The sequence below is a fragment of the Homo sapiens genome, chromosome 4 (assembly GCF_000001405.40).
Source record: "Homo sapiens chromosome 4, GRCh38.p14 Primary Assembly".
Classification (NCBI taxonomy): Eukaryota; Metazoa; Chordata; class Mammalia; order Primates; family Hominidae; genus Homo; species Homo sapiens.
In genome coordinates, this window is record NC_000004.12 from 87,770,897 (window position 1) to 87,915,075 (window position 144,179).

General features: G+C 38.5%; 2 protein-coding genes and 2 pseudogenes across 7 annotated transcripts, besides 24 other annotated features; 3 read left to right on the forward strand and 1 right to left on the reverse strand.

Annotated features, from left to right (window-relative positions):
• Positions 14,762–15,538, reverse strand: CHCHD2P7 (coiled-coil-helix-coiled-coil-helix domain containing 2 pseudogene 7; annotated as a pseudogene).
• Positions 23,656–28,715: a promoter, noted in NCBI's record as "-5000 promoter". NCBI's record gives the evidence for it as "EXISTENCE:reporter gene assay evidence [ECO:0000049][PMID:12459268]".
• Positions 23,656–28,806: a biological region, named in NCBI's record as "IBSP 5' regulatory region". NCBI's record gives its function as "regulatory_interactions: IBSP".
• Positions 24,185–27,695: a mobile genetic element.
• Positions 24,185–27,728: a silencer, noted in NCBI's record as "-4470 to -927". NCBI's record gives its function as "represses promoter activity" and the evidence as "EXISTENCE:reporter gene assay evidence [ECO:0000049][PMID:12459268]".
• Positions 27,728–28,715: a promoter, noted in NCBI's record as "-927 promoter". NCBI's record gives the evidence for it as "EXISTENCE:reporter gene assay evidence [ECO:0000049][PMID:12459268]".
• Positions 27,847–27,870: a protein binding site, noted in NCBI's record as "AP1(3) site". NCBI's record gives the evidence for it as "EXISTENCE:protein binding evidence [ECO:0000024][PMID:19393184]".
• Positions 27,847–27,870: a protein binding site, noted in NCBI's record as "AP1(3) site". NCBI's record gives the evidence for it as "EXISTENCE:protein binding evidence [ECO:0000024][PMID:19393184]".
• Positions 27,976–27,998: a protein binding site, noted in NCBI's record as "CRE2". NCBI's record gives the evidence for it as "EXISTENCE:protein binding evidence [ECO:0000024][PMID:20965237]".
• Positions 27,976–27,998: a protein binding site, noted in NCBI's record as "CRE2". NCBI's record gives its function as "positive regulation of promoter activity" and the evidence as "EXISTENCE:protein binding evidence [ECO:0000024][PMID:19127545]".
• Positions 28,246–28,255: a transcriptional cis regulatory region, noted in NCBI's record as "E element". NCBI's record gives its function as "important for expression in chondrocytes and fibroblasts" and the evidence as "EXISTENCE:site-directed mutagenesis evidence [ECO:0005528][PMID:12397605]".
• Positions 28,309–28,660: a conserved region, noted in NCBI's record as "conserved region; BSP box". NCBI's record gives the evidence for it as "COORDINATES:sequence alignment evidence [ECO:0000200][PMID:9084640]".
• Positions 28,333–28,806: a promoter, noted in NCBI's record as "-319 to +148 promoter fragment". NCBI's record gives the evidence for it as "EXISTENCE:reporter gene assay evidence [ECO:0000049][PMID:9069166]".
• Positions 28,457–28,463: a transcriptional cis regulatory region, noted in NCBI's record as "D element; corresponds to site A (PMID:12750290)". NCBI's record gives its function as "important for expression in osteoblasts and hypertrophic chondrocytes" and the evidence as "EXISTENCE:site-directed mutagenesis evidence [ECO:0005528][PMID:12397605, PMID:12750290]".
• Positions 28,557–28,576: a protein binding site, noted in NCBI's record as "R1 Runx site". NCBI's record gives the evidence for it as "EXISTENCE:protein binding evidence [ECO:0000024][PMID:12750290, PMID:17956871]".
• Positions 28,572–28,593: a protein binding site, noted in NCBI's record as "CRE1". NCBI's record gives its function as "positive regulation of promoter activity" and the evidence as "EXISTENCE:protein binding evidence [ECO:0000024][PMID:18088579, PMID:19127545]".
• Positions 28,572–28,593: a protein binding site, noted in NCBI's record as "CRE1". NCBI's record gives its function as "positive regulation of promoter activity" and the evidence as "EXISTENCE:protein binding evidence [ECO:0000024][PMID:18088579]".
• Positions 28,602–28,606: a CAAT signal. NCBI's record gives the evidence for it as "COORDINATES:motif similarity evidence [ECO:0000028][PMID:8061918]".
• Positions 28,628–28,633: a TATA box. NCBI's record gives the evidence for it as "COORDINATES:motif similarity evidence [ECO:0000028][PMID:8061918]".
• On the forward strand, positions 28,658–41,539 carry IBSP (integrin binding sialoprotein). Its single transcript, NM_004967.4, has 7 exons — positions 28,658–28,737; positions 31,452–31,519; positions 31,612–31,662; positions 31,758–31,835; positions 35,226–35,288; positions 39,710–39,868; positions 40,466–41,539. Exons 2-7 carry the CDS (start codon positions 31,466–31,468, stop codon positions 41,012–41,014), a joined length of 954 nt encoding a protein of 317 aa, NP_004958.2. The 5' UTR covers positions 28,658–28,737; positions 31,452–31,465; the 3' UTR covers positions 41,015–41,539.
• Positions 28,754–28,777: a protein binding site, noted in NCBI's record as "YY1 site". NCBI's record gives the evidence for it as "EXISTENCE:protein binding evidence [ECO:0000024][PMID:9069166]".
• Positions 48,027–48,874: an enhancer, noted in NCBI's record as "H3K27ac hESC enhancer chr4:88740075-88740922 (GRCh37/hg19 assembly coordinates)". NCBI's record gives its function as "activates a minimal SCP1, AML or CMV promoter by ChIP-STARR-seq in naive and primed H9 embryonic stem cells {active_cell/tissue: H9 hESC(naive and primed)}" and the evidence as "EXISTENCE:reporter gene assay evidence [ECO:0000049][PMID:30033119]".
• Positions 48,027–49,278: a biological region, named in NCBI's record as "MED14-independent group 3 enhancer GRCh37_chr4:88740127-88741326".
• Positions 48,079–49,278: an enhancer, noted in NCBI's record as "MED14-independent group 3 enhancer chr4:88740127-88741326 (GRCh37/hg19 assembly coordinates)". NCBI's record gives its function as "activates an origin of replication core promoter dependent on BRD2, BRD4, P300/CBP and CDK7 cofactors, and independent of MED14, by STARR-seq in HCT116 cells {active_cell/tissue: HCT116}" and the evidence as "EXISTENCE:reporter gene assay evidence [ECO:0000049][PMID:35650434]".
• On the forward strand, positions 50,502–75,896 carry MEPE (matrix extracellular phosphoglycoprotein). Of its 6 annotated transcripts, NM_001184697.2 has the most exons (6): positions 62,073–62,118; positions 63,807–63,872; positions 67,736–67,789; positions 68,789–68,881; positions 69,031–69,136; positions 74,081–75,896. In NM_001184697.2, exon 6 carries the CDS (start codon positions 74,312–74,314, stop codon positions 75,548–75,550), a length of 1,239 nt encoding a protein of 412 aa, NP_001171626.1. In that variant the 5' UTR covers positions 62,073–62,118; positions 63,807–63,872; positions 67,736–67,789; positions 68,789–68,881; positions 69,031–69,136; positions 74,081–74,311; the 3' UTR covers positions 75,551–75,896. The 6 variants fall into 6 exon arrangements, with proteins under 6 accessions (NP_001171623.1, NP_001171626.1, NP_001278112.1 ...); NM_001291183.2 differs by lacking the exon at positions 69,031–69,136; NM_001184696.2 differs by lacking the exon at positions 68,789–68,881 and having other exon boundaries at positions 69,031–69,158.
• Positions 94,937–95,749: an enhancer, noted in NCBI's record as "OCT4-NANOG-H3K27ac hESC enhancer chr4:88786985-88787797 (GRCh37/hg19 assembly coordinates)". NCBI's record gives its function as "activates a minimal SCP1, AML or CMV promoter by ChIP-STARR-seq in naive H9 embryonic stem cells {active_cell/tissue: H9 hESC(naive)}" and the evidence as "EXISTENCE:reporter gene assay evidence [ECO:0000049][PMID:30033119]".
• Positions 120,852–123,392, forward strand: HSP90AB3P (heat shock protein 90 alpha family class B member 3, pseudogene; annotated as a pseudogene).
• Positions 121,134–122,333: an enhancer, noted in NCBI's record as "BRD4-independent group 4 enhancer chr4:88813182-88814381 (GRCh37/hg19 assembly coordinates)". NCBI's record gives its function as "activates an origin of replication core promoter dependent on BRD2, P300/CBP, MED14 and CDK7 cofactors, and independent of BRD4, by STARR-seq in HCT116 cells {active_cell/tissue: HCT116}" and the evidence as "EXISTENCE:reporter gene assay evidence [ECO:0000049][PMID:35650434]".

Sequence of the window (144,179 nt, forward strand, 5' to 3'; positions counted from 1 at the left end):
GAGAGTGAGGGCCAATATTCAACATTCTTAAAGAAAAGAATTTTCAACCCAGGATTTCATATCCAGCCAAACTAAGCTTCATAAGTGAAGGAGAAATAAAATACCTTACAGACAAGCAAATGCTGAGAGATTTTGTCACCACCAAGCCTGCCCTAAAAGAGCTCCTGAAGGAAGCAGTAAACATGGAAAGGAACAACCAGTACCAGCCACTGCAAAAACATGCCAAATTGTAAAGACCATCGAGGCTAGGAAGAAACTGCATCAACTAACAAGCAAAATAATCAGCTAACATCATAATGATAGGATCAAATTCACACATGACAATACTAACCTTAAATGTAAATGGGCTAAATGCTCCAATTAAAAGGCACAGACTGGCAATTGGATAAAGAGTCAAGACCCATCAGTGTACTGTATTCAGGAAACCCATCTCACGTGCAGAGACAAACATAGGCTCAAAATAAAGGGATGGAGGAAGATCTACCAAGCAAATGGAAAACAATAAAAAGGCAGGGTTTGCAATCCTAGTCTCGGATAAAACAGACTTTAAACCAACAAAGATCAAAAGAGACAAAGAAGGCCATTACATAATGGTAAAGGGATCAATTCAACAAGAACTAACTATCCTAAATATATATGCACCCAATACAGGAGCACCCAGATTCATAAAGCAAGTCCTTAGTGACCTACAAAGAGACTTAGACTCCCACGCAATAATAATGGGAGACTTTAACACTCCACTGTCAACATTAGACAGATCAACGAGACAGAAAGTTAACAAGGATAACCAGGAATTGAACTCAGCTCTGCACCAAGCAGACCAATAGACATCTGCAGAACTCTCCACCCCAAATTAACAGAATATACATTCTTTTCAGCACCACACCACACCTATTCCAAAATTGACGAAATAGTTGGAAATAAAGCACTCCTCAGCAAATGTAAAAGAACAGAAATTATAACAAGCTGTCTCTCAGACCACAGTGCAATCAAACTAGAACTCAGGATTAAGAAACTCACTCAAAACCACTCAACTACATGGAAACTGAACAACCTGCTCCTGAATGACTACTGGGTACATAACGAAATGAAGGCAGAAACACAGATATTCTTTGAAACCAACAAGAACAAAGACACAACATACCAGAATCTCTGGGACACATTCAAAGCAGTGTATAGAGGGAAATTTATAGCACTAAATGCCCACAAGAGAAAGCAGGAAAGACCTGAAATTGACACCCTAACATCACAATTAAAAGAACTAGAGAAGCAAGAGCAAACACATTCAAAAGCTAGCAGAACGCAAGAAATAGAACTAAGATCAGAGCAGAACTGAAGGAATTAGAGACACAAAAAACCCTTCAAAAAATCAATGAATCCAGGAGCTGGTTTTTTGAAAAGATCGATGAAATTGATAGACCGCTAGCAAGACTAATAAAGAAGAAAAGATAGAAGAATGAAATAGACGCAATAAAAAATGACAAAGGGGATATCACCACTGATTCCACAGAAATACAAACTACCATCAGAGAATACTATAAACACCTCTACGCAAATAAACTAGAAAACCTAAAAGAAATGGATAAATTCCTCGACACATACACCCTCCCAAGACTAAACCAGGAAGAAGCTGAATATCTGAATAGACCAATAACAGGTTCTGAAATTGAGGCAACAATTAATAGCTTACCAATCAAAAAAAGTCCAGGACCAGATGGATTCACAGCCGAATTCTACCAGAGGTACAAGGAGGAGCTGGTACCATTCCTTCTGAAACTATTCCAATCAATAGAAAAAGAGGGAATCCTCCCTAACTCATTTTATGAGGGCAGCATCATCCTGATACCAATGCCTGGCAGAGACACAACAAAAAAAGAGAATTTTAGACCAATATCTTTGATGAACATTGATGCAAAAATCCTCAATAAAATACTGGCAAACCGAATCCAGCAACACATCAAAAAGCTTATCCACCATGATCAAGTGGGCTTCATCCTTGGGATGCAAGGCTGGTTCAACATATGAAAATCAATAAACGTAATCCAGCATATAAACAGAACCAAAGACAAAAACCACATGATTATCTCAATAGATGCAGAAAAAGCCTTTGACAAAATTCAACAACCCTTCATGCTAAAAACTCTCAATAAATTAGGTATTGATGGGACATATCTCAAAATAATAAGAACTATCTATGACAAACCCACAGCCAATATCATACTGAATGGACAAAAACTGGAAGCATTCCCTTTGAAAACTGGCACAAGACAGGGATGCCCTCTCTCCCCATTCCTATTCAACATAGTGTTGGAAGTTCTGGCCAGGACAATCAGACAGGAGAAGGAAATAAAGGGCATTCAATTAGGAAAAGAGGAAGTCAAATTGTCCCTGTTTGCAGATGACATGATTGTATATTTAGAAAACCCCATCATCTCAGCCCAAAATCTCCTTAAGTGGATAAGCAAATTCAGCAAAGTCCCAGGATACAAAATCAATGTGCAAAAATCACAAGCATTCTTATACACTAATAACAGACAAACAGAGAGCCAAATCATGAGTGAACTCCCATTCACAATTGCTTCAAAGAGAATAAAATACCTAGGAATCCAACTTACAAGGGATGTGAAGGACCTCTTCAAGGAGAACTACAAACCACTGCTCAATGAAATAAAAGAGGATACAAACAAATGGAAGAACATTCCATGCTCATGGATAGGAAGAATCAATATCGTGAAAATGGCCATACTGCCCAAGGTAATTTATAGATTCAATGCCATCCCCATCAAGCTACCAATGACTTTCTTCACAGACTAGGAAAAAACTATTTTAAAGTTCATATAGAACCAAAAAAGAGCCCGCATTGCCACGTCAATCCTAAACCAAAAGAACAAAGCTGGAGGCATCATGCTACCTGACTTCAAACTATACTACAAGGCTACAGTAACCAAAACAGCATGGTACTGGTACCAAAACAGAGATATAGACCAATGGGACAGAACAGAGGCCTCAGAAATAACACCACACATCTACAACCATCTGATCTTTGACAAACCTGACAAAAACAAGAAATGGGGAAAGGATTCCATATTTAATAAATGGTGCTGGGAAAACTGGCTAGCCATATGTAGAAAGCTGAAACTGGATCCCTTCCTTACACCTTACACAAAAATTAATTCAAGATGGATTAAAGACTTACATGTTAGACCTAAAACCATAAAAACCCTAGAAGAAAACCTAGGCAAAACCACTCAGGACATAGGCATGGGCAAGGACTTCATGTCTAAAACACCAAAAACAATGGCAACAAAAGCCAAAATTGACAAATAGGATCTAATTAAACTAAAGAGCTTCTGCACAGCAAAAGAAAACACCATCAGAGTGAACAGGCAACCTACAGAATGGGAGAAAATTTTTGCAACCTACTCATCTGACAAAGGGCTAATATCCAGAATCTACAATGAACTCAAACAAATTTACAAGAAAAAAACAAACAACTCCATCAAAAAGTGGGTGAAGGATATGAACAGACACTTCTCAAAAGAAGACATTTATGCAGCCAAAAAACACATGAAAAAATGCTCATCATCACTGGCCATCAGAGAAATGCAAATCAAAACCACAATGAGATACCATCTCACACCAGTTAGAATGGTGATCATTAAAAAGTCAGGAAACAACAGGTGCTGGAGAGGATGTGGAGAAATAGGAACACTTTTACACTGTTGGTGGGACTGTAAACTAGTTCAACCATTGTGGAAGTCGGTGTGGCGATTCCTCAGGGACCTAGAACTAGAAGTACCATTTGACCCAGCCATCCCATTACTGGGTATATACCCAAAGGATTATAAATCATGCTGCTATAAAGACACATGCACACATATGTTTATTGTGGCACTATTCACAATAGCAAAGACTTGGAACCAACCCAAATGTCCAACTATGATAGACTGGATTAAGAAAATATGGCACATATACACCATGGAATACTATGCAGCCATAAAAAATGAAGAGTTCATGTCCTTTGTAGGGACGTGGATGATGCTGGAGACCATCATTCTCAGTAAACTATGACAAGGACAGAAAGCCAGACACTGCATGTTCTCACTCATAGGTGAGAATTGAACAATGAAAACACATGGACACAGGAAGGGAACATCACACACCGGGGCCTGTTGTGGGGTGGAGGTGGGGGGGATAGCATTAGGAGATATACCTAATGCTAAATGACGGGTTAATGGGTGCGGCACACCAGCATGGCACATGTATACATATGTAACAAACCTGCACGTTGTGCACATATACCCTAAAACTGAAAGTATAATAAAAACAAACAAACAAAAAAACAATTCAAAAGAAATGGAGGTCCTTAAACTGAGAGGCCTTTTATCGGGAAACAAACTCTGATACTACTTAATGTTACTGTGGGTTCAGTGACAGGCACAGCCATGTGCTATTTTATAAAGATTTGCATCTGTTCAAATTTTCTGAAAAGTAATTTGATAATCAATTTTAGAACTTAAAAATATGTGTGATTTCAGATGTAGTAATTCCATTTCTAGGAATCTTTACTAAGGAAATCGTCAGAAATTTAGTCAAAGATACACTTTTTTTAATGTAAACATACAACAATAGGAATAAAGAAATTATGATACATAGATGTGGAAGAATATTACGCAGCAATAAAAGATTAGGTTTTAAAATATTTTTAATAATCTAGAGAAGCCCTAGAGGTACTGCCAAATGTTACATGATTAGGGGAGGGTAAAGGGTGGGGGGAAAACAGGAATCAGAAAGGTACAGAGGGTATTTTAACTACATCTATAACTAAAAGACTGGAGGGGCACGCACCCAATCTTAACATCAGTTAGCTAAGTGGTAAGTTTAAGAATAATTTTAACTTTCTTTCTTGCCCTTCACTATATTTTCTCTTTTTCCCTCTAAAATTAGTAGTATCAATTGTCAGAAAATAATATATTTTAAAATTTAAGGAGGGCATAATAGCAAGTTTCAGTTGTATAAAAAGTCTGTGGAGGCAATGGATTTCTGGTTATATGACTAGAAATATGGATAAATCTGGAGCTGCCTACAAGTGAGTGAATAATTATCATTTCGATTTTTAAAAAATTTAAATTTAAATTTTCATTTTTTTGTGACAGGGTCTTGCTTTGTCTCCCAGGCTGGAGTGGAGTAGCATGATATCACGATTCACTGCAGGCTCAACCACATGGGCTCAAGCAATCCTCCCACCTCAGCCTTCTAAATAGCTGGGACAACAGGCACGTGCCACCATGCCTGGCTAATTTTTACAAATTTTAATAGAGACGGAGGTCTCACCATGTTGACCAGGCTGATCTCGAACTCCTGAGCTCAAGCCATCCTCCTGCCTCAGCCTCCTAAAGTGCTGGGATTACAAGTGTGAGCCACTAAGCCTGGTTTCAAATGTGTTCCTTTGATATTAATGGTCTCAGTTGGGCATTTGAGTAGATCTGTAATCTACACAGCAGACAAGATATGCCTGGCCTCACTGGTTCCACCTAAAAATAGATGATATATGTTTTTTATTTGAAGAAAAACCAGATGCTTTAGATACCAGGGCCAACGATGCAGAAGACCGTGCTTTGCTATGAAATACCAAGGGTCTGACTTCTCTGGCCAGGGAATTCTGCCTCCTCATAGTGTTGATTACGGGGCCCCTCGATTACAGTCAAGGCTTTTATGATAAGGAAACTTAGATTTGTTTGGATGATCAGAATTTTTTTTTAAATTCATAGAATGTGAGAGATGACCATGGTCTTCAATGTCTGAGTCTAAGAGTCAACCAAATGCCAACCTTTAACATAAAAGAATCTCCTTGGAGAATGCTTAATTTCCAGGAGAACTGGGTCATAAAGTGTCCATTAAATGCAAAAATAAAACTCCAATGACCATTTTAGTTTAATCTTTGAGTTTAATACTATCTATCTTGATGTTAGGCACATTAAACAAATCTAACTATGTAGATTTTGGCATCATGAATATGTAAAAGTTTCTCCTGACAATAATTGACTCAGAGGTTTAACTACTTCTATGCGACTTCTGGATTGAGATAGCTAGGAATATGTCATCAGGAGAGAAGAGAATTTTCTGAAGTATTTTTCATCCGGTCATTACATATCCACATTAAGAAGTATTCAACATCTCTTCGTTTTGGGGTTAAATACCAACAAGTATGTAAATTATTATTACTTTTACTGTACCTTATATAAATCTACAGGACAAATTCCTCTAAGAGTTTAGATTGAAGTTTCTCTACCCTTCCAAAATGTTTGGCTTTTATCATTGCTAACACTGTTGTTGGTTCCCCCAGGAGCTATAATCAATGCTGGATTTACCCAACAGCTATGCTAAGCAGATACTTAACAATGCCAACAGAGTGAAGACACCAAAATCATTTTTTCTAATTTAATTTAATTTAATTTTAAGTTCTGGGATACATGCGCAGGATGTGCAGGTTTGTTTTATAGGTAAAAGTGTACCATGGTGGTTTCCTGTACCTATCAAATCGTCACCTAGGTATTAAGCCCCACATGCATTAGCTATTTATCCTGATGCCCTCCAGGCCCCAGTGTGTGTAGTTCCCCTCCCTGTGTCCATGTGTTCTCATTTTTCAGCTCCCACTTATAAGTGAGAACATGTAGTGTCTGGTTTTCTGTTCCTGTGTTAGTTTGCTGAGGATAATGGCTTCCAGCTCCATCCATGTCCCTGCAAAGAACATGATCTTATTCCTTTTTATGGCTGCATAGTATCCCATTGTGTATCTGTACCACATTTTCTTTATCCAGTATATTATTGATGGGCATTTGGGTTGATTCCATGCCTTTGCTAATCAAAATCATTTTTTAAGTGGTTTGCTATTTCAAATTTTGTTTAAAATGCATCAAATTAGACATCATGGAAAAATGTTTGTTGAAGTATCTTATAGTTAAAAAAAATTTAAATATCACATGGGAGGGTATCTTAATCTTTTCAGGGGTTCTACTACAAACTCTTTGCTCATATTTCCTTACTTTGGTTGTCATGAAGCACAGAATTAGCTTCAAAAGCTTCCTTTAATCTTAGTGAGAGATATCAATTTATGTTTGTACTTTCCTGTACCATGTCTAAAATATGACTGATTCCTTTTCAACATGTATCCTGGGGTTTTCCTGTGTGATTAGGGAGCAATTCAGATGCTAGACTAATGGGCTCTACTTGGAATAAGAAGATAGTTCTTGAGAAAAAAGGCCATGGGAGTCCTCCCATGAGTAGTTATTGAGGAAAGGAGAAGGAAACTAACATTCGTGGAATGCTTGCTATATGCCAGGTGCTGCTAAGTGACCACCAACTGTTCCCTCTTCTTCCTATACTTACAGTGGCACCATATTTCCCAGCGTCCCTTGCAGTCAGTCAGCTGTTGCCAAGTGACTGAATTACAGCTGGTGGAAAATAAATGGAAATGATGTGTACTGTTTTGGTCCTCCCCAAAATAAAATCTCCCAAAACATGATCCTATCTCTTTTCCTCCATCTGCTATTTGCATGTTTATGGCCAGTGTGACTTGGAAGCCCACAGGTTGAAGATGTCAGAACTCCATCTGCCTGACAATAGGACAGCCTGCCTGGCTGGCCTATAGCACGGTATGGAGAACAGCTACTAATCCTACCACCAGCCGGAAAAACGCAGATTGGACATTTATTTTTTAAGCCACTGACATTAGGGAGGTTATCCATTGGAGCATGTTTAATTTAGTGCATCAACTTTCTTTATGTGGGCTCACCACAGAATCACCTACATAAAACAGACAAAAAAGTTTTTAAAATTTAAATCATCCCACTATCTATACAGTATGAACTAGTGCTCACATTGCAGTCTGAATGTATTTTGTCTAATATACACACACACTCACACACACATATATATACATGTGTATATTTATTTTGTGTATATATGTTTGTGTATATATATGTTTACATATATAAATTACCATATCTCTGATGACATTCTGTAGAACTTAAATTTGGCATGACATTAACTAGCACATCCCATTTAATTTTTATACCTATCAAGGTGGAAATGATTTCATAGATGAGAAGACTGAGGGTTGGGGCTCAGCTCAACTATTTTGTCTTAGGGAACTGTGTCAGGACTTTACCTAGGTATGTCTGGCTCCAAGTATGCCTTTCCACAGTACGTCTCTACCTGATGTCTATTTACTTCCATGACAGCTCGCAAAGCAGTCTGGTGGAAGTGCTGGGAGCTGAGGTGAGAGCGCTACCGTGTAGAGCTGTTGGTGAGTCCTGGTGTTTCCTGTGCTGAGGGAGCCTACTGAGTGCATTGCATTCATCCTTGTCCACCTTGTTTATACTCTGAATCTACTCAAGGCACCCACTTGACTAAAGTTTGTCAATGCTCTGTCTTCATTATAACTTAAATTTAAAATTAAACATGTTGGACATAAAAAGATGGGCACATGTATGTTCATTGCAGCTTTTTTATGAGAGAAAAAATGGAAAGAAACCAAATGTCCATCAATAGGAGTATGGATAACCATGTTGTGGTATCTTTATGTAATGGAATACTATTTGTCAATAAAAACAATGAGCTACTGATACATGCTTGCAAATGAATAGATACAAAAAGTATTATGCTCAGAAAAAGAAGTTAGACTCAAAATGAAACTTATTATACCATTCTATTTCTATAAAGTTCAAGAAAAGGCAAACTAATCTATGGAATAAAAATCAGAATAGTGGTTGTCTCTCGCAAACAGAAACCAGAAAAAGATGTGAGGCAACTTTCCAGTGTAATGGAAATGCTTTATGTGTTTATCGGGATATAAACATTTATTAAAACTGGTTGAACTATATAATTAACATCCATGCATTTTATTATATGTATTTATACCTTGGTTTAAAAACTAAGTTTGTTAAAGGCTTAAGGGTTAATCTATATTCTAGTGCCTCCTTAAGCCCTATCAGCTTTGAAACTCTGCTAAGTGCATCTGTCAGCATGGAATATGTTTGGATTACTGCACCAACCCTGCCTTACATGGACACAAACAGATCCACGGGCCACAACATGACATAATTTTGAGGGAAAACAAAAAGAAAACATACTCTTTAGAGTTAGATAATCTACAGAGTTAAGCTTAAAATAGTCCATAGTTTTCCCCTCAGCATTGTCTGTTGGTTGGAAGCTGCTGGGCCACCGCCCTCCATGTATATAGGAGCACCTAGAAGTTTCATGTGGGACCACAAGGCTTTCCCTTGCTGTGAATGTGGAAAAAAGTAATTCCATTTGTAGTGCCTAGAACTTTGGTATGGTTCCAAAAATAATGTGAATGTGAACACTATTGTAAGGTAATAGAAGAAACCTTGTAGTAAAGGGCAGGAAAATTGATTTCCAGTACTCTGGAAATGAAATAAATTCATGTAGGAGTTGGTGAAAGCAGTCTTCATATGTCTAAAACAATAAAAAGAAATATCTCATTTCAACTAAATTCACACTAAACACCCACACTGGAATCGTTTTAAAGTTTCCTAGAATGTGTTTCTTTGATTTAGTTTTGATAAGCTTGCTGTCTGTTGAGAAAGAAAAAATGTCAAGTGAAGAAATATTATAAAAAGCACTGCAGTTGGTTTGTTTAGCCATCTCAGAATATGGATATTAAAGTGTTACTGGTGAGCCTCCTCACAAAAAAATATGAACAAAGGTCTTGCTTTAATTATCTTTGTATCTTCAGCATTCATTTTTCACTGTGCCTGGTCCATAGTAAGTGGTGAAATGATGGATGGATGGATGGATGGATGGATGGATGGATGGATGGATGGATAAAAGAAAGAAACTTTGAAGCATCTGTTGCCTGTAATATCAAAGACTAACAAAGAGAAAAACTGGCTTCTATTACTACTGGCTTGTGGAAATATAAATTTGGAGCTTATGAAAAAGCTGAAATTAAGAGGCTACAAATCTCCTACTTCACAGCCATTAGGTACAGAAGTAAGTCTCTAGCTTGCTGGTGTTATGTGAATTGAAGAGAAAAATAGTCCTCTGGTGAAGGGATAAAAGTTTTGAATAATGTCCAGTGTGGGTAGCAGCTATTCTGGGTGAAAATCATGACCATGTAATTCTCCAAGAAAGCTAATCCCTCTCGTTTCTCTTCTCATTTCAATCTTTCTTATTCAGTTTTAACTGCAGAAGCTGTGGTCTATTGATTTTTAAAATGTTCAAAAATAATCAATAAAATCACCACACCATTTAAAATTTATTTTCCTGTATTTGACTTCATTCCCAGGTTTCCTGTGAATTGATTACTGCAATGGTCAAAGAAGTAAACCTTCTTGTTACTGCTCTAAGGTTAAAATGCTATTGTCTAAGACTGATTTGTCAACTTGGTAATTTCATATAAGTTGAAGAATTTAGGTTTTTTACTGCAAACCTCTACTCATTCCTTCTTAACATTAATAAGAAGTCACATTTATTAACTTCTATTCAGAAGAAGCACTGAAAAGCATAAATACCATTTAGCATAACTCTGCAAACATTTTAGGTTTAAGAGTAACAATTTCTATCCCATAACTTTTTCCACTCAGAGTTTTTATATCAGTCACAATAATTAGACCTATCTTCAAAATTAATGGAAAAGAAAAGACAATGTAAAGAGTATAATGTTAATCAGAAAATGTAATTCAATGTTCTGCCATAATCAAAGAAGGCCACAACACACTGTGCTCCAGGAAATGGCATCTCTCATTTTTCCCAAGCATGTTGTGAATAACTGCATTGCTCTGAAACTTACACGTATGATTTACATCAATTTCAGTTTTGTTCGTTATTCTGCTTAGAGTGAGTAATAGTCTTGTGAGTGAGTAATGAACTACCTTATTAACTTGGGGTTGACTCCTTCACTGTCTAGGTATACCTATAGAACAAAGTTTGAACAATGCAATGGAAAGTCTTTACATTATGATCAAGGTATTTATTAAAACCTACTATTTATGATATGGTTTTTATAAAGAGTAAATGACAGTAACTGACATATAATGATTACCTCACAAGTGTTTAAAATGTCTTTTGCATTTATTATAAAGTGAATGACAATTGACAAATCAGCCAACATTAAATCTAGCTATAAATTACATAGTAATATCAAGTGTAACTTAAATGGAAAGCGGAGTAATGAAGAGGCAGCAATGGAATATTATAGCTTAGCAAGAATGTGTTTCAGAAAATTGCAATCGTTCTTTCTTTAAATTTTGAAACAAATGGCTATATTGTGCTAACCAAACGCCCTCTTTCTTCAAATATAAATTTTATTTTAGGAAATGAATGAAGCAATTTTTTCCTCCCACTAGTGCCATGGAAGAACTTTGTCAAGTTCTGAATTTTCTTGTGTCTTTCTTATGATTAGGCAGAGTAAGGTGTTTAGTTTCTTTCTTATGATTAGGCACAATAAGGCATTTACTTTCTCCATTAGGTCCATCTTTTTCTGCCACCTTCTTTGCTCGCACCTGTTACCCTAGCTATCACCGATACTGTGCTTATAACTTCTCCATGGTCCCCTGAACTGGATAGCGGCCCCCATGCAAGCCAATGCCTCATTTGATCCACTCTGCTGCCTTCATTGAAGTCTTTTAGATTTTGTTGTTGTCAAATAACCTATTCTTTTGTGACTTTCCTCTCTAGCCTTGAACAGTATCTACTACCAATTTTAAAACACCCAAATTCATGAAAAACTTCTGTTTCTCATGGTGGCCAACACTCGTTTCACCACAAAGACCAATTCTGGCTTCTCTTGGGTGGCAGCTTCTCACTGTTTGATACAGTAGCACCAACATATGCAAAGACTCTTCCAATTTACCTTAATAAAGTATGAATCTGAATGAGGAGCAGAGCTTTTGAGCTATTGCAGGAAAACATAATTACAAGGAGAACTTGTCTGGTTTTGAATCAGCCTGAAATTGTAGGCAAATCCTTTGACCCCCACCCTTGATGTAAAACCACACGACCAAGAGAGGACATCATCTCCTGATGCCAGCTCATCACATTTAAAGAAAAATGAGTTCCATGTGTTTTTCACAAAACTTGAAATTTTAATGAACTCTCCAGTCCATCATCCCATAATTGTACTTAAGATTTTCCTTATACCATGGAAGACTAAATCTGGCCTATTTTGACTATTACATTTGAGCCAATATTTCTATCAAGGAATGACTACTTCTAGATTTTTAGGTATTTCTATATAAAATTGAAACATATTTTTTTAAATATAGAGGTTATTTTTCTTCCAGAAGGAAGACTGCCAGGTATCAGGTGAAAATAGGCATTTTAACATTTTTGATGGTGGTGGTGATGACAGTGAGAAAAGTTCATGTTTTCCAGAGTTGTTACATTTCTTGCTTAATCTAATTTATTTTATTCCGATGTTGGCCTATCCTTTAACTCATCATTACTTTATTCTATTTGATTTTATTATAAATTGTTTAAAAAGTTTTAGTTTTAAAAACCAAAGAGAGACGTTTGTCACATCCTTTGCCTCTGAACATGGCCATGCCTGGAGAGTACAAAGGCATAGATAACCATCTTGACTTTCAAAATCCCTCGAACAGATGCATTTCGTAGGTATTTAAAATTTTGAATCTAAATAACTGATATTTTAATATTTAGAATGGTGGATAGGAATTAGGAGGAGGACAGAAATTATATCCCTAGTCAAGTTATGGTATAGTAGGAAGACCTCATCCTCTGCAAAAAGGGACACACACACAAAAGCAGTCATTTCATCAGTCTCTTACTTAGTAAGTTCTTTTTATATGTGCAATACCATGACAGCAATGCAGAGAGTTATTTGGGAATAGAAGAAAAGCAATTAAGTAACTAGAGAATGTCAACATAAAAAAAGAAAAAAAAAACCCTAAAACTAGACATTTTTAGGACAGAGAAACCCTAGTCAAGAAAAAAAAAATCAGCTACAAGAAAATGAGACATACTTAAGGAGATTATTCTTTCAAGGGGGAGAAACTTGCTTGGAATGCACTAGGCCACAGATATCCTTAAGAATCCACACTGGACACATTCAAGCAGAAAATATCACTATAATTCTCAATAAATGTCCACTAAGTGACCAGCTGGTCTCAGAGGTCCAGTGAGTGTTGTAACCTTTATGGTTGATGCAACAGAATGAGCCATATCGTACAAAATTACAAGACCACAACCGAAGACTGGCAGTGATTTGTTTTTTGTGGAATCACAAACTATTATTATTGTCATCATTGCAGAAGGTCCGAGGCAGTGGAAAACCTAGGGGACACCAAAAATATAACCTACCTAGTAACTAAAAGACTATATTTGTCAATTGTGGAACCTCTGAAATGATGATTTCTGAGAACAGATTTCTCAGTTCTTTACCAAAGAATGTGCTGATTTGATTTCAAAAAATTGGCATTTTAACACCATAAAATGAACACTCATGAAACATTCAGGTTATTCTAAAAGTTACTGAATAATCAAATAATACCATGAAACCTCTCTAGTAAGTAAAAAATTTGTTTCTGGGTGAAAATACAGAGAGTCGAAGAATATTGTTACATAAAGAGCAAGTTCAAAATTATTCCCTCGTCTGTCCATTTGTAGAAAAAGGTTTTTGTTTGTTTGTTTTTTCCTTCACTGTGGCTGGTATAGAATGGGGAAGAAATCCACCATGTTTACTGGAAGGCTGGTATGTCTAAGCATGCCAATACAGTTACTTTTGTCACTTGCTCTATGTCCTTGAATAAATAGCAATGTCCATTTTCTCAGTAAGAAGATTACTCCAAAAGTTTCTTGGCCAACTTGTGTCTAGAAATTTTCAAGAATACATATATTTAATTTTTTTGTTCAATGCTTAAGATTAATCATATTTAAAAATAACTAAAATATTCCACTAGAAAGAGAATAATTCTCTATTAGGAGGGAGGGGATTCAAACAGAAGCTTAAGAAATCAAATGAGTTTACCGCAGTTTAGATTCATTTGAAGGCAAATGTAGATGATTTTGAACACCCTCCTCCATTATTTTTTTGACCTTTTTTTAACTTTTCACTTATTACTCTATCACACTCTAAGCATTATATAATTGCTTATTTATTGTATATATCATCTGTCTCCCTACTAAAATATATGGAGGGATTTTGTCACTATTATATTCCCAGAGCCCAGAACAAAGTATGTAATGACACCTGGTAGACTCAATAAATACGTATTCAGTGAATAAATGAATGAGAATGAAGCCTGGAAATCATCTAACTGTGAAGCACTGCTTCTTTAACTTCATAGTTAGTGAGGCCGGGCGCGGTGGCCTGTAATCATGCCTGTAATCCGAGCACTTTGGAAGGCCGAGGTGGGTGAATCACTTGAGGTCAGGAGTTTGAGACCAGCCTTGCCAACATGGTGAAACCCCGTCTCTACTAAAAAAAATACAAAAAATTAGCCAGACATGGTGGCATGCGCCTATAGTCCCAGCTACTCAGGAGGCTAAGGTGGGAGAATTGCTTGAACCCAGGAGGCGGAGGTTGCAGTGAGCCGATGTCATGCCATTGCATTTCAGCCTGGGGGACAGAGTGAAACTTCACCTCAAACAACAACAACAACAACAACAACAATAGTGTGAAGGAGTTTGATGAAAATATTAAAAGCTTTGAGAATGCACACGCTCGGATTATTATGACAAGATGTTTCCAGGAACAAAAATTTTGGAAGAAAATCATTTTATTCTAATTAACTCACAAAGAATAAAATCATAATAGCTGGTAGAAGGAGGCCACACAAACATTTGCCCAGCCCCAAAGTATACCCCATCTTAATGAAATTCTACAAAGTAAGAACACTCTCTTCCATTTCAATTCTGCAGCAAGGAAGCTATGAATGACACAGAAGGGGTTTAACTGATGGTTTTACACTTTATATCTTCACTACCAATTATATTTTTATACTAAACTAACTTGGTCATAACAGCCAATTTTCCATTTCTTTGGCCAACTCATTTGCAAGTCTGCACTGTTTCAGCACCTCATCGAAACTCTTACAGAGATTTATGTCACTCAGGTTCTGAGCATATTCCAAAAACGGCTTTATCTCATATAAGTAAGCCTGCCCCTGTGCCGGCTGGGTTCCCTGAGGCTCCTGATAAGCGATGTGGGGCCTTGCAAGGCTCAGCATTACTTCCTCCATGGAAGCCTCCAGTGATGGCATGACCTAATGTGTGCCCCACAGCAGAGCCCACAGCCACGCCAACTGCTATGGTTGCCATCTGGGCATCAGACCTGGCTGCAAGGGCACAGCAGCAGGAGAGCCAACTGCAGAGAGGGTGCTGCTGCTGGCGGTGGAGCTGCTGCTGCGGGCCTGTGTGCAGTTCTCACCTGAGATGCCCGGCTGGCCAGAGGGGCCATGTGGGAGGTGTGGCTTCGGCTTCCACATAGCATCCTAGGTGCGGGGTGGCTCAGCGTCTGGACGTGCGAGAATCTGTGAAGAACCCAGGGGTTTCTGAGAAGAAGGAGAGCTGAAGACGAAAAGCCGAAAAAAAAAATTTTAATGCCACATTTATCATTGGTAAAATCACAGACGTATTTGATTCGCCTTTTGTTTTGGCAATTTTAGGTACAGCATTTACTAGAGTGTGAAAAACCAGAGATACTACCCTTATGCTTGTGTAGTGGTTGAAAGAGATAAAGCAATAGATCAGAATCTAGAGTTTGGCCTAAACTAATTGTTCAATATAAAGGAAGTCAACAAGTGTCCCATAATATGTAAGACAATTTGCAAGGCAAATCCCTCCTCCTGAAGGCTAATTTTAGGTAGAAACCTTGTAGCTTGTTTAGATGAATATTGTATATGATTAAAATAACATTTCTCTTTTCAGTTGATTTAGAGTCATTCATCCTATTTTGTTAAGCTGTTCAGTTTGAGTCAAATGAGAGTGAGTCCCTTGCTCTGGACTGAATGCTGTGTCCCCGCCAAAATCCATATGTTGAAACCCTAATCTTTAATGTAATGGTATTTGGAGGTGGAGTCTTTGGCAGTTAATTAGAATTAGGTTAGGTCATGGGATGGGGCCTCATGATGAGATTAATGCCTTCATAAAAGTAGGAAGAGAGAAGAGATTCATTTCTCACCATGTGAGGGTACAGGAAGAAGGCAGCCACTTGCAAACCAGGAGGAGGGCCCTCACCAGACACAGATCTGCCATCTCCTTACTCTTAGATTTCCCAGCTTCCAGAACTCTGAGAAATAAATGTGTGTTGTTTAAACCACCCAGTCTATGGAATTCTGCTATCACAGCCTAAACTGACTAAGATACCTTGAGTATAAATCTGGCAGGAAAGAGAGGTTTAAAAAATTTTACACATTTTAAAATAGGTCTTTAATTTCATTGGCTACAAACCTATTCAGAAAACACATTCTATAATGGCTATCAATATTGTTCCTACAGATGAGCTACGAGCTTCTTATTCAATCTCTCAGAGCAAAAAGCAATACTGATAGACTTGCATTCTCAAAATAATATTGTCCCATTGGGGAATGGTTCTTAGGAGTACAAAAAAATCTTAGATATTACAATTGTTTATAGCCCTCCAAAGCTCAACCCTATCCAACAAAATCTTATTCCTTTTTCTTGAGACTATAAGCCAATTTCATTGTTTATCATCATGTCATACAAAAGTCTAGAAACAATAATGAATTTGTACAGAAAAACCAAATGAATAGCAAATCAGAGCACAACAAAAATAACTTAAATTTGCTATTTTTTTCTCATGATATTAGGAAGATAATCATTTCAAAGCACATGTGTCTACCTTCAGAGTAGTTTTTGTTTACTGGCCAAAGCCTGCCATAAAGTTAAGGCTTTCAGTGCCTCTGTCCGCTCTACTAGCTCTTGGCAAGACTTTTGAGGTCTTCAAGAAAAGTAATGTATCCTGGTGCTCTGGGCTCTGCTGAGCTCTACCAATTCATCTGCAAAGGAGTTGTCCACCCCTTGGTATTTAATTTCTCTCCATAAGGAGACTTTAAATTAAATTAAATTTTGCTCTTTAGCAGAACAATAATGAAAGAAATGGTTCAGAAACACTGGAATAGATGGTCTTCTATTCGTTATTTATTAGGCATTATTTCAAGAATATTTATTGAATACATGCTCTAATTCAGGCACTGTGTGGAGATACTTCAGGCACTTTGGCTGGAGATATAATGACAGATAAAATATTGTTCCTATTCTCAGCAACTCATAATCTAGAGGGTATGAGAGAGAGGCGACCAGCCACAGTAGAGAAGGTTCAGCACCACCACAGGGGTGCTACGGAAATGTATGGAGAGGTAGATCCAGCCATGGTTGAGATGGGAATAGGGGCAGGCTTCCTGCAGGATGTGACTTCAGAACTGAGTCCTGAAGGACAGACCAGAGTTAGACAGACAAAGGTAGGATGTGCAGAGACCCTGAGAAAAAGATGCGAGGTGCGAAGAAGGAAGTGAAATATTTTTAAATGACTGAGCTTACTGTGAGGGACAGATGTAAAAGGGGTGGGCCTGGAATCGTATGTAAGAGTCAGATCATGAAGGGCTTTCTAGGAAACTCTGAGAAGCTGATATTGTATCCTGAGTGTATCCCAGTCATGGAAGACTTTAAGCAGAAATTTAAAATATATTAGTGGTATTTTAGAAAGTTTGCTTTGGCCACAGTGCGAAAAATGGATTGAAGGGAAGACAATAAAGAGGCTCTTGTATTAACTCAGATGAGGCAATAGTGGCCTCAAATAAAATAATAGCAGTAGTGATATAGAGAGTAGTAAGATTCGAGGGGTGTAGAGTTGACAGGAATGGACAGGCCTACATTGAGCAGGTAGGGTTAAGGAACAGGTAGGTGATTAGGATGACAACCATACTTCCAGCTTGACCAAATGGACAAAGAATACAGGAAAAATGATAGTTGGGAATTTGAGATAATTTTGGAACTTGCAGGTGGAGATTTCCATTATAAGTTTGATATGTGACCCTGAAGCAAAAGAGGAAAATCTGTATTAAAGTAACAGATGTGTAACTGAAGCCATGAGAATGAGAGGAGTCATCCAAGGAGACTGCAGAATGAGAAGAGGAAATGGACAAGGACAGAGCCCTGAGAATGTGAACATCAGAACACAAAGAAAGAACAGCATATAGAAGCACCTGAGAAGTAGCACGAAGGGAGGGAGGAGGAAAATCAGACCGTGCAGTACCATAGGTATGGTGGAAACGTAGAGCTTTTGAAAGAGGATGAAACAGTTGGTGGTGTGAACTGCCATAGAAACCATGTAGGAAAGTGACTGAAAAGTGTCCATTCCAGTTAACAAGCAAAAACTCATAGATTAACAAGAAAGAAGTCATTGGTACCTGTTTCCAGAGTTGTGGAGGCAAAGGTGATATTGCAGTAGGTTGAGGAGTGAGTAGATGGTGAAGAAATTAAGTCATCAAATGTTGGCAAGTTTGTAGAAGCTTGGCTGTGAAAAGAAAGCAAGCGATCTATGAGAAACTAGGTGTAAATGTGTATGAGCAAGAGAGCGTTTTTGTTTCTTTGTTTTATGGAAGAGACTTGAAAATTAAATGCCAATGAAAAAGAGCCAATAGGGAGAAATCGATAATACAGTTGGGAGAGAAAGTTGCCTGGGAAGGCTACAGATAGATCCAGCAAGATTTAACCTTCATTCGCTTATTCGAGATTCCTAAATCTTGAATAATGAAGATTGGGAAGGAGAAAAATGAATTCAAGAGCTTTCCTTTGGCTACAGGAATCACATCAAGAGAAGAGTCTACAAGTACTCTGCCCTCAGATCTATCATCTGCAAACAGTGTTGTGTGTTAAACTTCGACCTCTCTTTTAGAAAGGGCAAGGACTCAATTGAGACGTCTTACTAATTCACCTGATGTCAAATTCTATGAGACCTTCTAGTCTCATGTAAATAACCATAGATGTGGTTTCCCTGACTCCATATAAAGCAATTTAAACAGATGCAATCCTTGCCCTTCAGTAAATCACAATAAAAAACAGATGACATGGACACACACAACCACCACCACCACCACCGCATAAGGACACAATATTATAGTAAGAGAACATGATGGTCTTAATAAGCATCTATAGTAGGTACAAGTTTGGTATTTGTTATTTCTGGCTTACGGAATACATGAAGGTTTTGCAGGGAAATTGGGTGGGGTTAGGAAGAGCACTACTTGACCTTCACTTAAACAGGGGAGACCTGGGACAAAAGAGAAGAGGTAGAGCTGTGATTCCTTTAAGTTCCCAGGATGAAACCTGTCTCTTTTATCCCTCACCACTCAGACTTACAAGCCCTCAATAAATAACAGTAGTTGACTGATTGTATAAAGTCATAGACCTAGATACTTAGTGATGGAAAAACTAGGCAAAGTTTGAGCAGATAAGGCTGGATGGAAGGCAGAATGCATACTGGAAATTAGGAGGTTAAAGGGGCATGAAATGTTCTTAGATTGCCTATCAAAGGGTCTAGTAATGGAGGATTAAAGAGTAATTATAGTGATGTCCAGACAGCTCAGCAGAATACTGTAAAGGTGAGGGTTGGTGCCCAAACTAGATACTACGTTTTGGTTTCAGAGAGCAAGCTGGATGTAGAGGATATGAAAGAAATAGCAGAGAGTTTAGAGATAAATATAATGTTAGCATAGCCAATATTTTAACATTTTTCTGATAGAAAAATTTCATCATATAAAATTTTGACATAAAAATTATGTCATTCTAAGCTAGAATCCAAAAAATTCTAGCTTCTTAAGCTTTCAAATAAGAGCTGCAAAGAGACTTTACATGAAAATATGTTTGAAAAGTATTTATCTCCTTTTTCAGTCTTGGCTATTCATGAGTCTTATATAAGGCATCTTGAAATGTATTCTAGCAAGCAAGGAAGACTAAATGAGTTTGGAAAGGGAGCTAGGGTCTAGATATTTTTAGATTGAGGGAGCTTTGCCCAAAGTCAAAAGCTAGCAAGAAGGCAGCCTATGAAATGGGAGAAACTATTTGCAAACCATGTATCTAATAAGTGGTTAATTTCCAAAATATATGTTTAAACTCCTACAAATCAACTTTAAAAACCTAATGATTCAATTAAAATTGGCTGAAGACTTAAATAGACATTTCTGCAAATAAGACATACATTTGGTCCACATGTATAAAGAGACACTCAATGTCTCTTATCATGAGGAAATTGCAAATAAAAACCACAGTGAGATAGCACCTCATACCAGTTAGGATGGCTATTATAAAAACAAAACGTACAAGTGTTGGCAAGGATGTGGAAAAACTGGAATCCTTGTACATTGTTGGTGGGAATGCAAAATGTTGCAGCTGCTGCAGAAAATAGAATAAAGTTTCCTCAAAAAATTAAAAATAGAACTACAGATGTTCCTCAACTTATGATGGGGTTACATCCTGATAAATCCATTGTAAGTTGAAAATATTATTAAGTCAAAAATGCATTTAATACTGAACATCATAGCTTGGCCTAGCCTACCTTAAATGTGCTCAGGACACTTACATTAACCTATAGTTAGGCAAAATCATCTAACATACAGACTATTTTATAATAAAGTGTTGAATATCTCATGTAATTTATTGAATACTGTACTGAAAGTGAAAAACAGAAGGGCTGTATGGGTGCTCAAAGTATGATTTCTATTGAATGTATCACTTTCACTCATTGTAATGTCAAAAAAGTCATAAACCATTGTAAGTTGGGGATTGTCTGTATATGATACAGCAACCCTACTTCTGGGTACTTACCCAAAGGAATCTGAATCCAATCTCAAAGAGATACTAGCACCCCATGTTTGTTGCAGCACTATTCACAATAGCTAGATATGGAAACAACCTAAATGTCCATCAGTGAATAAATGGATAAAGAAAATGTGGTATATGCATACAATGGAATATTATTCAACCTTAAAAAAGAGGGAAAGTCTGAAATATGAGGCAACATGGATGAACTTTGGGGACATTACGCTAAGTGAAATAAGCCAATCACGGAAGAACAAATGTGGCATAATTCCATTTGTATGAGATATTTAACATAGTCAAACTCATGGAATCAAAGAGTGAAATGGTGGTTGTCCAGAGCTAGTGGAAAAGGAAAATGAGAAGTTGCTAATCAATAGGCATAAACTCTCACTTAACGCGAAATGCTGAAGTTCTTGAGATCTGCTGTATAACATTGTGCCTATACTGAACAGTATTGTATTGTACACTTAACAATTTAAGACAGTAGATCTCATATTAAGTGTTCTTTCCAAGATAAAATAAAATTTGAAAAAGTTTGAAAATTTAAAAAATAAAAGCTAGCAAAAGACAGCACTAAGATTTTAATATTTGATTCCAAATCCTATAGCCATAGAATTGATTGTAAGGGGATATAGGCAAGTGCCTGGGATTAGAATATTACTACTGTAGCCTGGAAAGTAGTAATGAGAACTTGAACAAAGACAGAACTGACAGGAAAGAAGGGAGAAGGTTGGATTCTAAAGGAAACATGAAAGTGGTATTAATAGGATTTGACAACTGAGTATATGTGGCAGGTACATTACAGTGAGTGTGGGGTTTTGCCAGAATGGATTCATCTTACAGAGCAGTTGGTCATGGCGGGCCAATGAAATGAATCTATGTTCACATACCATCTAAGAGAATCAATTTATCACCTGTTTAAATGAAGAAGAATGATATGATCATGAGAACTTCAGTAAAAAGTGTTGTTGGGACAGTCCTGATTAGAGAAATAGCAAAGTTAGTAAGGATCTGTGATTCTTACTGTGATAGTACTATTCCTTAGAAAAAAATGCTTTAATGAGCATATATGAATAAATCTAATCAATTTAGTAGCTAGACGACTGTTGGAAAAGTTTGCTAGGGTTAATGATGTATTGAAAATAAGGTATCACAGTATATTATAAATTGAAACAGTCTTAGAGGTCACCTATAATAGTTCTATCATTTCCTTAAAAAACTATTTATAGATCATTTCAAACATATACAAAAGTGGAGATAAATATCATGACTTACCATTAATTCATTAACAATTTGACAATTATCATTTTATGGCCAATCTTTAATCATTTCTCCACCCTCAGATAACTATTTTATCTCTGAAAAACAAGAATTCTTTTCAAAACCAAATAACAATAATAATAATAATATCATCACATCAGTTTTAGGTGTGATGATACTATTCCTTAATACTAATATATACTTAATTATATACTTATTTAATTACTTAATACCAATATAATTCCTTAATAATAACAATCATTCCTTAATACTATAAAATGCTGATTAGCATTCAACATTTCTCCAATTCTTTCATAATTTATTTAGAAATGTCTCTAAAGTCTTTATAATTTGAGTTTCCCTTTCCTTCTTTTTTATTTTTCCTTCTATTTTATTGAAGAAATGAAGTAATGCATCTAATAAAGTTTCCCATGTTCTGGATTTTCCTGAATGTGTCTCAATGGTCTTATTTTACATGTTCTTCTATCCTTGTATTTCCTCTAACCTGGTAGATATAGAGGCCTGATCAGATTCAAGTTCATTTATTTGGTCAGAATGCTCCATGAGTGTGAAGGTACACATAATGCCTGGTTTCTTCTTTTTGGTGAAAACTCTCTTATTTTTTAAAGATGGTTTAAATTGAAGTCTCAGAATGGTTAAGAGGTAGAGTCAAATTAGTGGGAGAGTCAAGACTGAAACCTCAGACTTTTGAGTCTCAGTCTCTACCTCTTTCATTATATCATGTTACTATCAAAAAAAGCTTGCTAAGTGACTAGAACATAGCAGGTGGTCTATTCGGCATTGCATAAGACATGGTTGCACCATTCACAAAATTATCCAAGCCAGAAATCCAGAAGTCATCCTAGGCTTCTCCACCTCTCTTACTTCTACTAAGTCCTACTGACTGTATCTATTTTACATCACTCTCATTTGTTCCCTCCTCACCACTCCCACTGTCACTACATTATTTCAGACTTTATTGTTGATTTATTGGACCACTATGATTAGCCTTTGTAAGCTGCCCTTCTCCATAACAATCTTGCCTTCTTCAGTCACTGCTGCCTTGTTAACAAAAGATTTTTCCAGCTGAAAATCTGAATATGTTATTTTTCTCAGTTTTCATGATGGAGTTCATACTCCTTAGTGTGACAGACAGGTCCCTCCATCATCTGGCTTTGCCTATCTGACCAACTTCATGTGTCACTACTTTCACTCACAATATTCCAGTCTATTGAATTATTGAAGTTTTCTGGGTCTGCCAGCAAGAATATGTAGTGATTAAAATGTGGGCTCTAAAATTAGACATACTTGACTTTGATCCTTGAATTTCCCCATTTACTAGTTGTGCAATACAAGGCATACTTACCAGCACTGTGTCTCATATACCTCACCTCTGTAATGGGAATAATCTCAAAGAATTGTTTTCTATGTGTACGAAGAATGAAAGAAATAGTGCAGGTGAAGAATTCGCATGTGAGCCCTCGCTCAGTAAATACAGGGTGGTGTTGTTATGTGGTTTCATATGCCTTTATAACCTTTGAACACATTCCTAATAATGTTTCTCTCCTCCTTCTTGACAACCTCTCCTTCTTGACAAGCTAGCAAATTCTTACTCTTGTGTAAGGGCCCAGCTCCACTGCTCTTTTGCCAATTAGTAGTAAACCTCTCTCATTCCATAGCGCCTCGGAACCTTGTAGATATTTAAGTTACTGTATCCCATGGCTATATGTCTATCTGCCTTGCACAACTGTTAAATTTTTAGATAGAAACCATATTTTTTTGTTTTTCTTCTCATATTCTATATCATGGTATGGCTCAGTGAAAAGCTCTATAATTTAAGGTTACTGCATCCCATGGCTATATGTCTATCTGCCTTGCACAACTGTGAAATTTTTAGACAGAAATCATTTTCTTTTGTTTTTCTTCTCATATCTTATATCATAGTATGGTTCAGTGAAAAGCTCTATAATTCAAGGTTTGGTAAATTCAACTAAATTGATGGGGTTGAATTAAATTGAAAGAGTGTATCCAACTTCTCTTTTTATGAGTCTGTATTTTCCAAGTAACTTTTATGAAAGAAAAGATGACTTATCCAAAGAATCTAAATCAACAGAATATACATTTTTTTCAGCACCACACCACACCTATTCCAAAATTGACCACATACTTGGAAGTAAAGCTCTCCTCAGCAAATGTAAAAGAACAGAAATTATAACAAACTATCTCTCAGACCACAGTGCAATCAAACTAGAACTCAGGATTAAGAATCTCACCCAAACCGCTCAACTACATGGAAACTGAACAACCTGCTCCTGAATGACTACTGGGTACATAATGAAATGAAGGCAGAAATAAAGATGTTCTTTGAAACCAATGAGAACAAAGACACAACATACCAGAATCTCTAGGACGCATTCAAAGCAGTGTGTAGAGGGAAATTTATAGCACTAAATGCCCACAAAAGAAAGCAGGAAAGATCCAAAATTGACACCCTAACGTCACAATTAAAAGAACTAGAAAAGCAAGAGCAAACACATTCAAAAGCTAGCAGAAGGCAAAAAATAACTAAAATCAGAGCAGAACTGAAGGAAATAGAGACACAAAAAACTCTTCAAAAAATTAATGAATCCAGGAGCTGGTTTTTTGAAAGGATCAACAAAATTGATAGACCGCTAGCAAGACTAATAAAGAAGAAAAGAGAGAAGAATCAAATAGACGCAATAAAAAATGATAAAGGGGATATCACCAACGATCCCACAGAAATACAAACTACCATCAGAGAATACTACAAACACCTCTATGCAAATAAACTAGAAAATCTAGAAGAAATGGATAAATTCCTTGACACATACACTCTCCCAAGACTAAACCAGGAAGAAGTTGAATCTCTGAATAGACCAATAACAGGATCTGAAATTGTGGCAATAATCAATAGCTTACCAACCAAAAAGAGTCCAGGACCAGATGGATTCACAGCCGAATTCTACCAGAGGTACAAGGAGGAACTGGTACCATTCCTTCTGAAACTATTCCAATCAATAGAAAAAGAAGGAATCCTCCCTAACTCTTTTTATGAGGCCAGCATCATTCTGATACCAAAGCCTGGCAGAGACACAACCAAAAAAGAGAATTTTAGACCAATATCCTTGATGAACATTGATGCAAAAATCCTCAATAAAATACTGGCAAACCAAATCCAGCAGCACATCAAAAAGCTTATCCACCATGATCAAGTCGACTTCATCCCTGGGATGCAAGGCTGGTTCAATATACGCAAATCAATAAATGTAATCCAGCATATAAACAGAGCCAAAGACAAAAACCACATGATTATCTCAATAGATGCAGAAAAGGCCTTTGACAAAATTCAACAACCTTTCATGCTAAAAACTCTCAATAAATTAGGTATTGATGGGACATATTTCAAAATAATAAGAGCTATCTATGACAAACCCACAGCCAATATCATACTGAATGGGCAAAAACTGGAAGCATTCCCTTTGAAAACTGGCACAAGACAGGGATGCCCTCTCTCACCACTCCTATTCAACATAGTGTTGGAAGTTCTGGCCAGGGCAATCAGGCAGGAGAAGGAAATAAAGGGTATTCAATTAGGAAAAGAGGAAGTCAAATTGTCCCTGTTTGCAGATGACATGATTGTATATCTAGAAAACCCCATTGTCTCAGCCCAAAATCTCTTTAAGCTGATAAGCAACTTCAGCAAAGTCTCAGGATACAAAATCAATGTGCAAAAATCACAAGCATTCCTATACACCAACAACAGACAAACAGAGAGCCAAATCATGAGTGAACTCCCATTCACAATTGCTTCAAAGAGAATAAAATACCTAGGAATCCAACTTACAAGGGATGTGAAGGACCTCTTCAAGGAGAACTACAAACCGCTGCTCAAGGAAATAAAAGAGGATACAAACAAATGGAAGAACATTCCATGCTCATGGTAGGAAGAATCAATATCGTGAAAATAGCCATACTGCCCAAGGTAATTTACAGATTCAATGCCATCCCCATCAAGCTACCAATGCCTTTCTTCACAGAATTGGAAAAAACTACTTTCAAGTTCATATGGAACCAAAAAAGAGCCCGCATCACCAAGGCAATCCTAAGCCAAAAGAACAAAGCTGGAGGCATCACACTACCTGACTTCAAACTATACTACAAGGCTACAGTAACCAAAACAGCATGGTACTGGTACCAAAACAGAGATATAGATCAATGGAACAGAACAGAGCCCTCAGAAATAACGCCACATATCTACAACTATCTGATCTTTGACAAACCTGAGAAAAACAAGCAATGGGGAAAGGATTCCCTATTTAATAAATGGTGCTGGGAAAACTGGCTAGCCATATGTAGAAAGCTGAAACTGGATCCCTTCCTTACACCTTATACAAAAATCAATTCAAGATGGATTAAAGACTTAAACGTTAGACCTAAAACCATAAAAACCCTAGAAGAAAACCTAGGCATTACCATTCAGGACATAGGCATGGGCAAGGACTTCATGTCTAAAACACCAAAAGCAAGGCAACAAAAGACAAAATTGACAAATGGGATCTAATTAAACTAAAGAGCTTCTGCACAGCAAAAGAAACTACCATCAGAGTGAACAGGCAACCTACAAAATGGGAGAAAATTTTCGCAACCTACTCATCTGACAAAGGGCTAATATCCAGAATCTACAATGAACTCAAACAAATTTACAAGAAAAAAACAAACAACCCCATCAAAAAGTGGGCAAAGGACTTGAACAGACCCTTCTCAAAAGAAGACATTTATGCAGCCAAAAAACACATGAAAAAATGCTCACCATCACTGGCCATCAGAGAAATGCAAATCAAAACCACTATGAGATACCATCTCACACCAGTTAGAATGGCAATCATTAAAAAGTCAGGAAACAACAGGTGCTGGAGAGGATGTGGAGAAATAGGAACACTTTTACGCTGTTGGTGGGACTGTAAACTAGTTCAACCATTGTGGAAGTCAGTGTGGCAATTCCTCAGGGATCTAGAACTAGAAATACCATTTGACCCAGCAATCCCATTACTGGGTATATACCCAAAGGACTATAAATCATGCTGCTATAAAGACACATGCACACGTATGTTTATTGCGGCATTATTCACAATAGCAAAGACTTGGAACCAACCCAAATGTCCAACAATGATAGATTGGATTAAGAAAATGTGGCACATATACACCATGGAATACTATGCAGCCATAAAAAATGATGAGTTCATGTCCTTTGTGGGGACATGTATGAAATTGGAAACCATCATTCTCAGTAAACTATCACAAGAACAAAAAACCAAACACCACATATTCTCACTCATAGGTGGGAATTGAACAATGAGATCACATGGACACAGGAAGGGGAACATCACACTCTGGGGACTGTTGTGGGGTGGGGGGAGTGGGGAGGGATAGCATTGGGAGATATACCTAATGCTAGATGATGAGTTAGTGGGTGCAGCACACCAGCATGGCACATGTATACGTATGTAACTAACCTGCACAATGTGCACATGTACCCTAAAACTTAAAGTATAATAATAAAAAAAATTAAGAGAAAAAAAGAAAAAAAATGATATTCATTAATTTTTGATTTCTCAAGCAGACTTCGCAACTGGAGGAAGAATAAAATGACTAGACTAGGAGAATATGCAAACTATTAAGCTAGATTTCCCTTTGTAAATTAAAAAATTAGTACTTTAGTTTATCAATCCATTCTTTGTGGTGTTGGTTTCATGAATCATTTCAAAAACAATGGATCACTCCTGCTAGCTCTAGTCATTTTGTTATTCTCATAGGAAAAAAATTAAATATGAAAATGAATAGAAAAGATATATATAGAAGCCCAAGAAAAAAATGAGCTGACCTCACATGCACGACAGGAAGGGCCACATAAATGGACAATATACAGAGATTTAATTTACAAAACAAAATATAAAATCTGCCTCTCAGTGGTATGATTCTCAAAAGTTCTAACTTTTATACTCAGCATCATGTTTTAGCAACTATATCTTACAAAGTCTGACCGACTTAATCATATCAACTTTAATTTATGAGTCAATGAAGTATATTTCAGGAGGAAACATCAAATGATATTAAAATATTGATGGTTCATCTGCTCCTTTCCCTTATTATTTAGTTTTTCTTTCTTTTTTTAGCTAAACTAATGTAAAATTATATCTAATGACAGCAAGCTTTCCTTTCTTTCGACATAGTGAAAACTTGTATAATTATGAAATTTTTAAAAGGTTAAAGCCTTTGTTATTTATTTTAATTCAAATCCAGTATATTATTATACATATTCGGAGCCCAAACTATTCATCTTCATCTAAACCTTCAATTAAATTCCACAATGCAAACCTCTTGGCTCTAGAATCACGTTTCTTGTTTATTCAACTGAGCCTGTGTCTTGAAAAAGTGTTGAAGTTTGGGGGTTTTCTGGTGAGAATCCACGTTCTGACATCACCTTGGTCGTGACAGTGATTGGCTGTTGGAAGGCAAAGAAGAGTTTATAGCCAGCAAGAGCAAGTGAATGAGTGAGTGAGAGGGCAGAGGAAATACTCAATCTGTGCCACTCACTGCCTTGAGCCTGCTTCCTCACTCCAGGACTGCCAGAGGGTAAGATTTAATAGAACAACTTCATTATCATAAAATTAGACACTCCATAGTTTACATCTCTGAACTTGGCTTTGAATTTTTCATTTAAATGATGTTATTGCATTGTACATGGTTTAATAATTATTTATCATTAAACTGGCACTTCAGATTTTAAATTCTTTCCAAAAGGCTAAACTTATTAACCTAAGCATGTAAATAAGTTCTTAATACTATGCACATAAACTACATTATGCTTCTTACTTTCATTCTCTGCAAATCATAGCTTAACTGTTTGTTTTCTCATTCTGATGCATTCAAGATAACCTGATTGAAATACTATTTTGCATTTGCAAATCTGGCTAGATATATGCATATTTCTCTACAAATTATACCTAGTCTGTACTTCAAGTACATATGTTGTCTTTTCAACATATTAAACATTAGGTTTTGATGTTTCCTATAGCTCTAAAGTCAGAACAGAAAATATATTGTACTAACTAGAGAAATAAATACTCTTGGTAGTTTATCATACCCTTCCCAATAAAACTTGAAATTAAATCCTCAAAATTCTCCTTTAAGAATGTTTGAATTGTTGTCTGGGTTAGTAGTGGTCACTATAGAGGTCTTGGCTTTTTGTTGACTCACAAAGTAAATAAAATTAGATTTATATAGGCAGCCAATCCTGACTACAAGAACTACTTGGTTCTTTGTATTGTTATTATTATTATTTATGCCATCTTTTCATCTGGTTATTTTTATTGTTATGAGAAATTTGTGTAATCAAAACTATTTCTATAATTCTATGTATCTAAGCTTTTAGCTCTTTAAAATATTATAAATATTCCGACCCTTCTCACAAAGTGGCAAAGCAATAATCTTTCTGTTTTGCTGATGGGCTTGGTCACGGCTGGCAAAGTTCAAAGCATTATTTAGACCACCCCGATAGAAATCAGTGCTGCTTAAAAAGATGGGCTCCTTCAGGAGCAAAGCCTGTTTATTCCCAAGGGGCCATCAAGACCTTTTACTAAGATAGGACTGTGAGAAACTGTCTGGGCACCAAAACCCAAAGACTCACTCTGACACACAAAAAGAGTGTGACTTAGGACCCAAGACAGTATCTCCAGGACTTAGTGTCAGATACTCAGTAAGGATGCAATAAATCTTGGCTGATGATGACACAATACACAATTTACCAGCAGGTTTCAATATATGACATTGGTTTGCACATTTTAAGTATTATTTTCAAAATGTATTCATGGGAAATTGCCATCACCACTACATTTTGCTTCCAAAATATTGCCAAAGCTGTGACTGTGTATGAGAAGGTGCTAACAGTTAAATGTGTATGTAAATGTAAATGGCTGAGTGTTAGTAGGCTTTCAGCTAAGCTTGCCCAACTTCTATTATGATATAATTTTAAATACAATTTTATTAAATAGAATAAAATTAAGATAGGATAGCATTTCACTATCTCCTTTTACTCATGAGGAATTTATGTGGAACTGAGGCTCTTTTTATGGCTGCAATCCCCAAGATTATTCAGGCCCTATTCCCACTTTGAGAGCTGCATCTTCGATTGTTCCATAGAATTGAAATTTTCATCCATGTCTGTCACCCTAACCCTGGAGAGCCCCTAATCCATCCCAGTACAGTCTCATACACTAGCAGATGGAAAGCTTAAATGGAGCTGGAGAGCAAATTAATTTGAGGAAATCTGCCCCCGATATCTCAAGGCGAAACTCTGAAGAACTCCTCATGGAAGCATCCTTAGCGGAGTTGCTGTTGCGTGCTACATGATGTCAGTGTGATATTTCATATATTATGGATCCTCTCTGTCTCTCTGTCTCTGTCTCTCATCCACCCACCCATACACACACACACACACACACACACACACACACACGCATATACACACACACACACACCAATTATTCCAAGATGTTCAGAGGAAAATTGCTCCTACTTTCCATTTTACAAATAAATTTTTAGCCCAAAACCTATATAGAAGCTGGAAACCGCCTATAGGGTATCAGTGATTTTTGCTTTTTTGTTTTATTTTTGAGACAGGATCTCACTCTGTTGCCCAGGGTGGAGTACAGTGGTATGAACACGGCTCACTGCAACCTTGGCCTCCCAGGCTCAGCCTCTCGAGTAACTAGGCCTACTGGTGTGCACCACCATGCCAAGCTAATTTCTGCACTGTTTGTAGAGGACAAGTTTCACCATGTTGCCCAGGCTCATCTCAAACTCTTGGACTCAAGCGATCTGCCCACCTTGGCCTCCCAAAGTACTGGTTTTAGAGGCATGAGCCACCATACCTGGTCGAGTTTTTAATTGTAAACAAACAAACAGGGCACACAACTACACTAACAATTCAATTCACTTAGCTGACACTCCATGTCAATATTAAGAGGGCCATTACGCCAGTGTGAAGTACCCTAAGTAGTCAAAATCTCTTGCAGTAATGAAAAGGTCTTCCATTGAGAAATCACAAAAAATAGGTTAAAACCAAGTATGGAACTCAAGATTATTTAAACGGATGGGTTAAGTCAGTCTTATATTACTTAAATGGAAGGAATAATTTGAAAATAAAAGGAATAATTTAGTTTTAATTAGTCAAAGTGATAATTACACAGAAATGAAAACAAATTAAATACTTCATCTTTGAATATGAGTAAAAAAGTTATGCTCTTAGTTTTAATATTTTATTAACCTTACCACTTCATTAATTCCAGAAGCAATCACCAAAATGAAGACTGCTTTAATTTTGCTCAGCATTTTGGGAATGGCCTGTGCTTTCTCAGTAAGTTCTTTATCAAAACCCACAGTTATTTTCAGTTTTGTCTTTTTATGTAAAAGAAAAATTATGCAATAATTAAATGTTCTTTAAAACAGATGAAAAATTTGCATCGAAGAGTCAAAATAGAGGATTCTGAAGAAAATGGGGTAATTAATTTTAGCATACTTCCTTGGCCTGATTATACTTGCTGTATATTTATTGCATATTAAACATGAATATATCATTTATTTTGTTTTTGCAGGTCTTTAAGTACAGGCCACGATATTATCTTTACAAGCATGCCTACTTTTATCCTCATTTAAAACGATTTCCAGTTCAGGTAAATATAGAAATTCATTTTTCTTCAGTTTAATTTCTATTATAATTTAAAGGAGATCAAATTTTAACTATAAAACACCTAAATTCAACTCTCACTGAAATTCAGTCAAAAAGACTGCTTACTATAAGAAGTTTGTTTTTAGGGAAATAAGGTTTATTTCTAAGTTCTCTTTTAAGGCAGACATATACACAGAGTAAAATCATTTGGATCATTTGGGTACAGTCTAGAATGATATAATAAAAACAAACACTGTAGCACATTGAGCTCTGGTATTTTTGCTAACTCACAGACAAAAGTGGACAGTTTTATCAGTTGTTGACCAATTCCATCAGTGATAAGGTCACTGGCTGTCCTATTACAGCTGATTCAATACTGTCAGATAGCTGTTTACATGTGGCACTGCAGAGTCCTTTAATTGGTAGGGGAAAATTTGACTTCATAAACATCAGAGGCCATTGTTTTTAAAAAACCTTGATAATCAATGGTAATTTCTGAAGATTTTCTGCACCTTAACCTGTGTGGGTCACTAGAGCAATATGTCATACACTGGAGCATAATCATAATGGTAAAACTGCAGAGGAAAAAGAGAAATTCATGACGTGCACCAAAAAAGCTTGTGAGAAAAACAAACCATCCCTTAAATTTGTAAACAAAAAGGAAAATAACTAAAAAAAAAATAAGAGTTTCCAATTTTGCCGGGTTACCTGTGAAGAGTGCCTTTGAAAACCAGAGGGTGTGGTGTTGATTTTAAATATACAACAAACCAGGATTGCACTATTTTTAGTACCATACAGTTTGGGTTCAGGACACCAATTATGCACCACTTGACCCAGGACTTTTGAGACACTAAAAGCAGTCAGGATGCTGAAAACGATGCCTCAGCACAGTGGCTTGGCATTGCATCTTACCATATGTTGGGCTAATCCATCTCTAACCCCTACAATGATAGGAAATGATCATTTTAAAGTATTTCTAGCACCAGCATAATTATGGGGAATTTGTGTGGCCACAAAAATATGAGCATGAATGAAACAAGAGTTGTGGGTTTTCAGAATTGTATTCCCTTCTTTGGTTCACCTCAGATCCATAAATAAACAGTGCTCATTTGAAAGTTTGCTTTGTTCTCTTTTTTAAACTAAATGGAAATGATAATAAATTCAAGTCTCTGACTAGCTCCTAAACTTTTCTGAAATATTAGGTACATAGAGATATTCATTCCCATCTGGATATTTTTATAGATATGTATGTATGGGCCCATTAAAATGTCCATAGTGAAGCAATATTAGGAGGCATTACATTTCTCAATATTGATAGACCTGAGGTTTGTAGATCAAGGAGATCTTTAATATACAAGTTTTTTCACAAATTATATGCAGATAGGCCCATCTCAACTAATGTAGAACTTGTAAGATAATTGTTTTTAAATAAAATTATATACAATATATCTCCCAATCCTACTGTCTGACCTAGTATTCATGACCCATTCTTCTACTTTACAAAATTTGATTTTCTTTAAGTGTATTGTTAGGTGTTTAGTGCCCATGTTGTCACCCCAAAACACATTAATCTGTATTGGCTTTGAAATTCATGTTTCCATCAAACAAATCTGCATTTATATACAATCATTTCTAAATTACCAAGTTACAATGACATATGTTATTTGGATTGCAAAGTGATCAGCAAGCTATCTATTGTGGCTTATATATCTGCTAGACTATAGAAATGAAAGTTTAAGTAAACTTAACATCCTAAGCTTCTTTATTGAGAAAATTGTCATTTTGTGATTCAAATGATATTTTATTAGTTGAACTCATAGAAGGTAAGAATTTAATCTTATATTTCCTTTATCGGACTCATCTCAGCTATGACAAGAGTTGTGGGTTTTCAGAATTGTCTTCAATTTCAGAACTCTTTCATCTATCTGTGTAGACAAATGAAAGACTTCTTGGAGAATCAATTGGACTTAGCAACAAATTGGTAATAATGCATAAATGAAAGATAGGAAAATGCCAAAGCTTCAAGGCATTTCATACAGCTTTTAAAGTGTTCTCACTGCAGACACTAATCGAAGAGTGATGTGGTTGAGCTAGGGAGAAAGCCAGAGGTGAAGGAGCATGTGAAGTGATTGAAATACCCCCACTGAGAGAAACAGTTCTGATTGCATAAATATACTGTCCTCTATAATTAAGTTAACTAACAAATAGAAATCGTCCAAATATAATACTCTATTCACCCTCTGGGCTAGGGAAGGCACAACCATTAAGGTCATGGCAGTGGAAGAACAGGTTTAATTATTCTCTTTTCCACCTGAGGTTATTCCTGGCTCGAGGTGACAAGCATTCCCTTTCCTTGGGTGGATGATGTGGCCATCTGAAGAATGAGCCAGCAGGGACAGTCCCACAGGACCTGGACATGAATGTTGTCTCACATTTGATTTCTAACCCAGAAGTTAGAGATCCTTCTGCAGCTATATTTTCTAAATGCAAGACATTAACTGGGTCATCAGAATCAAAGCTAAATATTGCAGGGAAGGAAATGACAGAATCTTAGATTGGAATTTACATTTCCTTTCAAAAAGTAGCAAAACTCTTTAGCTTATAATTATATTTTTATATACAAAATCTTAATTTATTCTCATTCAACACTGAACTTGTTAGAGGGATATTACTCTACACAACCTCCCAAATAATTAAATGAATAAGTCATAAGATTTTTACTTCACATGTATAAATTAACCTCATTTTAGGAACTGGCTTTAATCAAATTTAAAGATACTAAAAATTATATGCAAATTAAATGCTATTAAATTAAGTGCTAATTTAAATTCAACAGGAGAGCTCACTATGTAAGAGAATCATCTATAACAACTTTTATAGTAAGCTGAATGATTTCTTTCATGTTTTCTAAATAAAATTTTAAAATGTGAACTATATCTTAGCCCAAGGTCTGCCTTGAACCTGCTGGAGAAGTCACAACTTTTTTAGGCCGCTGATTCATTCTCCATAAAATTTAAAAATTGGACCAGTTAATTCACTTGTTCTCTCAAAGTTAAACAATTCTGTGATTCATTGCCCTAGTTTTTACATACAAAATGTTTCAATATATTGTCAATGCTTTGGAAGTTGACAAATGGGACATCCAATTCATATCTTGATCATAGTAAAATGCCTATTTTTCTCTAACTTCATTTTGCATGTCTAATCTCCTATCTTTCTCACATCAGTATGCAATCTGTTCTTAGTAAACAAGTCAGTCAAGATGGTAATACTAATTAGATTGAGTAAATATTTGTGTGTATTTTATTGTGATTCAATTAGCAGGAAATTTAAATTGCTGTTGAATATATTTGTACACAGATAAGAGTATACATACATGTGTATATATTTTTAGGGCAGTAGTGACTCATCCGAAGAAAATGGAGATGACAGTTCAGAAGAGGAGGAGGAAGAAGAGGTAAGGAATTTTGCAATCTTTTCGTAATAAAGCAGACAGCACAAGAAACAAATAGGAAACTAGTCTATTGCATTCTGGACTCAGCAAATAGCCATTGTCACTTTACTAACTGCCCATAATATCCTATTTTGGATAAGCAGAATTTTATTTAAATTAGGATCCACTAACATGACCTGTTTAAAACACTATTGCAGTTTGGGGTTGAAATTACTTACAAATGGTGCTCAAAACCAAAAATCTCTCCCTTTTAAGTAGAAGTAGTATAAAATCTGATAAAAAGCAACAGAAGTAGTATAAAATCTGATAAAAAGTAACAGATAGCATTACTTCTATTTAGGTGGATAGAACATGATGTTAGAAGACAAGTGAATAGTAATCCTAAACTCAGTGCAAGACTTGTTTTAAGGACTGAACTTTACAATTTAATTTACCAAGAGGGTAATATGTAAAAACCCGTATATCTCCTCTACAATATTATTGTGATTCATCAGCCTTTCATAACCCACAAAGTAGGGTTATTCTTTTTAAAAAAATTTCAGGCTTGTTGTGGTGGCTCATGCCTGTAATTCCAACACTCTGAGAGGCCAAGGCGGCCAGATCACTTGAGGTCAGGAGTTTGAGACCAGCCTAGCCAACATGGTGAAACCCTGTCTCTACTAAACATACAAAAATTAGCCAGGTGTGGTGGCATACACCTGTAATTCCTGTCACTCGGGAAGCTGAGACATGAGAATCACTTGAACCCGGAAGGTGGAGGTTGCAGTGAGCCAAGATCCTGTCACTGCACTCCAGTCTGCGCAACAGAGCAAGACTCTGTCACAGAAAAAAAAAACAAAAACAACAAAAAAAAATCATACGTCTTTTTGGGTAGTAATAAAATTCATAGGTATATAAATATCTTCCCATATAGTTTTACAGATTAGTGTAGTCCTGGGCTAAGAATCATCTACATGTCTTGGAAATTGTGCTACCATGTTTATAACTGATACTCTTGCCTAAGGAAACATACCAATTAGGATGCATCTTTCCCGCATAGTCAATTATAGCTACCACTGGTTTAGGAACCTTTTAAATTCAGCTTTTCTCAGGTGCTATTTATGAATGGACAATGATATTCAAAAATGGATCATGTATTAACAGCTGTCTTGAAAACAAAATGGTGTGGGAACTTGAAAGGTGACGAATCATTAGTTTGGTATATTTTTAACTATAAAAGTAACATTTCCCGTATCATAATTTATACTAACATCTTGAAGGAAGGCCTTACAAGAATGTTAAGCCAGTACCAGGAAAAATGCCACCCACTAAATCCCACAACATTTCTGCTGGAGTTCCACATAGCAATCTTACACAAGAACTAGGCTAAGGTTATCCATTTAGTTATAGCTATTTGCTGTACAGTGATTGTAAAATTGCCTTGTCAACTACATTTCCCAACTAGATTGCATAACTTTTGGGAGTGGCTCTTCGTTTGTTGTTGTGGTGGTTGAGGACTGAGGAAGACTAGGACTTCTTTGGGGACTCTGATGAAATCAAGTACACACAAAATTTTGCCAAGGATCTCTGAACATTTAAGGTCTTCCCAGAACGTGTCTGCAGACACCTCATGACCATAGGTTAAAATCCCTGCTTTGGGGAAGAGCCATGCTACTCAGTTTTATATCTCTTCATGCTGCCTAGCATAATTTCTTATACATATATGGTGCCCAGTACATATCTGGTGGTTTGGTTTTGAAACTTCAGAGGAATAAATGCAACAAACTTCATTCATTAAAAGTAGTAATGGAAAAGCGGGTAAACAAAACCAGAAGTCTTTCATCCTGAAGAGATTCTGAAACATCTTTTTTCCTCATTCTCTAAAATGTTATTAGCAATTTAGGTTAAATATAGAGTCCCCAGGGATTGTATTTGTATGAGGAGAATACTTAGGCATATTTTCTATTTGGTGATCACACATTTCCTTTTTCCACTCCTAAACTATTTAGTCTCATAAAATAAACTTTTTTTTTTTTTTTGAGACGGAGTCTCGCTCTGTTTCCCAGGCTGGAGTTCAGTGGCTTAATCTCAGCTCACTACAAGCTGCACCTCCCAGGTTCACGCCATTCTCCTGCCTCAGCCTCCCAAGTAGCTGGGACTACAGGCACCGGCCACCATGCCTGGCTAATTTTTTGTATTTTTAGTAGAGATGGGGTTTCACCATGTTAGCCAGGATGGTCTTGATCTCCTGACCTCGTGATCCGCCCGCCTCGGCCTCCCAAAGTGCTGGGATTACAGGAGTGAGCCACCGCGCCCAGACATAAAAGAAACTTTTATTGAAATATACATAATAAAATTATCCTAATTATACATCTCATTGAAATTTCAGAAATTGAACACGTAAGTGAAACTAGCACTCATATCAAAAAGCAGTGCGTGCCTTGTGTTCCATTCCACTCATTAACAAACCCCTACCAAAGGCAAGCAGTATTTTGACTCTTAATAGATTGACTTTGGCCTGTTTTTGTATATTATGAATGTAGGATCATACATGATTTACTCTTTGTGTGTCACTTCTTCACTCTCAAATTTAGAGATTCATCCATGTTGTTCTGTAGTTGTAGATCATTTATTCTCATTGTTAGTATTTCATTACGTGAATGTACCAAAATGTGTTATTCTTCTGTTGATGGGCACTTAAGTAGTTTCCAAGTTTGGGTGATTACAAAGTGCTGCTATGAACTTTCTAGAACTTATTCTGGTGAACATATACATATTCATTTCTCGAGGCCATTTCACCTAAAAGTGAAATTTCGGAGTCGAAATCTACTGAGGCATATATATTCAACCTTAGTAGATGGCAACCAGCTTTCCAAAACAGACGTACTCAGGTAAACTCTCACCATCCGTGTATGAGGGTTCCGGTTGCTCCACATTCTCACCAACACTTGCTTCTTTCAGTCTTGTTAGCCAATCTAGTGAGTTGATAATATCTTTGTAAGCGCAAATTAGTGCTATTTTTCTATCCAATAAAATTTGTGAAGCCTCATACCCATCAACAGTAACCTATTTTCCTATGTAACTCATGTGCAGCGGAACATCCTTAAATAAAGTATCTGGGAAAAGAAAAGGTGTAAGAGAAAATATAAAAGTTGGGATATTGGGCCTTTAGTTGTGACCCTACCACCAATAAACTGCTATCTATTTGACCTCATATGAGTCATATAAGCCAATCAGATTTTTCAACTGCAAATAGTATATTCTTCTACTCTGGGGATCTTTCTAAGGATGGTAGAATAAATTTCTCCTTCTACCTCTGAAACATCTGTTGGAATAAAGCATAAACATAAAACAATAAACAAACACATGGTGTTTTGGGGATATTTGACACAATTAGCTTGGAGACTGTTTGGGGTATACTCTGGTGGTATTGCAACCCTTCACTGAAATAGTGAAATTTACAAATTTGATGAAACAAACATGTGGTGCTTTAGTCACTTTGTTTTAATAATAGGCTAAATATTTGTTTGTTTGTTTTAAACTTTAAAAGTTATCACAATCTCTTAAAATGTATTGAAGTGAATTCAATTTTCCAGTATTTGTTTAAAATAAATAAATTGTATATATAGGAAACCTTGACTTTTTATATTAGCTACAAATTACACTGAGATCAACTCAATTAAAAAACAATTGCCTCACGATATGATATAAAGGCTAAAAGATTAAATATTAAAGATTATAATAGACATTCATTTGAAGAGTATTAATTTTTTAAAACACCTTCATGCAGACTGGGCGCGGTGGCTCATGCCTGTAATCCCAGCACTTTGGGAGGTTGAGGCGGGCAGATCACAACGTCAAGATCACATCCTGGCCAACACGGTGAAACGCCGTTTCTACTAAAAATACAAAAATTAGCTGGGTGTGGTGGCATGTGCCTGTAGTCTCAGTTGCTGGGGAGGCTGAGACAGGAGAATCGCTTGAACCCAGGAGGCAGAGGTTGCAGTGAGCCAAGATCACACCACTGCACTCCAGCCTGGCAACAGAGCATGACTCTGCAAAAACAAAACAAAACAAAAACAAAAAACCTTCATGCAATAATATATCACTAAGAATTTCTTAGAGTGTTTAGTTTCTTCTTTGTGCAGAAAAAAAATGATGTGTCAAATGCCTGAAACACAAGTATTTTTTAATTGATAAAATACAAAGCAGAAATATCTAAAACATATAGTGTGGAGTAAGGAGGATTCAATAACTTGGAGTTGAGCTCTTGGAAGTGAGAAGTGCAAATGGCATAGGGGAAGGCAGGCTTTGAGTGATCAGCCAGCTGAGGGATGCAAAGTTTTTCCAAATAATAAACCTTCAATAAATGATTCACAGCTCCAGTAAATCTTGAACTATCTTCCAGGTAAAATAATTTTTCTTACTATGAATATTTTTAACAGGAGACTTCAAATGAAGGAGAAAACAATGAAGAATCGAATGAAGATGAAGACTCTGAGGCTGAGAATACCACACTTTCTGCTACAACACTGGGCTATGGAGAGGACGCCACGCCTGGCACAGGGTATACAGGGTTAGCTGCAATCCAGCTTCCCAAGAAGGTAACAATGGAATTATTCCTCCAAAATGAAATTATTACCATTAATAATAATGGTAATGTTCAATCTTTTTTAAACTTTTTAACTGGAGTCTAAGGGTATCCTAACACTACACACATAGTATTTTATACTATCTTCATTAACTCGCTGAAGTGAGAGCAGATACAATTTTCCTATTTACAAATAAGAAAATATCTTCTCCCAGGCAAGTTCTCCTACCATGTTATTACACTGACTTTTACATTATAACAGAAGACTAAGAACACACCACTAGGCATGGATAAAAGGTCCTGAGAGATACCATGACATTCCAGGGAAGAGAATTCCAAGACAGAGAAAGTGAGTAGCAAAACGATAGGAAGACTCTCCCCCAGGAAAGGCATTATCTTTAAATAATGGCACACTTTCCCCATCAAAACCCATGACAAAGGGGTTTATCCTGAAGTTTTAAAGCCCCCAATCATTTTGTAAATTAAAGTGGCCTTAATTCAAATAAGACGCCTAGAATAAGGCTGTCAGTATTGTGTTGCATGAAATGACGGCCTTAAATTTTACATTTTTCACAGCTAGATTTGGGTTCTTTCAAACGTTTCCTTACAGGCTGGGGATATAACAAATAAAGCTACAAAAGAGAAGGAAAGTGATGAAGAAGAAGAGGAGGAAGAGGAAGGAAATGAAAACGAAGAAAGCGAAGCAGAAGTGGATGAAAACGAACAAGGCATAAACGGCACCAGTACCAACAGCACAGAGGCAGAAAACGGCAACGGCAGCAGCGGAGGAGACAATGGAGAAGAAGGGGAAGAAGAAAGTGTCACTGGAGCCAATGCAGAAGACACCACAGAGACCGGAAGGCAGGGCAAGGGCACCTCGAAGACAACAACCTCTCCAAATGGTGGGTTTGAACCTACAACCCCACCACAAGTCTATAGAACCACTTCCCCACCTTTTGGGAAAACCACCACCGTTGAATACGAGGGGGAGTACGAATACACGGGCGCCAATGAATACGACAATGGATATGAAATCTATGAAAGTGAGAACGGGGAACCTCGTGGGGACAATTACCGAGCCTATGAAGATGAGTACAGCTACTTTAAAGGACAAGGCTACGATGGCTATGATGGTCAGAATTACTACCACCACCAGTGAAGCTCCAGCCTGGGATGAATTCATCCATTCTGGCTTTGCATCCGGCTACCATTTTCGAAGTTCAACTCAGGAAGGTGCAATATAACAAATGTGCATATTATAATGAGGAATGGTACTACCGTTCCAGATTTTCTGTAATTGCTTCTGCAAAGTAATAGGCTTCTTGTCCCTTTTTTTTCTGGCATGTTATGGAATGATCATTGTAAATCAGGACCATTTATCAAGCAGTACACCAACTCATAAGATCAAATTTCATTGAATGGTTTGAGGTTGTAGCTCTATAAATAGTAGTTTTTAACATGCCTGTAGTATTGCTAACTGCAAAAACATACTCTTTGTACAAGAAGTGCTTCTAAGAATTTCATTGACATTAATGACACTGTATACAATAAATGTGTAGTTTCTTAATCGCACTACCTATGCAACACTGTGTATTAGGTTTATCATCCTCATGTATTTTTATGTGACCTGTATGTATATTCTAATCTACGAGTTTTATCACAAATAAAAATGCAATCCTTCAAATGTGTTATAATTAAGAAGAGAAGTGAGAGATTCATAATGGAAAAGGTGAAACAAATGGAAGACAATTTCACTAAAGGAGAAAAGCTTATTTCCACTATAGTTTAAAACTAAGAGGCACTGTAAACATTTTCTTTTGGCTAAATCAACATAACTAAGACTTTGCCATGCTTGTGGGCAGGGTTAGCCATACACGTCAGGGGAATGAATGGCTCTTACTAGAGTTACCAGATATAACAAATATATAGGATGCCTATTAAATTTGAATTTCAGATAAACAATGAATAATTTTTAGTATAAGTATACCCCATGCAATATTTGGCCTTTGTGAAATATTTTGGACATACTTATACTAAATAAATGATTCACTACCTATCTAATACTCAACTTTATTATATATTTATGTTTTGAGACAGAGTCTCACTCTATCACCCAGGCTGGAGTGCAGTGGCACCATCTCGGCTCACTACAACCTCTGCCTCCTGGGTTCAAGCCATTCTCCTACCTAAGCCTCCCGAGTACCTAGGATTACAGGCACACACCACCACACCTGGCTAAATTTTTGTATTTTGAGTAGAGACAGGGTTTCACCATGTTGGCCAGGCGGCTGGTCTTGAACTCCTGACCTCAAGTAATCCATCCACCTCGGCCTCCCAAAGTGCTAGGATTACAGGTGTGAGGCACCACTCCCGGCCCTGATACTCAACTTTAACTGAGTGCTTCGTTTATCTGGCAATCCTACTTCTACTTGGCTTAATTTTAGCTGGACAAGGGGTGGAATGAGGTAGAAAAAAACTCTTACACAACACATACGCACAAAGGAGGGCTGATATACAAAGACTTAACAGCAAGTCACACCTTAATATAAACCTGAAAGCCATTTAAAATGGGAGTAAAGAAGGAAAGTAGATAGAAAGAGCAAAAAGAACAAAAATGCATTCATCTTTTAATTTATTAATTGATAAGATGTACTGAACATCTACAGAGCCAGACAATGTTCACACATTGAGCATATGAAAATGAAGAATACTGTGTTTGGGGTAATTTTAGTCTGTTAGTTACCAGTTATGAGACTGTCCATGCATCATAACATTCATTTTTTCAAACTTTTTGTCTTATTATATCTTTATTCCAAAATTCGTTTCTCAAATATTCAAACCACAAATTTAAAAAATTTGGTTTTAAATAAATATATATTTTTTCCCATAAGTTATTAGGGTACAGGTGGTATTCGGTTACATGAGTAAGTTCTTTAGTGGTGATTTGTGAGATTTTGGTGTACCCATCACCCGAGCACTATACACTGCACCTCGTTTGTAGTCTTTCCCTCACCCCTTCTCACTCTTCCCCCCAAGTCCCCAAAGTCCACTGTATCATTCTTATGCCTTTGCATCCTCATAGCTTAGCTCCCACATATCAGTGAGAACATACGATATTTGGTTTTCCAATCCTGAGTTATTCCACTTAGAATAATAGTCTCCAATCTCATCCAGGTCACTGCAAATGCTGTTAATTCATTCCTTTTTATGGCTGCATAGTATTCCATCATATATATATATATATATATATATATATATATATATATATATATATATATATATACCACAGTTTCTTTATCCACTCATTGATTGATGGACACTTGGGTTGGTTCCACGATTTTGCAATTGTGAATTGTGCTGCTATAAATATACATGTGTTCAAATATGCAATAAATATACATGTGTTCAAATAATGACTTCTTTTCCTCTGGGTAGATATCCAGTGGTGGGATTGCTGGATCAAATGGTAGCTCTACTTTCAGTTCTTTAAGGAATCTCTACACTGTTTTCCATAGTGGCTGTAGTAGTTTACATTCCCACCAGCAGTGTAGAAGCATTCCATGTTCACCACATACATGCCAACATCTACTGTTTTTTTTGATTTTTTTGATTTGGGCATTCTTGCAGGAGTAAGGTAGTACAGCATTGCAGTTTTGATTTGCATTTCCCTGATCATTAATGATGTTAAGCATTTTTTCATGGTTTTTAGCCATTTGTACATCTTCTTTTGAGAATTGTCTATTCATATCCTTAGCTCACTTTTTGATGGGATTGTTTTTTTCTTACTGATTTGTTTGAATTCGTTGTAGATTCTGGATATTAGTCCTTTGTCAGATGTATAGATTGTGAAGATTTTCTCCCACTTCATGGCTTATCTGTTTACTCTGCTGACTGTTCTTTTTGTCATGCAAAAGCTCTTTAGTTTAATTAGGTCCCAGCTATTTATCTTTGTTTTTATTGAATTTGCTTTTGGGTTCTTGATCATGAAATCCTTGCCTAAGCCAATGTCTAAAAGAGTTTTTCCAATGTTATCTTCTAGAATTTTTATAGTTTCAGGTCTTAGATTTAAGTCCTTAATCCATCTTGAGTTGATTTTTGTATAAGGTGAGAGATGAGGATCTAGTATCATTCTCCTACATAGGGCTTGCCAATTATCCCAGGACCATTTGTTGAAAAGGGTGCCCTATCCCCACTTTATGTTTTTGTTTTCTTTGTCAAAGATCAATTGGCTGTAAGTATTTGGTTTATTTCTGGGTTCTCTATTCTGTTCTATTGGTCTATGTGCCTATTTTTATATTGGTACCATGCTGTTTTGGTAATTATGGCCTTATAGCATAGTTTGAAATCAGGTAGTGTGATGCTTCCAGATTTGATCTTTTTGCTTAGTCTTGCTTTGACTATGTGAGCTCTTTTTTGGTTCCATATGAATATTAGAATTGTTCTTTCTAATTCTGTGAAGAATGATGGTGGTTTTTTGATGGGGATTGCATTGAATTTGTAGATTGCTTTTGGCAATATGTTCATTTTCACAATATTGATTCTACCCATCCATGAGCATGGGATGTGTCCTATTTATATGTGTCGTCTATGATTTCTTTCAGCAGTGTTCTGTAGTTTTCCTTATAGAGGTCTTTCCACTCCTTTGTTAAGTATATTCCTAAGTTGTTTGTTTTTTTTTTTTTGTTTTTTTTTTTTTTAGCTATTGTGAAAGGGGTTGAGTTCTTGATTTGATTCTCTGCTTGATCACTGTTGGTATATAGAAGAGCTACTGATTTGTGTACATTAATCTTGTAGGCAGAAACTTTGCTGAATTCTTTTATGAGTTCTAGGAGCTTTCTGGAGGGATCCTTAGGGTTTTCAGAGTAAACAATCATACCTCAGCAAACAGTGACAGTTTGACTTTCGCTTTACCAATTTGGATGCCCTTTATTTCTTTCTCCTAGCTCTGACTAGGACTTCCAGTACTATGTTGAAGAGGAGTAGTGAGAGAGCTCATCCTTGTCTTGTTCCAGTTCTCAGAGGGAATGCTTTCAACTTTTCCCCATTCAGTACTGTGTTGGCTGTGGGTTTGTTGTAGATGGCTTTTATAACATTAAGGTATGTCCCTTGTATGCCAATTTTGCTGAGAGTTTTAATCATAAAGGGATGCTGGATTTTTTCAAATGTTTTTTCTGCATCTATTGAAATAATCATGTGATTTTTGTTTTTAATTCTGTTTATGTGGTGTATCACATTTATTGACTTGTGTATGTTAACCACCCCTGCATCCCTGGTATAAAACCCACTTGATCATGATAGATTATCTTTTGGATATATTGTTGGATTCAATTAGCTAGTATTTTGTTAAGGATTTTAGCATCTATGTTCATTAAGGATATCAGTCTGTAGTTTTCTTTTTTGGTTGTGTCCTTTCCTGGTTTTGGTACTAGGGTGGTGCTGGCTTCATAGAATAAATTAAGAAGGGCTCCTTTTTTCTCTGTCTTGTGGAATAGTGTCAAAAGATTGGCACCAATTCTTTGAATGTCTGGTAGAATTCTGCTGTGAATCTGTCTGGTCCTGGACTTTATTTTTGTTGGTAATTTCTTAATTACAATGTCAATCTCGCTGCTTGTTATTGGTTTGTTCAGGGTATCTAATTCTTCCTGATTTAAGCTAGGAGGGTTGTATTTTTCCAAGAATTTATCCGTCTCTTCTAGGTTTTCTAGTTTATGTGTGTAAAGGTGTTGCTAGTAGTCTTGAATGATCTTTTGTATTTCAGTGGTGTCAGTTGTAATTTCTGTTTTGTTTCTTGGTGAGGTTATTTGGATTTTCTCTCTTCTTTTCTTGGTTAATCTTACTAATGGTCTATCAATTTTATTTATCTTTTCAAAGAACCAGCTTTTTGTTTCATTTATCTTTTGTATTTTTTGTTTGTTTGTTTCAATTTCATTTAGTTCTGCTCTGATCTTGGTTATTCTCTTTCTTCTGCTGGGCTTGGGTTTGGTTTGTTCTTGTTTTTCTATGTCCTTGAGGTGTGACCTTGGATTGTCTATTTGTGCTCTTTCAGACTTTTTGATGTAGACATATAGGGCTATGAACTTTCCCCTTAGCAGTGCCTTTGCTGTGTCCCAAAGGTTTTGATAGGTTGTGTCATTATTGTCCTGTTAATAGGTTGTGTCATCCTTGTCTTGTTCCAGTTCTCAGAGGGAATGCTTTAAAATAATTTTTTAATTTCCATCTTGATTTCATTTTTGACCCAATGCTCATTCAGGATCAGATTATTTAATTTCCATGTATTTGCATGGTTTTGAAGGTTCCTTTTGGAGTTGCTTTCCAGTTTTATTCCACTGTGGCCTGAGAGAGTGTTTGATGTAATTTCAATTTTCTTAAATTTATGAGGCTCATTTTATGGCCTATCATATGGTCTATCTTGGAGAAATTTCCATGCACTGTTGAATAGAATGTGTATTCTGTGGCTGTTGGATGAAATGTTTTGTATGTATCTGTTAAGTCCGTTTGTTCCATGGTATAGTTTAAATCCATTGTTTCTTTGTTGACTTTCTGTCTTCATGACCTGTCTAGTGCTGTCAGTGGAGTATTGAAGTCCCCCACTATTATTGTTTTGCTGTCTATCTCATTTCTTTGGTCTATTAGTAATTATTTTATAAATTTGGGAGCTCCAGTGTTAGGTTCATATATGTTTAGGATTGTGATATTTTTCTGTTAGACAAAGCCTTTTACCATTATATTATGTCCCTCTTTGTCTCTTTTAACCACTGTTACATTAAAGTTTGTTTTGTCTAATATAAGAATAGCTACCCCTGCTCACTTTTGGTGTCCATTTGCATGAAATGTCTTTTTCCACCCCTTTACTTTAAGTTTATGTGAGTCCTTATGTGTTAAGTGAGTCTCCTGAAGGTAGCAGATAGTTTGTTGGTGAGTTCTTATCCATTCCGCAGTTCTGTGTCTTTTAAGTGGAGGATTTAGGCCATTTACATTCAATGTTAATATTGAAATGTGAGGTACCATTTCATTCATCATGCTCTTTGTTGCCTGTGTACTTTCGTTTTTGTTTTGTTTTGCTTTTTGCATTTGCTTTTTAACTTGTATTTTTGTTTTATAGATTCTGTGTGATTTATGCTTTAAAGAGGTTCTGTTTTGATGTGTTTCCAGGATTTGTTTCAAGATTTAGAGCTCCTTTTAGCAGTTCTTGTAGTGGTGGCTTGGTAATGGTGAATTCTCCCAGCATTTGTTTGTCTGAAAACAACTGTATCTTTCCTTCATATATGATGCTTAGTTTTGTTGTATACAAAATTCTTGGCTCATAATTGTTTTGTTTGAGGAGGCTGAAGATAGGGCTCCAATCCCTTCTAGCTTGTAGGGTTTCTGCTGATAATTCTGCTGTTAATCTGATAGGTTTTCCTTTATAGGTTACCTGGTGCTTCTGACTCACAGCTCTTAACATTCTTTCCTTCATCTTAACTTTGGATAACCTGATGACAATGTGCTTAGGTGAAGATCTTTTTGCAATGAATTTCCCAGGTGTTCTTTGTGCATCTTGTATTTGCAGCCTAGGTATCTAGCAAGAGTGGGGAAGTTTTCCTGGATTATTCTCCCAGTTATGTCTTCCAAGCTTTTAGGATTTTCTTCTTCCTCAGGAACACCGATTATTCTTAGGTTTGGTCGTTAACATAATCCCAGACTTCTTGGAGTCTTTTTTTATATTTTCTTATGCTTTTTTCTTTGTCTTTGTTGGATTGGGTTGTTTCGAAGACCTTGTCTTTGAGCTCTGAATTTCTTTCTTCTGTTTGTTCAATAATTCTATTGCTGAGACTTTCCAGTGCATTTCACATTTCTAAAAGTGTGTCCAAAGTTTCCTGAATTTTTTTATTGTTTTTTCTTTAAGCTATCTATTTCCTTGAATATTTCTCCCTTCACTTCTTGTATCATTTTTTGGATTTCCTTGCATTGGGCTTCACCATTCTCTGGTCCTCCCCTCCCCTCCAACCCCCCCACCCCACACACACACACACACAATTAGCTTAACTATTAACTAACCTCCTGAATTCGTTTTCAGGTAAATCAGGTATTTCTTCTAGGTTTGGATCCATTGCTGGTGAACTAGTATGATTTTTGGGGGGGTGTTGAAGAGCTTTGTTTTGTCATATTACCAGGGTTGGTTTTCTGGTTCCTTCTCATTTGGGTGGGCTCTGTCACAGGGACAGTCTAGGGCTGAAGACTGTTGTTCAGATTCTTTTGTCTCACAAAGTGTTCCCTCTGTGTAGTACGCTCCCCCTTTTCCTATGGATGTGGCTTCCTGTGAGCCGAACTGCAGTGATTGTTGTCTCTCTTCTGGGTCTAGCTGTCTACCCAGCTCCAAGCTCGTACTGTGGGGTGTCTGCACTGAGCCCTGTGATGTGAACCATCTATGGGTCTCTCAGCCATGGATACCAGTGCCTGTTCCAGTGGAAGTGGCAGAGAGTGCAATGGACTCCATGGGGGTCCTTAGCTTTGGTGGTTTAATGCTCTATTTTTGTGCTGGCTGGCCTCCGGCAGGAGGTGGGACTTTCCAGAAAGCATCAGCTGTAGCGTGGAGAGGGACTGGTGGTGGGCAGGGCCCTAGAACTCCCAAGATTTTATGCCCTTTGTCTTCCACTACCAGGGTGGATAGGGAAGGACTATCAGGTGGGGGTTGGTCTAGGCATGTCTGAGCTCAGATTCTCCTTGGGCTAGTCATGCTGCGGCTGTAGTGGGGGATGGTGGATTATGGCTGCCTTTGCTGAGTCATGCAGGTTGTCAGGGAAGTCGGGGAAAGCCTGCAGTCACAGGCCTCACCCAGCTCCCATGCAAACTGAAGGGCCAGCCTCACGCCCACCGTGTCCCCACCAACATCCCCAAGTCTGTTTCCAGGGAGAGAGTTAGATGGGCTTGAAAACCTGCCCAAGGCTATCCAACTCCCAGATGTGAAAGAAAAGGGCTTTAGTTCTTCCCCAGCCTGTGAAGTTTGCACTCCAGATTCATGCCCTCCCCGGAGTTCTGGCCAGGAGGCTTTCTGCTCCGTTCAAATTGTTATGAAGTTCAGCTAGAGAATTCCTTCTCCCTGTGGAGTTTTACCCCCTGCTCCTCTGGCCACTCTTCTGATGGATCTCTGTGATGCCAGACAACAATAGGCTGCTTGGGGACTCAGTGAACTCCTAGGGCTTTTTTGCTGCTTCCTCTACCCCTGTATTTCACTGGCTCTCTAACTTGACTCAGCTCCTGGTAAAATCGGAAACCTCTCCCACAAACAGAACTTCAGCTTCTCCCGTGGAGGTGTGTGTTTGGGAGAGGAGGGTTTCCCTTTCCCACTTCCACAGTTGGGGCACTCACAGTATTTGAGGTGTCTCCCAGGTCCTGCAGGAGCAGTCCACGTCCTTCAGAGGGTCTGTGGCTCCTGTTGGGATTGTTGGTTTGTTCTTGCAGTCAATCTAGAGCTAAAATTCACAACGCAAGCCTCCACATGCTTCTCTGTCCAGAGCTGCAATCTAGTCCTTCCTCCCAACCCATCCGCCATGATCCTCCGTTTTTGTTTTGTTTTGTTTTGTTTTGTTTTGTTTTGTTTTATGACGGAATCTCGCTGTATCACCTAGGCTGGAGTGCAGTGGTGCAATCTTGGCTCACTGCAACCACCACCTCCCAAGTTCAGGCGATTCTCCTGTCTCAGCCTCCTGAGTAGCTGGAATTATAGGCGCCCACCACTACGCCTGGCTAATTTTTGTATTTTTAGTAGAGGCCAAGTTTTGCCATGTTGGCCAGGCTGTTCTCAAACTCCTGACTTCAGGTGATCCACCAGCCTCAGCCTCCCAAAGTGCTAGGATTACAGGTGTGAGCTACTATGCCTGGCTCAATTTTTCCTAACTTTTTATTTTGAAAAATGTCAGGCCTTCAGAAAGGGAAGACTAGAGCGCCTATTAGACCTTTCACGTAGATTCACTCATTGTTAATATTTTGCCATATTTATGTTTTTTGGGGGTTTTTTTGAGACGGAGTCTCACTCTTGTTGCCAGGCTGGAGTGCAGTGGTGCAGTCTTGGCTCACTGCAAGCTCCGCCTCCTGGGTTCAAGCAATTCTCCTACTTCAGCCTCCCAAGTAGCTAGGATTACAGGCATGTGCCACCACGCCCGGCTAATTTTTGTATTTTTAGTAGAGATGGGGTTTCACCATGTTGGCCAGGCTGGTCTTGAACTCCTGACCTCGTGATCTGCCTGCCTCGGCCTCACAAAGTGCTGGGATTACAGGCATGAGCCACTGTGCCTAGTGCCATATTTATGTTCTTATTTCTGTGTGCCTCTTTATATATATACTTACCTATTAGACTGAGCCCCCATTGCCCACATGGCCATCTGCTTATTGTTAGCTTTCCTCCTCTCCTGCCTCCCTGCCCCACTCTCTAGCGTAGGCTTGCTGAGGTCACTTACCAAGTTAACTAGAGGCACTCAGACCCATGTCTCAGTGTCTGCTTTTGAGAAAGCCTAACCTCAGGTGCTATTTCGTAATTATCCAGTTTTAAAGCTGAAATCCAAGAATTTTTTCTTTTTTTTCCCCAAGAGAAGATGCCATTTTCATCACAACATGTTTACATACTCAAGGTAGGAACTTCAACACTTTGCTCCTTCTGACCATACCCATTTACATAAACAAATGCAGTGCTCCCCTGGCCTGCCGGCAGCTATCCACACCAGAAAGAGGAAAAGGTAGACTGGTAAGACTCAGGCTTTCAAGTTATTTCAAAACCAATAGCAAAGTAAGACCTGAGGTACATATAGTTTGAATTTAGTCTTTTGAATGCCTTTTAAGAGAGTTTTGAAATCAGATTAAGACAAGCAAGTGGGCAAAACATGTATGTGTGCTGTTTTTGGTCATTGTTGCTGCTTTGTGGAAATGAAAAGAAAATCCTGAATGATACTTGTTATTTATCCTAATGTGGCCACCTAGCCTCGTGATGACAGTACCATCTGGCTCCTAGTGAAAGGGACCCTGAGGCCCCGTAAGCCTGCAAGGGTGCTCCATACAAATAGAAGCAGGGGCAACCAGATTTCATAGTCCCGTAAGGATGGCCCAAGAAGAGAAGTTAAAGACCCCTGAGCACCATAAAGCTGCAGGGGAGCCCTCATTCACACAGACAGCAGCTGGGCACCATAATCCCAGCGTGCACACCTCATATATGCAGCACAAGACCACTTACGAAAGCAACCACAAATGGCCAACACAGCCCTTACCTGATGCCTAACCAACTAGCCCACACAGTGCCTGCCAAACCAACACCCAGCACTGTCTTTCTCCAATGTAGGACAAAGACTGTGAGTCTTGGCTTTAAAAAAAAATGTCTCACCCGACTTTCCCGCCAAGTCTTACCTCCCAAAGTCTATCCTCTCTTGGTTGAAATGGATTTCCTTCTTGGCAGTAGAACTTCCACTCAACACTCAGTGCTTAGTCTCAGAGTCTTTTGATTGGCGTATTATTTCATATTTTTAAGCTAGTGGGAAGCCCAATCACCTGACTCATCATGCTTTCCAGGATAACCCATCTAGTTTTGAGTAACTTGGATAATTGGGGTGGGTTTTGTAATCTCCACTTCTACCCAAGTGCAGACTCCCAGGACTTTCCCACTCACAACCCGTCAAGCAATTAAGTGGTCCCCGGGCAGCAGTGTGGTTGGTAACTGGGTTACGAAGCTCCTGAATGCAGCTGCTAGGTTCACACACCACACTTCCACAGATTCAGCCAGTAGGGGGACCATGAAGTCAAATACAGTCAGACATTTTATTACATACACAAAAAACATAAGCATCACCTGTATGGTGTCAGCTCCCTGCATCTCTAATTCCATAGAATGACACTGAACAGAGAGGCCAGATGACAGATGGCACAGGTGGTAGGTCGTTCTGCTACTGAGGAGTCAGCTCTACCCCTTAGCCAAATAGGTATACTCACAAAGAAGTCTGCAGTTGAACCCTAAGGGAGCAAGGTCAAAAGTCCTGTGCTCAACTGAAACTAAAGAGACGAATGAGAAATGGCCTTGTGGTCATCTTCCACAAGGTAGGGAGGTGGGTGGGAACTGCCCATGGCATCTCTTCACCAGCTTGCTTATCCTTTCCTGCTGCAGGAGGAATTGCAGGGTACTTTGCCAAGACTCAGGTTGTACTGCAGTCAATTCTGGTCCCATATGTAATCCATAAAGACATGGTTGGTATGGAGTTGTGCAAGGTTGTCAGGAAGTTGCAGCAGAGCAGCTCCCCTGAATACCTCTTCCAGATCTCAAAGTTTGGGAAGCATTGAGTGTCCTGGACGTTTCAGAAGGAGGCTGGCCACATAGGAGTGTGGACTGGCTAAAAAAAGCTTTTGACGCATCAAAGAGGGTGACTCTTACAAGATAATTCATGGTAGACATGCAGGACCTCGCCAGGCAGTGGTGTGCTCAATGGCTGCTCACCCACTGTGTGGGTGGATGGTCTGTAGGTATCAGCGTGGCCACAGTGTAACTGCTTCTCAAAGATGACTCTGCCCTTTTCCCAGGATCACCCTGTATTTTGTCCTCTCATTTCAAGTCCTTCTTACCTCCTTCAACACGATGACTCAATCAATATCCTCTGCAGCTGGTAGCAGACAGGATAGCAGAGGGGACCCATCTTTAATCTGTGAGGCTCACTAAATATCCCTCTCCTTTTCAGTTTATTATTGTGACATAAATTCTATGCCCTGCATCCTTCATAGTTGGCCATGTTGATTTTCTACCACGCTTTCTTTAACCAAAAAGGTAAAACAAACAATACTTTTGCAAAACTAAAGCTTTAGCTTTCAAAATGATTGTTTCTGATGCGGGCTTCAAGAGTCTATTTCAGCAGTAAGAAAACAAATGTTGACTTTCTTTTCATTTGGATCCTTTCTGTCAAAAACTCCAATCCTTCTCCAGGCAAAGTGGATCTCTTTGAATGATGAGGAGAACAAATAGTGGAAGTGTGAGAAAGGCAGAAAAGCATACACACTTTTTTCCTTTTCTTTTGAAAAGGAAAATCTAAAGTAAAGAAACATGAATCTCGGGTTAAAAAAAAGAATCAACATCAATTGAAAGTAAACCATGAAGCAATGACTTGGACATTTTGTTTATCCATGTACAGTGTAGCAAATATTTTCTGCCCTAGCTCTTTAAAATACTTAGTGGGTTAGAAACTCATTAACTTGATTTGTTGGTTGAAGAATAAAGGTTCTCATGCAAATTACATTCTGTTACATCCTGGTCTTTCTCAGGAGGCTTCTCCCTTGTATCTCATGGTTCCCAGGGTCCAGGAAGATAAGACCACCATTAATATGTACAGAATTCATCTTATCTCTTTTTAAAATATAAATTCTGCCCTCACTATTTTAATAAGGGGTCAGCAAGCTTTCACTAAAAAGCAAAAGTCAGCAAACTTCTTTTTTAAAAGACCAGATAGAAAGTATTCTTGGCTTTGCAGAATTTGTGCTGTCGATTTTACAGAACTAACCTACAGCTAGAACCAAGATCAAGCTTCCCCTCAGCTGGCTAAGTGGTGAGACATACCTGATCATTCTTGTTACAGAATTCTGAAAGACAGTATAGTGAAAAAGTTACCTTTAAATATTATTTATCAAAGATAATACTTCTTGCTGTGCCTAGGTCCTGGAACTGTCAGAAACATCAAATAGCTGCAGAGGGTGGATTGCTTTGCAGGCTATATGGTTTCTGTCACAATTACTCAACTCTGACACTGTAGTGAAAGCAGCCATAGACAATTCGTAAACAAATGAACATGACTGTGTTCCAATAAAACTTTATCTGCCAAAACAGGTGATGAGTCAGATTTGGCCCACAGGCCATAGTTCACTGATCCCCTTTTAGATGATTGTATAAACTATGATCATTTTGAAAATGTTGTTGTCATTAATCACTTAAGAGATAAATTGTATCTTTTTCTCTTTTCTTTGTGTTTTTTTTGTTTGTTTGTTTTCAATTTGAAGCTTTGTCCTTTGCTTCAAACTTTGTTTAAAAACTCAGGAACATTTCTGATGTTTGATAGAGCAACCTGAGGATTTTCTCCTTTCTGCAGCTACATATTTATGTATTAGTTTTATTTTTTGAGACAGGGTCTTGCTCTGTCACCCAGGCTGGAGTGCAGTGGTGCAATCACAGCTCACTGCAGGCTCGACCTCCCAGGCTCAGGTGATCCTCCTGCCTCAGCGGCCCCAAGAGCTGGGACTACAGGTGTGCACCACCACACCAGGGTAATTTTTGTATTTTCTAGTAGACAAGGTTTTGCCATGCTGCTGAGGCTAGTCTCCATCTCTGGCTCAAGCAATCCACCCTCTGCAGCTATTTGATGAGATGTTTCTGACAGTTCCAGGACCTAGGCACAGCAAGAAGTATTATCTTTGATAAATAATATTTAAAGGTAACTTTTTCACTATACTGTCTTTCAAAATTCTGTAACAAGAATGATCAGGTATGTCTCACCTCTTAGCCAGCTGAGGGGAAGCTTGATCTTGGTTCTAGCTGTAGGTTAGTTCTGTAAAATCAACAGCACAACCATTACTCCTGCTACATAAAATGGGCCATGATCAAATCCAGTACACCAAACATTCTGAGAATAACTGTCAGTGAATGCCCAATACCTGAATTACACCCGGGGTATGTCTTAGGCACACTGTATTCTCCAAAAATGACTGAAACGTTATCTCCCATTCCTCAAGCTATTCTGCAATGTGAGGCTGCCACTTCTCCATCAAGGTGTGAGGCCTATTTCTGCACCCGCTTCAATCTGACAGTTTTGACGAACAAGTGGAGAGTAACTGTGCAACAGTCCCAGGCTTAGGCCATAAAACTAGCCTGTCAATCTCTGCTTTCAATTTGCATGGAAACTTTTATTCTTAGACCAACAAATCCAGTTAATTAATTTTTAACCGACTATCTTTTTTTCTTCAACTTTTAAGGTCTGTACATGCGCAGGATGTGCGGGTTTGTTAACGCAGGTAAATGTGTGTCATGGTGATTTACTGCACAGTACCTCCTATCGCCTAGGTATCAAGCCCAGCATGCATTAGCTATTATTCCTGATACCCCACCTCCAACAGGCCCCAGTGTGTGTTTTTCCCCTCCCTGTGTCCATGTGTTCTCATTATTCAACTCCCACTTATAAGTGAGAACGTGCAGTATTTGGTTTTCTGTTCCTGCATTGGTTTGCTGGGGATAATGGCTTCTGGCTCCATCGATGTCCCTGCAGAGGACATGATCTCATTCTTTTTTATGGCTGCATAGTATTCCATGGTGTACACATGCCACATTTTCTTTATCCAGTATATCATTGATGGGCATTTATATCATTTTCTTTATCCAGTATATCATTGATGCACATTCATGTCTTTGCTATTGTGAATAGTGCTGCAATAAACATACATGTGCATGTTTCTTTATAATAGAATGCTTTATATTCTTTATATTCTTTTTTTTTTTTTGAGACAGAGTCTTACGCTGTCATCAGGCAGGGGTGCAGTGCCATGATTTCCACTCACTACAACCTCTGCCTCCCGGGTTCAAGGGATTCTCCTGCCTTAGCCTCCCAAGTAGCTAGGACTGCAGGTGCACACCACCACAACAGTTTTTTTTTTTGTTTTTGTTTTTTGTTTTTGTTTTTTTTTGCTAGAGATGGGGTTTCAACATGTTGGCCAGGATGGTCTCGATCTCTTGACCTCGTGATCTGCTACATTCCTTTGGATATATACCCAGTAATGGGATTGCTGGGTCAAGTGGTATTTCTGCCTCTAGGTCTTTGAGGAATTGCCACACTGTCTTCCACAATGGTTAACTAATTTATACTCCCACCAACAGTGTAAAAGCATTCCTTTTTATCTGCAGCCTCACCAACATCTGTTGTTTTTTTGACTTTTTAATAATAGTAATTGTGACGTGTGAGATGGTATCTCATTGTGGTTTTGATTTGCATTTCTGTAATGATCAGTGGGGATGTTGAGCTTTTTTTCACGTATTTGCTGGCCACATGTATGTCTTCTTTTCTAAAGTGTCTAATTATGTTCTTTCCCCACTTTTTAATGGGGCTGTTGGTTTTTGTTTTTTTCTTGTAAATTTGTTTAAGTTTCTTATAGACTCTGGATATTAGACCTTTGTCAGATGGATAGATTGCAAACATTTTTTCCCATTCTGTGGGTTGTCTATTCACTCGGATGATAGATTCTTTTGCTGTGCAGAAGCTCTTTAGTTTAATTAGATCCCATTTCTGACTGAGCATTTTAAATCCTGAGCTACCATATAGGAAGTCCAGCCTATTCTGCAGGACAGAGTGATCATGTGGAGAAGCACTGTGGCATATCGGATGTGCAGCTCAGTCAAGTTTTGGGATGACTCTTGCACCCCATCTCTGACTGTGCCATTTGAGAAATCACAAGTGAGAATCATGCAGCTGAGCCAAGTCAACACACAGAACCTTGAGAGAAAACAGTGAATTTGTATTTCAAACTACGAAAAGTTTTAAGGTGGTATGTTTATAGCAACAGATAACTGGAACAGGAACTGACAAGCATAGAGAAAATCTGGGTTGGTGAGAATTAAGGAATTCATGAAAAAAGAGATAAAATAAAATGATAACACAATGCAGATAAACATGGAATTAAAAATAAGCTAAGACGATATACACCCTAATTTGGTAAGAAAATATTAATACATGTTCGATACAATGAATAGCTAGCTGGTAAAAGTCCTCAAGTTCTGTATCCTGAGAAGAAGATTCTTGGTCTTGAAAAACAAAACAGCAACCTCTGAAAAAGACTATTATGAGGGTAAGAGATATTTTCCTCTTGAGGTCACACAACAAAGTTTTGCAGCCACTTCCAGCAATGTCACCATGTCCTGAAGGAAAGGGCTAGCATCATTATAATTATATTTTAACTACATCCTCTGAGTTACATTTTAAGGTGGAGTAAGACATCTCTCTAATATAAAAATAAAAGCAAATTATATTGACATGTCTTCTCTTTGCTTGTAATAGAGGAATGGGTAAACAAAAAGCCCAGAGGAATGAACACAGCTAACTTCATGCTCTGCTGTGACCCTCCATGATTCTGCATCTGGCTGAAATTTTTATGGCTTCTGTTGAAATTCCCAAATGCTGACAGAAAAAATAATAACTAAAAATAAAATTAATTTGAGGGTAAAGGAGAAAGTTGGTTGTAAGTGATGCTTTAGAAAAGGTGACCTTTTTGAGCTTAGGATGATTATTGATACTCATGAATGAACACGTTTAAAATGAAAACATTCCTTCTGCTAAAAACAGGGCAAGACTCCCAGCACACTCATTCTGGACTCTTATTTTGGATATCAGTGGGAAGTAAATACTTCTATGAAATGCCTAAAGCCTTGACCAATCTAAGCATCTGTATGGTAAAGAAGAGATTACTCAACATGGACCCCTCTGTTCTATTCACAACACTTCAAAGACTTCCCCACTGATCCAGGAGGGGAAATACTGTATATTTGTAATGTATGTAAATTAGAAGATAGAGAGTTATTTTGGCAAGTTAGAACATACAGAAAAGTATATTGTATATGTAAAACAGAAACTTATTTTAGTTAGAACATATGGAAAAGTGTATTGTGTGAGTCTGTCTAAAATGATGACAGAGAAATGTGTTACCTTAATAGAGTCAAGAATAAATTGGGGACCATGATAGCAGGGGAAAAAGGACTTCCTAGAATACTAAGTTTAAAAAAAAATGTATACCAAAGCAATTAATCCCAGAGCACAAGTACAGAAAAGATGGGTCCTAGAAATAGATGAGAAAATAAAACAAACAAACAAAAAAGCCTTATTCCTGGGTGAGAGTCTAATAGCTGGAACTGATAGTATAGGTTCCTAGTTAGCTAGCATTTTATATGATTGTTCACACTCAAGTGATCGATAAGAAATGAAAAACCCACGACAGGATGAAGCATGTTCCATGGAGTACTTCCTTCCAGATTCTCTTTGAGGAGCAACTCTGTGTGTCAGTCTGACCCAGCAAAGTCAGGCTAGGTGCATCATTGGTGGAGGTGTCCATTTTTGAACCAGGAACGAGGAACCAGAAAAAAGTTCAAGTGTCCATTTCTTTCCCTTCTCAGTTGTTTCCCATTTTTCTTTGTTTTGTTTTGTTTTCCAGTTAAATAGAGATGGTGTGAAGATACATATTTTTTTTACAGACTCCTGGTTTTAACTTCAGTTATTGGTTCCTTAGAAATGCCATGGCAAAACTCTCTATTATACAATAACCTTTAGGAAACTTATATTGAGTTTTTGAAGTTCAATTTCAACACAGAGGGCAAGTTTTAAGAGGGTAGAAGTAAAAATCTCTACTGCATGGAACTTAGGCAAAGGATCATTCTCCTAATTTTTTTTCCCCAGAATTTCTTCTCTGCAACCTTCTAGCCAGAATAGGCTCTCATTTTTTTTTGCTTTTGTCAATTGTAGGTTCTAAATTTAAAACTCAAGTTGAATTTTTTTATGTAGCTTTGAATTCATTTTAGCTTTGAGAGCAGTATATTTAGCTACTGCCAGTTCACCCCTTGGTAGGACTAGTAGCTAAGCCAGTTTTTTTCTCTTAAAACTCTATAAATTTTCTTATCCTAGAACACAGGTTTTTCTAGATCATAATTAATTTTCCATCACTCAAATGAAAGGGAAATCTTTTTCATGCACACTGAAATTTATTTGAAACTAAGAAAAATGCATTTGAGGAATATCTGAAATTATTTATAAAATTATAGCAATAAAAAAATGAACATTTCCTAAGGCACATATCAAGTGTTTGCTCTATAACTGGATCATTCAAAATATAAAGTTAATGTTATGAAACAGTGTAACAGCTTAAAACACTGCATTATATACACATTATTATAGAAATTCCTGAATTATTTATTGCTTCAATAGCATATCCAAAGTTGAAAATGAGCATTTTTTGTGGATTTCACTTGTCTTCCATTTAGAAAGCTCTATATTTCCATTCAGTCTCAGAGTTGGCTGAACACTCTTTGTTGCCTTCTTTCCTTCCTTGACTTCCATTCCCTTGTTAGCTCCTTTCTATATCACCCAAATCCTTTTTTTTTTTTTTTTTGGACTTTGCTGAAATTCTGGTCATGGATACTGTGCTCCTTATTTTCAGTTGGAGAAACTGAGGCACAGAAAAGTTCAAATTAGTTGTTTAATCAACTTGCCACAGTAAACAGGTGGTAGAGTCAGGATTTGAACTCAAGTCTGTTTGCCTCCAAAGCTACTAGAGTTCTAGAGTTCAATATTTCCACTGTCAATGACAATATTCAAATATTCTAAAATCTATGCTTGAATGGTTGTAAGTCAACAGTGGCCCCACCCAATAGCTCAAACCTAGTCCTGGAAGATGTTCTTAAAAGCAGTTCTGTAAAAGCAGAACTACTGTTTGATCCAGTAATCCCATTACTGGGTATATACCCGGAGGAATATAACACATTCTTCCATAAAGACACATGCACACGGCTGTTCATTGCAGCCCTGTTCACAATGGGAAAGACATGGAATCAACTTAAATGCCTATCAGTGACAGACTGGATAAAGAAAATGTGGTATGTATACACCATGGAATATTATGCAGCTATAAAAATGAAAGAGATCATGTCCTTTGTGGGAACATGGCTGGAGCTGGAGGCCATTATCTTCAGCAAACTAACGCAGGAACAGAAAACCAAATACCACATGTTCTCACTTATAAGTGGGAGCTAAATGATAAGAACTTATGAACACAAAGAAGGAAACAACAGACATTGGGGTCTACTTGAGGGTGAAGGGTGGGAAGAAGGAGAGGAACAGAAAAGATAACTATTGGGTACTGAGCTTAATACCTGGGTGATGTAGTAATATGTACAACAAACCCCAGGGACATGTGTTTATCTATGTAATGAACCTTCACATGTACCTCCAAACCTAAATAAAAATTTTTTTAACAAGAAGACATGAGGTGAGGGAGAGGAGGAAAAGCAGCTCTGGATACTCAAAAGAGGAACAGCAGAATTTAGATATGATAAAAAAAAAAAAAGAGAGAGTTAGCTTGACCTAGAAAAGGCACCATTTTCTCAGGTAGAACTTATGAAATACTGTTTTGTTTGTGTTTTATGTTTTGGTTTTTGTCTATTTGGAGGGTTGAGATAAATTGACAGTTTACACTTAAATCTTATTATATATCATTTGTATATATAATATACAACTGTTAAAGGTGTGTTTCACTGTAGGTAGTTCTTATCACAAAGTATAGGTTAAATAACTCTTACATAATTTCTTATTGATGCTTTAATATATAGTCATAATGTCAATGACCTTTACAGGTATTATAATATTTTTATATTAAGTGGAACCTCTCAAACTATTACAATTATTTTGGTAGCCAGTTTGGGCAAAACAAGAGAGCAGGCAATCGCACTGGAAAGGCTTATTCTAGTATAGGTTTGTTACTTGTTTCATTAAGAAATTGAGTGTCTTAAATTGTCCATCTTATAAAATTTGTCTAAATCCAAACTCACAATATTTTCCTCAAAACCATTTTCTTCTGCATTTTTTCCAATATGAAGAAAAAATCAACTTTACTCTTCCAGTTGCTCAGGTCAAAACCTTGGTGTCATCCTGATTCTTGATTGTTTTCTCACAGGCCACATCTGGTACCTCAGCAAATCCTATTACCATTTTTCCCCAAACTTCTTCAGAATATGACCACGTCTCATCATCCCTTCTGCCGCACTCAGGTTCAAGCCTCCATCATCTCTGGCTGGGATTATTACAAGAGCTTCCTAGCCATTCTCTCTGCCTTTTTCCTACTTCAGTCACTCCTCAATCATGCCTGTGCTTAAAACCTCCAAGGACTTTTCTTCTCACTCATAGCAATGTCAAAAGCATTGCAATGACCTACAGGTCCTATACCATCTGCCATCTAATACCCTTCTGACCTCATTTGTTGCTATTCCCCTTGCTCAGGCCTCCAACCAAAGTGGCCTCTTCTCTGTTCCTGGAACAAGTCACAAGGCTTTTATTTCTGGGGCACTATTTTTCTTATTTCTTCTTCCTGGAATGGTCTTCCCATAGACAGTCATATGGCTGCAGGCTTATCTGAGTCTGTTCATGCTGCTACTACAGAATACCACAGACTGGGTAATTTATAAAAAACAGAAATTTATTTCACACAGTTCTGGAGGCTGGGAATTCCGCAATGAAGAGGCCAGCATGTTCATTGCCTGACGAGGGCTGTCTATCTCTTCTTCCAATTTGGCACCTTGCTACTGCATCTCCAGAGGGGACAAATGCTGTGTCTTCACACTGCAGACAAGCAGAAGGGCAAAAAGGGACTAGCTAGTTTCTTCTTGCCCTTTTATAAGGTCATTAATCCCATTCATACTGGGGTCTGCCTTCATGACTTAATCACCTTCTAAAGAGCCCATCTCTCAATACTGTCACCTTGGGTTTAAGTTCTAACATGGGAATTTTGGAGGGACACGTACATTGAAACCATAACAAGGTCTTTACTCAAAAGTTGCCTTCTCATTGAGGCCTTCCCAGGACTTCCTATCTAAAATTTCAACCCAGTGTCCCCACCCCCAATGCTTGTTACTCCCCAACAATACTTTTTCTCCTTAGACTTAGTATATGTCACTATCTAATCTATTTAACTCATTTATCTTGTTTATTATCTGTCTCCCTTATTGGATTCTAAGCTCCAGGAAGACAGGGATTTTTTTCTGTCTTGTTTTGTTCACTGCAGTTTCGCCAATGCCTGTCACACAGTAGGCACCTAAAACATTTTTGTTAAATGTTGCTGAATTTCACTTAGATAAAATTGACATCATAAACTTTCTACATAAAAGGATAGCAAAAATGTTTTCCATTTCTAAACTTGTTAGGTATTCAGTCAGTCCTAATTAGCAGTTCTGAAATCAATTTTGATTATCTGACAACATGATGTCCAAACTGAGGTATTTATATTTTCTGTTTATCCCACTTTCTGGAACATTTGATAGTAGCTTTCTACCACAAACACATTTTTAGATTAAAATTACTTCACCCCCTATGGTTATCTGTGGGCGCTTGTAACAAATTGTTTGCTAGCGCTGAGTGAGCCAGTGCTGATTGGCCATTGGGAACTCTAACAAACTTTAAATTTCAGCAAAATGCCCAGAGACTTCTAATCCTGCAACAAGAAGCCAGGTATTCTGAAGGTGAAAGATACCAGGTAATTTGGCTTTCATGTTCTTGACAGCAAATAGCTTTATATCATAGTTGTTTACGTTTTTAAGATGCTTGCCACCCAAGTATGGTTTTATTACTTTTGAAAATCTTCTCTACTGAGCAAAACTGTGTAATATTTGGTGCTTTGTTTTATAAAATAGGAAATGCGTTACCATGCTCTAGAAATCATCAACTAAAATTGATGATTTGATAGCAACTTTCTCTTTTTTTTTGTTATTAGCATTATCAAGATCCACAGTAACTCAGACTTCAGTTTTCTTCTATCCCTTCACTTAACAAACTGCAATCAGGAAAATCTGATCTTATTCATACTTTGAAACCTCATCTGTGTTGATATTTCTACTGATGAGCATTAACTCATTTCATAAGTTACTTACGTTGTCCTGATCTATAAAATGCTTGGAAGGGTAAACTATAGTTAGAATTTAGATCCTTCTAATTGCATTAATTTAGAAAAACATAGCCTAGGATTTTAGAATATATTTAATAGTTACAATCATTTCTCCAAATACCAGCTTTTCCTTGAGGTGTTTAAAGATTGCAAGAATATTTAGATTATTTTTTCCCATAAAAACAAGTTTTTCTTCAAGAAATCTCAGAGTGGCATAAATTTATTGTTTTCACAATATAATAATAAGATCAATAGTCCAAAGACATGTTGACTTTTTTCCAATCTAATGGCTACTTAAGTGAGCTCACTAGTTCCTGTTGGTATATTTACCAAAATATAAACAAATACCTTTATTTGTAACTAAATGTTAGTATTTTGAACATCATTTTGTTGAGCCCAATATAAAATATGATTTGCCTTTAAGTCAACTGTACATGGATTTTTCTGTAATAAGATAAAAGAATAGAAAGTTATTTAAGGTGGCAGAGAGTCTTGATGAAGAAAACTGGGTCTAGAGCCACATTGCCTGGATACTAATCCCAGTTCTGCCCCTTAATATTTGTGAATTCTAAAGCAAGTTATTTGATCTTTTTGTGTCTATTTCCTAATCTATACAACAGGCATAGTAACGCCGCCTAACTTGTAGGGTTGTTGTGAGGCTCAAATAATTGAATGCATGCAAAATTCTTAGACCCAGTGCTTGGCTCATTTTAGTATTCAATAAATGTTAGCCATTAATGTCAGTGTTGCAAAAATTAGTTCACTCTCCAGCCCATGGATGGCTACTAATTCAGACACATTGCTAATGAACATGAGACACAGATTAGGGCACCAGCCCGGAGGCAGATAAGCTTTCCTCACAGTGCAATCTGCTACCCTGACAAACTTAGAGTGTGTTATGAGCTGCTACATCAACTTAATGTCATTTTGAATTACACAAATAATTAAACAATCTCTTTCTAAAGACAAGAGGAAGAAGAGCTGATGATAGAGCAAATAAATGTGTCTATAAAATATATTTCTATCAACTGACTTTACTGTTTTAATGATATTGAATAATTTTCATTTTCACATTGGAATAACTAGACATATGAAAGTTCTTAAAATGTCCACACTCGGGTATAAGCAAGTTATACATAGTCTATACACACACATACACAAAAGGATATGAACTGCCAAGGGGAAGGGTGTTTATATATTCCTATGTGTTTTATCTCTTCTTATGGCTGCAGTTTATAACTGGCAATGCTTTGTGGTAAGATATTGTTGTCTTTTTACAGAGATTCTCAAAGATGCGAGTTTTCTGTGTGGGACTACTCCTTTTCAGTGTGACCTGGGCAGCACCAGTAAGTATTTACAAATTCAATTATATTTCAGATAATCTCTTGCTCTCTTCATTTGTTTTTCTTTCAAGCAACGTCTATTTAAATTAGTAGCATCTACCTAATTCAGTTATTTTAAAAAGAACCAAGCAAACAGAAAGCATCTAGCACTTAACACTCTTAACAAAGGAGGTTCTCAATAAACATGTGCTGAATTATGAGATCTGACAACATTGTCTTTTAAGGAACACCAAAAACAGATTTTTTGAGAAAACCAAGAGGCAGCCGCAGCATTTCAAATCAGCTGATACTAATGAGTGATACTCAAAGACTCAAATTATAACATGGTAAAATAATCTTTGACTATTTTCCTGTAAACTTAAAGAATTTGACATGAATGTTTTAAAGCTAACCAGCTAGATTTAGTAAATAGATAAAAATGCAAAGAGACAAGAACTCTTCTGTATTTCTTGCAACACCCCAATACTGTGGGATCCTACTTGTGATTTTCTCTTCATCAGCGAGGCTAGAGGTGGGACGTAGTACCTCCAAGCTTAACCCAAATCAAGCTCCTACTTCCTTGTGTGTCTTTTCTTCCCTCTGACTCACCCAGTTGAATATTCAGGATGTGACCAAATTATCTTGTGAAAATGCTGAGTGTTAGTTATTTTCTGCAATGCAGACACAGTGCTAATTAGATAATGTCTGAGCAGCATCCTAACTTATCAGAATAACCTTTTTGGTTGGAGAACCATGGAAACAAATAGTCATCCCATTGCCAATCATACTTATATATAGGTCCTGAGTGAGTGGGTGACTGCTAGGGTAACCAGGCTGATGAGGATGACCAGGGAAGCAGAGGGCCTCATGGAGGGCAGTGGAAGTTGGGGAAATGTGTTCCCTTCTCCGCACACACTCTGTGCAACAAGGGTGTGCAGTACAGTACTGTGGAGGCTGTACTGCTCACAACACACATTTGCGAGACCCCATGCACAGACCTCACTCAATCAAGGCCTAGAGGCTCAGGTGCCTCTCCCACCTCTCACGGTGGAAAAATGAGTCTTGCTGACCTAGCTCAAGTTGGCCAGCTGAAGATTTTATTTTGAGCAACATGTTCCAAGAAGCAGCTGGAGTGGGGCTTTCTCATCATTTTCCAGTAAATGTGCTATGTCAACATTGATTCAGTGACCACTGATCAGAAGAGGATGCCAGCTTTCCTGCCCAGAGGCAGACAATGCCATCTCCATTACAGGGCCACATTCAAGCCTAAGACATCTGCTTGGGGGTATAGAGGGGACAAGGGAGGGATGCGTATTTCAAATGAAAGCAGCTCAGCAAGGATGCAGAGGCAACATTTGTAACTGTGAATCATTAAATATGATGTTTTCTTCCAGGTATATAGATGCCATTTTAGTAATTACCTGAATTTTTAAATGATAGATTGGTGGCTTAAGAAATTAGTATATACTCAGCCACTTGCATACGTCTTAGAATTATAAGCCAAATTCTAAATGATTTTTAAAAGGAAGAAAATGAATGTTTATTAGGCTATGCAATTCGGTTAATATTCATCAAGATGCAGTTAGACTAGAAAGACTTTGTTATAAGTCACAATAAATCAAAACTGTACCGAGGTACTCTATATTGTCAAGTATGTTTCTAATCCATATGTGTGTGTGTGTGTGTGTTCTGTAAGAAGATCCCTGACACCCCATACTATCATTTCTTTCTTTTGCTTAATATCTGCCCATCTCATTTTTATGCTTTCTTCTTCCTATAGTCCAATTTCCAGAACTGTTTGCCCTGGTTTTATATTTTTGAAGAGTGATATAATTGTCCAAATTTATATTCACATGATCATATAAGAATCAACATAAGAAATGCAATAAAGGATAAAACTATAAAAGATGCCTTGACGATAATTAATATAAAGTTTAGGAACATTTCCTCTTATTACTAAATGCTTTTTCATATTTAATCATTCAAAAATTTATTATTTTAACCCTGGGACTTTGAGGCAGAAGATTTAAATTAAAATATCTTCTCTACTTCTACTGCAACTACCAACTATGAGTGTAGGCACTTCTGTTTCTTCTACTGCTCATCTTATAAAGGTTACTTTGGGACTCATATGAGATTATAAGTACAAAAGCAGTTTACAAACTATAAAGAGTCCTATAAATAGAAGGTGTTATTGATAAACTATTGTTATTTTCTAGAATGGAATTGAATATTAGGCAGCTATGCCTTGGAGTCCAGCCATGGAGGTGCTTTCTAAACTTCTGAGTTTTATATTTTGAAGATGATTTTATCTGCCAGAGTCCAGTCCAGAAAACAAAATCCACTACAGGGAGCTCAGTAGAGCGACTTTCTAAGGGAAGCTAGCTATAAAGTATAAGGAAGAACAGAAAAGCCAACCAGGGGTGGTGAGACCACCCAAGGATCGAAGCTATTACCAGGCTTAGGGCTGGAAGGAAAAAAAAAGGTGCTGCTCCTAGGCCCCTGGCTGGGGGAACTAGGACCACAAAGGAGATGTACCCAACTCTAGAGATGCAGCCCCAAACACGGAGAGTAGAGAAGGACATACCCTGGCTTCTCTCTCCTTCCCCCCCTCCAGACTCATGCCAGGCCTCCTTCACCCAAACCCAGTCTGAACACAGAGGGCAAATGAGCTTGGGAAATGAAGGAATCAGTTCAGATTGAGCTGGAGATACAAAGGAGCTGAGAGCAAGCAGGGGCATTCCCAATATCTTAGTGCAAGCAACAACCTGTCTGTATTAAACAAAATATAGAAGCTTAAGGCTTCTTCAGGAAGAACACTTTCCAGGTAAATAGGACAGCTGGCCTAGGCGGCCCTCTTTCTGTTTATCTCTTTATTCAATCTTTCCCTTAAGGGGTTCTCTCTTTTATATGATTGATCCACCATGATGCCTGCTTCCACTGTAGCACACCCATTCAAACACGGCCCAGTCCGCCCATTGGTTCCCAGTGCCACATCTGAGATAGGCTAGGAGTTTCTGAAAGAAAGAGGTAAATGAAAAATACTGAGAATTAAAGAACTTACATCTATTCCTTTAATAAAACAGTTGCTCTCAGATTTTAGGGTCCCTGTTCTGTGTGCTTTCCTGTGGTATGCAAACTTCAGCCCAAAGGACTGGGACAAACTGCCGAGGTCTGTTCTTTCTTCATTTCTGCCCTTTCTGCGCTTCAATAGCTACCCCTCACCCTACGCTACCCTCAAGAAATTTTGACACTTTATGTCAAACCAAGAAACAGAATTTATCCTAATCTGCTGGCCACCTCCATTTTTCCTTCTCAGAATGTAACATCTGGCAGCAATAAGTTTTTGTCCTTAATTGCGATCCTACCATTCACATGAACGGCTATGGTTTGACTCTCCCTGGGCCATCAGCAGCATCATATCTTAATTCAATATTACAGTTACTCAACTTATATAATTAATGCACACACACAATTTAAATCGTCAAACTCTGATTTTAGTTCACTTATATTTAACAACTCCCAGTTTGCCAGTGAAAACTTCTTTTTCAGTGGATTCTGATGGCAGCCAAGCTCCTTCGTCTGGGGTGCCATCCCTCCCTACTCCCCCACCACACCCACTTAGCGGTTGTCTGAGCTTGAATCCAGTTCTGTAGTGGAGACGGCACTGTCTCCCTCTGGGGGCAGAAAGCTGGCACTGTCTTTCGTAATATTGAAACAAATATTATATTAATGCGATGAGTGTGTCAATCTTCTTTTGGTTAGAATGATTTTCCACAGTGAATAATACAACTCAGTGAGAGAAAAATAAATGAAACATTTGTTTGAAGAAGTTAATGAAATAGAATGTTCTAGTGGGTGAAGTTTTGTTTCTTGTTTCCTTTCAGACATTTCAACCACAGACTGAGAAAACTAAGCAAAGCTGTGTGGAAGAGCAGAGGGTAAACAGAATTCATCTTTTCAAATAACTCTATTTCAGCTCTATAAAGAAAAAGTCAGTAAGAGAAAAGTGTAACTGTCAAAATAGTCTTGGGCACTTTGAATGGAAGTGAAAAAATATACAACATAATGTTGGCACTTTCTAGTCAATCAGGTATTGTAACTCACACACCATGTGTGACAGAAAAGAGGAAAACATTGTGAATAGAGATTTATTTCTCCCCAGTATGATTTCTTCCTTCAAATGAAACAATGCTTTGCCAGGCAACCTTCATGGGGCTAAGTGAGTAAGAATTTGGGAACATTGCTACTAGCAAACAATATTTTCCCACACATGTACCTGACAAACACTTTGCTCTCAGAATGATAAATAAGGGAGTAAAGGGGAAGGTGGCTATCAGATCTGAATGGGGAATTCTATGTCCGTGGAGTCAGCTTTCCATATGCATCCAGTTAAATGAATCCTCCCCGCTTTGCATGCCACCAAATTGCAGCTTGCTTCTGCCTATCACAGAAAATTATGTTCTAAGAACTAACAATCTTCTGTACTTCATCTCAGCTGAAAATTACAAAGGCCAACGTTGCCAGCTTAAGAGCCTGAATGTTCATGCTGTGAGTTTTGCCAATTAGACATCAGACATGAATATTGTAAATCCTGTCTTTCTCCTGGTCCTCTCACCCCCTCCCACCTGAAAATATTTCCACATGCTCCATTTCCATAGACGTTTGGTAATAAAATCGATCCACCCTAGGACAGAAAGCAGTTGACAGGCCCTTAGGGAAAACAGATTTAGAGTTATGTAGAAAAGAGAAGGAACAAGTTGCTGTCTTCGGGAGCCGGCTGACACACACCCTCCTGTGGTTATAAGAAGTACTACCATTTGTCAGAGGTAGAATTCAACTTCACCCAACTTTTAAAGTTTCTTATATTATTACAAAGAGCCCAAAAACTTCTTTGTAAGAGATAAAACGTGCCTCAATATAATGTTGTGTTTTTGTAGATAACATACAAGGGTCACTATGAGAAACATGGGCATTATGTTTTTAAGTGTGTTTACATGTCACCTGAGAAGAAAAATCAAACTGATGTAAAGGTAAGCTGAATCTCTGAATGACCATTCTCAGCATGACTAAACTCTGGACTAGCCCTAGAGGAAAATGTAGGGGAGGCAAAGTTTACTTTTGCTTGCTCTGGGGTTTCTGTCTTATGGCTGGCACTTTTGTCCCTTCCCTCCCTCCCCAGGCTCCTCAAGCCTCTCTACTACAAAACTCTGGGTCCCAGAATCTTCCTGATCCCCATCCCATGCCTCGGCCCACATCTCGCTCTGCTTCAGGACCTGTGGCTGCAGGTGTGATACTCATGGACCTCAGGTGCCCATGGACTGCTGTGTTACTGCTTCTGAGTAACATTTGGTGTTTTATAAGAAAGTTTTCTTGACATATTCTACCATATGCTCTGATGGTGGGGATCTCAGCAGGGGACGGCTAAGAGGAAAAACCATTTTGGCCTAATGAGTGACACATTTTACTGTCTCTTAAATTCATTCTATGGATAACTCCATCTGTGTTGGGTTGCTCAGAAGTAAAAGAATGAGGCCCTTGTCACTACAATGACAATAATTCTTTTCACTCAGTCCCTTCTTGTAGATTCATCGGCCAAAGGGCTGGAAATAGCTTGAAATGCCATCAGCAAAAGGGCTATTTACTTTTTCCAAATCTGGTTTTATTTCCCATGGAAGTAATAGTTTCCCTTCAGAATGTTATTTTCTTCTGCCATCGATATCCTTTAGATGACATCTCTAAGACTACACCTAACTATAAATAAGTTAAAACATATCCATTTGCCAAATATATGTGGAGTTCTTAACTGGTGTGTAAGATACTATGTGAGATAAAATGATGGAGAAAACAAATTCTTTCTCTCCAGGATCTTAGAGTTAGAAAAGAAACAAAAGGCACTTACAAAAATTATTGTAAAACAAGACAGAATGTGGGAGGTGCTATGTGAGTAGTACCGAGAAGAAAAAAAAGATCATGCTTTAAGGGCTTGGAGTAGAAAGAAATTAGTTCCTGGCCTCTGGTGTTCATAATGGAAATAATTGTGTGGGGCCATGGAGGATGAGTAGGATTTGAGCAAACAGAAGTGAATGGGTGAGGCCGTTCTCCATGAAAAAACTCATAGGAACCAAAGCATGGAGACAGAAAAGCAGAGCACAGAAAAGCAGCCAGCCAACTGGTACATAAACCATCGAACAGTCAGAAATCATTTAACACAAGCAAATGTAAGAAAAGTTTTTTTCTATTTTTTGATATTTTCTTCAATGCAAAGATAGCCATCATATACCACAGGATAAAAGTTGTTTCATGTTTTCATTTATAAAATTATTCTACTCAGTCTTCTAATAAAATGCACACAATTCATTAGTGTACATGTTACTTTTTTAAAAGCAGAGAAGCACCGAAAATAAAACATAACTTCCCACTTCAGACAAGGGAGAGAAAAAATTAGGAAGAGATTATTATAATCTACTGAGTTTAGATTTAGTGTTTAACTCAAAAGGTTATCTTAGTAATGAGTAAACAAACAACAATGAACTTGATTGCAAAGGAAAACATAAATGTCCAAGTAAAACTTTCCAGGACTCAATTACTCAAGTCAAATATTTAAAATACTTTTTATTTAGTGATATACTACAAAGTTTATTTCTATTTTTTTCTTATGGCAAAATCGTATTTCAGAATATACCCACCAATATTAAAAAATTAATGAACAATAATGCCATAACTTTTACAAATAAGTAATTTCAAATTATATTTTACAAATATTATACATTGGCACTTTTGCAGACCATATATTAGCTAGCTTCTTAAAAGTAGAGGGCACTTCTAAAAGCCATTTTTATTTTAGATTCAAATGTGAGCTGATTCAACATTTCCGCCTACTTCCAACAGTTAATAAGATACATATATAAAAGCAGACAGTCCTCCAAGCAGAACAGTACTTCTGTTTGGGAGTGAAAAAAAAGAGAGAGTCCAATCAAAATCTATTTCAGATAACATCCCATCGACGGCTACAAGCTTACAGAACACACAGCCCGAGGATGACACTTGGGCAATTCAAGAGCAGGGGGGTCCAGAGTTTGTCCATCTTCATCTGCCTCTACAACCAATATTAGAGAAGTCCAGAGACTGGGAAAACCGTTGTGTATCCAGTAATTACATGACTATCATTAATATTATCTAGGAAAGAAACTATCATTCATTAAAGGGCTATGCCCAGTTCTGTATGCTTTACATGCATTATTTAATAAAAATCATTTAATTCTCCCCAAAATACTGAAAGGTAGATATCATTTTTATTTTACAGCTAAAAAAGCTAAGGCTCAGAGAAGTAAAATAATGCTCCCAAGATCACACAGCCCATAAACGGCAGTGAGACAACTGATTCTAATGCATGTGTTCTTTCCATAGCACAGCTACTCTCGTGAGTACTGGACTGAGGGATTAAGAAAAACTATTTGGCAATTCCTGCCTACTGTTTCACTCAACATATTCCCTATGATCCTGGCTTCCCTGCGTTTGGTTTTTCTATTTTCTTTGCTACCTTCCCTACACACTTGACCAAATACTATGAGCTTCTGGCTGCATGCTCTTTTTCTCTCCATCAGGGAGCTCTCGTGTATTCTGACATCTTTAATGAACACATCTAAGATGTCCACATGCTTGACAAGAGCCAACAAATTGAAGTGGTTGTCAAAAAGCACAAAATTAAGTTGTATTAGTAAAAATAGGGCTGTGGTCAAGGCAAGGAAGTGGATGGATGCCCCGTGCTTGGGGTCGATCAGGCCACATCAGAGTCAAGGTCTGATTTGGAACCCCACAAACAAAAGGGAATTCATAATCAGGTGATGGGTCTGAACATAGTCACCTAACACAAGAGAACTGTAGTGTCAACCTGGAGAAGAGAAAGCAGCCAGCGAGTTCGAAGGAACACTAAACTTTTTCAAATGTTGGGAGGGTTTCATAGGAAAGAGGAAATAACCTTATTAGGTGTTGCATCAGGAAAAATGGATACTAGTTTCAGGTTAAAAATTATTGAAAATATTACAACTATGTATAAGTGAAACAATAGGATCTGAAAAGTAATAAACAATTAGCATGTAAGATGTTCAAGGAAAGAAGAGTTGACCATGGGCTATGAAAACTGGGAAGGACTTGTACTGGGACACACTAAGAGCCTGTGATACCCAATTCTCTATCTCTAACTGTATATTGCTTTCTGAGCTCAGGTTCTATATTCCCTTAACATCAATATGTCTAACATTAAAGCCCTTGTCTTTTTCACCCTATCTTCATTTTTACATGTTAACATTCCAGTCCATTTTAGTTATTAAGGCTTTTTGCTTGGGCACCAGAAGAAGGGGTTTTTTTCTTTGTAATGTTTTTCTTTGGCGTAATCCTAATCCAAGTGATTACATCTCATTACTGGATACTGCAAAAGCCTCCTACATGTTCTTTCTTACCACTGTTCCTCCTAAATCCTTAATTTTTATTTTGTTAATCTCCTGTGAACTTTCACTAGCTCTTCATACTCTACAAAATAAAACCAAATTCTTCACCCTGGCATTCCATCTTCTACAAGTCTCCGGCACTCTGTTTGTCTGTGCAGACCTAATTGGATATGATGTCTCTGCCTCACAGACCTTCCCCCACCCTCCATACCCCTCAGGATCACTGCCTTTGCCAATAAATATCACCAGATATTGCTTAGAACATGCAGCACCCACCCTAATTTCTTCCATGTTCCAATCTCTCAATAAATATCTCCTATGTTGATTTCATATTACTCATCAATTCAAAGGCCTATGTAGGGATGTTGTATATTCCAGCTCATCCTACAATTTGGGGGTGAAAAGAAAAAATGACATTTAGTCTGTCTATAATTGTTCTGTTGCTCAAGAGCTCCTCATGGAGGGGCAAGGGAATGTGCAGAAATTAAATTCAATCTGTTTAAACTTAAGGTTATCTAATAGCTAAAATAGTTATTTAAATAAATCAGTCTCTTTTAGTTAAAAATGCTCAGATCCTCACTCCCCCTCCTTCTCCCTCTAATATGGCATCCAGGTGTGGCTTACACCGTCCACTACATACCATGCACCAAATGGACAAACATGGCTTACACCATAGTGAAGAGGAAGACTTGGAATCTTCAGACATGCATGGGATAATGTTGCCTAACCACTTGAATGCTTCTTGCCCTGCTTCATTCTAAAATGAAGTTGTCGGCTACCATAGCTTAGGATTCACTTAGTATAGTCTTGACTAGGGCCATAGTGACTCAGCCTCTCTTAGCTCCCATGGGCAATTTAGACTTCTCCCTGTTTGAGTATGACTCACATTTGTCCCTAGTATGTACTCCATCTACACTGCTCCTTTTAGAGCCACTTCACTTCCTCTATGGCAACACTCTCTGGAAACCTCCAGACCAGATGCTCAGACACTTCTATATTTAGTCTATGCTACAGAGAAATAGCGAGTGGCATACGGTATAGTCAATCTCAGCTCTTTCTTCCTGACCACATTGTTCTGCCAAGCTTACTGAAAGTTGGCTGCACCCAAGAGTGATAAAACCCAGGATATGAAGCAGCATATTTACAGATCCTGCCCCTTCCCCCACCAAAATAAAAGAATGAATTCAAATATAGATATAAATACTTTACTCTCCTCCTCTGCTTTCTCTTTTTCATCCCATTATTCTCCCAGGGACTTTTAAATGTCAGAAGATTCTTCTATTTGCAGATTTTCTGTTTAAAAAGAAGCAAGAAAGAAAGGAAAGAAAAAGAAAATACTCCTTTAGGCAGATGAATACCTCTGATGATCAGAATGAAGGGAGAAAAGAGAAAGAGAGAGAGAGAGAGAGAGAACTAATTTTAATATATGAAATCCATTTTACTTGCAATGACTCACTATTCCCACTATGTAGGTTTATTCATATTATGTCTCAATTGTGTCCTGTTTCCAAACAATTGAATATGCCGCTTATTCTTAAAATATTCTCACAATTTCCCTTCTGCATATTTGAATAGTACCCATTTTTCAAGCCTAGTTCATTCTTCTTTCTCCATGAAACCTGATTTGACCATTCTAGAATGACCTCTACCAGTAAACCTCTATTGAGTTAATAGATCCTTTTTATTAAATATCTGGTGGATGGTTTTTATATTGCCTAAGAATTATTATATTTTAAAAATTTTACATAAAATAATCACTTCATATTGAAAATTGTATTTTAGCAGGAAGAAAAAAACAAAGACAATATTGGTTTTCACCATTTGGGCAAGAGAATAAATCAAGAGCTATCATCTAAAGAAAATATTGTCCAGGAAAGAAAGAAAGATTTGTCCCTTTCTGAAGCCAGTGAGAATAAGGGAAGTAGTAAATCTCAAAATTATTTCACAAATAGACAGAGACTGAATAAAGAATATAGTATCAGTAACAAAGAGAATACTCACAATGGCCTGAGGATGTCAATTTATCCTAAGTCAACTGGGAATAAAGGGTTTGAGGATGGAGATGATGCTATCAGCAAACTACATGACCAAGAAGAATATGGCGCAGCTCTCATCAGAAATAACATGCAACATATAATGGGGCCAGTGACTGCGATTAAACTCCTGGGGGAAGAAAACAAAGAGAACACACCTAGGAATGTTCTAAACATAATCCCAGCAAGTATGAATTATGCTAAAGCACACTCGAAGGATAAAAAGAAGCCTCAAAGAGATTCCCAAGCCCAGAAAAGTCCAGTAAAAAGCAAAAGCACCCATCGTATTCAACACAACATTGACTACCTAAAACATCTCTCAAAAGTCAAAAAAATCCCCAGTGATTTTGAAGGCAGCGGTTATACAGATCTTCAAGAGAGAGGGGACAATGATATATCTCCTTTCAGTGGGGACGGCCAACCTTTTAAGGACATTCCTGGTAAAGGAGAAGCTACTGGTCCTGACCTAGAAGGCAAAGATATTCAAACAGGGTTTGCAGGCCCAAGTGAAGCTGAGAGTACTCATCTTGACACAAAAAAGCCAGGTTATAATGAGATCCCAGAGAGAGAAGAAAATGGTGGAAATACCATTGGAACTAGGGATGAAACTGCGAAAGAGGCAGATGCTGTTGATGTCAGCCTTGTAGAGGGCAGCAACGATATCATGGGTAGTACCAATTTTAAGGAGCTCCCTGGAAGAGAAGGAAACAGAGTGGATGCTGGCAGCCAAAATGCTCACCAAGGGAAGGTTGAGTTTCATTACCCTCCTGCACCCTCAAAAGAGAAAAGAAAAGAAGGCAGTAGTGATGCAGCTGAAAGTACCAACTATAATGAAATTCCTAAAAATGGCAAAGGCAGTACCAGAAAGGGTGTAGATCATTCTAATAGGAACCAAGCAACCTTAAATGAAAAACAAAGGTTTCCTAGTAAGGGCAAAAGTCAGGGCCTGCCCATTCCTTCTCGTGGTCTTGATAATGAAATCAAAAACGAAATGGATTCCTTTAATGGCCCCAGTCATGAGAATATAATAACACATGGCAGAAAATATCATTATGTACCCCACAGACAAAATAATTCTACACGGAATAAGGGTATGCCACAAGGGAAAGGCTCCTGGGGTAGACAACCCCATTCCAACAGGAGGTTTAGTTCCCGTAGAAGGGATGACAGTAGTGAGTCATCTGACAGTGGCAGTTCAAGTGAGAGCGATGGTGACTAGTCCACCAGGAGTTCCCAGCGGGGTGACAGTCTGAAGACCTCGTCACCTGTGAGTTGATGTAGAGGAGAGCCACCTGACAGCTGACCAGGTGAAGAGAGGATAGAGTGAAGAACTGAGTGAGCCAAGAATCCTGGTCTCCTTGGGGGAATTTTTGCTATCTTAATAGTCACAGTATAAAATTCTATTAAAGGCTATAATGTTTTTAAGCAAAAAAAAATCATTACAGATCTATGAAATAGGTAACATTTGAGTAGGTGTCATTTAAAAATAGTTGGTGAATGTCACAAATGCCTTCTATGTTGTTTGCTCTGTAGACATGAAAATAAACAATATCTCTCGATGATAATTTGTATTAAGTAATCTATAAGAAACTCTGTTGTCTGTGGTGCTTCATTTCAGAGGCAAGAAGCTTAGTTCTGCCTCCAGCACAGGGAGTGCCTATGAAATTGATCCACTGGGGAAATCTCAGCTGTGCTCCTCCACCCTCTCTGCTTGAGCCAGCCTTTCCTTTCCCCTCTGACTTCCCTCTGTGCTGATAGAGATCCTACTTCCTACCTTCTTCCACTCTTTCCTCTGTTGCACATGTTGCACATATTCTACGACAAATATTAGCTCCTGAAACAAATCTCCATGTTATCATTTTTCTTGGTTCTACCTCCTTCCAGACAAAGAGGACTGTAGGGTAGAGGGAGGGCAAGAGGGAGAATTTGAGGAGAAACACAAATGCAAAGCCAAGACAAAAACTTAATTTGAGAAATATCATTCACTGGCTGATCCCAAGTCATTTCCAGAATATTTCTTTCTCTTGTCTTTCAGTGTAGAGGTTTTTTGGCTTTGTGACACTGTTCTGGAAACTAGCCCTAAGTCTCGGTTAGGGAAGGGGGAAGAGCTCTGGAAAGTTTTTGCCCCTCCTGATAAGAAGAATTTATATAGCCGGTATACCACCCTTTCTCCTTTCTTGCCCTTTTCTTGGCTTGACATGAACCTGATGCCTGGAGGAGCAGTCATGTTGTGGCTATGAAGGAAAGGACAAAATAATCCTAGAGGAGCCACTGAACCAGCTCCATCATCAGCTTCCTGCCTCCAGAATCTTTGTCCTATGAGAAAAAGAATGCTCTTTTTAAGCGACTATTTGGAATTTTTGTTGCTGCTGTTATTGGTAGGTGAATTGAATTTGTAATTGATATACCTCTCCATTCTTGACATTCCTCCAAATGAGGAAGGTCAAGAGAAGAAAAGAAAGAGGTAGAGAATAGAGAAAGAAAAGTGCACACATTTTCTCTTTAACACGTAAGTTCCCAAACAACAGAAATCATGACTGAGACATTCCGGACAGCACCTAGATTATTAAGTTGAATAATGTATGTAGCAAAGTCAAGTCAATGTCAATATGTTATGGCACCTTCAAAAAATCTAAACTCCCACATTGGGTAGATAGAGGGTGCTTCATTTACTAAATGAAAGTGGCAATATAAGCTATTGAATAAATCAGACTCTCAACATACACAAATAGTAATGGCTAACATGATTTGCTTAGTTACCATGAGCCATGCTCTGTGAAGTCCTTTTATCTATACAGCTACTCTATAATACGGGTACCATTATTACCCCCATTTTACAGATGAAGAAACAGACACAGATCTGTAAGTATTTGCTAGTTAGCTAGGATTTATACCCAAGGAGTCTGGTTCCAGAGTCTTTACTCTTAAACAATCACTAAACTGCCATATATTGCAAAGATAAATGTACATAATATACACATACATATATGACTGTGTGTATATATAGACATATATGTATACACACGTGTACATAGATCGTGTGTATATTCATCCACATAATATGAATATGTGTGAGTATATGTGTGTTCATGAGTGCACACACACAGAGAGAGAGAGAGAAACTTGAAAGAATACAAAGTAGAATCTAAAAACAAGGAATCTTTTTTTCCCTCATTTGTTCCCTATCTTCTGGAAATAACAGGTCAGAATCAAGGGAAAGACTGAACATATCACCCAATGTTACCATCAGAATTCCAGAATAAACTATTCCTAGTAATTTGCTTTTTAAAAAATAAAAGACAATTTGGGGGAAAAAAAACTGGAGGCAATTAATGAAGTAAAAAAAAAACTCTATCAGAATTTAAATTGCAGATTAATAAATTGAAATCAAACTGCTACTTATATTTCAGGTTTATATCAGAGCTTTACATGCGAATGGTCTGATCACATAAAAACACTTGTCGTGGTAAAAGAAAAATATGAACTGATGGAGAAAAACGGATGCTTTCTTTGGGTAAATACAGATGGACCCTTCCAAAAGTCACCTGTCGTAGTCTGCTATCTAGTGGAGAAACTGCGTATTTCAATTCTCTGGTCCGATTTTGTTTCCTCTCTCTAAGCTTCAGTGTTCATGGATATTTCTTCAAAACACTGACAATGTTCATATTTTTTTCATCCAGTTAACAGAAACTAGAAGTGTGTTGGCATCCACAATGCATTGCTATTTGATGCAGACGTGGAGGAATTAGTCCAAACACAAAGGACCAGAGATCCACAAGGACAGTCAGTAGTCAAGAGTGAGGCCCATGCCTTATCCAAAACCATGTTTTAGCCATCAGGCTGCGCTAATCTCAGTTAAAAAAAAAATAGATATCTGTTTCTGAAATTGGGCAAAAAACTTCAGCCTCACGTAGCTGCCTTATAAGAGACGATGGAAATTGACCTAGCCTGCCACCTTGTGCTCAAAAAGAAAAGGTCACTGTACCAGTCTGCGAGCAGGCTCCGGTTCTGTTATTTACGTGCAGCCCTGGTACTCCCTCAAACCTCACCTTCCTGGACTTCTCTGCTTGTAAATATTTACCTTGATTTTACAATACTAATTAATCTGTTCTTGGCGCGTCTACCAGTCAGGGTAACATATCTGACCTTGTCTGAAATAACATTTAGCTCAGTTGAAAAGTATTTATTGAACGACCATCTTTTACAAAATTCTTTGGAGATCAAAAGAAGAGATGCTCTTGGTCTTTATCAAAACTATAAGTAAGTAGGGAGAAAGTCATACGAAAGATACAAGGCAGAATGTGTTAAATAATAGAAATATAAGTAAAGTGAGACAGGAGTTCTGAGAAGATGAACTCTAGCTGAAGGGAAGAGCCAGGAGATAGTAAAATCTATTTTACCCAACGTATTACACATGTAGAGAGGCTGCAGACAATAAGCCTCACTAGTACATAAGAGCTTCACAGTGGCGACCTTAAGTGATCCCATGTGTAGTTTAGAGCTTAAGATAGCTCTCCCCAACCAGTGGATGGGGAAGGAGTGGTAAGCAAGGTAGGGTTCAGGGGAGTTGGAAGGAAGAAGACCAGCCAGGAGGAAGTTGCTCAACAGACTTTCTCTGCGGTCTAGAATAAACATTGTGTTATCTCCTCACTCTGTCTTTAGGGCCTGCCTTTAACTAAGCAGGAGCTCAAGACAGCGTAAGTTTCAAAGACATTATGATGCTTTTACAGAAGTCCCTTTCAAAAACAACTTCTGTATGAGAAGGTAAACTCTGCTATTCAAGAGAATGATACTTACAGTCACAGGCATTAAAATATGGTATTAGACGGCCCAAAGGAAAAGGAGAAGAAATAGATGAGTCTGAATGCATGTCAGGAAGATAGGAATTGGGGGCTGAAAGAGAAAGGGGCAGATAAATGGTTAGAAAAAATTTAATGAGGAAGTCTGGAAAGAAAAGAGAACAAAACACCGATACAATCCAAATCCAGAAATCCAAATGAGAATAATGTCAAAAACAATGAGTGGACTCACGCAAAAGCTGCAAGAAAATCTACCTGAAGCTATGGTTTAGACTTTCGAGAATAAGAACAAGAGGATCTGTTTCATTAAACGAATAATACTTTATCAATTTGTAGGCATATGGTTTAGTGTAACACAGACACTCCCTGTTTAGAAGTGACTCTTGCTAGATTTGAATTTTAAGTAGATTTTTATAATTGTTAGGTTAACAGATTAATAATAGAAGTCAAACAATCTTAAATAATTTTTACTTAAAACAGCATCAGGAAGATAGAAGTATTAGGTTGGCTCAAAAGTAATTGCCATTACTTTTAATGGCAAAAACAGTCATCACTTTTGCACCAACATAATACTATGTGAAGAAAGAAAGTTGTCTATTTAGCAAAGAGGTAATTCTGAGCAGGCCAGCTGGGGCAGATCTTAGACACATTGCATTAATAAGTGAATGGAGTAATATTTGTGATATAAGGCCATGAACGGGGTCCAGGGATTTCCTTTTTTAACAGGTCCCTCAAATGATTTTAATGCAAGTCAAAGTTTGAAATCACTAATATGGATGTCTTTCCCAGTGACCTTCAAATCAGTCACCTGGGTCTCCCACAAATCTATAGCTAGTCCAGAACTTCCCCTGTATTAACCTACCATTGCAGGAATGTTTCAGTTTATGATGAAAAATAGCTTGTCTTTGTGGATTATCTTATATCAACAAATAATAAAAATATCATTTAAAGTGAACGTACAAGGCTGGGACTGGTGGCACAAGCCTGTAATCCCAGCACTTTAGGAGGCCAAGGTGGGGCAGATCACCTGAGGTCAGAAGTTCGAGACAAGCCTAGGCAACACAGTGAAACCCCATCCCTATGAAAAATACAAAAATTAGTCAGGCCTAGTGGCACAGGCCTATAATGCCAGCTACTTAGGAGGCTGAGGCACAAGAATTGCTTGAACCTGGGAGGTGGAGGCTGCAGTGAGCCAAGATCGTGCCACTGCACTCCAGCCTGGGTGACAGAGTGAGACTTTGTCTCAAATAAATAAATAAATATTAATTAATTAATCAAGTGAATGTACAGGACAGCATTTAAAAATGGACCTTTACACAGGCTCTTGCAAAACAGAAACTATTCACAGTGCATATACGTGACTTCCCCAACTCACTACTCTGTGGAAAATAATCTGGTGATTGTAGAGCCGTAGTGTGCCATCGGTCACGTACAAACCGGTCATCCTAACAGGATATGATCACAACCATTCAAAGTTTATGTGTCTCTGTAAAAGACAGAACAGAAAGTGTGACAAGGAAACAAAGTAGGAACAGAAGGAGCAAAAGTTGAAAGTACAAGGGCGCAAAAGTCACAGTATGCTGATTCGAGACTAAGCTTGCTGCCTTATGTTGCGCAAAAGTGTGAGTTCTACAATGAGATCACATGGACACAGGAAGGGGAACATCACACTCTGGGGACTGTGGTGGGGTGGGGGGAGGGGAGAGGGATAGCATTGGGAGATATACCTAATGCTAGATGACGAGTTAGTGGGTGCAGCGCACCAGCATGGCACATGTATACATATGTAACTAACCTGCACAATGTGCACATGTACCCTAAAACTTAAAGTATAATAAAAAAAAAAAAAAGTGTGAGTTCTAGAAGAGCATTCCCTATTAATAGAATCTTTAGTTAGTAGAATTTTAAAGCAGTGATCCATAAATTTCTAGTGTTCTACAAAATCTGCCTCTGTCTTGGTTCAGTGTTGGTGCTCTGTCTTCCACAGAGATCCGGGTTGATGAAAGGCCCTTCCAGGGAAGAGCCCCTCAGTTGCACCATCATGTTATTCATCAGGGCCAGATGAATAAAGAAGGGACGTACAAGTGTGAAAGCCCCCCAGCATCTGAGCCTACCGGTAGCCAAGAGAAACGAGTCTCCAACCTGGTCTTTTGGCTTCCTCATTTCAGCTTACTCTGGCCTGTTCATCTAACACTTACTAAAAGCATGTGACAGTAAGCTTTGAATCAATTCACATATCTTTCTCTCTCAAAATAATGTTTTTAGTTTTCTGATTATGAGAGAAATGAAAAACCCATTATATAAAATTACAAAAAAAGAAAATATAAAAAAAAATTACACTTTCATCACATTTTTCCTCCCAGTTCTTTTTCTAACTATATACTGACATATATTCTAAGAAAACATTATATTCTTTTAGTGTTCTTTTCTGCTATCTTAATTTGCTCTTTTATCACATTACCAAATATTTTTAAATCATTTTTAAATTTTATTATATACATTTACCACAGTTTGTTCAGTCTACTATTGAAGAATATTTAGCATTTTCCCAGTTTGTCTCTATTATAAACTCTTGTGTTTTTTCAGCTTTACTGAGGTATGATTGACAAATAAAAATTGTATATGATGCTTAACCATTCTTTTTAAATGGCTGCATAAAATTTGCTGCTTTGATTTACTGTCATTTTTTTAGCCACATCCCTATTGATAGGCATTTAAATGATTTTTAGCTAATCACTATTCAAACAGTGTTACAATAAACATCACTGGTCATGTATCTTTGTGTACAACAGTAGGGTAAATTTTTAGCATTACCAAGTCTATTTTAAATATGAGATACAAAGATGCAACATCAAGTTTCATATACCTGAGCAAGTAGGTTCTTAGAGCAAGTAAGTGAATATTGCACTTTACATAAATTTGCCTCTGTGACACTTCCACCTGCACACAATATGCCCCAGGGCAGTTAATTCCAAACACTGGTGACAGGCTAGGTCCAGTGGAGTCATCTGAAGATCTTTATCAGAAAGCACAACCCTGGAGCTCATTCTCAAAGATTCCGATTCTTTGGTGGGTCCTAGTATTCTGCATTTTAGGAAACTTCCAGGTGACACTAATACACAGCCAGGTTTCAGCAACACTGCCATAAGAACCCGTATTAAAGAGCTTTTAAAATGGAAAACCAGAAAATAGTCACTAGATGGCAACCTCGCTCACTTTTTGAAAAGCATTTTGAAACAAAGCAAAGAGAGTTTTTAACTTTCATTCACAATTAAATTTGGAAATGTCTCCCTAAAGGAAGTTTAAAAAAAAAAAAAAAAAAACATACAATCAGGTGCCTCTCTTTCATAATGCCCGTATCCTATTACTTTTAAACTCCATAAATAAAAACAAGGGCTCTTTTGTTTGAATAATAACAGCCCCCTCTGGAAACTTAATCTAGTTTTTGTTTGCATACATCTCTCCTATAAAACTCTGAATTTCCTGTTTCCTTAGATAATAAAGTGGAATTTGTCTTAAAAAGTCTCTTTTCTTTCTTACTAATGTCTGAATCTCCTTAAAGCCAAGATCAGCTGTGCTTAGTTTTGTGAGGCTAAACCCCCTGACATTAACACGTTGCCATTCTTTTTCTAACTGGCTCTATACAGGTGCAGAGATTCTTGGAAGAAACCTTAGAGATCATCTGGTCCAGTGCTCACCTAAGGCAGGTTCACTGTGTTTCACCCCTAATAGCTGGTCATTTTGCCACTGTTTACATACTTACACTAACAGGGAGTTCATTACCTTACCTTACACTTTTGGTGCTAGGCAGAAAGATGCATTCATTTTCCACATTACATGTTTCCTGTTTTCTACACTTCTCCTCATCAAACTAAACATTTTTCAATGACCTTTCATGTGCTCTTTCACCACACTTACCTCCAGTTGGTTGGGCACAATATTCCACATATTGTTTGAACATCTCAGCAGACCATGTAATAGTCTACCCTTTATTCTGGCCACTCAATCCTGTTAATATAGTCTAGGATTGTGTTAGACTCCTTAACATCTACAAAATGCCTATGTCAGCACTTGGTCCAAAATACAGGCTAAATTCATATTAGTTTCCCTTTCTCCTTATTTAATTTCTAATTATATAAGTACTAACTTCCTTCTGGTTTTTGTTTGCTCATGTGCTTACTCCATAAAAAACAATATTAGACCAGCTCTGCTCTTTGTACAGTATTATATCATTTATTTTCTGATCCAGGATGCATAATGCTCTATTTCACAATGCTATTTTATTGAAGTTTCTTCAATCTCGATTTTGTGATCCTAAATATTAACTATCACTCCCAGTTCTTAAGATGCAAATACTTCCTGGGTGTTCATTCACCAGTTTGAAGAAATTTTGAACAGGGCAGAGGGCAGGCTAGGACAGTGCCTGCAGCATATTGAAGTTGGCCCCCTTGTAGCCTGATGCTGATCTATTTTTTTTTTTTTTTTTGAGACGGAGTCTCGCTCTGTCGCCCAGGCCGGACTGCGGACTGCAGTGGCGCAATCTCGGCTCACTGCAAGCTCCGCTTCCCGGGTTCACGCCATTCTCCTGCCTCAGCCTCCCGAGTAGCTGGGACTACAGGCGCCCGCCACCGCGCCCGGCTAATTTTTTGTATTTTTAGTAGAGACGGGGTTTCACCTTGTTAGCCAGGATGGTCTCGATCTCCTGACCTCATGATCCACCCGCCTCGGCCTCCCAAAGTGCTGGGATTACAGGCGTGAGCCACCGCGCCCGGCCGATGCTGATCTATTAATCAATACTTTTTGGGTGCAGCTGTTTGGTTAATAATGACTATGGCTCTATTATTAACTGGCCTAGATATGCTCACAAAAGAATTTTGTCAAATGCTTTGCTAATATCAATATGCTGAGCTCTACAGCATTTCCTAAACCTACAAGACCAGCAATAAGATCAAAAATGCAATCAGGCTGGGCACGGTGACTCACACTGTAATCCCAGCACTTTGGGAGGCCAAGATGGGCAGATCATTTGAGTCCAGAAGTTTGAGACCATCCTGAGCAACATGGTGAAACCCATTGTCTACAAAAAATACAAAAATTAGCCGGGCGTGGTGGCATGCTCCTGCGGTCCCAGCTACTTAGGAGGCTGAGGCAGGAGAATCGCTTGAAACTAGGAGGCAGAAGTTGCAGTGAGCCGAGATCGCGCCACTGTACTCCAGCCTGGATGACAGAGCAAGGCTCTGTTTCAAAAAACAAAAGAAAAAGAAAAAAATGAAATCAGAATAGTGACAGTACAGAAAACTGTGATAATGTAGACTTAAAAAAAAACTAAAGGTTTTTTTTTCACCTTGGAAAGGTGAAATAGATTACAACCAAATTACAACTGTAATCCCTGGACACATGTAGAACAGACCCAAGAAAACTCTGAAAGGTGGAGAGAATTAAAAAGATGGGCCAGGGACCTTAAGACTCAAGGAATGACAAGGCATTAAGCTTCCTGGGCTTTTTTTGGTCTCATATATCCCAGACTTGGAGCTCCAGATGCTGGCAGCCCAGAAACACCAAATACAGACAAAAAAAGCCTGCACACTCTAGCCAAAGGAACAGGAAAGGGGCAGTCCAGCAACGCTGAACACTTTTAGACAATAACCACTCTACGCCAGCCAAACACCGCAGAGAAAACTGTGGCCCCAACCCCACCCACACAAGCCAAGGCTGAGTGGGGGAGCCCAGACTTCCAACCTGGAGACGCCACCACGAGGTGCCTCAGCCCCGTCACCACCACCACCACCACCTCCGGGGTGGTATCACAGAAGGCTGAGAAGAGAGCTGGTACTCTCATTCCAGCCAGCCTGTAACAAGCAGTTCCTGTGGTATCAGTGGAGACCATGAGGACAGCCTGGACTCCACTCCCACTCGGCAACTTCCTGCTGAGGGGGGGGCACAGGAGGTCTAGTGGAGAGTCAAGATTTTTACCACTGCTTAGCAGTAACAATGCCACCTACCTATGGTGCCACCAGAGACCATGTGGGGAGCCAGAACTTCCACCCTTTCCTGTAGTAATGAGGAGCCCCCAACACACATGCACACACACACACAGGGATGTCAAGGGAGGCCAAGTGGGAAACCTGGGCGTCTATCTCTACCCTTCTAAAGTGGTGTCATAGGAAGCAAAAATAGAAGTTAAATAATACCCAGAGTCTTATAATATGAAAGTACCCAGGATTCAATTGAAAATCACTCATCATTCAAAGAAACAGGAAGATCTCAAACTGAATGAACAAAGGCAATCAATAGATGCCAACACTGAGTCAGCAGAGATGTTAGAATTTCCTAACAAATTATTGTAAAGCAGTCATCATAGAAATGCTTCAATGAGAAATTTATAAATGCACTTCAAACAAATGAAAAAGTAGAAAGTTTCAGCAAAGAAAGAGAGGATCTAAAGAAGAACCAGATGGAAATGTTAGACATGAAAAAGACAATAATGGAAATTTTGAAAAACTCAGTGGATGGGCTCATTAAAAGGATGGAGGGAACAGAGGAAAAAATCAGTCCACTAGAAGACAGAACAATTTTTCAACCTGAACACAGAAAAAATAGCCTGTAAAAACAAACAAACAAACAAAAACACAAGAGCAGAGCTTCAGGGACCTATGGATCTAACACTTACGTCATTGGAGTTCTAGAAGGAGAGGAAAAAAAGGGCAGGGCTGAAAAAGCACTTGAAGAAATAATGGCTGAAAGCTTTCCAAATTGGCAAAAGACAAAAACCTACAGATTTAAATAGGTGGGTGAACTGCAGACAGGATAAACCAATAAACCTACAGAAACCTACAGCAAGCTAGAAAGATCATGCAGGTTTCTCCTTTCTGAATGAACAGAGTGAGAGAATCTGATGCATCCATTAGCTGAATTCCTCTAGAGTAAGGTCATCTGATCTCTCAAATAATGAAGGATTCTATTTCCTGACCCAATCAGAAGGTTAGCTGAACCTGTCATCAGAATGTTATTACATTTGCCTAAGAGTGAACCTTTCATGCAGGGTGCTTGTTGGAGAGCCTAAGAGGTCACAGTGGAGACTTTGTTGTCCCTGAAGGAACAGGCTCTTGGCTGTTTTTGTCTGTTTGCTAATAAATGCTTGAACATGTGGTAGCATTCGGTCTGAGACTTGTTTTCACTGTTGGATACCACCATGGGAGCAAAGCCATGGGAAAAGAATCCCATAGTTCCCGGCCACTCCTCACTACTGGATGTGCCAATGCTTATCCGAACAACCTGATAATTGTGAATAGCTTAATTGACTTAGGTCATTCACAACAACGTAGTACCAAGCATCTCTATTAAAACAAGCAGGCTAAAGAATTAAAACACATTTTATAGGTTACATATTTGGAATACACTAAGCCAGACTTCTTTATTTATGATAATTTATTACCTTTAGGACAGGTCAAATCATGTGATTTAGATGGGGAGAAATAATACATCAAATCTTACCGTTGTAGGACTTCATACTTAAATATTTGGGTTGAAATTAGGGTAGTGGACACTTGTGTAGAAGCTCCTCTAAGGACTTATAATAAATACAACAAATGAGAGAAACTAAAAGGAAAATTGGAAAACATGAAAACAAAGTGTGAACTATCTGGGAAATACATTCATAGATATCATTAAACCACCTGAAAACTTAGGGGCTTGAAACAAAAAGGACTTTATTTAGCTTGTAGGCCTTTGGCTTGGCTAGGAGGTTCTTCCAGACTGGACTGTTCAGCTGATCTCACCTGGGCTCTCTCACGTATCTGTGCTCAGCTGGCTGGTCACGTATAGCCTCACTCCCTCACTCACATGCCTGGTGTTCGGCAGGCTGTTGCCTCAGTTCTCTTGCTCATGACCTTCATCCTCCAGCAGGCTAGCTCAGGCTCAGTCTTGTGACAGTCTCATATGTAAGTACTTTCCAATGCCCTGCTTGCCTCATGGTTGCTAATGACCCACCGGCAAAAACAAATCACAAAGATAAGCCCTGAAACATACAACTACTTAAGCAACAATGACCTAACCAACAAAAGGTATGGTGAGAGGAGGGGAAACATTGCAGCCATTTTTTCCTCACCCTTAAAAGAGTGTGTCAGTCATGCAAATTATACCAATTTATGTCGATCTTTGTCTACACTCCTACTGAATAATTTTCTTTCAATGGATAAATGAGCCTTCTATTAAACTTTAGTCTGATCCTGCACATAAATTAATTTGCTTTATGGTTCAGATTTGAATGAGTTCAAAAAAAGTATAACAGTATGAATTTAATTCATTTATTCAACAAATATCTACTGAGAGCCAACAAGGTACTAGGCATTGAGGATACTGCAATGAACAAAATAAACTAAAATTCCTGCCTTTAAGAGTTTACATTTATGGTGAATACTGGCAATAAACAAGTTATATTAAATAAAATATATACTATACAATACAGCCACAGAAGCTAAGGAAAATACTAAGTTGGAGAAAAAGTCTAAGAACTTGTGGAGAGGGCTAATATTTTGTGTAGAGTGGCAACAAAAACTCAAAATGAACACGTGACTTATGAATACAACCTCAAAGAAAGTAGGGAAGCCAGCCAAGATGATATGAGATGAAAAAAATGTTCCAAGCAGGGGGAACAGCATATGCAAAGCCCCTGAGGCAGGCATGTGCCTAGCATGTTGAGGAACACCAAGTATGACTTGTGTGGCTGGTACAAAGAGGGTAGTCAGGGTAGAAAGAGATGGGGTTAGAGATATAATGGAGTTGGGGTCAGGGAGAGTGTCAAAATATAAGATTTAATAGGTTATAGAAAATAGTTTGGCTTTTACGATGAGTGGAATAGGAAGCCATCAGATTGTTTTGAACAAGGCAGTGCCATCATCTGACCTCCATTTTAACAGGATCCCCCAGCTGCTGGGTGAAAACTGGGGCAGAGGCAGAAGCCGCAAGGCAGGTTAGGAGGCTATGGTGACAATCTAGGCAAGAGGAGAGGGTGGCCGGGAGTAACAGTAGGTTTGGAGGGAAGTATTTGGGATCAGGATGTGTTTTGAAGGTAAAGTGAACAGAATTTGCTGGTGGATTGGCTCTGGGGGGTGAAAGCTAGGAAAGACTCAACAATGACTCCCAAGTTTTCAGCCTGAACAGCTTTTGAGGTTGGGAATCATGTGAGAGAAGCAGGATTGCAATTAATGAATATTAGAAGACTAAATTAAACTTGAAGCTCTTGATGCAAGAGTGGTTTATGCCCCCATCTGTCCTCTCGTCCACTGCAGTGCACACCCAACCAACTCCCAATGCCAGAACTTCACATCCTTGCTGGAGGACTCTTTTGCCAATGGAGTCTACTTTACCACCAACATCCCTGGAAGTGCTGGGGAATTAATGCCTTCCAGGAGCAGCCATCAGCCAGTAACTGGCAGGATTTGGTGTATAAATACCCCAAGTTCCCTCACCTTTTGGCTAGGAGAACTAAGAGGTTGTGTTTTATACTAGTCCTCAGAATTCTGGAAAGTAAGAATATACTCAAGTTCCCACAGTGGTAGCTGGCTTGATAATAAGTTCTTTGTTGGATTTCTTTATTTGTTTGTCTCACTTCCCCATTTCCTTACCTTCATATCCCTCTCCATCAAAATAAAACAAACAACAACAATAGCAAGAGCTAGTAATTGAATCCTTTCTTAGAGTCTGTTTTTGAACACCTGAAACTATGATAATGCCTATTAGACATCCAAAAGGCAATGCTGTGGAAGAAGATGGACACTTAATCTTTGTGATTTAGGGAACAATCAGGCTAGAGATCTAAATTTCAGAGTCAGCATCATATGGATAGGTTAGGAGTCATAGGAATAGCTGAAATTATCAAGGGAGTGAGTGAAGACCGAAAAGTTCAAACCCTTGATCACACTAAAGCTTAGAGGTCAGAGAACTGAGGAGAAACCAGCAGAAAAAAAAAATAAAAAAGTCAAAGAGGAGCAGCCAGAGAGGTCAGAGGAAACTCAAGGGAATGAAAACACTCTTTCCAGTAATTACATGTATTAATACCTGGGTCTTACTGCAGATTGAAAGAACCAGGTTCTCTGCTCTTCCAGGTTCACACTAGAAGTCTACATATTTTAAAAGGCTTTTCAAATATTGCTTAAGCACAATAAGGTTTAATAAACATTGACTCTTAGAAACTCCTGTCTTCCCCTTTTTTGGGGGAGACTGGTGGTGTAGGTAGCATAGCACAAATCAGCTTTTATTCTGTCCTATTAAGTTCATGACACAAAAAACTGCTCAACCACAATTGATTTCCAGTAGCTCATCCTGCCACCTAAGCAAATTGTGCCCTCATAATTAGAGGTGATTTTATACATACATATATACAATGTGTGGTATGTGTGTGTGTGTATTTTTAATTAGCTGGATACAGATCTTTTTTCTGGAGCTAAGGTTAACCTGAATTGATAATGTTAGTTGCTAGAGGTTTCACACTCACACTCTTGAACTACATCATTAACCCAAAGCAGGTCTGTGGGAACTTCCATTCTTTTTAAGATGTAAAATCATATCAGATAGCAAGACGTCAGCTTTACTCCAATTCTACACATATTTTTTTAGTAATGACTATATACTACTGAGACTAATTTTTTTTTTTTTTTTTGAGATGGAGGCTCGCTGTGTTGCCTAGGCTGGAGTTCAGCAGCGCAATCTTAGCTCACTGCAACCTCCGCCTCCCTGGTTCAAGCAATTCTCCTGTGTCAGCCTCCCAAGTAGCTGGAATTACAGGTGCCCACCACCACTCTTGGTTAATTTTTGTATTTTTAGTAGAGATGGGGTTTCACCATGTTGGCCAAGCTGGTTTCGAACTCCTGACCTCACGTGATCTGCCCACCTCTGCCTCCCAAAGTGCTGGGATTACAGGCGTGAGCCACTGCACCTGACCTGGTTTTTTAATTACCAATACTTAGGTATCCAAATGAAATCTCTTTGAAATTGTCATCTTGGGAAGTTATACGCTACATTTCTGAACATCTTTTAGAAATGCCTTCAGAATCCACAGCAAGTGTATTTCACTGTCACATCTTTGTTCTCTTACGTGGTCTTGATTTTAGAATTTCCAGTGCCATTAGTACTAATAGTTAACACTATTTCATGAGTCTCATAAACTGATGCCTACAGAGTAGTCCCAAGAATATTTACAGAAAAACATAATACAAGCTTAACAGATTAACATGACCACTTCATAGGCAAAAATAATAAAAAGATGTTGTGATAGTTAATTATATGTGTTGACTTAACAGGGCTAAGGGATGCCCAGATAGCCTGTAAACATTATTTTAAGTATGTCTTTGAGGGTGTTTCTGAAAGAGATCAGCGTTGAATCCATCAGTAGACTTAGTACAGAATATCACCCTCATCAATGCAGGTGGGCACCATCCAATGCATTGAGGGCCTCAAGAGAACAAAGAGGTGGCGGAAGCGTGAATTTTCTCTATCTGCTTGATCTGGGCCATCCATCTTCCCCTGCCTTGGGACGTGGGTGGTCCTGGTTTTTGGACCTTTGGACTCCAGAACTTACACCAGTAGCCCCCCAGGTTCCCAAGCCTTAAGTCTTGGACTGAATTACACCACCAGTTTTCCTGGTTCTCCAGTTGGCTTCAGTGTATAGTGGGGCTTCTTGACCTCCATCATCACATGAGCCAATTCCCATAACAAGTCTCTTCTTGTATATCTGTATATATTCTATTCGTTCCGTGTCTCTGGAGAACCCTGACTAATACAAGTATGCTGTTATTAGTAGAATAAAAAACAGTAGAGATCCACAGAGAGACCGGACTAGTTACACAATTCGTGAAGCCCAGTACCAATGAAAATGCAGCATCTCTTGTTCAAAAAGCAGGGGGAAGTGCTATTAAGTACTAAACTACAAAGCTCCTTCCTTGCTTCCACATATTTCATCTGCTCAAGCCCATGCTCCAGTGTCCCATCAGACTTCAGTTATAAACTGTAAGTTTAAAGATAATCAGTAAGAATCCCAGGATGGTAAGACAGGAGAAAGAAACCCAGTGTGGGTCCCTTCTGTGTGGGAGGTTCTGTCTGACAGCCAGCCATACAGAGATGACTTCTATTCAAAAAACACCAGCTTCCACTGATGTGTGGGAAAGTCACAGACTCTGACTTTACTCCTTCTTTTTGCAATAACACGTCTTATATTTTCAGTATTTGTTTCCGTTTAGGTAAAAGAGCAAATTCAGGAGGCGAGGAAGAGTGTATTCATTAGGGCAGCACAAGCAGTACCTCTGCAGTGGGGTCAGAGGGAGAGAAGTGCCTGGGGATAACCCCTTCCTGGCTGGCTCACTGAGGCAGGCCAGGAAGTACAGTAGCTGGTAGCTTATTTTACCTCAAGTTCAAACAAACCTTTCCCCTGCAGATGGGTTTCAGCAAACACCATAAAGTCCACTTTATACAAAACTTCATGGAAACACAGTGGGGCAAAACTAGCCTCATCCCCACCCACTCTCTGCCCCACCTCACTTCCTTTGCTCCCTGTGGCTAGCATGTCTAATTCAAGGGACAGTCACAAAAATACTGGCTATTAAACATCTTGAGGTTCATTGATATTCTCAGTGTGTTGTAGGTTTCTGCTAAAACACATTGGTGATTTAAAGGAGTCTACCAGCTCTGAAACCAAGTTTCTTAAATTCCATGAAGCAGTTCCACAGGAGTGCTGTCTTACTGTGTCCGGAATTGGTGGGTTCTTGGTCTCACTGACTTCAAGAATGAAGCCGCGGACCCTCGCGGTGAGTGTTACAGTTCGTAAAGTCCGCGTGTCCGGAGTTTGTTCCTTCTGATGTTCGGATGTATTCGGAGTTTCTTCCTTCTTGTGGGTTCGTGGTCTCGCTGGCGCAGGAGTGAAGCTGCACACCTTTGCAATGAGTGTTACACCTCATAAAGACAGTGCAGACCCAAAGACTGAGCAGCAGCAAGATTTATTGCAAAGAGCAAAAGAACAAAGCTTCCACCGTGTGGAAGGGGACCCGAAGCGGGTTGCCACTGCTGGCTGGGGCAGCCTGCTTTTATTCCCTTATCTGGTCCCACCCACATCCTGCTGATTAGTCCATTTTACAGAGAGCTGATTCATCTGTTTTGCAGAGAGCTGATTGGTCCATTTTGACAGGGTGCTGATTGTTGCATTTACAATCCCTGAGCTAGACACAAAAGTTCTTCAAGTCCCCACTTGATTAGCTAGACACAGAGCACTGATAGGTGCATTTACAAACCTTGAGCTAGACACAGGGTGCTGATTGGTGCATTTACAAACCTTGAGCTAGACACAGAGTGCTGATTGGTGTATTTACAATCCCTTAGCTAGACATAAAGGTTCTCCAAGTCCCCACTGGATTAGCTAGACACAGAGCACTGATTGGTGCATTAACAAACCTTGAGCTAGACACAGGGTGCTGATTGGTGTGTTTACAAACCTTGACCTAGACACAGTGCTGATTGGTGTATTTACAATCCCTTAGCTAGACATAAAGGTTCTCCAAGTCCCCACTAGACTCAGGAGCCCAGCTGGCTTCACCTAGTGGATTCCACACCGGACAGCAGGTGGAGCTGCCCGCCAGTCCCGCACCATGCGCCCACAATCCTCAGCCCTTGAGCTGTGGATGGGACCGGGCGCTGCAGAGCAGGGGGTAGCGCTCGTGGGGCCGCGCAGGAGCCCACGGCGGTGGGGGGCGGGAGGGAGGCTCAGGCATGGCGGGCTGCAGGTCCGGAGCCCTGCCCCGCCGGGAGGCAGCTGAGGCCCGGCAAGAATTCCAGCGCAGCGCCGGGGGGCCGGCACTGCTGGGGGACCCGGCGTACCCTCTGCAGCTGCTGGCCTGGGTGCTAAGCCCCTCACTCACCCGGCCGGCAGCACTGGCCGGCTGCTCCGAGTGTGGGGCCGCCGAGCCCACGCCCACCCAGAACTCGCGCTGGCCTGCAAGCACCAGGCGCAGCCCGGTTCCCACCCGCGCCTCTCCCTCCACACCTCCCGCAAGCTGAGGGAGCCGGCTCCGGCCTTGGCCAGCCCAGAGAGGGGCTCCCATGGTGGGGAAGCCCCGCAAGAAGTGGCCTGAAGGGCCCCTCAAGCGCAGCGAGAGTGGGCGCCTAGGCCAAGGAGGTGCCCAGAGCGAGCGAGGGCTGCCAGGAGGCTATCACCTCTCATTACCTTTTCCGTGGTAATTTTCTCCCTGGCAGGAAACCACTTAGTTCTTTTGTATCTCAGTAGGTCTGGGACTATTATAATCACATTGCGGGACTTGTCCTTAATTCAGCTAAAGGCAGGGTCCTTGTCATTTGGCCACAGAAGTAGGCTTGCAGACAATTTGAAGGGTGAGAATAATGGGATTTACTGGGCAAAAAGGAGAAAAAAAACAGAGTGAGAGTCCTCCTAGTATAAGCTTCCCACCTCACAGATTGAATCCCAAATTCCACCCAGGAAGAGGAGGGGCCAGGCTCCTCCCCACTGCAAATGGCACAGACTTCTGTGGTTCCACCCCAGTGCACACTCCTCCCAGTGGGCAGGCTGGTTGGAGATTCTTTGGGGACACTTTCCCACCTGGCTGTCTCAATTATGTGCTGAATAAAGCTTAACTATACATCGTAATATGAGAAAACAATGTGTAGAGACTATCTGTAAATTTTACCTCTTCCTCCCACCCCCCCAAAAAAATTGTGGTCAATTTTAAATGTAACTTTTGACATTGACACACTTTCCTACCTACCTCCAGTGTATATGCTAATAATGAGAGGTTTTGAGTGAAGTTACTGTATTTCTAATCATTAATTTCTAGTTACAGCACATCACAGATTTTCTTAAATCACTTTGAGATACTTTTGGAAGTTCTCGAAAGAGCTTCAAAATAAAACAAACTTTATTTTAATTGATATTAACTACTCAACAGTATTAGGAGAAAGTGGGGATACTATGAAATCAAGTTTTAAGATATGAAGTATTCTTTTTACTTCCATAAAATCCTTCCATCACTACTCCAGTCATGTTGATACCATCTGAATTCAGGTTGTACCAACTATATTTTGCTTTAGTCATTGCTGTTTCCCTCCCAGTAAATATCATTCTCTATTGATTAAACCTAAGTATATCAAATGAAATTGATATAATACAATGAAATTTCAGAATGACCCTGAGGAAGAAACCCTTAGACAAATGAGTTGAACTTTCCAAGAAGTTCCTCAGACAGGGGAGAAAAAAGACAGCAAACTGGTAAAGGAAGAAATTAGAACCGTAAGGACTAAATTTTCCCCAAAGTGAGCTTGAGGTAAAAGGTTTTCCAGTCACAATGAAAACAGAATTTGCCAACAAGGTCATGATCACGTCAGACAACTTACAATGGGGAAAAAGAAATTTACAGAAAGCCTTGTTTATTTTTAACCACAAAATTTGGACTATTTCCAAACTACCTCTGGGAAGTGCCTGTCTGCCCTTGACCGTGATGTTGTTCCTTTTTCTCTCTTCTCTCCCTCAAACCTTCCCAGCACTCAGATGCCAACTTAAGGGTAGCAGGGAAGCACTCAATTGCATTTGAAAGTTCTAATCATGTTTTGTTCCTTTAACTTACATAATTGATTCTGGTGATTTGGGCATTTATCATTGGTAAGGGATTGCTTATTAAATGAATGGGAATACTTGTGCTCCTAATTTAATGCAAAAGCTCTATGCCTTTCTGACCTATGCGGTCTGCATTATTTTTGAAAAGTATAACTTAGTTATTTGTATTGTAATCCATTTAACAAACAACCTCACTGTCGTTGGTACAGTGTAATAAACTTTCTCTGGCAGCCAAAAGACTTTATGCACAATACAATGAGTGATTTTTGAGGACATCCTTGACAGTGGGAAATGGACCATATTGTTGTTCATTTCAGGGAGAATCCTGTGGAAGAAAAATAAAAATCTGAGGACCCCAAACTCACTATGCCAAAAGGAAAAGTCAACCTTGGGAACTGAACCACACAGAACTGCCTCCCATTTTATCCCTAAATAGCAACAAAGATAGAAGGCCACCTACTTCCCCAGGAGGCCTCCCACACAATTTCCTCATGAAGGAATTTCCTGTGGGCCTCAAGATCTTTACCCTAAAACAGTTCTGTTGAATTTCACCCTGACAATGTGAAACTAACAGGTTATCTTCACAGGTAAGGGTCAAAGAACAGGACTGCAAGTGATCCCTCCCCTTGCCTGAGACAAATAGTATTTGATTTCTTCCTCTGTGTTTACTTTACCTCATGTAAAAATGCAGAGTCACTGAGCAATGCACAATTGACTATTTCTCTAACCCCTCCTTTCACATGTAACATGTGGATTCAGTGACTGATGATCAAAGCCTCAAAAGAATGCAACAGCTTGCCCCTTTTATCTATTCCCCCTGACACCCTCCCCCCCGGCTGCCTTTTTCCTTTCTCTTTTCCCTACTGCCCATTCTTTCCCCTTTAAATATTGAAGTCCCAAACCTCCTTGGAAAAAGCATGGATCACAGATGATCCTGTGATTTTGTGTTCCTTTTCTTGTCCTCAACCTTGGCAAAGTAAACCTCTAAAATGATTGAGACTCACCTCAGCCATTTTCTCTGATTTATATTCCTGCTATTTCAAGCCGGTGAATGGAACAAGGTAGACCTCATCTATTTCCCAAGAATGATATTAATTTGCAGCATGATATCTGAAAAATCATTTCTCTACTCTCCATCATTAGAAGATATAGCTCCTTTGGAAGGCCAATGAAATATGTAGGATGCCTGGTTCCTTTGTAGATATTCTGACACAAGTCTTTGGACTTTTCTAGACTGGTGGCATTCATGTAGGTGGGTGTTCAAAGATGCACAAAGGACAATGTTAATATTCTTTTGAGGCAGCTCTTAAGAACTGAAACACTCCCTATAGACCAGTCAGCTTAGATGTCTTCTAGAGCAATTAATAAACTCCATAACCCAAATAAAGTCCAGGGTTCATGAAGCCCAGTGTCTAGATGCTGCTTTCAAAGGAACACAATCATCTGTAGTGGCTTCTAAATAATATGGGCTTAGGGACTTATATTATTGGAGGGCTACTAAAGAGCCTATAATAGCTGCATTTTTTTGTTGTTGCATTTTACATAAGACTGAGAAAACACTGATTATTATTCTCAAAGAATTGACTTTTTTGATGCCACCACTGAAGTTTAGAAGTCAAAACTAGTCATGTGTAGTTCTAATCCTTACTTGCCTCCTTTGACCAGTGTCAATGGGAATTCTATAAACAATCCACAGCAATATATGTTTTGAAATTTCCTTTCCCCTTCCTCTTGCACTCAATTTCTCTCCCCATGACTCCCTGAGATCTATCTTGTCACCAACCATAAATGTTTTCCCTGAAGTCTACTGATTTACTATCCCCTTTCTGTCTCTCCTAATTTTTTTTCCATACATAGTAAATCTGGCCTTTTATTTGTGACTTTTCCCCAACTGTATCTTCTTCTCAGATTTTTGCCTTCCCAATTAACCTGGTCTACATCAATGTTTCCCAACCTTCTTTTCATTATTGCCTTTCCTAAGAAGACTTTGTAACTCCCTCCCACGGATATACCATATATTTGCTTATGTGCTATATGTATATCTGTGTTTTAGACATAAAAATAGTATAATTTTTTCACCCCTCAAGAACCAGTCCTCCTTCTTGGGAGCAGTATCACCCCAGCTGAGAATGCATGGTCTCCAACACAGGCAGGATAAGAAGAGAGGAGCAGGAACTGACAGGTGAGCAACGCCAGCAAACTGCAAGTATTTTTCATGAGAATTCTAGTTCTATTCCGTTTCTATATATATATTTGGGCATTTGGGTGTACCACTGTAGCCAGTGTTAGTCTTAAGCAAAATGGCATAATATAGCTCTCCTTCTTACCTTCTGTCTTCTCCTCTTGTTACCTCTGGATAATTAGTACCCCTCAACACTTTATTTAAAACTCATTCTTACTCCTGCACCCAGTAAACTCCTAAACATTCAGTATCTCACCCCCATTTGTGAAATAAAAACAGCTAATCTGGCATAATTCTTATATGTGAAGAACTAATCCTACAAAACTGATGTATTTCTCCTCTGGGAATTATTTGCATTTTAAAGAACATCTCCTTAAAAAAGAAAAAAGAAAAATACTCCCCTATGAGAATTAAGTCTTACTAGTAGTTCAGGCATCATATAAAGCAGGCAGGAAGATGACCCAGAATAAAGGCATTCCCTAATGCCCCAAAAATCATAAGAAGAGGTTATTCAAGCACCCCTACTCTGCCTCTTCATAATCCCTAGCCCACCACTCGTACCCAATATCTCTGCCCACTAACATTAACTATTCTTGGAGACTGGAAACTCAGAGGACAAAGAGCATCTTTAATATCTTTGTATTCACTATATAGCATCTAGTAAATACCTTGTATATTGTTCTTAACTATGTTCTTTAATTTAATGTTCTTATTTCATTTTGGGAGGCTCAGAAAACAATATCCTAAAATACACTGTTTTGGACTTCAAACTAACAGCACCTGGGAGTAGCAAATGCTGGGAGGGCTTTCTCTTATCTTCCCTTATCTGACTATGAGAAGTTCCTTTACAAGGAACACAATCATCAGCCAGGGGAGGTTAGCTCACAGGAAAAGAGACTAAAGGTCTAACACGTTGCTCAGAGAGACTTTTACCACAGGCTACAATCTATCCTTCAGAGGGCTGCTACCTGAGAGACTTCATCTACATAATAAGACAAACCTTTGGTTTTAGTGCATTTCTTCCCCTCACTCTCTCATAGCTTGTCACCCTCACCCTCCAGGAGCCCCAGCCCCTATTCCTCTCTGTATGATATAAAAACTTCAGTCATCTTATTCTTCTTTGAGTCATATTTTATGAGGCTCCCATGCATATGCACATAGTAAACCTGTATGCCTTTTCCCCTAATAATCTGTCTACTGTCAGTTTACTCCAGAGACTCAAAGTAGTGAACCTTCATAGAGAAGCAGGAAAATCTTAACTAATAATTTCTTTTGCAATTTTTTTTTTTTGAGATGGAGTCTTGCTCTTTTTGCCCAGGCTGGAGTGCAGTGACACGATCTTGGTTCACTGCAACCTCCACCTCCCAGGTTCAAGCTATTCTCCTGCTTCAGCCTCCCAAGTAGGTGGGATTACAGGTGTGCACCCCCATGCCTGGTTAAATTTTATATTTTTAGTAGAGACAGGGTTTCACCATGTTGGCCAGGCTGGTCTCGAACTCCTGACCTCAAGTGATCCACCCACCTCAGTCTCCCAAAGTGCTGGGATTACAAGCATGAGCCACTACTGCGCCCAGCCTGCCAATTATTTTTTTTTATAACTTGTTCTACTTAGAAGTATAACAAGATTACTCCCGAAAGGAAGAATATAATCATGTATTATAAGAAAAATGCATTTTATGAAAGCACTTTAAACAAATGATTTGTACAGAGAGTTAAAAATGAAATTATTTATTTAAAAAATGATAATAATAGAGCTGTTGGCAAAATAAACAGGGTCTAAATAATACCAGAAAGAGTAAAATCAATCATTATCCATTGAATACCTAAAAACTGTGGGAGACTAACAGAGTGAAGTTGCTCAAGAAGTTAACATCTCAGGGAACCAAAACAAAGGCATGTACACTTCTTCATCACAGTGAGTCAAGTGATATCTTGAGACAACATGAGAGGTAACACAGAGTAGTGTACGGCTAACTGGCCAGTGCCGGGCCAACTGTTCAAGGAAAGCAGATATTGCTGAGAGTGAAGATGACCAGGGAGAGCTCTCTAGGATGAGATCTGAGACTTGATACCACTTGCTCTTCACAGTCACCTGTGTGAAAAAGCACTAGCACAAGCCGGTCTAAGCCAGGATAAGGCCCTGCTGGGAAGAGTGAGTTAGGGGTTACTGAGTATGTTGAGTTTATCATGAATGCAACTCTTGACTGGACCTGGGACATTAAAGGGCAATGAAGCACTTGAAAATTCTGATGACTTCTGTTGTTTATACATTGGAGAAGAATTATATACTGCATAGTCTGTGGATGCCACTCTGGCATTCCCTTAGGATCCACAAAATTCCCTCCCTTTTTAAATATAGTAGTAGTGAATTTAGGATTTGGGCTTAGACACATGTGAAAATATGACACAAATCCTTCCTGATGGATACTTCAAAACACCCAGTTATAATTATGTAAACACTGAAAAAATGTCTCAAAGGAAGTAAGAGGTTTACATATTAAAATGAACACTAGCATTACCAATGGTACGCAAATATAATTTAAGTCTATTATAAGAAGGTTCAAGATTTATTCCAATTTTTCCTGCCAAATTTTGCTGTCACTTTGTGCTAGGGTATTTAAAGAAAAGAAACATCTTAAAGAAAGATTTATGTTTTATATTATCCAGGAAGATAATTTTCTATTAATAATTGTCCCCTGGTGACATCCGGAGGCTTGACAAGAGTAATAGGGAGAATGGGGCTAGTGAGTAAGAATTATTTGATTTTTCTATTTATCCTCCTTTGATCAAGTTTTTGGGGAACTTCTGAAGTTGATAACTACAGCAGCCCACCAAAGAGGAAATGATTTAGAAAAATAAGAGCTCCAGTGCTAGGGAGGATGTCTTGCAGTTAAATATAGTATACGTGTGTTTCTGAAATGATTCTGAAAGATTCTTATAAGTATTAATACCTAGACAAACTAGGTATGAGCTGGAAAGCCAATAGTGTTGGCTAGTCAATGAGTCAACTAAGAAATTAACTGGCCTTGGGGTAAATATAGAGCCTTTCCATTCTTTTTTTTTTTTTTCTTTTTTTTTGAGATGGAATCTTGCTCTGTCACCCAGGCTGGAGTGCAGTGGCACAATCTCGGCTCACTGCAACCTCCGCCTCCTGGGTTCAAGTGATTCTTCTGCCTCAGCCTCCCAAGTAGCTGGGACTACAGGCGCACGCCACCATGCCCAGCTCATTTTTGTATTTTTAGTAGAGACAGGGTTTCATCATATTGGCCAGGCTGGTCCCTAACTCCTGACCTCATGATCTGCCCATCTCGGCCTCCCAAAGTGCTGGGATTACAGGCGTGAGCCACCACGCCTGGCCAAGCCTTTCCATTCTTTTCTTTTTTAATTTATTTACTTCAGAGACTGGAGTAAAATTACAAATACAAAAGAAAGATAACTTCCTTGAAAGTTTAAGCAAACATTTTTCTGTGCATGCCTAATGTGAAAGAAGAGTTGAAGGGTCAACAGGTCTCATATTCACAAAACAGATTCCCTAGAAGGACATCAGAATAATGTTCTTCTAATTAAACAGGAAGACACGCTACAACGGTGCCCTTTAATTTCAAGTCTAGGAGGTTGAGTTGACCATAAACTCAATATGAACCAAAGGTGAGAAATGATATTACAAGCCTAGAAATTATCATAGGCCATTAAAGATATACTCTGATTAGATTGTACCTGCACCTCAATAGGCTGGAAAGTTAACAGTGAGGAAGAATGAAGGCAGTGAGGCTGCTTTCCTTGTAAAAGAGAAGACCAGAGGAACAGTGGCAGTGACTTAAAAAATCTGAAGAGCTGATATGCATTAGGACTGGACATTGTCTACTTATGTAGAGGGCAGCCCTTGTAAGTGGAAATTTTATATTACATGCCTCATTAAGTGTTGTGGACCACGGTTGAAAACTATTAACTTGGGTGAAGTTTCTGGAATTCACAGAAATGGAGATAATTTAATACAGGATTATGAGAAAGTTGAAGTCTTGTGAGAAGTTGACTGAGAAGAGTTATTCTGCCAATTTTTAGCTCTGCGGTGTTTTTAATCAGAAAGAAAGCACTGAATAACAGTATGATATGCTTACCACTGGTCTATTTCAAAAGGTACATTATTCTATCATTCCTTTGAAATCTAAAAATACCCTGCTTCTTGTATGAATAAAATATTTTATTTAGACATAATAGTGAAGGAACCTGTAGGCTTTACTTTTATTAAAAAAAAAAAAACACTGCTTTTGCCAGTTACAAAAATCTGGAAAATCATAAGCAATACTGTTGGTTGAACTAATCATAAGACTTGGTGCTTCTATTTTTCCCCTTCCCTGCATATTGCTTCAACTTCTTGCTCTTTCCTTTGCTAAATATAACTAGCTTCCTGCTATTTTCGCAGCTGACTGAAGAATTTCATTAGGAAGGTGGAAAGCTAACAACACCACTCTGATGAATAAAATGGTCAGCTGATATTTCTTCTTGCTCCAGTGGAAAAAATTACAGCTAGAGGTGCTGGGTGACAAAATTGAGTTCATTAAAATAACCAATTAGTGTAATAAGCAAAAGGCAAAGTGTTCTCACTGTTTTCCTGAGGCAGGCAGTTATTAAAATCTTCAGTTAAAAGTATAAGAAGGGATGATTTCTCTTCTTGATTTCAAGTCCATAGTCTTTTAAAATATTACAGATTAGTCTTCCCTGACCCTATGCAGTTCAATATGTCTCTCCTTTACTGATCAATCCTGCACATTTTTAGTGACTTCTCATTGCCTACAAATCCATATCCCCACACCAGGCTTCAAGGTCCAGATGTAGCTTTCTATCCTTTCCTGCCTTTCTCCCCTACATAAACCCTTCACCCCAACCAAAATAGTCTTTACACCTTTACCCAAGCACACCTTTACATCCTGTCATCTTTGTCTGGACTGCCAGTCTCACCTCTCCCACCTATCCCAATGTATCAAAGTCCAGCTCCCATCTTTCCAACTCTGCCACTGCCAGGTAGTCTCAAATCATTCCCTAGCTAGAACTAATTTGTCCCTGTATCCCTTACATAGTATCATATCTAGTGTTTTCAGCTCCTTTTCATTGACATGGATCATTGATCCAAGAAGCTAAAGTTCCTAATTGCCGCCCATTGTCAGTGGTTGATTGCCTTCAGCATTAAGAATGAGACTATCCCTCATGACTTAACAATTGCTAGTGATAAGATCTTGCATGTGAATTAAATGTCCTTACAGAAATATTGAACTCACATAAAATTTTTCCCCATCTTACCTAAAGCTATAGATTATTTTTATTATATTTTACTTTTTGTCTAAAAAGTAATATACTTTTTATAAAAATTATAGAATTATATACAATTCATAGTAATAGAATTTCATTTCCTACCTGTCCACAAAAGCTGAGAGTTCATAGACTGTGACCTCCCTATATGAGTACATAAACATTTACTTAATACTTTGTGAAAATTGTAGAGTAGGTCATCATACAAATATAAAATCATTTATTTAGTCCGTTTTCTGCTAAAGGAAATTGAGAAGTTACTTTTTCCTATTTTTAAAATTATAAATAGTATTATAATAAACATTTTGTTTATATATTCTTGGACATTTATAAAAATATGTCTATGGAGTAAATTTCTTAGAAGTGGAATTTCTTGCTCATATAGATTTCTGCATTTTTGATATTGAGAGATTGCCAAATAAATATTTTTAAGAAATTTCAACTCTTTCTCCAACCAATAACCTTTACATTGTTTTTCTGCTTACAATAATAGTTGAATTAAAAATATTAATGCATCACATATTAAAAAGAAATACAATACTTTGGTTCTTATATTCCATAACAATAATTCTAAACCCATGTAGAAGTGTCAGGAAACTTGTTGGTAAAAATCTTGAATGAATTCAAAATTGTATTTGAAGATTTGTGAAAATTTGAGAATTCCTTAGGGAGTAGTCAAATATGAATAGGGCCCTGATTCTTGTTAGGACAAGGAAGAACGGAGTGTAAGCCATTCTATTGCCAAAGGGAGATGAAAGTCAATGAGCTAAATATAATATGACCATTCTGCAACTCTAATGAATTAATAGATCTAGACAACTGTCATCAATGCCTCTTAAACTCACAAAAGAGAGACAGCCAGACATCATGTACCTCTTGATGAATCTATACAAAACCACCTACGAAATAGTCATGCACAAAATGTCTTATCTAAATTTGACCTTTTGACAGTATTACTAAGACGCAATCAGAAAAATCTGACAAATGACCCATTTCTTCAACAAACTGCAAAACCAGAAAGAAGAGAGAGAGAACCTATAGATTAAAAGAGATTTACAGAGGAATTATCTTAGCCCAGTTAACCCTTGAACAACATGGGGATTAAGTGTGGCAACTCCCAGTTCAGCCAAATACCCATGCATACCTTTTAACTGCCCCAAAATGTAACTACTAATAGCCTATTATTGACTGGAAACCTTGTCAATTGATTAACACATATTTTGTATGTTATATGTATTATATACTGTACTCTTACAATAAAGTAAGCTAGAGAAAATAAAATGTTATTAAGAAAATCATAAGGAAGGTAAAATATATTTCTTGTTCATTAACTTGAAGTGGATCATCATTAAAAAAGTGGATCATCATCTTCATGTTGAGTAGGTTGAGGAGAAGGAAAAGGAAGGGTTGGCCTTGCTGTCTCCAGAGTGGTAGAGGAAGAAGGAAATCCATGTGTAAGTGGACCCACACAGTTCAAGTTGTGTTGTTCAAGGATCAAACTGTCTTTGGATCTTGATTCAAACAAACAGTAAAAATAAAATATAAGATAATTAAGGAAATTTAACATTGATTGGTTAATTCAGGAAATTATTATTTTCAGGTGTGATAATGGCATTGTATTTATTTAAAAAGCCCTTACCTTTTAGAAATACATAATGAACTATTAATAAATGAAATGCTACAATGTTTAGGATATGCTTCAAAATAACCTAGGTGGGAGTTCAGGTAGGTCCAGAAATGAAAGCAACAAGATTGTACTAAAGCTGATCATTGTTGAAGCTGCTTGCAAGGTATATGGAAGTCCATTGTTCTATGCTCTATATTTTCTATATGTTTGAAATTTTCCATAATCAAACATTTAAAAACAGAAAAAGTTTGCATTAAGATATCATAGAATATTTCTTACTAACTGCTAAGATCCACTTAAAGAGGATGGTTTTAGAAAATTTGAATGCTCCTACACAATGGCCACAAGTTCACTAAATTACTGGAGGCTCACTTCCAAGCCCTCTGCCTGTGATTTTAGGCAAGAGTAAGAACAAGAGCCAGATGGTATGGAAAACATACTTACAAGTGGGTTCATAAGCCAAACAAAAGCTGTAATTTAGTGGAAGGAACTGACAGTTCTCTTTAGCTTTCAAAATGTTTTTGAACTCAGAAAGGGGCATGTATAGTGCTCCAACACAAACGTGTAATCTTTGGCCCAGACAAATGGATGCTCTTGTGGACAATGTAGAATTTGTCATTTCCTTCACATGGAATTTGCTTTGGTTACACCATCTTACCACATCCTTCCTTAGAGGGTCCTCTTTTCCTCTTCCACTTTGTGCATCTTCTACCCCCCTCCAGCTTGTACCAGAGGAAAGAAAACATATTATTTTTCTTGCCCAGCTATTCAAACATATCGCTACAAGAAACTGCACTTTAAATACACAATACATTGGGTTACTTCTGGCCAGTCTTATTTATTAATTAACTCTTTACTGCAGCCAAAGCCAAGACTGATTTGTTTATCAGAAGCCTTAAAGTTGTGTCTCTCTACAGGGTTAGCAGAGCATTCACTGCTTCTTCTTGTTTGTTTTTTAATTGAAAACACAACATGAGTGACCTTCAAATGCACCTTTAATTTCCATTTAATCATCATATTACTCCTTCAACTTCTCTATTTTATTAAATATGTATAAAGTTCATTTAGAAGTCTTAAGTTTAGAGCCTGGAATGTGTTATAAATATGTATTCCAAAGGACAAGACCATGGAATGTAAACAGAAATGGTAAATTCTGGTGTAACAACAGAATTTTTATTTAGTTTTTTACTTTTTCATGCATTGGGTGGGGCAAAAACATTATTTCAATCTTGATGCCAAACATTTTAAAAATGATAATTAATCTAGCTACCTCTTTACTCTGTAAACTACTGCCTGCCTGCCCTTCTAAATCCATTGTTGTATTCCACTGGTCTAAAATCTATTACCTGGAAATGTTATAACACATATTAACATATAAAAAGCACTCTAAAAATCTGCAGTAAACTGTTTAGTACAACATTTCCCAAACTTACCTATCCTTTTATTTGCAGTATTTATTAACATCCTAAGAGCACATTTTGGACTTGGGAACCTCCTCTCAATCATATTAGAAATACTTTGGGTCAAGGGAAAAACTAAGTAAAAAAGGATAGAATGGATGAGTAAACTGTATTTTTGAACACTTTCAAGGAGCTTTTATTTGAAAAAATTAATGCGTGGGCTATTCATTTCTGGGAAGATGGAGTCAGTGTACTTTTCCCCACTCCTCCCAGTACCAACACCTAGGAACCTCGCACATTATCTATAAAACAAACATAAGGAGACTGACAGAGAGAATCAGGAAGACAGGCTAGGGAAATTGGGATATGAGACACAACATGGTGATGAGTTCCCTCCGTTTTCTTTTTGTCTTACATATACCAGACTTGTAGTTGAAAAAGCCAGCAACCCAGAAATGCAAACAAGCACAGACTCATAACTCGTAACTCCCAACGAAAGTCTGCTCTCTCAACTAAGGATGAGGAAAGGGGATACCTAGCAAGACAGATTTTTTTTTTTTTTCTGAGACAAGGTCTTGCTCTGTCACCCAGATTGGAGTGCAGTGGTGTGATCATCGCTTACTGCAGCCTCAACCTTTCAGGCTCAAGTGACCCTCCCACCTCAGCCTCCTCAGTAGCTGGTACAAATAGGTGCTCACCATGATGCCCGGCTAATTTTTAATTTTTTTTTTTTTTTGTAGAGATGAGGTCTCACTATGTTGCCCAGGTTGGTCTCAAACTCCTAGGCTCAAGTGCTTCTCCCCAGTTGGCTTCCCAAAGTGCTGGGATTACAGGTGTAAGCCACCACACCCAGCCAAGACAGAAAACTTTTGCCAATAACTGCTTACTCCAATTAAATACCAGAGAGCAACTGTCACCCTCTTCCTATGAATACCAACAAAGGCTCCGTGGAGAGCCAAGACTTGCACCCTGGAGAGAGGTGTCACCAGATAACACACTCCCTTCACTAGGTGTGGTCAAAGAAGACTAAGTAGGGATCCAGGACTTTCATTCATCAGCATGTAAAGAGCCCAGCACACCCCTTCTCATGGTGTCAGTGGAGGTTGTGTAGGGTGCCTGGACTTGGACTACCCTCACCCAGCAGTAATGAGGCACTCCTCCCCTGCCCTACAGGGGTGGCTTCAGAGGAGGCCTGGTGGAGAGTTAAGACTTTCACCACTGCCCAGTGGTAATGATGCCACTGACCCGTGGTGTCAGTGGAGACCACATGGGGAGCCAGACTGTCCAGCACTAAGGAGGAGCCCCAACACCTATCAGAGTCTTCTTATGCTTACTTTATATATAATGTCCAATGGAGGCCACATGGGGAATCTGGGCTTCCACCTCCACCAGGCGGTAAGGAGCAGAGGTTTTCTCTCCTAAAACAAAACAAAACAAAAACAATTAAACTATCAAAAATGCCAATTAAAACAGAAAGTTTGAAAAAGTCTCAGTCTCATAAAATAATATGAAAATGTCCAGTTTTCAATAAAAATTCACTCATCATACCAAGAAACAAGCTTTCAAGCTGAAAGTAAAAACACAATCAATAAATGCCAACATAGAGATGATAGAGACGTTACAATTATCTAACAAAGATTTTAAAGCAGCCATGATAAAAATGCTTCAATGAGCAATTACCAACACACTTGAAACACATTTTAAGAAGATAGAAAGCTGCAACAAAGAAATAAAGATATAAAGGAGACCCAAATGAAATGTTAGAACTGAAAAATACAATAACCCTTGGTTATTCAAGATAAATAAGATTTTCAAGATAAAAACCTTGGTGAATGAGCCCAACAACAGGATAGAGGAGACAGAGAAAATAGTGAACTAGAAAATATAACAATATAAATTACTCATTCTGAATCACGGAAAGAAAATAGAAAAAAAGGGGGGTGCACCATGGGGAAGAGTGAGACTATTAAAAAGGATCTAAATGTGTGTCGCTGAAATCTCAGAAGGAGAGGAGAGACAAATAATGGCTTAAAAAAAAAAATTTGGCATTTGTTGAAAATATGTTGGCTTCCATTATGGTCATTCATTTTCTAAGAAGTCATACCATGTGGAGAATATATAAATTGTAACAGCCGAGAGCTGTGTTAATGTTCACAGGCAGTACTGAAGAACTGTTCCCTTTCTGAACGCCTAGAAGATCTCCAAGCTTGGCTACCATCTTCAGTAGTACTATTATTTTTTACTATGTATTCTTTAAAAACTAATGTCAATAGCCATACAAATTTGCCAACTAAAATCAAGCAACACAACAATATTGAGTATTCTGTTGAGTCTTTCACAAAAATAATAGTTTTTTTTTAAATGAGCACTTAATATGTGCCTTTTGTATGTAGGGTTCATCTCTTTCTAGAAATTCAGAATTGAATCCAGATCTCCTGGCATTAACATGAGTTGTCTGTAATTGTCACACTAAATTTTTCCACTGTGTGCTCTGAAGTACAGCCTGGTACTCTTGAAGTTGGCTGGTTTCATAACTGCCCAGTTTCTGGCACAACAAGAGGCCCCGAGTATGTGTGTATTCTCTGTCACAAGAACTCTTGAATATCTTTCTAGTCTTGAGGTTTGCTGGATGCCTCTGCTTCCATGCAGATGCTGTAAATGCCCTGAGGACAAGGCCTGTGTCTATCTTGTTCAGCTCTGTTTCTTTGATATACGGTAGGTCCTAAGTAAATGTTTGTAGGATGGGTGAAAAGATAGAAGGATGAATGAGAGAAAGGAAAGAAGGCTGGAAAGATGAATGGAAGGTAGGTGGGTGGAAGGAAGGAAAAAAAGAATTTTCATTTTGGTATTTCTCCCTTGCATTATTAGTAGTTATATTTTTACCATTCTTAAGTGGATGTATTTCTGAAGATCTGGGTATTTGGGTATCCCAAGATTTGGGAAGATTTATAAAACAAGATCACACAAATATAGACCAGTTGGAAGGGGTTGGGGAGAGATATCATGAATAATAGTAAAATCAGAATTATATAAAATCTAATTTTTTAATATTTCCAATCATCATAATTATCATCACAAATTAATAGCTTAAAATGTGCTTCTAAGAAGATCTCTCTTCCCATAACTAGTGTTAATAAACAGATTTTAAGGTATTTATTTAAAGCAAAAACAAAAACAAAAACAAAACCCACATTTGGCAAAAGACATAGAACTACAGAATCAAGAGGCTGATTAAACCCTATATGGGATAAACCCAAAGAAATTCATAAATATTGTATTGTGAGATATATCATATGTCATGTCTGTATGATATTTCATACACATATACAAATACACACATCACACACATATACATTTAAATAATCTTTCTATATTAATAAGTATATATACATAAATTATAAATCTCAAGATCCATAAAGCAGTTTTATAAATATATAAAATATTTTTATGTCTATGATGTGTTTATATATATGTATATATATGTTTGTGTGTAGACACACACATGTATATAGTTCTGGAAAAAGAATAAGGAATACTCCATGTCACACCTACACATACTTTAATAAACCAAATGATAAAGAGAAGAAAGTACAAAAAACATAAATATTTTCATTAGAGAAAAATCAAAATCAGCATTTCATAGAAGTTTCATTTCATTTAATACTTACGAACGTCTTATGAGATAATCATTATCACATTTATTTCACCAGTGAGGAAACTGAGATTTAGAAAAAGTAAGGGATTTACCTAAGGTCATGAAGTCAGCAGATATCGGAGATGAAATTAGATCTCAGGTCTTCTTCCCATCTCCAAGCATCTGCTATTTTTATCACACTAAACCATGTTATCCAGGCAAATAATACAATTTTAAATGTGGAAAAGTATTTGAAATTTTCCAATGGCTTCTGCACATGTTCATTCTTCAAAGTGATCCTGCACATTTGGAAGGGTAGACATTATTCATTCTACTTTACACTTAATGGAACTGAAACAGCAAAACATAAATGACTTGCCCAAGGTCAACTGATACATCAGGGCCAAAAGCCAAATCTCCAATTTCCTGAGCTGGAGTTATTTTTCACATCACATTCCTCCTAGTGAAGCTATAAAACAACAATGTCATTGCATCCCTAGGAGTTGTCAGAGGAAAATCTCACCAGCTCGGGAAGTGGCATTGGGCAGGAAAGGGGTGGGGGTGACATGGCTGTGACACAGAACTAACTGGAGTCCTGGAGGGGAGGGAAACCCTTCCTTCAGGTGAGGCAATAAGCCACATCCTTGACTATTTGTGTGAACATTTAGAAGAGTTCCCCTGGTACCTTCCACAAGAATTTGTCTTTGGCCTATTCTTGTCATTTTTGGTTACAGCAAAATATTTTTCTGAGAATTTTAATTAGATACCCTTTCCTTGACTTCTTGACCTGCCAGTGTTCTTCAGCCCTGCACACTTTTAGATGCTTCCCTATATCCTGGAAGATGCAGTCTTTTCAGGATATTGTTACTATTCAGAGTAGTAAAAGTCAAACAATGATAATAACAACAGAAGGATAAAATGAATAGAGGGCTTACTCTATACCTTGCATTACATCAAGTTCTTAACATGGATTACCTCATTGAATCATCAAAACACACTGTGAGGTAGGTATCATTATCATCCCCATTTTGCAAAATTAGGAAACTGAGGCATAGAGAAGCTAGGTAGTTTACATAAGCCAAACAACTTGCAAGTAGCAGAACCAACAATTGGCTCCAGAGACTCAAACCTTAACTCTGCTGTATGTGATATCATTGATTACCCAACAGTTGCATTTTTATTGACCCCTATTAGGTAAAACGACTACTAGTATTACTAACACTAATAATCATAGTTAACATTGATTGAACACGCATTGTGTATCAAGCACTGGGCTAAGGCCTTACACTTACAATTCCATTTAATCTTTGTCAACAATTCTATGAGGCAGATATTATCAATATTACAGTCAATTAGCACAGAAAGATTAGGTAACTTATTCAAGGTCACACAGTAAACAATTGGTTTGAATTCAGGAAGTCTAACTATAGTATTAGCATAATTTTTTAATTTAAATTTTAAAAGGAGAATCTGTGGCCTATTCATAGAATTAAGCTTACTCATCCAAATGTCATTTGAACATTTGTTTTAAGAGTGTAGTGATCTACAGTGAGAACACATGGACACATGGTGGGGAACAACACACACTGTTGGGAGGAGGGAGAGCTTCAGGAAGAATAGCTAGTGAGTGCTGGACTTAACACCTGGGTGATGGGATGATCTGTGCAGCAAACCACCATGGTACACGTTTACCAATGTAACAAACCTGTACATCCTGCACATGTACCCCAGAACTTAAAAGTTGAAGAAAAAATAAATAAAAATAGAGGGCCAGGAGGTGGCTTACACCTGTAATCCCCAGCACTTTGGGAGGCCAAGGCAGGAGGATTACTTGAGGCCGGGAGTTTGAGACCAGCCTGGGCAACAAAACAAGACTTGTCTCCACAAAAAAAACAGGAAGAAAGAAAGAAAGAAAGAAGGAAAGGAGAGAAAGAAAGGAAGAAAGAAAAAGAAAGAGAGAGGGGGAAGGAAGGAAGGAAGGAAGGGAAGGAAGGAAGGAAATTAAAAAAAATTTTTTTTCACCTGGTTAGATAGATGGAAAAAATAATAATAGAATTTTTTTTTTGAGACAGTGTCTCTCTCTGTCACCCAGGCTGAAGTACAGTGGTGCAGTCTTGGCTCACTGCAACCTCCACCTCCTGGGTTCAAGTGATTCTTGTGCCTGAGAAGCTGGGATCACAGATGTGCACCACCATGCCTGGCAAAAAGAAACAAACAAACAAAACAAACAGCATAGTGTTCTAACCAGCTAAGTGAACTAGTTCTTAACAAAATCCTGAAGACATATTTAATAGCAATCACTTACAAAACATTTCAACAGAAAAGTTTCAGTGTTCCATAGCTGGTAGAGCTCCAAGACCTCTGCAAAGTACCCACTGACAGCAAATATTTCAAATCTCCCCACGGACCCATCCTATCCCACATCATAATTTGCTTTTTACTTAAATGTAGTAGAGCATCATCTCTTCTACTCAAAAGTAAAAGAAAATAATCTGAACATTTCATAAGCTATTACAGCTAAGGTATTAAACTTGCCTTAAGGAGTAACAAACAAAAATAGGCTTTCAACTGTGTTTGAGTATTAAGATTCTTAGAGCCTGGACCTTAATATTCCTATACTTGTAAAGAAAGCAAGAGAAATACATAAATGTATCAGTAGTTTTCTTTTGCTCTATGAAGGTGGGAGACTTTCTCTTTGTGGAAATGATGAATTTGGCACAAAACTGAATGAGTCATTTGATTAAGCACAAGTGAACGCCAAGCCTTCTGCTGGAGAAAGAGGTTGGGGGATGAGGAGCAACCAGCTCCAAGTCTTCATGTAGAAAGTAGTGTTTGGTGGGAGCTCTGCAACTCAGCAATCATTAAGATGAGGTCAAGGATGGTAACTCAGGGGTGGGCATAGACTGGCATATCCCCTTGAGAGTGGGGAACCTGCAATCCAGGGATAGAGAGAGGCACACCCATCTGGAATGGTCCCTGGCCTGCCACCCTCAAGGAGCCTAGAAATAGTTGGCCTCTATGGAGGTGGGAGGCCGGCAGATGTTACAAATATCTTGAATTTGTATCTACTGATATTATGTGTGGAGTTTCATGGTTTTCTTTCCTTACTGCATTATAATTTCCCTCTGTAATTTGTGAGCCTTCTGAAACGTTTTTCTAAAAAGAACTTAGGGGCTCTTGTCCACATTTGAGGAAATCTGCAAGGGAGGAAGGAAAGACTGAAAAGTTGGTGATCTGATAGTAAGAGAATGAGTATGCATATGGGAAGTGGCCAAGGAAACCAACAACAGTCAGAGCAGAAATACCAAGAATAAAAGAATCTGATAAAATTACCAGATTCCCGTAGTCATGTTTGATGGGAGCCTGGACTACTTGAATATTAAACAGGAGGCTCCTGGAGGCATCTTGAGTAGATTTACTTATTTTTTTCCTACCTTAAAAGATTCCAAATTATTTTTATTATGAACAAATAGTCACTAAGGACTCCACTATCTACACATAGTTGTCTTGGGAAGAATAGGATATAAAGAAACTAGGAAGTGCTTGTGGCTCACAGTTAAAAAGCCTTGGAATTCTATCCAAGTTTTGTCCTTCATTTAGCTACTCTGAACCTCGGTTTCATCAACAGCATGAGACCAATCATACCAAGCTTTGTATTGCTGCTAGGATGAAATCAAGTAACGTATATTAAGTGATGGAGGATTGTATTAGTTTGCTCTCACACTGCTATAAAGAAATACCTGAGACCGGGTAATTTATAAGAAAAAGAGGTTTAATTGGCTCATGGTTCTGCAGGCTGTACAGGAAGCATGGCTGGGGAGGTCTCAGGAAACATACAATCATGACAGAAAGCAAAGCAGGAGCAGGCCTCTTACATGAAAGGAGCAGAACCCAGAGGTTGAGGCGGGGGGTGCAACACGAATTTTTTTTTTTTTTTTTGGAGATGGAGTCACCCTGTTGTCAGCCCGTGTCAGAGTGCAATGGCATGATCTCGGCTCACTGCAACCTCCGCCTTCCAGGTTCCAGCAATTCCCCTGCCTCAGCCTCCTGAGTAGCTGTGATTACAGGTGCCTGCCACCATACCCAGCTAATTTTTGTATTTTTAGTAGAGATGGGGTTTCACCATGTTGGCCAGGCTGGTCTCGAACTCCTGACCTCAGGTGATCCACCTGCCTTGGCCTCCCAAAGTGCTGGGATTACAGTCGTGAGCCACCGTGCCTGGCTGCAACACACTTTTGAATAACCAGATCTCACAAAAACTCACTCACTATCATAACAACAGTACCAGGAAGGAAATCCATCCCCATCATCCAGTTAACCTCCCACCAGGCCCTCTAACATTGGGGATTACAAATCAACATAATATTTGAGTGGGGACACAGATCCAAATTCTATCAAGGATTTTAACAGTAGAAATGAAAAGCAAATCTAAACAAATAACAAAAAATAAATATTCCTTACAATCATTTATTCAATTTTATGACAAGTCCATTAACATGATTGTACACAGTACATCATCAGAGGCAATAATGGGAAATATGTGCAGGCCCACATCTTTCCAAAATGCATATTCTGTATTATCTGAATATTTCCTAGCAGACGCTAGAAAAAATAAATGCTCCTCCCCAAAGCAAAGAGTGGTCAAGTGTCCATTTCTTCTTGGTTCTACTATTGCAAGAGGAAGAATTGTTTTCTTTTAGGAAAAAAAAAATTAGCTTCCTTCAAAGGCATTAAAGAAAAAGGGAAAATAAGGTGGCCACAAATCTTATTCTGGTAAAGTGCACCTGCTTAGGTATCTTATGTAAGTCTTATTTTTTACACTCTTTCTTTACCTGAACTCCCCAATACCTACACACACACAAAAAGAACATGTCTCTCTTCCATTGACACACACAAAAAAACTTTACTCACAAAAGAAGCAGAATTGTATCTTTTTTTTTTTTAAGTAAATTGATCTCTGCAAGCCATCACTTCATTGTGCCAGGAACTGGGTTTTAAACCCTATCTTCTCATCTAGGAATTGATTTGTGTTTAAAGGAAAAATAAAGCAGGAACAGGGACATTTCCTTTTTCACGCTCATTTGAAAAAAACAAAAACAAAAAACTAATGGTGAGGTTCTGCCTGGCCTAAATGCTTTCCAAAGGAGACAGTAAGCTCCCACACAAAAAAACTAATAACTTAAAATTTCCCCCTCTCTTGTCCTCATTTGGGCTTAAAATATTACCAAGTATTAATTTTAGTGTTCTGCCTGGCTATTAAATCACAAACCACACTGGCTGGTGAGAAACGAAGAAAGAAAAGAACCATTATTCACAGGCAAACCAGACAGTCCCACAAATAGCTCTATAAAAGTAAACTAAGTTATAATTTCTCTCTCCCTCATGAGTCAGAAGAGAAGGGTTCTAACTATCCAACTATGCAAGTTTGGGGTGGGAATTTTTAATTGGACAAGCAAACAATTTACTTAGAGATAAGAGATTAGCAGAGAAAGTATGATCGGGTTGGTAAAGATTTGCCTACATTTTCTCTTCTGATAAGACGGCGATACAGAGGCCAGAGAGCCTGAGACCCGATCAGACTTCCAGATGTGTTTCCTGCCACACGTGACTGCACAGCACAGACGGTTACACTGTCATTCTACCATGTCACCGTGCCTTTCTTTCTGCCTTGTCCAACCCGTTTCTCTCCACCTGCTGTCTATGACTTCTCCTTTCTTCCCTCAAAAATTCTCCACTCTCACCCTCCATTAGGCATCTCCCTCTCCAAATCTCTCAAAATATTGCCCATTTCTATTGTATGGTCTACCCTCATTTGTCTTTCTTAGTGTTCGCTGGGCACATCTTCCAACTAGACTTTCGTAAGGTCTGTGAGAATGATGAACTTGTCCTTTCTTATCTTTCAGTTCTCTCATGTGCTTTGAACATGAAATAAGTACACTACGTTTGCTAAATGTTTTCTAATTGATGTTCTTTTGTTAGTACATCCTTTTATTTCCACCCGTCTCCTCATACACCATGGAATAAAGCCAAGAATAAAGCTGGAGTGAGGGAGATGAAATGTGAAGTTGCGTGTAGCAGGTGGAGGAAGGAGGGAAGGAGGAAAGCTCGGGGGAGAGGAACAAGGATACATGAAGACAGAAATGTACAGTCAGACTTCCCTGAACTTGAGCCCAAGAGGCAAAGAGATAGAAAACCCAGATAAATTTCATGACAGGGTTGGGCATTTCCTAGAGCAGAAGGAATAATTGCCTGGCTTTCCGGGGAACAGTCAAGAAGAGATCAAGCTTCACAAGGAAACATAACATCCGAAAAGATGCTCCCCAGGATATAACAGAGACACAGTAGTGTGCTGTGATTAGGCAGACAGACAGTCAGATTAGCACTTGTTCTCCTCTCTAAGCTCTGAAGTGCGAGAGAGAAATCCGGAAACTCCAATGTGCCCCAGAGTAGGCACAGAAGAGAGCTGACCAGAGGGGTGGAAATCTTGCTGAGGGACAGCCATGGTGAATGACGTCATAAAGCAGGCAGGCTGGATTAAGGCTGCATGGATGACATGGCAGAGATGTGAGGGGCCTACAATGCCAGCAACCCCAGGTAGGGTTAAGGCAGCAGAGGAGAACCACTGGGCCCGACCCAACCGGGAGAATAGGTAACAAATTCACCAGCTGCAGATTTTGTCAGAGGTCAACAGGGCATTCAGCATCCACCAGAGGCCCCAGCAGAGAGTACAAGAGCAAAGGAATTTTCTTCTTGCTTTAACTAAGCAAGTTAGTGCTATAGTCAAGTTTAATTGATGTCTGCAGGAGGAATCACCAAAAAGGAGTAAAACTTGTTTCCAGTTACCAGTACAGAGATTCCCAATTAAAAAAGATATGGGCAGTACAAGGGCCCCACAAACTTTCAGTCCATGTACCAAATGAAGACAGAATTCACTCCAAGAGGCCACATACACCAGATCCAATCAGGGTCAATTTAAGTTCATCATAATGCCACGTTTTGTTGTCACTTGTTTTCTGACCCAACACTTTGCCTAACTTGTACTAACCTGCTCAGGGAAATTGTATCATATTCTCAGAGGTGGAAAGGTCTTGTATAAACAGAAATAAGTATTTACGGAAAAGAGTTATAAACTGAGAGTACAACAGGTTCAAGGCTATGGCTTTTGCAGGCTGGAAAAAGTAGTCATACGTAGGTGAGTGTGTTCTCCCCCACCTTAAAGTAGGGCCCTCTTTATCCTTCCACCAAACCAAACAAAAACACACAGACAACAATTACTCTTTCAAGCATTAGCTCCCAAAAGGCAAATTTGGATGACAATTTCATGGGTGACAGAAACACATATGCCACACAGAAAATAAAACAATAATAATAAAACACACTAAACATTTCTATTTTCTTTCAAATTCCCTGTCAGATGCCAAGTTCATATTTCTTCTCCTGGCTCAATCCTTCTCCAAGATAGTCTTCAAAATCTCGTCTAGCAAAGTTCACATCTGTCCCTAAATTTGCAAACCACATTAGGAAAATAAAATCCTAAATTCTAAAATGAACCCAGTGGTAATTGAGCAAACATCTCTTCCTCTTTCTCTTCCTCATGCCTCCACCCTAAGCAGAAGTCTCCATCCAAAAATAGTGGATTTATTCACAGGGGTACCTAATAAAAGTACATTAGATGCTGCCTATATATTTATAATTGTGTCACATGCATGTAGTTGCAGAAATCTGGTTTATAACTTAGGTGTGGAATTTAAAACTAGTAAAGCGATTGTATGTTCTCATGTGCCTCACTTTGTCTCCTGTCTAATGAGACATGAGACATAATGTTGCATAGATTCTCAATGCTCAGGCATATGCACTCATGTTAATATGCACTTTATTTTAATGCCATACTGAAAGACTAGGCACAATCATAGATGCTCAAGTATCACTGATATTGTAGGCCCTCTTCCAGCTACAACCTTGATTGTTTTCATACACACATTCTTTCCATCCACATCACATTTTCATTTTTCTCCATTTTTTAAATACGTCACGATTTTTAAAATGTGATCCTGTACCTAGCAGTGGCTTATTCTCTTATAGGTCTCCAAATCAGAGACAGGGAGATGAAATAGCTTAGGTAATTTATGAGTATTCCCATCATTTTCTAATGTGAGATATTCTTAAAAGTGTCTGGCTTTTGCCCTCAAATAAAGCTAAATTGGAATATCAGTTCTGCCACTTGTTAGTTTATTGATCTTGGATGAGTAAGAATCTCTCTGAGCCACAGTAAAATAATTAATAAAGCTTGTTATTACTTGTAAGAACAACATAACAATTGAGTGCCTACCATAACATTTGTGTGAAGATTTAATGAGATGATAAATTTAAGTTTCTCAGCCAGTACCTGGCACATAGCAAGCCAGTATGTATAAACTGTCATAAGGCAGGTGCTGGGCTAAAACTTTAATGTCTGTTATTGAATTTAATCCAGACAATACCCCTAGGACCTGCATACTTTACTGTCTCCATTTTAGCCAATGAGGAAACTGAGGGCTAAAAAGGTTAAATCACTTGCCTAGGATCACACAGTTGAAAATAATGAAGGGCCAAGTCTGTGTAACTCCTTATCTGTGAGATGGGCATAATAATTCTTTCCCTACAGTACTGTTCTCAGGATTAAATGAGCTAATACTGTAACATGTAACATGTAACAGTCACTCAGTACGTTTTCATTTCCTTCCTGTTCTGCCCATGTGTAACTCCTGACTTACAATTTATCCCATCAAATTAAAAATTATTAATAACTAAGATCAGAGCAGAATTGAAGGAGATAGAGATATAAAAACCCTCCAAAAAAGCAATGAATCCAGGAGCTGATTTTTTTGAAAAAATTAACAAAATAGATAGACCGCTAGCCAGGCTAATAAAGAAGAAAAGAGAGAAGAATCAAATAGACACAATAAAAAATGATAAATTGAATATCACCACTGATCCCACAGAAATACAAGCTACCATCAGAGAATACTATAAACACCTCTATGCAAATGAACTAGAAAATCTAGAATAAATGGATAAATTCCTGGACACATACAACCTCCCAAAACTAAACTGTCGGGGGAACCCACCCCCGATAATTCAACGTTATTTCACGTAGGTTCTTTTCTATTTCCCTAAGTGTCTGCTGGTCTGAGAAATAAAGGCAAAGAGCACAAAAGAGAGAAATTGTAAAGCTGGGTGTCCAGGGGAGACATTATGTGTCGGCAGGTTCCGTGATGCCCCCCAAGCCACAAAACCAGCAAGTTTTTAATAGTGATTTTCAAAGGGGAGGGAGTGTACAAATAGGGTGTTGGGTCACAGAGATCACATGCTTCAGAAGGTAATAAAATATTACAAGGCAAATGGAGGCAGGGTGAGGTCACAGGACCCGGGTGAAATTAAAATGACTAATGAAGTTTCGGGCACGCATTGTCATTGATAACATCTTATCAGGAGACAGGGTTTGAGAGCGGACAACCGGTCTCACCAAAGTTTATTAGGCAGGAATTTCCTCGTCCTAATAAGCCTGGGAGCGCTATGGGAGACCAGGGCTTATTTCTTCCCTTACCTACAACCGTAAAAGACAGACATTCCCAGAGCAGCCATTTCAGAGACCTTCCCCTAGGAAGGCATTCTCTTTGCTGAAAAAAAGAATTCAGCGATATTTCTCCTATTTGCTTTTGAAAGAAGAGAAATATGGTTCTGTTCTGCCCAGCTCTCAGGCAGCCAGACCTAATGGTTATCGCCCTTGTTCCCTGAACATCGCTGTTATCCTGTTCTTTTTTCAAGGTGCCCAGATTTCATATTGTTTAAACAATTTGTGCAGTTAACGCAATCATCACAGGGTCCTGAAGTGACATACATCCTCAGCTTACAAAGATGACGGGATTAAGAGATTAAAGACAGGCATAGGAAATCACAAGAGTATTGACTGGGGAAGTGATAAATGTCCATAAACTCTTCACAATTTATGTTCGGGAGATTGCAGTAAAGACAGGCATAAGAAATTATAAAAGTATTAATTTGGGGGAACTAATAAATGTCCATGAAATCTTCACAATTTATGTTCTTCTGCCATGGCTTCAGCCAGTCCCTCCATTCGGGGTCACTGACTTCCCGCAACACTAAACCAGGAAGAAGTCAATAACAAGAATTATTATTTTACACCCAGCTTTACAATTTCTCTCTTTTGTGCTCTTTGCCTTTATTTCTCAGACTGGCAGACACTTAGGGAAATAGAAAAGAACCTACGTGAAATAATGTTGAATTATCGGGGGTGGGTTCCCCCGATAGTTTAGTTTTGGGAGGTTGTATGTGTCCAGGAATTTATCCATTTCTTCTAGATTTTCTAGTTCATTTGCATAGAGGTGTTTATAGTATAGAATAAATCTTGTTATTGAATAGATCAATAACAAGTTCTGAAATTGAGGCAGTAATTAATAGCCTACCAACCATAAAAAGCACAGGACCAGATGGATTCACAGCTGAATTCTACCAGTGGTATAAAGAGCTGGTACCATTCCTCCTGAAATGATTCCAAACAATTGAAAAGGAAGGACTCCTCCCTAACTCATTTTATGAAGCCAGCATCATCCTGATACCAAAACCTACCAGAGACACAATAAAAAAAAGAAAACTTAAGGCCAATATCCCTGATGAATATTGATGTGAAAATCCTCAATACAATACTGGCAAACCAAATCCAGCAGCACATTAAAAAACTTATCCACCACAATCAAGTCAGCTGCATCCCTAGGATACAAAGCTGGTTCAATATATGCAAATCAATAAATGTAATCCATCACATAAACAGAAGCAAAGACAAAAACCACATGATTTTCTCAATAGATGCAGAAAAGGCCTTTGATAAAATTCAACATCTCTTCAGGTTAAAAACTTTCAATAAACTAGGTATTGATGGAACATATCTCAAAATAATAAGAACTATCTATGACAAACCCACAGCCAATATCATATTTAATTGGCAAAAGCTGGAAGCATTCCCTTTGAAAACTGGTACAAGACACAGATGCCCTCTCTCACCACTCCTATTCAACATAGTATTGGAAGTTCTGGCCAGGGCAATCAGGCAAGATAAATAAAGAGTATTCAAATAGGAAGAGAGGAAGTGAAACTGTCTCTGTTTGCAGATGACATGATCCTATATTTAGAAAACCCCACCATCTGAGCCCAAAAACTCCTTAAGCTGATAAGCAACTTCAGCAAAGTCTCAGGATACAAAATCAATGTGCAAAAATCAAAAGCATTCCTCACACCAACAATAAACAAGCAGAGAGCCAAATCATGAACAAACTCCTATTCACAATCACTACCAAGAAAATAAAATACCTAAGAATACAGCTAAGATGGGATGTGAAGGACCTCTTCAAGGAGAAACATGAACCACTGCTCAATAAAATAAGAGTGAACACAAACAAATGGAAAAACATTCCATCCTCATGGATAGGAAGAATGAATATTGTGAAAATGACCATGCTGCCCAAAGTAATTTATAGATTTGATGCTATTCCCATCAAACTACCACTGACATTCTTCACAGAATTAGAAAAGAATTACTTTAAATTTCATTTGGAATCAAAGAAGGTCATGTATAGCCAAGACAATCCTAACCAAAAAGAACAAAGCTGGAGACATCATGCTACCTGACTTCAAACTATACTACAATAATGCAGTAACCAAAACAGTGTGGTACTGGCACCAAAACAGACAAAGACCAATAGAATGGAGCAGAGACATCAGAAATAATGCCACACATCTACAACCATCTGATCTTCAACAAACCTGACAAAAACAAGCAACAGGGAAAAGATCTCCTATTCAATAAATGATGCTGGGAAAACTGGCTAGGCATATGCAGAAAACTGAAACTGGACCCCTTCCTTACACCTTATACAAAAATTAACTCAAGATGGATTAAAGATGCTCTCAAGTCACTCCAGCACAGCGTTGGTGCTGCCTGGGTATCAGAAAGCAAGCTCACATTGCTCTCCAGTACGTGTAAGCCTTTTCTTTTCAAGATGCCTGAGGAAGTGCACCATGGAGAGGAGGAGGTGGAGACTTTTGCCTTTCAGGCAGAAATTGCCCAACTCATATCCCTCATCATCAATACCTTCTATTCCAACGAGGAGATTTTCCTTCAGGAGTTGATCTCTAATGCTTCTGATGCCTTGGACAAGATTCGCTATGAGAGCCTGACAGACCCTTCAAAGTTGGACAGTGGTAAAGAGCTGAAAATTGACATCATCCCCAACCCTCAGGAACGTACCCTGGCTTTGGTAGACACAGGCATTGGCATGACCAAAGCTGATCTCATAAATAATTTGAGAACCATTGCCAAGTCTGGTACTAAAGCATGCATGGAGGCTCTTCAGGCTGGTGCAGACATCTCCATGATTGGGCAGTTTGGTGTTGGCTTTTTTCTGCCTACCTGGTGGCAGAGAAACTGGTTGTGATCACAAAGCACAACGATGATGAACAGTATGCTTGGGAGTCTTCTGCTGGAGGTTCCTTCACTGTGCATGCTGATCATGGTGAGCCCATTGGCAGGGGTACCAAAGTGATCCTCCATCTTAAAGAAGATCAGACAGAGTACTTAGAAGAGAGGCGGGTCAAAGAAGTAGTGAAGAAGCATTCTCAGTTCATAGGCTATCCCATCACCCTTTATTTGGAGAAGGAACAAGACAAGGAAATTAGTGATGATGAGGCAGAAGAAGAGAAAGGTGAGAAAGAAGAGGAAGATAAAGATGACGAAGAAAAGCCCAAGATCAAAGATGTGGGTTCAGATGAGGAGGATGACAGCAGTAAGGATAAGAAGAAGAAAACTAAGAAGATCAAAGAGAAATACATTGACTAGGAAGAACTAAACAAGACCAAGCCTATTTGGACCAGAAACCATGATGACATCACCCAAGAGGAGTATGGAGAATTCTATAAGAGCCTCACCAGTGACTGGGAAGACCACTTGGCAGTCAAGCACTTTTCTGTAGAAGGTCAGTTGGAATTCAGGGCATTGCTATTCAGTCCTCGTCGGGCTCCCTTTGACCTTTTTGAGAACAAGAAGAAAAAGAACAACATCAAACTGTATGTCCGCCGTGTGTTCATCATGGACAGCTGTGATGAGTTGATACCAGAGTATCTCAATTTTATCCATGGTGTGGTTGACTCTGAGGATCTGCCCCTGAACATCTCCCGAGAAATGCTCCAGCAGAGCAAAATCTTGAAAGTCATTCGCAAAAACATTGTTAAGAAGTGCCTTGAGCTCTTCTCTGAGCTGGCAGAAGACAAGGAGATTATAAGAAATTCTATGAGGCATTTTCTAAAAATCTCAAGCTTGGAATCCACGAAGACTCCACTAACCGCCACCGCCTGTCTGAGCTGCTGCGCTGTCACACCTCCCAGTCTGGAGATGAGATGACATCTCTGTCGTAGTATGTTTCTCACATGAAGGAGACACAGAAGTCCACCTATTACATCACTGGTGAGAGCAAAGAGCAGGTGGCCAACTCTGCTTTTGTGGAGCGAGTGCGGAAACAGGGCTTCGAGGTGGTATATATGACTGAGCCCATTGACGAGTACTGTGTGCAGCAGCTCAAGGAGTTTGATGGGAAAAGCCTGGTCTCAGTTACCAAGGAGGGTCTGGAGCTACCTGAGGATGAGGAGGAGAAGAAGAAGATGGAAGAAAGCAAGGAAAAGTTTGAGAACCTCTGCAAGCTCATGAAAGAAATCTTAGATAAGAAGGTTGAGAAGGTGACAATCTCCAATAGACTTGTGTCTTCACCCTGCTGCATTGTGACCAGCACCTACGGCTGGACAGCCAATATGGAGCAGATCATGAAAGCCCAGGCACTTCGGGACAACTCCACCATGGGCTATATGATGGCCAAAAAGCACCTGGAGATCAACCCCGACCACCCCATCATGGAGACGCTGCGGCAGAAGGCTGAGGCCGACAAGAATGATAAGGCAGTTAAGGACCTGGTGGTGCTGCTGTTTGAAACCGCCCTGCTATCTTCGGGCTTTTCCCTTGAGGATCCCCAGACCCACTCCAACCACATCTACCACATGATCAAGCTAGGTCTAGGTACTGATGAAGATGAAGTGGCAGCAGAGGAACCCAGTGATGCAGTTCCTGATGAGATCCCCCCTCTTGAGGGTGATGAGGATGCGTCTCGCATGGAAGAAGTCGATTAGGAGTTCATAGTTGGAAAACTTGTGCCCTTGTATAGTGTCCCCATGGCTCCCACTGCAGCCTCGAGTGCCCCTGTCCCACCTGGCTGCTGGTGTCTAGTGTTTTTTTCCCTCTCCTGTCCTTGTGTTGAAGGCAGGAAACCAAGGGTGTCAAGCCCCATTCCCTCTCTACTCTTGACAGCAGGATTGGATGTTGTGTATTGTGGTTTATTTTATTTTCTTCATTTTGTTCTGAAATTAAAGAATGTAAAATAAAGAATATGCCGTTTTTATACAAAAAAAAAAAAAAAAAGATGGATTAAAGACTTAAATGTAAAACCCAAAACCATAAAAACCCTAGAAGAAAACCTAGGCAATACCATTCAGGACATAGGCATGGGCAAGGATTTCATGTCTAAAACACCAAAAGCAATGGCAACAAAAGCCAAAATTGACAAATGTATCTAATTAAACTGAAGAGCTTCTGCACAGCAAAAGAAACTATCATCAGAGTAAACAGGCAACCTACAGAATGGGAGAAAATTTTTGCAATCTACCCATCTGACAAAGGTCTAATATCCAAAATTTACAAGAAACTTAAACAAATTTACAAGAAAAAACAAACAACTGCATCAAAAAGTGGCCAAAGGTTATGAATAGACACTTCTCAAAAGAAGACATTCACATGGCCAACAAGCATATGAAAAAAAGCTCAACATCACTGATCATTAGAGAAATGCAGATCAAAACCGCAATGAGATACCATCTCATGCCAGTCAGAATGGCAATTATTAAAAAGTCAAGAAACAATAGATGCTGGCAAGGCTGTGGAGAAATAGGAACGCTTTTACACTGTTGGTGGGAATGTAAATTAGTTCAACCATTGTGGAAGACAGTATGGAGATTCCTCAAGTATCTAGAACCAGAAATACCATTTGACCCAGCAATCCCATCACTGGGTATATACCCAAAGGAATATAAATCATTCTACTATTAAGACACGTGCACACATATGTTTATTGCAGCGCTATTTACAATAGCAAAAACATGGAACCAACCAAAATGCCCATCAATAATAGACTGGATAAAGAAAATGTTGTACATATACACCATGGAATACTATGCAGCCATAAAAAGGAATGAGATCATGCCCTTTGCAGGGACATGGACAAAGCTGGAAGCCATCATCCTCAGCAAATTAACACAGGAACAGAAAACCAAACACCACACATTCTCACTCATAAGTGGGAGTTGAACAATGAGAACACATGGACACAGGGAGGGGAACAACACATACCAGGGCCTGTGGGGGCTGGGGGGCAAGGGGAGGGAACTTAGACGATGGATGGGTCAATAGGCGCAGCAAACTATCATGGCACATGTATACCTACGTAACAAACCTGCACATTCTGCACATGTATCCCAGAACTTAAAGTAAAATAAAAAAAAATAATAAATATATAAATAAAAATAAATATTAATGTTATTCCATAGTATTGTTACCTCCAAAAGGCTTTGATTTTGTGAAGGGATTTTTTAAAGTAGAACTATTCATAATTTCATATACAGCAAGTCAATATATATCCACTGCATTGCCATATTCCCAATACTCACCAAGATAAATGCAAACCTCAAAGTTTACCATTTACTCATTATCATATTAGACATTCAGATGGTAATCCAAGTAGCAGTTTACTCAGATTAAACACACTAAGCAAGTCAAGATAAGAATATCAAGATTAAATTATTATTTAGAATTATTTTTAAAGGGCTTATTTTTTCCTATTAAACCATTCTAAAATTAACACATTTTCACTTTCCCCGAGCATCCAGACAATTCTCAGGCTATTAAGTTCTTTTTTCCTGAAGTATTTTTCTGTCCTGAGCTCAATCCTATGCCCTATTCTTAAGTCTGTAATGGTTTCCAGTCACCTATTAAACTACTTAGAAAATCTTTCATCTGACATTCAAAGTCAACCATGATCTTATTCAAAATGAATTTTTCTGCCTTAATCGCTCTCCCTGATATGTGTTCTACCCTATACCAACTATTCTCCAAAAACACTCATTGGCTGTCTTTACTCGTAGGATTCTCTGTCTGGCTTATACCAGCTTGTTTAGAAAAGCATGTATTCATTTCAGAACCATAAATTTCCATATACATAATTCTGTGAGAAAATCAGCTTGCTTTCCAGTTACACATTCATAAGCATTCATACGGTCTAATTACTACAAACCCTTTGTATGCTCTGCATATAAATCACCAATTAGCTTCCAGTTTAAAAAAGTTAGTCCCTTGTGATTTTATGTGAAAATGGGTGACTCACAGCGACCTGCCTGATTTTCATTCATAAGAAACAGTGGCATTGGTGTAGGAGAATGAAAACAGGGAAGGAATGTTGAAATTCTGAGAGGAAGAGGGCCACCCTCCGCTGTGTGAGGCAACTTACACTTCACACCCAGGGGAAGTTGACTCATTTCCTCCCCTCTCCTCAATTACCTCTGAAGCCTTCTCCTCTTTCTTCACCTCTCGCTGAAGCCGCCACTCTTGCCACTGATTCAGTGAATCACAGAGAGGTCACCCAACCAACCAGGAAAAAAATCTGGGTTAGAGTAGGAGACGAAGAAATATGTTCTCTTTTCTCAATTAGAGAAAAATAAAAGGAAACTCTCCAGTGGGAAGTTTCTACAATTATTAATAGAATTGATGGAACTATACAGTAATTTTTTAAAAAATCTTCTTATTCAGGTGTATGTACACGATGCACTGTATGGTGTACAAATCATAATATGCAACTCACTGAATTTTTACATATCTATGTAGGTATACATTTATCTATGTATGTGTGTTGTGTGTATGAAAACCATGTAATCCCACCACCATCAAAAGATACAACACATCCAACATCCAGAACACTCATGTTCCTTCCCTGTCAATATGCACCATCTGTCCTCACAGAGGTAATTGTTCTGCCTTCTCTAGCCATACATTTGTTTCCCCTGAAACAAATCTTGTTTCTTGACCTTCTCGTCATTGGACTGTAGCACCTACTTTTTTTGTGTCTGGCTTCTTTCCCTCAGTCTTATATTTGTGGAACTCATTCCTATTGTTGTATATAGCAGCAGTTTGTTCTTTTTTGTCACTATATGATTTTTCTATTCTCTGGGTTTTATGAAAAAAGCTGCTATTATGAATGAGATACCATAAACATTCTTGCATGTCTTCTGGTGGATTTACAAAAACTGTGCAATAACCTTTTACCTAATCTTTCTACTTCTGCTTCTCTGCTTCCACCTGGCTTTCGCACCACCATCCCAGGAATCTCCCTCAGTCGGCTGGAACCCCGGTCCTGCACAGAGCTCAACGGGTCCCTCACTGTCAGTGGAGCGCATTATGACTCCAAATGAGACTTTCAAGACCCTACATGACTTGGCCACATCCCACCTCTCCAGGCTTATATCTTGTCTAATTTCAACATTTATCACCCTCCACAGTCTCCAGTCAAAATACATAGCTCACAATTCTCCACACATGCCCCAAATATTTGTTTGTGAACATACCAATCCCTCCCTACCCAGAAAGTATTTTCCCACCAATTATAAATATGTGAATTTCAAAAAAAGTGTTTACCTCAGATAATTTTAAAGACATGTTCCTGACATGACTTTAAGGAAAGGTTATTAAAAAAAATATAAATGACTTAAATGGAATTTTCCACTCAATTTGGAAGAAACTAGCACCATATACCTAGGACAATTTTGCTCATAGGTTAAGCTTAGGGGCTTTGAGGAATGCTGGCTCTCCTACTTCCTAGCTATGTGACTTTGGTTAGAATATTTCACTTTTTTAGCCTTAGTTTTCTCATCTGAAAAATTGAAGCAGAAACCTCCCTCACAAGATAGTTACAAAGAACAGATAAAATATTGCATACAAACTACTTAAAACAGTGACATGCATAAAATAAACATACCATAAATAGCATGTATCATTATTAACAAAGAAGTGATGCATCTTAGAGGCTAAGAGTAAAAACCTGGGGACCAGATATCCTGGATTCAAATCCCAGTTCCTAGCTTACTAGCTTCCACTTACTAGCTGGATGACTTGGGCACATTGCTAACCAATCTGTGCCACAGTTTCCTCGCCTATAAATGGTGGCTAAAATAGTACCTTCTTCAGAGAGAGTCACAAGGAATAAAAGAATTAACCTATACAAAGCAATGGATCTGACAAAGTGAGGGAAACATAATTCTCAGCTACTTATAGCACTGCTATTATTGTATATCAACAACTACTATTACCAGTATGTTTAAGAGAATACTATCATTCTTGTAGATTTGAAGTTTTGATAGACAAAGAAAAGACTCAAGGTTATTAACCTAGAGATCTTTCATTGATACATTATTCCAAATAAGAGAGAAAACTCTATAAAGGCAGAATGGTGGACCCAGAGGTACTATTACTGTGGTAGGATCAGTAACACATGACAACAGTGTCACAGACTCACACGACAGAGCTACCAACATCCAAGGTGAATTCATATTGTGAAACGGGCATCTTTGAGCATCCTTGTTTTTCACTGACTAGAAGGGTTCTCCACTGGGCAATGGACAGAAGGTAGCGCTTAGTAATTCACACTGACACCATCTGTGCGTCCTAAGACCCCTTATCAACTTCATCTTTAGGACCTGATCACCTAAGGAAAGCAGGGCTCCCTAACACTAGCTTCTAAGCTGTACTAGGGTAATCCATACTTTCCGAAGACAAGTAACAAGTTATAAAAAGAATAAGAGAGTAAGGCTGGAGTTCAGTGTCTATGGTTAATAAAATGATTCCTTATTTTATTATTTTATTTCTATTTCACAGATAAATAAACTGAAGCAAGATAAAGTTAAGTAAGTTGTCTATGGCCAAATAACTCAGAAGAAGCAAAAGACAGGCTATAAACACACAAACTTGAATCCATAGCCTAAGCAATTCCCACACAAAGAGCAAACCTTTTCCTTTTTTTGGTTGGTGGGGATTTCTTACTAGTAACTTCCAACAGATAAAACCCAGTGGAAAAATAAGTTCAGATAAAGAAATTCCTCATATCATTTTAGAGTCCAGTAAAACTAAAAGGTGGGCCAGGTACAATGGCTCGTGCCTGCAATCCCAGCACTTTGGGAGGCCGAAGCAGGTGGATTGCTTGAGCCCAGGAGTTTCAGACCAGCCTGGGCAACATGACGAAACCCTGTCTCTACAAAAAATACAAAAATTAGCCAAATGTGGTGGCATGTGCCTGTATTCCCAGCTACTTGGGAGGCTGAGGTGAGAGGATTGCTTGAGCCCATGAGATTGTGGCTGCAGTGAGCTGAGGTCACGCCACTGCACTCCAGCCTGAGCAACAGAGTGAGACCCTGTCTCAAAACCAAAAATATAAATAAATAAATAAATAAATAAAGGGGATCAGCTACCTCAGGAGCTGTGCTTTCTGTGGACCTCTCTGAGGTACATTTTGTTGACCAATAAGAAATGGAGAGTGAGGGGTCGGGTGTGGTGGCTCATGCCTGTAATCCCAGCATTTTGGGAGGCTGAGGCGGGTAGACCACGAGGTCAGGAGATCGAGACCATCCTGGCTTATACGGTGAAACCCCATCTCTACTAAAAATACAAAAAATTAGCCTGGCGTGGTGGCGGGTGCCTGTGGTCCCAGCTACTTGGGAGGCTGAGGCAGGAGAATGGCATGAAGCCAGGAGGCGGAGCTTGCTGTGAGCCCAGATAGAGCCACTGCACTCCAGCCTGGGCAACAGAGCGAGACTCCATCTCAAAAAAAAAAGAAAAAAAAAAGAAATGGAGAGTGACGGAGAGGGTACAGGAGCAACTTTTGCCCTGATTTCCATGGAGGCTTAATTTTCTGACAAGAAGAAACAGAATGGACATGTTTAAGCGTAGAGGCTTTGGGGATCACTGAAGTCTGTAGGTAATTTGCAGGTAGTTTTATGATTCTGCTGTCACAAATGTGTCTGTAGAATGCTTCGAGGTTCCATCACTCCCCTCCGTTCCCCTACTTTACCCAATTTTTTACTTCTCCTGAATCATTTTCATTAACATATTCAAAAATTCTGAGTTGAGTTGCTGAAGAGAAAATGTTTGAAACATCTCATTTTGCAGAAAGACAACACTTGTATTTTACTTTAGGGTTGGACGCTTTCTCAATAAGCCCTGCTAAGACTTACAAATGTTAAAATAATACTTCCATTTTAAACTTCTAAGGCACAATATTTATTCATAACCTCAATCATCACTTGAAGCATTAATCCATTTAATGGATACCATGTTAAAAATTAGAAAGAGCTCACGATTGTCTCATTGGAAACACTAATACTGACAGAAAAGTGGAAAGACAACTAAACAGAAAAACCACGAACTACTTCCAAAGTGGTATTGTGTTCAAGAAAAGTGGAGAGAGCGTTTTGCGTAGTGGTGAGTGAAGCCAGTTAAGGGCAAGCTTATTTCAATCAGTCACCTGTCGGTGGAGATGGCCTCATTACCATCTCTCCTTTGGTAGGAAGTGCTTCATGGAGGGAAGTAGGGTTTAGGGAAGGAAAGGAGGAGATAGAAGAATCTATTCAAGGGATAGAAGTGTTACCTAGAAATAAAGCTTCAAAAAATAGGGGACAAGTATTATTTTGTAGAAAGGGAACTCTAAGATTGCTTCAGAAGACAAATAAGTTGGACCCACTTTAGTGAGTACATCGCCTCTCTATGGGATCTCATTCCTCCTGTGTTCATGGCTCTTAGTTCAGGGCATTAGCCCTTTTAAGATATGGGCATTTTCTCAGTCAGTTAATTCACTTTCATTGTCCATTGTTCCATAATTCATTCCTGAATTATGAGACTACTCTGTGTTTAATATCAAAGGCGACTATTTCAGGGTATATTAAAATATCTGCCCAGGATTATCATTTTCTGTATACATGTAGTCAACACCTGCTGTATTATTTTCTATTATTAAATTCAGTTTTCTGCACTGAATCACTCTCTCCACAACAATTTCAAGTTCATTGAAGCCAAAGAACAACAATTGTGCTTCTTTGTTTAATCTCCATAGTACCTGCTCTATGCACATAACACACAATGCATCTTGGTAGAATAGATTTACTTCCTTCAATGTTTATTTCCTCCGATGGAAACCGTAATGTTTTCCATTCCAATTTATAAATGTTGCTGTGTTTCATATTTCAAGTGATTGCTCTGAAGAACAGACTAAACCAAAATGCATGAATTTAACAAGAGAGGGAGTTCAGGACATAAAAATAAAACCATCCTTCTTGCTTTTAGTTCACATATCAAATCTTGTGATTGTGTAATTAGGGCATATGTAGTATGGAAAATACCACAAGTTCCTTTTGCAAAGATACTTTTTCCCACTGAGGAAAGAAGATATGTAGAATAATTCCAAAACAGAGAAATTGAAATCTACTAGAATTGGGTATTCATTATTGCAAAATGTTCACTATCTCTTCAGAATGTTCTGCTGTATAGAGATTACCAGAAAGTATAGACTCTGAGCTATAAATATCCTCAAAAAACCATGGAGCATCTGCTTTTAATTTTTGCCTGGGTGGCTTATACATCAGACAGGAAAACATGCCTGGTTTTAGGAGGTTTGAACAGATGCCATGGAGTAAGTGCCCATTTCCCAGAGTTTGTTGTCATTTTGGTTAGTGAACTCCACCTACCAAAACAAAAATGATCCCTGTGTCTCAGAGGCTCCCCTTTAAAGAAATAGAAAGAAGAGCAACGCTTTTTCCCAGCTCTTCCATGCAGATATGTATAAGCCAATGATTCATAAAACACTTTCAACACTTTGTTTGTGCATACTATACAGTCTTAATTTTGGTATTAATTAAACCTTATTTTTGTTGTCTCCTTGCCCTGTATAGATGACTGTTGCATTCTAGATCTTTGTCTGTTTTGTGTTTAACTTTCACACAATACCCATTAAGCTGATAAATATTCCATTCGATCATTTTTATGAGTAAATGTAATGTCTTAACAGCTTGAGGTTTAGTTGAATCTTAAATCTGGGTAGCAGTTATCACTGTGTAAGAAAAATTGGGTCAAATTAGAAATTTGCAGAGCTTCTCCTGGTCTTTTCACCTTCCAATTCTGCCTGATGTATTATGTCTTCCCACATTTACACTTTGTGCATGCAGTGTCAAGACACCAGGTTGTTGAACCAAGGGATTCTCTCTTTTCCTCATGAGGAAAATGAACTTCCCAAAATGAGCTTGCTGAAAGTCCCAAATCTCATGAAGTAAAATCTTTCATGATTGATTCTCTGCAGGTATCAAATTTGTTTTCTTGTTGAAAAGCAGGTTAACCAATAATTAGGTGCAACAATTTCTCAACATGGAGCTTATGTGGAAGAAATCTTTCTAAAAAATAACTGTGGTTTATGTTTCCTGTCTGAGGTATGCCTTACATTAACCACACAAAATATTTAGCTTTTCCTAGCTCAGATCTTGAATAGCTCTCCCAAGATTTTGACCCTTATCAACTCCTTATTACCAAAGAACATTCTTTTATCTTGGGCTCTGGGATGGTATTTTATTTGTTGATTAACTATAGTTGGCTAGTATTGACTGAAGACTTATTATATAATGTGTTGAGTAGGTTTAGATGGGCAGAGAATACAAAAGGTGCACAATAATCCCATTCCTCAGAAATCGCTGTCATATGGTTGATTAGCAAGACAAAACTGACACCCATGGCACAACTCTAGGATGAGTAGAATTGATGAAAAAATCGAAATCTTCCATAGGAGTTCAGAGAACCTATTAATGTGAACTGGAGCAGTCAACATGAGTCTTGGGAGAGTTTAGACTTGATCTGGACCTTAAAGTATGGAGAGATTTGAGTGGGTAAAAGGCAGTCAAAAGATATTTGCTTCAGATGTGAAAGTAAAGACCAAAAAAAGATGTTGTTTCTGAGAAACAGTGAGAGACAGGGCTGAAGAGATGAGGGCTTGCTTTTTCAGGTTCCTGAGAACTGTCCATATGAAAGCTCTTTTGTTGCCTATTTTAACCTTTTGACTCTTGCTGAAGGACCCCCAAATTTTTTCACTAGGGCACGAAACTAGGACCCTTAATAGCCTGCATGAAAAAGTAAAGTCTAGAGAATTTAAGTTCCCTAGTTACTAAAGAAAATAATATATTTTGGAAATGTGTTAGTGCCTTGGCTCCTTATCTAATCTTTCAGGTATACAGTTTTTTTGTTGCTGTCGTTTTTTGTTGTTGTTTGTTTTTGTTTTTGTTTTTTTTTTGAGGCAGAGTCTTGCTCTGTCGCCCCCTCAGGCTGGAGTGCACTGGTGCGATCTCAGTTCACTGCAACCTCTGCTTCCTGGGTTCAAGCGATTCTACTGCCTCAGCCTCCTGAGTAGCTGGGACTAGAGGGGTGTGCCACCACACTCGGCTAATTTTTGTATTTTTAGTAGGGACAGGGTTTTGCCATGTTAGCCAGGCTGGTCTCGAACTCCTGGCCTCAAGTGATCCACCTGCCTCAGCCTCCCACGGTGCTGGGATTACAGGCATGAACCACCACGCCTGGCCTCAAGGTATACTACATATTTAAAAAAACAAAGCTCCATCTGCATCATTAGTGATGACTATCAACCTCTATTTCAGATATGAAGAACAATAGCACAGATGTAGGAGATATGGCTATAAAGTCACAGAAGTGATTCTTCTCTGAAATACAGCAAAATGTCTAGCTTTCAATGGTGTTGACACCTTCAAAGTAGAATCCTTGAAAGGCTATGTGATTATTCCAATGATGCATCCATTCTTCAAGTCAGTTTCAGGATCCTTTTTTAAAAACTGCTCTGGGAAACCACAGCAGAGCTCTTAGAGTATCTTCCCTAGAGGCAAATCTTCCATCCTCGCCTCCTGATCTCTGCGTCGACACCTGCCTGCCTTGCATGCAGACTCTCCCCAGCCTAAATTGAGGCATCTTCCTTTATTGTGTCCCTGCCTCTCCTCTGCCCTTGTCTTATCTTTCGCTTTTGTCCCTACCCCTGCAATCAGACAATGCAAGACAAGGCAGAGGACATGAGGCTTGAATCTGAGGAGACAAACTAAATTATGAGGCAAGAAGTCGACAATGCAGTGAAATAGAGAGAGGTCAGAGATGCAGGAGAATTAAAAGGATATCATATAAACAACAATCACAGCCAAAAATACTGTGAGGATGGGGTAGCTAGGACATTGTAGGAAATAGAAAGAACATATCGAGTCACAATGGGAGCTCAGCACAGACACTAGAATTTGTAAGCTAAAATTACAAACTAAACACAATAACAATTATTGGTATGTCCATTGACTTCCAGTTTATCAGGCCAATTTCTATTCACTTTCCCTAAAGTCAGCTTATCTCTGCAAAACTGTTTTCTAATCTTTTGGGATGCAGAATTGGAGAACAAACAGAATACTGCAGAACCCAAGAGGCAAGAGGAATGGAAGGGCCTAGCAGGAGAGGGGGAATTGCAGTTGGCAAATGAGAATCTATAATTCGTGTCAAAGAGTATAAGGTGTGAAAGAACAGGGATCCCAGAAATATTCCAGAAGGGCCATAAGTATTCACTTTAATGCATTGCAAATTATACAATGAACATATTAACTTTTCAAATATGTTCGGTTAAGAACTGTGCTCCTTGGACAGCACACCAAACTGAGACTGGACTACACACGACAGCTTCAGTGAGGTTACATGATCAGATGCAACTGCTACATTGCTCTAGGCCTGTAGGCTATGAGGTACTCCCATATGCTTTCCCACAGGACAGGAATGCAAGTGGTGCTGTTGCTGGCCAGGCATGGAAAGGAGCACTCAGTCCATTTTCCAGTCTACGAGAGCAGACTGCTGACCGCCAGTGCGCAAAACAATCAATCCCCCAGATGCCTTGAGCATTTTGAAGTCTATGGAAATCCCAGGGCAACCCTAGAGCTAGAGACTACAGTATCAATGGCATGAGGCATGTTTTCTCTTGTGAGCTCACCTCGACCTCAAAGGAAGAAACACACACACACATATGCCTGCTTTTCTAAGACTCTCATTATGTTTATCCCAAACCACCTCTTCTGTTCATAGGAAAAGAAGGGAATGTATTTGTTGTATGTTGCAGGCCTGGAGATGAAGAGCACCCTTAGACTTTCACTAGAGCACATTTTTCTCATTTTGTTCCTGAGTTTCACATCATCTGTCATGAACAAGAGTTATAACCATATAGCAATAAGATTTTATCTTACTAATACATCATGATATAGAAGTATAAGTAAATGTTTTATTTCCAGAGGATAACCATGGGTGATTTTACCTTTAATCTCAATATGTTGATCCTGCCTGTTTCTGAAACAACTTTTGGAAGTAACATTCAGAGCTATTACATGAGCATACCAGAAAGTGTCATTTTATAGTGACACCTCATTAGTTATATTTGGTTATAGTGACACCTCATTAGTTATATTTGGTTACAGTGACTTTTAGCCCTTTTTTTTTTTTTTTCCCGAGACAGAATCTCATGCTGTTGCCCAGACTGGAGTGCAATGATGCCATCTCAGCTAACTGCAACCTCTGCCTCCCGGGTTCAAGCGATTCTCATGCCTCAGCCTCTCAAGTAGCTGAGATTGCAAGCATGCACCACCATGCTCAGCTAATTTTTGTATTTTTAGTAGAGACAGGGTTTCACCATGTTGGCCAGGCTGGCCTCGAACTCAAGTGATCCTCTGGCCTTGGCCTCCCAAAGTGCTGGGATTACAGGCATAAGCCACCATGCCTGGCATTTAAGCCATTTTTAATATCAAATTAAATATTTAATTTAAATATTATGAGTATAAAAACTTGCCATCAAAGAGGATATTCAAAGAATGAGAAACAGCTTTGACTGCAATTGAAAAGAGAAGTTTCAGCCATGTTTTAAACACTATTAACCTAATTTAAATGAATGCATAGTCTTCCCTGAAGACTGATTCAAACGGGAAAGTCATCATTTTAAAGGTCTACATTTTGGCTCATTGCAGACTTGACCTCCTGGACTCAGGTGATTCTCCAGCCTCAGTCTCCCAAGTAGCTGGTACTACAGGTGCATGCCACCATAGCAGCTAATTCTTATATTTTTTGTAGAGACAGGGTTTGCCATGTTTCCCAGACTGGTCTTGAACTCCTGGGCTCAAGTGAGCTGCCTGCCTCATTCTTCCAAAGTGCCGGGAAGGACCAGCCACTGTGCCTGGTCCTTTTGCAGAATGCTGATGCTGGCTTTATTTTTTTTAATGCTGAGAAGAAACAATCTCCTGAATGAGTTTTATACAGAAACACAAGCAATATAGCACTTTGCAATCAGACAGAATTTTTTATTCCCAGATGTTCATAACATTTAAAGATGGTTATCAGGTAATCAATGCAAAATGTTTGTTGAGAAGTTTTTATTCCAAAGAATAAAACTGTGCTTAAAGAGCTTTACTCAGTGTCAAAGCACCTTTATTCAGGGTGGCAGAATGCAAATAGGTAACCTGATTCTCAAATTGAAATATATCCCTGTGCCCTTTTCCTTTAATATGACAAAGTGCCTATAGACCCATAGGGATTTGTTTACAATTATTTTTTCTCACAATTATTTATCTATAACATCTCCCTTGTGGGGACATTTACAAGATAGTTGGCAGAGAGAGAATAGAGATTGAAATATAATGCTCAAAAAATAAAATAGAAAATGTAATATTATAAATAACTAATATTCTAATGGAACAATCATATCATAGGCTCTTAATCCCATTCTGAGAAAATAAAAATATCTTTACTTCAGAAAAAATAAAAACAAATTTTTAAATATGGCACAATATTATTTTTGAAAAGAATTAGATTGAAATACTGCCATATATTGTGATGGAAAAATGTGAAGATTTTAAATGTAGAATAAAACCAAATTTGATTCTTCTCTTCTGCTCTCTCCCATCCTCTTTGCCTCTGTTCCTTCCTCTCACAACCACTGATGCCTGGGACACCCACTGGCACAGGGATACAGCCAGGAACAAGTCACACATGGTCCTTAACATCTTGACATCTTCAAAATTGCAGGAAAGACATATTAGATAACTAGCTGCAAATGTGAGGTGTATAGTGAAATGGAAATATAGTACTTCTTACACAAATGACCATAAGCAATCTTAGTTTAAGTGATTATTAAGATTGTCAGTCTCTGCACCTTACATAAAAAATAAAATCCCATCTCTATTCTGTGATGGCATCTCATGGCTGCCAGTCATATCTAGAAAATTTCCCCCAGGTATGAATAGAGCAATGATAGGCTCTACTGGCATGACTGCCAGTTCTGTTTAGCAAAAATTTTCACTATTTTTCAATGTTTATTCGTTTAACAGCCAAACTGATTCTTTTCCTGTCCTAAACAGAAATATTTAAACTTTGCTAACTTTCTTTGAATTTGGAACTGTCAACATATGCTTTTATTCTAAGATATTTCAAGTCAAAAAAAAAAAAAAAAAACGTGGTAGGATGAGGTGCTGGTATACAGTCTATGATCCCCCATATGAGTGTGCTAGAGCTATCACCAAAAGTGCCACAAATTGGATAATGACTAAATAACAGAAATATCTGTCTCTCAATTCTGGAGGCTAGAAGTCCAAACTCAAGAGTCGGCAGGGTCATACTCCCTCAGAAACCTGCAGAGGAAGCATCTTCCCCTGGCTTTTCCTAGACTCCAGTGGTTCTCTGGCAATGTTTGGTGCCCCTTGGCTTAGAGGTGCATCATTCCCATCCTCCAAGTTCACAGATCATCTTCCCTCTGTGCATCAGGCTCTGTGTCCAAATTTCTCCTTTTTACAAAGACACTAGTCGTATTAGATTAGGGCTATTCTTAGTGACCTCGTTTTACATTGATTACCTCTGGGTAAAGACTCTATTTCCATGCCGGGTGCAGTGGCTCATGCATGTAATCCTGGCACTTTGGGATGCTGAGGCGGGCGGATCACCTGAGGTTGGGAGTTTGAGACCAGCCTGACCATCATGGAGAAACCCCATCTCTACTAAAAATACAAAATTAGCCAGGCGTGGTAGATATACCTGTAATCCCAGCTACTTGGGAGACTGAGGCAGTAGAATTGCTCAGACCCTGGAGGTGGAGGTTGCAGTGAGCCAAAATCGTGCCATTGCACTCCAGCCTGGGTAAGAAGAGCAAAACTCTGTCTCAAAACAAAAACAAACAAGACCCTATTTCCAAATAAGGGCACATTCTGCAATACTTCAACCAACAATTCTACCTCTAACAGCCCCAAGCAAAAAGGCACATTCTTTATTGACACTTGTACAAAATAACTACTTACCGAACCACTCCACCCTGTACTTATAAATCATCTTTAAGGAAAGCTATGCATTATCTTATCTACTGCTATAGTTTTTCTCTGTGGTTCATGGGAAGAGTGCTAAAGAGATGAAAGAAAAATTCTTGGTCAAATTTTTCTTTAATGTGTGGAAATTTTTATCACTTTGAAAACAACCTGACAACAGTGGAAAATTCATAAAGGAGCCTTGGTATGTCACCAAACTGGATTTTTATTCTCATCATGACCAAAGATGTGCCTTATGCCTTTATATCCAAGTGACTTCAGCAACTAGATGTGATGAGAAAGACATGATAAGGCATTGGGAAATGTAAAGTCAGCTCTACTATGAGGAAGAACAATAGTAAATAGTTGAATTCAACAAATATTGATTAAGCACAACTATGTGCAGATCCTGTACTAGGTTGTGAGGACACAAAGTTGAATGTAACGTGGTCCTGGTTTTCAGAAGCTTATCTCCCTAAATGAAGAAATAAGATAAATATAAAAATATCTACAATACAGGATATTTTTATTCCAGTGGAGGAAAAGGGAAAAGTAGAACCTTGAAATAGAAGTGTGTTTCCAAAAGTCAAAAATGAAATAATGGTGACTAGAATACCTGTTTTTAGTATTCTATGGTATTTTTAAGTACAGAAATCGTGGTATTTTTGTGATGTAATACCATAACTTAGACGGGGTCTTGCTCACACTCCCTAGCCTCAAGGAAGCCTCCCACCTCGGCTTTCCAAAGTGCTGGGATTACAGGTGTGAGCCATCACGTTTGGCCTGTAACTTAGGCTTTTAAAATGTAATTTTAATCTTTCACATCTTCAGAGGTGCCCGATGATTATCAGTGGCATTCAATTTTTGAATGGAACAAAGATGCACTCATTTGAAAGCATTTCATTCCTCTGTAATCCTGAAAGCTAACCCATCGTTCCCACCCACAGCCTGTATACACACTGCTCCTCCTGTATTCCCATCTCTGCATTGACAGCCCCATCCTCCAAGGCACCCAAATGAAAATTTCAACCTTTTCTTTGCCTCACTTGGTGGACACCAAGTCCTGTATAATCCACCTCCTAAGAATCTCTAGAAACTGCCCCGTTTTTCGTCCCCTTTGGCCATCAGGAGTCCTATCTTTTCTTGCCTGGACAATGTAATCATTCCAATCAATCAAATCTAAGTGGATTTATCTGCTTCTTTGAATCTACTTCCTCCTCACAATTATCTACTTTCCCATCCTGTTACCAAAAAGACTTTTCCAAAATGAAATATAATCACATTATGGCCCTGCTTTAAAGCATTGAGTATGTCTTCATTGTCTTCAATATGGAGGAAAAACTCTTTCACAGCCCAGCCTCTACCTTTCTCCGGAGCTTCCTCTCCTACTGTGTTTCCATGCATGCTTCACTGCAGACACCCTGACTGCCTGTGGTATCCTGAACATCCCTTGCCCTCTTACAGGTTTTGTCATGCTAGCCTCCTGCCTAGATTGCCCTTCCCCACATTCCCTCCTGTATTCATCTCCTGTTGCTGCTGACACAAATCACTGCAAGCTTAGTGGCTTAAAACAGCACTTACGGCCAGGCGCTGTGGCTCATGCCTGTAATCCTAGCACTTTGGGAGGCTGAGGCAGGTGGATCATGAGGTCAGAAGATCAAGACCATCCTGGCTAACAAGGTGAAACCCCGTCTCTACTAGAAGTGCAAGAAATCAGCAGGGCGTGGTGGCGGGCGCCTGTAGTCCCAGCGACTCAGGAGGCTGAGGCAGGAGAATGGAGATCACACCACTGCACTCCAGCCTGGGCGACAGAGCGAGACTCCATCTCAAAAAAAAAAAAAAAAAAAAAAAAAACCCAGCAACTCACTTATTTTCTTACCATCTACAGGCCAGAAACCAGAAATCAGTTTCACTCAGCTAAAGTCAAGGTGTTCCAAGGCCAGCTCCTTCTGGCTGCTCTGGGGGAGAATCTATTTCCTTGCCTTTCCTACCTTCTGGAGACCACGGGCATTCCAGGGCTGGTGACCCCTTCCTCTGACCTCCTGCTTCCATTGTCACCTCTTCCACTGTCTGCTTCTCTGTTAGCAGGATTATCTCCTTTTTATAAGAACATTTATGTTTACAGAGAAGCCCACCCAGATAATCCAGAACACTCTGTCTCAAGATCTTAATTTAATCACATTTGCAAAATCCCTTTTGCGATATAAGATAACATTCACAGGCTCTAATGATTAGTCCCTGCTTATTTTCGGGAGCCATTATTCTGCCTAGCATACCTATCTTTTTCTACCTCAGCCTTTCAGATGCAGCTTAAACATTTCTTCTTTTCTGGGAAATTTTCTAACATCCTATTCCCTCCCCAATCCCATTACTTCCTCCAGCAATTCCCACTGAGTACCTCACTAATACAACTGTCTGGGTTTGCTTGGGACTAAGGGGGTTCCCAGAACACAAGACTTTCAGTGTTAAAACCAGAAAACTGCCAGACAAACCAGGATGAGTTAGTTACCCTAAGTCCTCACCTTTCTTTCCACATCACCCTCTTTGTAGCACTCAGCACGTGGGATTGTAAGTTAGAATTCTCAGTTCTCTTGCCTTTCTCCTCTGCAAGGCTATGGGTGGGAATGTTTCTTTTGTGTTTCTGATGCTCATGCCTTCGTTTCTGGCATGTGGCAGATGCTCCGTAAAGTGAATGGAGTTTGTGGAGCAGCCCTGCAACAGCAGACAATCTAGGCAAAGTGGAAATTTTCCGCCCTGTGACTAGAACAAAAAACCAAAATGAAACAGAACATTAAACACCGGTATGATGTGCTATGTTCTCTTGGGCACTTTTTTCTTTGATTTTCTCATCTATACTTGCAAATTTGAGTAAAATTAGACACAGTTCTTTGCAAGAACCCAAATATTCGCAGTCCTTGACAGAACACACTGTCTTCAAACAAACAGAGGCTCTACTATTTATAGCTGATTGCTTCACCGCTTGTCTTGCCTGTTTTTTAGAATGCCCTTTGCCACGAACAAAGCAGATTGAAAATAGATGTGGGGCCAGGTTCTGGGAGTCTTCTAACATTTCTTTATTCTCTTAAACACTGATAAAATTGACCCATTCTTGGAATTTGCCTCCTGAATGCTGCAGCAGCTGGAGCACCAGACATGTGACTCTCTTTGATATCACTTCTGTCTGTGTGCCCTCCAGCCAACTTTGTTTACCTCTACAAAAGTGCCCTTGAACAAAGGTGCCCTGCAACTTAGAGTTAATGGAAAAGCAACTGAGGTAAACATTAAAAAGTGAGACTCAGACAAAGACATCATTTAACCAGAGCCATCGATTCCACAGTCCCAGTTCAGAGAAAAATCATTTCTATTGTTGAGTAGGGAATAAATTTATGCCCAAAAGCCAAGTGTGCCTATAATGCTTATGAACAACCACATGAATGGAAACCCTGGACAGAATGAGGGACCAGAAGGAATTAAATTCACATCTTCTGTCGCCCACATTTAAAAAGAGAGAAACTAGGAAATTGAAACCTATTTATGTTATGCATCTGCAAAAACAGAAGCTGTGTAAGAAGTTACTCCTAATGAATGAGAAAATAAAACGTGAAACTTTAAAATGAGAATCAATTATATTTTATCAGTATATTTCCAGATCTTTAATAATGAGCTATGCCTTCCATACAGAATTGAATCACATCAATCAAAGTGAAGAACTCAGCACAAAAGCAATTAGAGGGAAATATTTGGAAGACTACAAAAACATAGTGTTGTAGATAAAAGTAAATATATTATTTTGGTTTGGAAAAATATTTCAAACTCTACTTAAGGTTTATAAATCCTTTCTGTAATTCATGATAAAGGGGGAAGCTCTTGATTATTATCCTCAAGACATACACATATCATGTCTACGTGAATGAATCTGAAAACTGTCTGAATGAGGATAACTCCAGAGGTCACGACAGATGAATGACTCATCTACCCAAATGCAGCCACCAGAGCCCTGATTTGAACCCTGGGCATACAGCTTTTTAAACACACCCCAGCATTTGCCTGCAAATGTGTCCTCACAGCTATAATTTCACTTCCAAACTCACTAAAGAGTCATCTATCAATGCACTACTGACTGGTTTTTACACATACTGAGTTGCAAAGCAGTATTTTAAAACCAGCTATGTAAGAAAACCCATATTTCCCTAGCTTTATGTGCTCTAGAGCTATAAGGACATAAAGCTAATGGAAATAAGAAGGAAAAGCAAACGTCCCCTTCCTCCTTCCATCGGATCTGGCTTTCTGGTCACCGTGTTTTATCAGATTAAAATGTAAAATGAGACTAGTAAAGCTGATTTAAATAATCTCTCTCTATCTAACCATGAGAAAAATTGGAAGGCCCAACTAAGGTCGTGTTAAATGTTAACCTCTGCCAGGAATTGAGGCTGAAGTTTCACCAGCAGAACAGGAAGTTGCATTCTATAACTGCAGTCAACTTGCCTCTATTGTCTTTACAGAGCACCAGATAACGTTAAAAATTCAAAATTGCTAAAACACCACAAATAACTTCTTTCTCTGTCTTCATGACATATTTTATGTTTTCTTTTTATTTTTTGTCTTTCTGACCCTCTAACTAAGTTGATATTTTACTTCTCGAGTCCCTAAGACCTTACTTTATAGCTTCAGAATTTTAGAGTCAGAAGGGGTCATAATCTAAGGTTCCTGAGAAGGCTATAACCTTAGGGGGTGAAAAAGAGAGAAAATATATTTAAATAAGTTTTGTTATCTGATAAACTTACTGACTTGTTTTCCCTTTTATCACAGACTGGATAGAACTTTGTCTAAAATGAACACTGATCCACAGACTATAGCTTGGGAACCCCTGATCTAATTTCATCCCCTAACTGTCAGCTAAAGAAATTAAAACTCAGGGTCACTTGGCCAAGATCACAGAGTTCATTGCTTTTGAAGGGAGCCAGGCTTTAGACACTCAAGTCTCTTGACTGTGTAGTGTGTATTCTATCATACAGGCACCACCCCCCGCCAACTCCCTACCCACAAATAAAGCTAATGCTACCATTTTTATATACCACTCATGGTAATCTGCAAAATTAAGTGAAATTATAATGTATTTTAAGCCAAACATATAATTTGATTATAAAAATTAAGACTTTATTCTAGACCTATAATTATAAAATTAAAATTATAATTCCATAATTTTATAAATTCTCATGTTCACAAACAATGTAACAATGTCATGCAATGGAATAATTTCATCCAAATTGCAGATGATGCCAAATTAATGCTTTACAACTATTTTATTATGAAGTTAATTAAAAAGCATTATATAAAACTATGTGGACATAATTATCTCAAAAATGAAAAGGAATATTAAAATATATGTCTAGTTAAAAGATTTAAAGATAATATTCCAAAATAACAATGGTTATGTCTGATAGTAATATTCTGGATACTTTTTTTCTTTTGAATGTTTCTATAATTTCACTCTTTTTAAAAATATTCATCTTTTCTTTTGTAATGATAAGAATCGACTACATTTTTAAGTCCAAAGAATAAAAATAAATCCAATATCGTGTTTGTGTATGTTATGCCAACATGCTTTTTTTTTTTTTTAAGTAACACAGACGTGTTCATTCAAATAAGTTGACATTTTCATCTTGGTTAGCTGGTTTGATGAAAGTCCAAATCACATGCCAATGAGTAAACTCACTAGCCCATATGACCCAGCTCTGAAAAAGAAAGGCATATAATTTTGTTTCACAAACATTGAGAAGCAGCAACTTTTGGGGTGGGAGGGGTGCTAGAAACATCCTTTGACCAACATTTATGTGAAATGCATGTGCCAGAAATTATAATGACAGAAAAAGGAATTTGATGTCAAACATTTTAGTAAATTACAATATGTACTCTAGAAACACTTCCACTAGAAGGAAAACATCCATTTGACTGAATGTGTAATTTCTATTTTTATAATACAATGTAGGCAGATTACTACAAAAAGTGTATGCAACCATGTGAAGTTTAAAGCTTAAATATAAATAATTAGTATCTAGCTTGTTTATGGGTTAATAAAACTTTAGAAATCAATTAGAGAAATCATACATTTAATTTCACTTTCGACAATTAAATATGTTAAATTTTTTAAAAAGCTAAAACAAAATTTTGCAAGGATAAAAATGAAATTAATACTGTCAAATTCTTTTCTGGCTTCATCTGATATTAAACATTAAACAGATGCCTGGCCTGTTTAAAAAAAAAAAAAAATCTTGGATCACAGAAATAAATAGCCTCTGAGAGAATTAAATGGGTTTTTAAAAATGTATTATTCATTTTAACTTTTATGTCAAAATCATTAAAAAACATATACAGGACATAATAATAGATAAGGGTGACAACAATTGAGATTATAGATGGTCTCTAATTTATGAAGGTTCAACTTAGATTTTTCTACTTTACAATGGTGCCAAAACCATATGCCTTCAGTACACTCCTCAACTTATGATGTGGTTACCTCTGGATAAACCCATTGTAAGTGGAAAATACCATAAGTTGAACTTTACTTACAATATTTCCCACTTACAAGGGGGTTATCGAGATATAACCCCCTTGTAAGTGGAGGAGTATCTGTATTTGAAGGCAAGCTTCAAAAATCCAACTCAAATTGGCTTGAAGAAAATGAGAATTCATCACTTCATA

Coding starts and splice junctions, on each gene's coding strand:
- IBSP (NM_004967.4), top strand. CDS start 31,466: ATGAAGACTGCTTTAATTTTGCTCAGCATTTTGGGAATGGCCTGTGCT. Junction 31,520..31,611: donor GAATGGCCTGTGCTTTCTCA/GTAAGTTCTTTA, acceptor TCTTTAAAACAG/ATGAAAAATTTGCATCGAAG. Junction 31,663..31,757: donor AGGATTCTGAAGAAAATGGG/GTAATTAATTTT, acceptor TTGTTTTTGCAG/GTCTTTAAGTACAGGCCACG.
- MEPE (NM_001291183.2), top strand. CDS start 63,819: ATGCGAGTTTTCTGTGTGGGACTACTCCTTTTCAGTGTGACCTGGGCA. Junction 67,790..68,788: donor GCTGTGTGGAAGAGCAGAGG/GTAAACAGAATT, acceptor GTGTTTTTGTAG/ATAACATACAAGGGTCACTA. Junction 68,882..74,080: donor AAAATCAAACTGATGTAAAG/GTAAGCTGAATC, acceptor ATTGTATTTTAG/CAGGAAGAAAAAAACAAAGA.